Below are 144,179 nucleotides of genomic sequence, written 5' to 3'. Positions count from 1 at the left end.
TTACCCGCACCCACTGAATGGTGGACCACGGCGCGTGGGAGATGAATCGCCAGATCGCGCGTACCCGTCGCATGGTGGGGCCACCTCGCGCTTGGAATATTGTAATCGTTTCTCGGCAACGAGCTCAGGGAAGGTGTTTTTCGAACCTTCGGCATTCCGAAGCCTAGGACGATTTTTCACGGATCAAGCTCGTTACGAAAAACGATCTAGCACCGCGAAGGGGCTACTATTGGGGGTCTGCTTCGTTGCCGAAGGTCCTGTAAGAAGAAATACCTTCGGAAGATCAACACAGAAGCAATGTCGAAGCTACCATCTAGGGAACTTCGGCATAGTGACACGCCTTGAGACGAAGGGTTGCACCGACTTAAAGATGAAAAGACCGATCAGCCCATGGTAATCTGTGTCATGATTGTAACCAGTTATAAAGGACATGAATGTAAATCCACACAGGTTGCGCCCTGTGCCTATAAATAGATGAACAGTACCCCCATACTGTGCACGCTGATTGATATTCACTCGCGCGTCATGCTAGTACTCTTACCTTCTGTCAAGCCGAAGGTACAAATGTAATCTTATGTTGTTCTTATTCATTCATGATCATATAATAAAAGATATTTTATGATGTCATATGATTATTCATGTTATTTTTCATGATTCATATGCTTTGTCTTTAATTGATTTATACTGTGATGATGAAGGTACGTCCTTCACAACCTTCGTCCAAAGATTGTTATATCCTTAGGGAAATAACGCTTCGAAGGACGAAGGACATTAACCATTAACCTATTCTTGTGTTGCCTTGTTCTTAATTCATAGCATTTGAGAACAAGTCCCCAACAGGTGGTATTTTAGCTCTGCATCCCCTTTGGAACGAATTTGGAGCTTTTGTCACCCTTGTTACACTCGATGGTGTAGCCACAGATTTATTACAACAGGCTGAAGGTTAAACCTTCTTATATTGTGTTCGGAGGGGAAATTTAAAGACAAAAAAGTAAAAATACATTTAAATTGGAAACTTTCTAGTCGAGCCCCTATGTTGCTTTAGTAAATATGTCTCGATTCAGGCACAGTGTTGTTGATTGTGCGAGCTTTGGACTCCTCTCGAGTGTCACGCTGTTGTGGCGCTTGGCGATGCCCTTCTAGCTACTGATTATGATCCAAGGTAGGTGCCAATGGTGGTGGTGGTAAATGAGCCCATGCCACTTGAGAATGACTTGCCAAAGCAAATGATGTCGTGGGTTGCTGGTTGCCCACATACTTAGGGATATATGGCGAATAGCATGAGGCAGTATGCAAGACCTACTTCGGCTAATTCTGTCGTGCTTTGGCTTCAACTATCTCCTTTTGCTTTTGGATCGTGACTTGGCACGTCCTTGTTGTATGTCCCTTATCCTCCCCACAGAATAAACAAAACAATCTCCTGGGTTGAGTGCTGAATCTTCCTCCAAAGCTTCTTCCTCCTCTACCCCGTGGAGCTGGTGGCCTGTAAGAGGTTTGCTACATTCCTAAAGATTGTGAGCTTTGTTGGTTGCCTTGAGTGTGGTTTGCCTTGTCATCATTTGTGTTGGGGTTGTGGATTGTTCTGACATGCCTAGGCTGAAGTCTTCTTCTGAAGCCCCTAGTCATCTCAGAATACCTATAGGCCTCCTCCCTTCTCTGCCGAAAGTCATTGCTAGCTCTGATGTATTCATCCATCTTCTGGAGGAGCTTTTCCAGAGTTTGCGGTGGCTTCCTAGCAAAATATTGTGTTGTCGGTCCTGGTCGGAGCCCCTTGATCATAGCTTCGATGACATTCTCATTTGGCACCATTGGCGCCTGGGCTCTGAGTTGCAGAAATTTTCGGACTTATGCCTGCAAGTACTCTTTATGGTCTTGTGTATACTAGAACAAGGCTTGGGCAGTTACTGGCTTCGTCTGGAAACCCTGGAAGCTAGTTACCAGCATGTTCTTTAGCTTTTGCCATGACATGATTGTTCCCGGGCGAAGGGAAGAATACCATGTCTGAGCTACACTCCTGACCGCCATGACGAAGGATTTCGCCATGACAGCCATGTTGTCACCATATGAGGATATGGTTGCTTCGTAACTCATGAGAAACTGCTTCGGATCCGAATGCCCATCGTATATGGGAAGCTGTGGTGGCTTGTAAGATGGTGGCCATGGAGTAGCCTGCAACTCTGCTGATAGAGGAGAACCATCATCAAAAGCAAAGTTACCATGATGAAAGTCATCATACCATTCATCATCATTGACTGGACTTTCTTGACGAAGCTCTCTCTGTTAAGGCCTTCGTCCTTGGTCATCTTGGGTGATGTGGTGCATTTCTTCAGCAGCTTCATCGATTTTCCTCTGAAGGTCGGCTAGCCGAAGCATCTTCTCTCTCTTCCTCTGCACTTGTTGATGTATGGCTTCTAGGTCTCTGATTTCCTAGTCCAACTCCTCTTCCTGTGGTGTTGGCCTAGTATCCTTCCTTTTCTGGCTCCGAGCTTCTCTCAGCGAGAGTGTCTCTTGGTTGGTATCCAGTGGCTGCAGGGTAGCCCCTAGCGCTATTGCCTTCTTCAGCGGCATGACGAAGGTGAATGCTTGCCGAAGGTTGTAGAAGTGAGTTCACCGGAGGTGGGCGCCAATGTTGGTCACTTGTTCTCAAATGCTGTGAATCGAGAACAAGGCAACACAATTGTTAAGTATTTTGGACCTTCATCCTCCGAAGCATTACCTCCTCTTGGATATAATGTTCATCAGACGAAGGTCATGAAGGACATGCCTTCATCATTTCATGGATAAATAAGAATACATAACGATATTGAATATAATTCATTCGTTCATTCGCATTCATTTTACATAATATACACATGAACATTAACAAAGTTGTTATTACATTGATACCTTTAGCTTGTTCGAAGGTGCTGACGCGAGAGTGATTACAATCTAGCATGAACAGTACGGTGCTACTGTTCATCTATTTATAGGCACGGGACGCAATCCGAGTAAAATTACATTTGTGTCCTTGACATTTACTTATGACCATAACATAAATCGTTAAGGACTAGTTAGTCTTTTTCCCTTCGGCCAGCATCATGTTTAGTCTTCATCACCATTTTAAGCCGTAGCTATTACTCTTCGGCTATAGCTTCAACGTTCATTCTTATCATCTTCAGATTATATCTTCACCTCGTGTGCCTTTGCCATGGGAGAAAACTTCCAACCTGAAGCCGAAGCTCCCTGTAATAATCCATATCATGCTGAAAACATATGGTTAGTCATGTTTTTGAGGACCTTCAAAAGAGGAAGGCCCCCAACATCCAAGATCAGGAGTTTTCTTGGATTAGCTGGATACTACAGAAGATTCATCGAAGGCTTGTCCAAGATAGTGAAACCTCTTACTTCATTGCTGGAGAAAGGTAAAGAATTTAAGTGGGATAAAGCATGTCAGAAATGTTTTGAAGAATTAAAGGAAAAGTTAACCACCGCACTAGTCTTAGTAATGCCTGATATTCACAAAGGTTTTGATGTGTATTGTGATGCATCGCATCTAGGACTTGGATGTGTGTTAATGCATGAAGGAAAGGTAATAGCTTATGCCTCAAGACAACTGAGAAAACATGAAAAGAATTACCCAACACATGATTTCAAATTAGCTGCTGTAGTACACGCTTTGAAGATTTGGAGACACTACATGATTAGAAACAAGTGCAAAATCTTCACGGATCACAAAAGTTTGAAATACATATTCATTCAGAAAGAACTCAACCTAAGACAGCGAAGATGGCTTGAGTTAATCAAAGATTATGATTTGGATATACAATATCATCCAGGAAAAGCAAATGTAGTAGCAGATGCTTTGAGCCATAAAAGTCAAGTAAATAGTATTATTGCCTATTTGATGCTGCAAGAGTTATGTTAGGAAATGGAACAACTTAATCTTGGTATACTTAATAACACAGAAGCAACAATTATGTAAGTGGAATCTACCCTGGAACAAGAAATTCGTAAAGGGCAAGAATCAGATGATAAGATTAAAGAAATTAAGACTCAGATTAGTTTGGGTAAAGCCCCAGATTTCAAAGAATACGAACAAGGCACAATTTGGTTTAAAAAGAGGATCTGTGCACCGGAAATCGAACACCTTCGTCAGCTTATACTCAGAGAAAATCATGATTCGGCATACTCTATACATCCTGAAAGTACTAAGATGTACCAAGATCTGAAGGAAAAATATTGGTGGTATGGTTTAAAAAGAGATGTTGCTACTCATGTTGCACTATGTGATGTGTGTCAGCAAGTTAAGGCAGAACATCAAAGACCAGCAGGTTTGCTACCTCTTAAAGTGCCTAAATGGAAATGGGGAGAAATTGGTATCGATTTTATAGTTGGGTTACCCCATACCCGTGAAGGTTATGATTCCATATGAGTTATTGTAGACAGGTTGACTAAGGTCGCACATTTTATACCTGTGAAGACAACTTACTCAGGAGCTCAATTAGCAGAATTGTCATGTCAAGAATTGTATGTTTACATGGTGTTCCAAAGAAGATCATATCAGATAGAGGAACCCAATTGATCTCCCGCTTTTGCAAAAGATTACATGAATCTATGGATACTAAGCTAAATTTCAACTCATCTTACCATCCACAAACAGATGGACAAACAGAAAGAACAAATCAAGTGTTAGTCGTCGCTTCAAGTTCTCATCTGAGGTATTGTTTTTACCGGTTGGAATGCAACTTATTGCATTGTGACCTAACTTGCCATTTGCTCTGCAAAACACACATTAGTCATAAGTAATCTTATGTTATCATTAATCACTAAAACCAACTAGGGGACTATATGATTTCAATCTCCCTTTTTAGGTGATTGATGACAACCCTACAAGAGTGTGAGAGTATGTTGTTTAAGTTCTGTCAACATTAGAAGATTGTTATTGATATTCAACAAGTTGATAGAAGATAATCATGCATAGGATATAAGAAGTATAAGCACATACACGACATAAAACCTTGTTTAGATAATGCAAATGAAATTCATGAACAAGAGTATCATGACAGGTGAAGTATGCAAGTGAAAACATATAATCACACACATTCATTAAAAGATCCTGAGAGCATATCATTGAGTTTGTGAGGCATACACAAGATGTGAGCCATAGGAGAGAGTACCATGCATATATTATAAGCAAAAGACAGTCTCTCTCAACTAACTCCCCCAAGCTCTCACAAGTCTCATCTCTCCCCCTTTGGCGGGAAGCACCAAAAGGGTTGCCATAACCTAGAGACTAGAAGGAGGGACAAGCGCATTAGGGCAAGGGTGAGCAAACAGTGCAAAGACTAGAACAGGACCATGGTCAGTCTCGGATCTATTGTAGAGGCTAGAGCCGGTGCTGACTCTAACGTTGGAGTATGAGAAGGGTCCGACTGCGGAGCCTGATATGCTGGCACTAGAGTTGGAACTGAAACTACCTGTCGGTGTTTTGGACCCGCGAGGACCCTCAACCAACTAGTGAATTTGTTGCTGCGTGCCCCTGCCCAGATGGGTTGATGCAAGATGGAACACAAGAGAGGGAATGAGGCTTATATTATCTTGCACCAGGGTGCTCGTAGTAGGGGTTACAAGCGTCGCGAGAGAGAGAGAGGGAGAGAGAGAGTTCGGTCTTGTGGTGAGGTGCCTGAGCTGGCCTCCGCCGCGTCTCTCCTACTCTGCCTGCCTCCGCTCGTCCCCTTCTCCCTGCATGCGTCCCTCTCTCCTCCAGGAAGGCCCTGGACATCCCCTTTTATAGATACAAGGAGATGGCCTCGCTATACAATGGGGGTGTAGCTATGTGCTAACGTGGCTGGCGGAGAAGTGCCTTGAGCCCTGTACATGCGCTAACGTGGCCGTCAGAGAAGTGCCTTGAGCCCTATGGAAGCATAGCTGGCGGTTCGGCATGGACCCTGCTGACGTTTCCTTGCTTCCGTAAGGAGCTGAGAGCCATTGACGTCATGGTCGCACGCGGGGAACCATCATTACCTGCTATCGGAGTAGTTTGATGTGACTCCGGTCTTGTTTCTTCGTGGCAAGGGGTGGCCAGCTATTGGTAGGGTAATGATGTATCCCCTGTGGCGTAGTCGGTCCGAGGCCGGGGTCAGGCGAGGCGGAGACTTCTCCTGAGACCGAGGCTGAGGTCGGGCGAGGTCGTGACTCCTCCCGAGGCCAAGGCTGAGGCCGAGGCCTGGGCCCGGGCGAGGCGGAGCTCCTTGTTGCGCCCGAGGCTGAACTCGGGGGAGGTCGAGACCTGCTGTCGTCAGTTTTACCCTGGTGGTTGGCATAGTAGTCGGAACGGGGTGAATAGCGTTGTTTTCCTGTCAGAACGGTCAGTAAAGGGGCGAAGTGACTGCGGTCACTTCGACCTTGCCGACTGAGGCACGCGTGTCAGGATAAGGTGTCAGGCGATCCCCGCATTAAATGCGCATGCGATGCGGTCGGTTGGTAGGGTGATCCGGTCGAGGTCGCTGTACGACAAAGTTTGCTTGAGCTTAGCCTCGGGTGAGACGGGGGTGCGTCTGCTGACTGAAGGGACCCTCGGGCGAGGTGTGAATCCACCTGGGACTACCATCCTTGCCCGAGGCTGGGCTCGGATGAGGTCACGTCCCTTGGTAAACGAGGCCTTGACTTGAACCACGCTTTATCAGCTGTTTATGGTTTGCTCTGAAGATGTTTTCCAGCCGTGTTTAGGAGCATTGGGGGTACCCCTAATTATGGTACCCGACATTAGCCCCCGAGCCTCGAAGGGAGTGTAGGTACTCGCTTGGAGGTTCTGCCGGATTTTTGCAAGGGGACCAGCCCTTCTCGGTCGTATTTTGTTCCGATGGGTGCACGCGAGCGCACCCGTCGGGCGTAGCCCCCGAGGCCTCGGAGGAGTGGTTTGACTCCACTGAGGTCTTAATTCTTTTTGCAATGCCTCGGTCGGCCTTGTTGTTCCCTCATGCATCCTGGTTGTAGCCCGGGTGCACGGTCAGGCTCCGAGTTTTTAAGCTAGTTTGTTGACGTGGTCAACAGTTTGGCCGTAGCCTGGTGCGAGAGCAGCCCCCGAGCCTCTGCACGGAGCGAGAGGATGATCAAGGACCGTCTCTACTTTTATTTTACGCCCCTTCGTCGCCTTTCCACAAGGAGGAAGGGGGGGAAAGCGCCGTGTTACCCTCGGAGGGCACCGAACATGGTGTTTCCAATGAGTTGCTAACGGGTGATCCGAGTGGACGCCCGAGCCTCGTTCGATAAGGGTCGGCTAGTGGCCCAGAGGCGCGCTCCAAAAGTACTTGCGGGTGATTTGCTGGACCCGGACCCATTCGATAGGGTCCAAGGGCTCGGCGCCTCCCTCCGGTGGGATTCCATTACAAATCGTTCCCGCTGGTCTCAGAAATGTCCTAGGGTACCTCAGGAGCGTAGCCCGAGCCTCAGCCATGTAACGGACGTACCGAGGGTCATCCCTGACTCTGCCTGCTCTAGGGAGGCTGTGGAATCCTTTCGAGGGGCCAGCCTTCGAACCCCTGATCAGTAATGGGCTCGGATCCCGAGTGCTCTGGGGCGGTTGCTGAACCCCGGAGGGCGCAACCTTCGAACCCCTGATTAGTAGGAGGGCTCGGGGCCTGTTTCCTTCGCTGAGAAGGATCCTTTTTTGAAATATCCCCTTTCCCGGTCCCTTTGGCAAGAGAGAGAGAGAGGAAAAGAAAAAGGATATGAATTTAAATAATGTGGCGCACCTTTTTTGACGCGATCATCATGACGGAGGTGAAACGGCGCCCGCTTCGCCTGCCGAAGGTGTCGCTTGCCCTGCCATGGAGTTAATGCAATGGGACGGGCGATTTGCGGGGCGTCTGTTGCGCGTGCGTGAGCCGTTCGAGGAATAGAAAAACCGTTTCACCTTCGAGTTTGAATTTCGCGACGGGTTCAGGCGAAGTTTTGGGTGGATCTCGCCCGGGCCTTTATATACCCGGAAGAGGGGCCGGCGGTGGTTCTTTATCCTGCCATTTGCGCTTGCCTTCTGCTTTGGTTTCCGCAACCTAAGAGAATAGCCAGAGATGAGAAAAACGCGCACCTCATCCCCTCCGCCTCCACCACCTCCGTTCGGCGATGGCTGACAAGGTGACCGTCGTTCCGCCGCGTGACCTGTAACACCCCTGGTGTTACTATAACTAAAACTTGAGCATGGCATCATAAGCATTGACATTGCATATGTTTGATACACCTAGAATGCATTCACTAGGCAAAAATTTCAAGCAAGTTGTATTGTTTTAATGTTTTTGCAAATAGAACCCTAGATAGGAAGTTTAACCCTAAATAGAGGTTAAAGGGGTAAAACTTAACCTAAGATGAGAAAACCTAAAGCTTTAAGGGAAAAGTCATAAAATGACCCCAGGAATAAACTTGAATCACATTTATACCCCTGGGATACCTAAAACCCTAATTGAGACCCTGGGAAAACCCTAAAACCAAACCCTAGGGGCCTATGTGCAAAAGCAGTGCATATTTGGACCAAAGTGTAAAAACTACTATGTTTAAATATGTAAAGTCACATGGTTCACATTTAAGATGATTTGCAAGCCAAACCCTGAGTTTTGGACTTATTTGCAAAAGAGTCACATTTGAACTCTTTTGACTAAGTCTAATTTGAGTGTATTGTGCTCATCTTTGTGACCTTGTAACTTCTAAGCAAAGGAGATTTTGCCCTAGGACACCACACCAAATTTGAAGATCTATCAAAGGAGAACAACTTTGCTTAAGAATGTGAGCTCAGTTGTTAAGAAGAATTTAGAGATAATTAAGCCTGAAGTTTGGCTGTCAGGCTGATTAAGTCTGAAAATCAGGCTGACAATGGACTGACATCAACATCAAGCCCAAGTTTATGCCTGATCTACTGGCCTTTTGTGACAACACCATAGAGCAAAGATGTAGTTGGTATAATGCTCTCCAAGTTTGCTGCAATGCTTGACTTGTGTTGTCACAAGGAATTAAGAGAAAATCTCGCTCCAAGTTGGGTTGTCAGGCGACTGAATCAAGTTTTAGCCATGGTACAGTGCTCTGTTGAAGATCAGACCGCCAGCGTCAAAAATCTCACCGCCGACGACCTCTTCGCCGGGATTCGTGCCATGGGCATGTGGAGTTCGCTCACCATGAAAAGATCTAGTCACGGATGTGTATGAACTATTGTGGCCTCGCTGTTCCCTGCCCTTCGCACCGGCGACGTGGCCGTATGGCCGTCATCGGAGTTGCCGTGCTTCATCGCGATTGTGCCACGCTCCAAGCTTTTCACCACGTCGTCACTAGCCGCACCAGCTCACCGATAATCGCCGTAGCTCCTCAACCAGTGCTCACCGGAGGAAGTGCCACGGTGAACGCCACCCATCCCCTGCTCCAGTACCCCTGCTTTCCTCCGGCCGCCAGCACAACTTCGTGGAATTGGACACCACCGACAATGGGAACTATAAATTGAGCACCTCCTCGGCTCCGCCATGGATTCCAGCATCTACTGCACCTACCTGTATCCCCAAACCCTCACCAGTAAGCACTAATTTTGTATTGTTCCCAAATCCACCAAGAACACCGTGCGGTGTATACTCCCCATGGTCAGCCTGTTCCAGGTGACTTCATACTTCTCTGTTGATTGTTTTAGCGTCCGTAGGCTCTTCTAAAGCTTCCTGAACCCCTTAATTGTACTGGACCGCCATGAATCCACGGGAACGCGCTCATCGGTCCGCCTTGACCACGGTCGCCGTGGCTAGACCAAACCTTGTGGCCATTAGTGAAATTATGTTGGGGGAAATGGTCGGGGTAGATCCAATTTCGTGTCAGTCGCTTGGGGACCCTAGACGTTGCCCCAATCGGCCGGTCTGTGAGCTCACCGGAGCACTGCTAAGTTCGTCGCCGTCGGGGATCAGGAGGGGTAAAGAAAAAGAAATCCAGGGACCATACTGCAAATTGTCAGCGACACAAGAAACAGTGAAAGAACTCGTTCCCAGTTAGCTAAAAACCCGAGGACCCTTCTGCAAAGATGCTAGAGCACGCGGGCGTGGGCGCATTTTCTCTCTGGTGTTGGGCCGCTTGGGCTAGAATTGGCCCAACACTATTGAAGCTTTTCCTTTTTCTTTTACAATAGAGCTTTAGAAATTTGTTAAAAATTGTAGAAAAATGGTAAAATTGTGAAACCAATTTTCCTAAGCTTGTTATTTTCCCTAGAATTTAATAAAAATAGTTTCATGATTTTTAAGTAAAATAAGGAATTTTGAGGCATTTAAACTAGCTTAAACCATTAGTTCTGGATTTTTAGAAAATAGATAATAATCCCAAAATTGCCCAAACTTTTTATGTGAGCTTTACACATTATTTAGAAGCCATGGGTAGAGTTTGGTTTGATTTGAACATTGTTTGATAACTAGAACCCAAAACCCCTACCCCTGCCCTTTAAACTCCTTTACTGACTCCGGAAACCCTAAGTTCTCAGAGTTCCGTGAAGGAAAGTTGTATTCAAGACTTAGTTAATAAATATTTATTATTTTTGCACTCTCATGAGCATTACATGGCATTCATTCTTATATATATACCTATATGGTTATATTTAGAAAACGAAGAAGAGAGTGAAGTGACTCAAGAGAAGACACCACCACCTTTGGAATCTCAGGCAGAGACTTGGCTCTACTTCGACATCTGCGGGTCCGAGCCTGACTCACCTACTAACAAAGGCAAGCCCCAGTGCATGCAACCCCTTTCCTTGTGTTTTTAAATAATTTTCGCACACTTTAAGTCTAGTGAAATGTGCATTAGGTTCATAGGAGTTGCTTGGAACCCTTTGATGCATTGCTTTCCTTGATATCCATACCTTTATAGATACTTCTGTGAAGTATCAAAATTATGATTTACAAAAATGCTTAGCCTTGCTTAGATCTTGTGGATAGAGGTTGTCCTCAGTCTAACCCGGGAGAGGATGGCTTCTACCTGCAAGAATATTTTCATTTGGAGCAATAATGGGATCTTACTGCAAAGTTCCCTGTGATGCTCTTTCATCCTAAGGAACAGACACAATCCTAAGGATGGAAATACGTAAATTGAGACTTGGGTTAGGAACAGGTGATGTTCTACCCAGGTTGATTAAGGATTAATGCGTATGTTGGCGTGCTGACCGAGGACCCTTTAACTGGTCACATGCCTCGTCATGGGTAAGCCTTGCCTCGGGCAGACTAAGACCAGAATAAGATAACACGAAATGGGCGTGGAGCGGTGGCGAGAGTAGCGTGTACCCTCCGTGGCAAGAGGCTGGACGGTGGTGTATCTGTGCTCTCGGTTTGCGTGAACCTGATATGGTCTTAAGAACCCCAGTGGCGGGTTGACATATGCAAGGGTTAAGTGCTACATATGTCGTGTGATTGGAGATCCTCAGCTGAGTATAATCGATTCGGATTGCCGTACCTTCGCGGTTATGAAGACTTGGTCACTTTTCTACAACCTAAAGTCAGGATGTGAACACTATGGATAAAATGATGTTGTATTGATGAGATGTTGAAATTAGACTAGATGCAAATAGAGTCTATTAATACTTAATATGGCGTTAAAAGATTGAAAGTAAGGACTCACTTTAGTAAGCTATTTCTGCAAAAGTATAAGTTGATTTTTGCTAAAGCCTCTCCTTGATTCCTATTTATCCAGCATACCCTTGAGAGTCTTTTCCTTAGTCGGGTAAGACTTGCTGAGTAATTCCATACTCAGGGTTTATCCCTTTGTTGTTTTTAGGTGAGGAAGCGACAAATTTTTGTTGCTTTTGCTCCAAGGTGGTACCAAATGAAGAAAAACAAGACTGAAGTGCGGGAGGACTCGGTCCTCCACATAGGATCTTTTGCTTATAACTTAACGGGAGGAGTCTGTGCCTCCCTTGGTTTGTATAATATTACCACTCAGCACTCGCCTTTTTAGTTCTGGTCTGTAATAAAACAACTTGAGCTTGTTTTTTTAAATAAATGTAAGTTATGTAATCGCTTCCGCATTTCTTTATCTCCGATGTTCTGTAATGTCTGCAAGACGGGTGAATCGTTCCTGGTAAGGTAAGAAAAGATACCGAACTTGTCAAGTGACTTAGGAACATCTACAGGGTGTCTGATGTCTGTTAGACAAGGACAACTGTAGGTGGGCCTAGTTACTTGGGAGGTCCCGTCACAGCTGGTATCGGAGCGTAGCCCTTCTTTGCAGATATTATGAGGCATCTTCAAAAGGATTTTCAAAAGTCTTACCTAAAAACTCTTTTCTCTTCTTACCTAAGTATTCTAAAGAGTCTATCTTAAAGACCAGATAGGAAGAGTGCAATGTATAGAAGGTTGAATCAACTAAGGTTGATTCTGTAATTACACATGCATCATGCTAAGAATTATATTAATAAGTTTTCCCCCTTAGAAAAATGTTGTCGCGCATCAGAAAGATCGCGCGCAAATCTACTAGACCCATTGGCGTACCCTGCCAGTAACTTACCCCAAGACATGAAGAAAGTAGCAGTGGTAGCAACGATCCTATCGGGGATCTGGAAGCACAAGTCGAACTGCTTCAATCAGAACTCCGTCACAGGAATGATCTATGGGTCGCGGATGCAGCCATCCGCTACTTGCAAGACCAACTCGCAAAACGAGATACTCGATTGGGCGATTAACTCTCGTCCATTTGCCTGGGCTAAGGAAGCCAAAGCTCGAGCCCATGTGGAGGAGCTTAGCTTAGCCATGGATAACTTGCAGGTCTATTATAATACACTACATGAAGAAGTTCATGTATTGTATTCACAACTGCACCCGAACGTCCCTGTGGATCTCGTCGGGATGGAAGCCGGACCTTCTCATGTAGCGGGAGAAGCACTTGATGGTGAACCGGACCTTTTTAGGCCCCCTCCCTCTATGAAGTTGGTTGATGAATGGTCTTCTACGCCCGACAGTAAAGCTACCAAAAGTAAAAAGAAGTGACTTACCAAGTGCCCATAACATTGGCCAGACAGGACTTTCCTACTAATATGGTTGTTCTGAAAAGCCAAGACATAGATGTCATCTTAGGCATGAACTGGTTAGTCCAGCAAAAAGCAGTTCTCAACACTGATATGAGAACCATCAGGTTGAGTTATGACCAATAGAGAGTTGATGACTTGATTACCTAAACCCAAGAATTAGGCTATATTCGTATTTAGTGAACCATGACCCGACCCAAAGTCGAATTTTCCGTTATCACTTCATGACCACACCCGTACAAATAAATGCCTAGATAATTTCCTTGTTGAACCTAAAGTGTACCTAGACTACAAACAAGAATCTCAAGTCATGCCTCCTCCTAGAGCCATTCCGTTGTTCAATAGATACAAGTTGCGGTCTTTTGTACATTTGGCCTCTCCTTGCGGATCGCCTTGTTGCTTTATTAACCCAACCTAGAAAAGACATGTCCGACCATTTCCTTGAATTTGATGCCTTTGGTTCTTTCATATCTATCGAAGGCATACTAACTTAATCCTTGACCTTGTGCTCTCTGCGATGGGCATAGAAATATGCTTGGGCTGAATTAACAGTATCCCATCATACTTCTTTCATCAAGTTTAGGTTATGGTCGTGCCTTGTTCACTTCCTTGGGCCATGATCTATTTGGATCTCTACTTGTAATCGTTCGTACAGGTGGAGTCTCTTTTGTACCTTGTCATCCTTGACCAGTCTATTTGTGTTTTGTGAGATTCCTTATTAGTTATGTCTGGTATTGGCGTTATAACTAAAATTGATGATGCCGTGCCAAAACCGAGGGCCTCTTGTGGGTATACACACAAGGTTGTGCTGCTCGATGCACGCTTGTATCACAGTTAGTAGTCATAATCCATTATGAGATTATATCAATATGTTATCTCTACACAAATTGTTCTTACCACGTGAGATCCATTATTGGTGCCAGTTTTGTAATGGTGTCATGGTTAAGGACTTATGGTACCGCGGCGAAACTGAGAGCCTCCTGTGAATGTACACACAGGATTCTGCTGCTTGGCGCATGTTGGTATCAAGGTCTCTGGTCATGATCCATTGTGAAACTACACTGATGCGTGATCTTCTGTGGACTCCTTCCTTAAAACAATTTCTATGTTGATTGTGAGGAGATCAAGCAACATCTATCATCTCTGTTGGATTAAAAGGGCATACCACTCTCATGTGTGGTCTTATTTCTTTTTGATCTTGGTAGTGACTACTCACATAGGTTCCCTTTGCATCCTTTGTGTAAAGGTGGAGCCTTGGAGCTTTTTAGTGACGAGAGACAACTGATTAGCTCTCCGAATGGAGATTGGATCTCCCCTGCTGTGGAGATGCAGGAGTTTGTTCATTCGTTTTCCTATTTAATCCATGTATTCCCTAACCGAGTGAATAATTCGTTTTGCTTAAAGCAACGGATGAACAACATGACCAAATGGATTTTTACTCAAGTGCAGGATCAACTGTTAGCATGAGTGAACTCTCAACCCTTGGATTACCAATGGTATGGAGAGGATTTGTTTAACGTCAAAAGTAGTTCAACAAGTTGGTTTTGACTAACTTGTAATTGCCCAATGAACGCATGCTGAGTTTAGAGATCGTTTTATCGAGTTGTCTAAACTCACTTTGGTTCAACCCACCCTAAAGAAAGTACTTACCAAAATCAAATTAAGTCGACCAGTAGCCACCTAATCATCGCTCTAGTCGTGCCTCGACCGTCTCACGCGTGTTTTTCCTGCATGTGTGATCATGCCGATCCATGACTAGTGCTGAATAAAATGGACTGGTTGCAAAGTCCGCATTTTTAGATCCCTCCGCTGGTGATTTTTCTTGAATCTATATCACCTTTCGTGGACTTGGATTCCCTGGCTAACACGAGTGACCGTGATATTATTCGACATTCACACCCGTCTCGTGTGCTATGAACTTACTGTAACCACTTGTTGGTAAACCTCTTTCTGTGTGTTTTACCCAAGATGGTGCATTTGATTCTATTTGGGTAAAGTTGCATAAGTGCCGCCCACCCAACAGACTTAGATAGTACAGTGTCATCAGAAGAAGCAAATTGCACATGGGGAACCTTATGTGTTCTTCTGGCTGACATCATCTTTATTGGTGGACGAAAATGAAGATTGAAATTGCACGTTATGTGGCTAGATGTGACACTTGCAGACGTGTCAAGGCCATATACATGAAAACTGTTGGTCCATTACAATCCTTACCTATCCCAACTTGGAAAGGGGAAGATATTAGTATGGACTTCATTGTGGGATTACCCAGGGCTACAAAAGGGTATGACTCTATCTAGGTTATTGTTGATTGGCTTACGAAAATTTCTCATTTTCTGCCAGTCAAGACAAATCACCCGGTTGCTTCCTATGCCCAATTATACATTGCTCGCATTCTTAATCTGCATGGTATTCCGAAGACCCTAGTGTCGGATCGTGGATTGCAATTCGTATCCAAATTTTGGGAAGAACTTCATAAATCCCTGGGTACTAAGTTGCTCCACAGTTCAGCCTATCATCTTCAAACCAGTGGGCAGACTGAGAGGGTAAACCAAATACTGGAAGATATGCTACGGGCATGTGTTCTGGAATTCCCACAGAAATGGGATGAATGTTTGCTGTTAGCGGAGTTTTCATATAATAATAGCTATCAAGAAAGCATCAAGATGGCACCCTTTGAAGCTTTATATGGACGACGATGTCGTACTCCGCTAAATTGGTCTGAACCTGGAGAAAGGTACTTCTTTAGGCCTGATATGGTGAAAGAGGTCGAAGAAAAGGTTCAGAAAATTATTCATAATATGAAGAAAGCTCAGACTTGACAAAAGAGTTATGCAGACCGACGACGACAACCCTTATGCTTTCTGGTAGGAGACTATGTCTACCTGAAGGTTTCACCAATAAAAGGAGTATCGCGTTTGGGGGTTAAAGGGAAGCTTGCACCCAGGTACATTGGTCCATTCCTGGTACTTGAGCAATGTGGACCAGTGGCATACCGACTCCAACTACCCGAAACCCTGTCTGCTGTGCATAATGTGTTCCATGTGTCACAATTGAAGAAGTGTCTTCGGGTTCCCGATCGAACCATTGAAGTAACGGATGTTGTCCTTGAACCAGACTTGACATACTCTGAGCACCCTATTCGAGTCTTGGATCAAAAGGACAGGATTACCTGGAGAAAAACTCTCAAGATCTACAAGATACAGTGGAACTAGCATTCCTAAGATGAGGCTACATGGGAAACTCAAGACTTTTTAGATAAGAATTTCCCAGGCTTTTTAGCCTCTTGTAAATTGTAAAGCCTGTATAGCTGTGTAATAAAGAAGTGACCCCCACATCACCCCTGCCTTGTACCAAAAATAAGGAAATAAAAGTATTCCGTGTTTCCTTTTCCATTACTTACCCTAGGACTTTTAATCTCGGGACGAGATTCTTTTATGGGGGGAAGGATGTAACACCCCTTGTGTTACTATAACTAAAACTTGAGCATGGCATCATAAGCATTGACATTGCATATGTTTGATACACCTAGAATGCATTCACTAGGCAAAAATTTCAAGCAAGTTGTATTGTTTTAATGTTTTTGCAAATAGAACCCTGGATAGGAAGTTTAACCCTAAATAGAGGTTAAAGGGGTAAAACTTAACCTAAGATGAGAAAACCTAAAGCTTTAAGGGAAAAGTCATAAAATGACCCCAGGAATAAACTTGAATCACATTTATACCCCTGGGATACCTAAAACCCTAATTGAGACCCTGGGAAAACCCTAAAACCAAACCCTAGGGGCCTATGTGCAAAAGCAGTGCATATTTGGACCAAAGTGTAAAAACTACTATGTTTAAATAAGTAAAGTCACATGGTTCACATTTAAGATGATTTGCAAGCCAAACCCTGAGTTTTGGACTTATTTGCAAAAGAGTCACATTTGAACTCTTTTGACTAAGTCTAATTTGAGTGTATTGTGCTCATCTTTGTGACCTTGTAACTTCTAAGCAAAGGAGATTTTGCCCTAGGACACCACACCAAATTTGAAGATCTATCAAAGGAGAACAACTTTGCTTAAAAATGTAAGCTCAGTTGTTAAGAAGAATTTAGAGATAATTAAGCCTGAAGTTTGGCTGTCAGGCTGATTAAGTCTGAAAATCAGGCTAACAGTGGACTGACATCAACATCAAGCCCAAGTTTATGCCTGATCTACTGGCCTTTTGTGACAACACCATAGAGCAAAGATGTAGTTGGTATAATGCTCTCCAAGTTTGCTGCAATGCTTGACTTGTGTTGTCACAAGGAATTAAGAGAAAATCTCGCTCCAAGTTGGGCTGTCAGGCGACTGAATCAAGTTTTAGCCATGGTACAGTGCTCTGTTGAAGATCAGACCGCCAGCGTCAAAAATCTCACCGCCGACGACCTCTTCGCCGGGATTCGTGCCGTGGGCGTGTGGAGTTCGCTCACCATGAAAAGATCTAGTCACGGATGTGTATGAACTATTGTGGCCTCGCTGTTCCCTGCCCTTCGCACCGGCGACGTGGCCGTATGGCCGTCATCGGAGTTGCCGTGCTTCACCGCTGTTGTGCCACGCTCCAAGCTTTTCACCACGTCGTCACTAGCTGCACCAGCTCACCGATAACCGCCGTAGCTCCTCAACCGGTGCTCACCGGAGGAAGTGCCACGGTGAACGCCACCCATCCCCTGCTCCAGTACCCCTGCTTTCCTCCGGCCGCCAGCACAACTTTGTGGAATTGGACACCACCGACAATGGGAACTATAAATTGAGCACCTCCTCGGCTCCGCCATGGATTCCAGCATCTACTGCACCTACCTGTATCCCCAAACCCTCACCAGTAAGCACTAATTTTGTATTCTTCCCAAATCCACCAAGAACACCGTGCGGTGTATACTCCCCATGGTCAGTCTGTTCCAGGTGACTTCATACTTCTTTGTTGATTGTTTTAGCGTCCGTAGGCTCTTCTAAAGCTTCCTGAACCCCTTAATTGTACTGGACCGCCATGAATCCACGGGAACGCGCTCATCGGTCCGCCTTGACCACGGTCGCCGTGGCTAGACCAAACCTTGTGGCCATTAGTGAAATTATGTTGGGGGAAATGGTCGGGGTAGATCCAATTTCGTGTCAGTCGCTTGGGGACCCTAGACGTTGCCCCAATCGGCCGGTCTGTGAGCTCACCGGAGCACTGCTAAGTTCGTCGCCATCGGGGATCAGGAGGGGTAAAGAAAAAGAAATCCAGGGACCATACTGCAAACTGTCAGCGACACAAGAAACAGTGAAAGAACTCGTTCCCAGTTAGCTAAAAACCCGAGGACCCTTCTGCAAAGATGCCAGAGCGCGCGGGCGTGGGCGCATTTTCTCTCTGGTGTTGGGCCGCTTGGGCTAGAATTGGCCCAGCACTATTGAAGCTTTTCCTTTTTCTTTTACAATAGAGCTTTAGAAATTTGTTAAAAATTGTAGAAAAATGGTAAAATTGTGAAACCAATTTTCCTAAGCTTGTTATTTTCCCTAGAATTTAATAAAAATAGTTTCATGATTTTTAAGTAAAATAAGGAATTTTGAGGCATTTAAACTAGCTTAAACCATTAGTTCTGGATTTTTAGAAAATAGATAATAATCCCAAAATTGCCCAAACTTTTTATGTGAGCTTTACACATTATTTAGAAGCCATGGGTAGAGTTTGGTTTGATTTGAACATTGTTTAATAACTAGAACCCAAAACCCCTACCCCTGCCCTTTAAACTCCTTTACTGACTCCGGAAACCCTAAGTTCTCGGAGTTCCATGAAGGAAAGTTGTATTCAAGACTTAGTTAATAAATATTTATTATTTTTGCACTCTCATGAGCATTACATGGCATTCATTCTTATATATATATACCTATATGGTTATATTTAGAAAACGAAGAAGAGAGTGAAGTGACTCAAGAGAAGACACCACCACCTTTGGAATCTCAGGCAGAGACTTGGCTCTACTTCGACATCTGCGGGTCCGAGCCTGACTCACCTACTAACAAAGGCAAGCCCCGGTGCATGCAACCCCTTTCCTTGTGTTTTTAAATAATTTTCGCACACTTTAAGTCTAGTGAAATGTGCATTAGGTTCATAGGAGTTGCTTGGAACCCTTTGATGCATTGCTTTCCTTGATATCCATACCTTTATAGATACTTCTGTGAAGTATCAAAATTATGATTTACAAAAATGCTTAGCCTTGCTTAGATCTTGTGGATAGAGGTTGTCCTCAGTCTAACCCGGGAGAGGATGGCTTCTACCTGCAAGAATATTTTCATTTGGAGCAATAATGGGATCTTACTGCAAAGTTCCCTGTGATGCTCTTTCATCCTAAGGAACAGACACAATCCTAAGGATGGAAATACGTAAATTGAGACTTGGGTTAGGAACAGGTGATGTTCTACCCAGGTTGATTAAGGATTAATGCGTATGTAGGCGTGCTGACCGAGGACCCTTTAACTGGTCACATGCCTCGTCATGGGTAAGCCTTGCCTCAGGCAGACTAAGACCAGAATAAGATAACACGAAATGGGCGTGGAGCGGTGGCGAGAGTAGCGTGTACCCTCCGTGGCAAGAGGCTGGACGGTGGTGTATCTGTGCTCTCGGTTTGCGTGAACCTGATCTGGTCTTAAGAACCCCGGTGGCGGGTTGACATATGCAAGGGTTAAGTGCTACATATGTCGTGTGATTGGAGATCCTCAGCTGAGTATAATCGATTCGGATCGCCGTACCTTCGCGGTTATGAAGACTTGGTCACTTTTCTACAACCTAAAGTCAGGATGTGAACACTATGGATAAAATGATGTTGTATTGATGAGATGTTGAAATTAGACTAGATGCAAATAGAGTCTATTAATACTTAATATGGCGTTAAAAGATTGAAAGTAAGGACTCACTTTAGTAAGCTATTTCTGCAAAAGAATAAGTTGATTTTTGCTAAAGCCTCTCCTTGATTCCTATTTATCCAGCATACCCTTGAGAGTCTTTTCCTTAGTCGGGTAAGACTTGCTGAGTAATTCCATACTCAGGGTTTATCCCTTTGTTGTTTTTAGGTGAGGAAGCGACAAATTTTTGTTGCTTTTGCTCCAAGGTGGTACCAAATGAAGAAAAACAAGACTGAAGTGCGGGAGGACTCGGTCCTCCACATAGGATCTTTTGCTTATAACTTAACGGGAGGAGTCTGTGCCTCCCTTGGTTTGTATAATATTACCACTCAGCACTCGCCTTTTTAGTTCTGGTCTGTAATAAAACAACTTGAGCTTGTTTTTTTAAATAAATGTAAGTTATGTAATTGCTTCCGCATTTCTTTATCTCCGATGTTCTGTAATGTCTGCAAGACGGGTGAATCGTTCCTGGTAAGGTAAGAAAAGATACCGAACTTGTCAAGCGACTTAGGAACATCTACAGGGTGTCTGATGTCTGTTAGACAAGGACAACTGTAGGTGGGCCTAGTTACTTGGGAGGTTCCGTCACATGACCTGTGGCCTTTCGCCACCGTTGCTGTGGAGGATCTGGAGGCCCTTGTTGCCGATGGTTTGCTCCGTCCTCTCTCCGGTGGGCCGCAACCGGAGTGGATGGCCCCCGCGAGCGAGGCCGACCCGACTCCGCTGCCAAGGTATGTGGTCAGTTTCATCCCCTTCCATGAGCGGGGGTTTGGAGTGCCAGCGAGCCGCTTCATGCGGGCGCTCCTGCACCACTACGGGGTGGAGCTGCATAACTTCAACCCCAACTCTATCGCGCAAGCGGCCATCTTCGCGGCGGTTTGCGAGGGTTTTTTGGGGATTGACCCTCACTGGGACCTATGGACCCATCTCTTCTCAACGGAGTTCTTCGTCGTGACGACGGACGCGAAGAAGGTCCGTATGGTGGTGCAGGACGGTGGCTGCACCCTCCAGCTGAGGACGGGGCGCGCGCAATAGTACATCCCTGCCTCCCTTGTGCCTTCGAACAAGGGGTGGCAGAACCGGTGGTTTTATCTCCGGAACGACGGTGGGATGCTTCCGCTGTTTTCTCAACGAGTGGTGACCGCCGCCGGCAATAATTGGCGCTGGGGGGGCCACACACGAGAACCAGGAGAAGCTCCAGCCAATTCTGCAGGCCTTGCAGAAGTTACGAGATGAGGGCCTTACCGCTGCGGGGGTCGTCGCCGCTATCCATCGCCGGAGGGTACTCCCTTTGGCAGAGCGGCGGTTGCGGCTTTCGGAGATGAAGCAAGCGGTTGCTTCGGAGGGCTCGCGGATGTCCTCGACCTCCCTCTCCGTCGACGACCTCCTCAAGCGGGTAGCGGGTATGGTAGGGAGGCTGGATGCTGGCGCCCTTAACCAGCCCGCGATGCGCCCCGACCGTGGGTATGTGTCCCTGGTAAGCGCCTGGTCCTTCTCCTGTTTTGCGCCGAGTTTTCTACGCATTTGATTCTTACTGTTGGGATTTTTGTTCGTCCCTAGGGGTTGAGGTTTTATAAACCCGCCCGGCCACCGGTCCCGGAGGACGCGGCGGACCGAGCCGCGCGGAGGCTTGCCGCGGAGAAGGAGAAGGAGAAGAAGGACGTGGAAAAGGCCCGAGCTCGCGAGAGGATGCTAGCTCGGGAAGCCTTGGAGAAGCGTCGTCGGAGGCAGGCGAGGGATGGGCTCCCATTGGAGCCGTCGCCGGAGACGCCTGACGACGACGATGATGATGATGATGATGATGATGACGACGAAGACGACGACATGGCAGCCCGACTTGGCCTCAGCCCGGACCCGAGGCTGGGCCAGGGGTCGCCGAGCCAGCCTCCAATTGGGCTGGCACCATCAGTGCCTAGGGCTGGGACACCAAGGTCCCAATCCGAGGAGCGAAGCCAGGCCGAGGGGGTACTTGACCCCTTGGCCGAGATAATTGGGGTGACTCCGGGGAGCCAGGCCGATCTGCTTGTCCCCCAAGAACAAGCGCCCGTGCCGGCTGTACAGGAGGTTGTTCCCTCGGCCGTTGTGTCGACGCCTGGGAGGGCTGCCCCTTTGGAGCCTCGAGCGCCCGAGGCGGAAGCGGCGCCGAAGCCGGCGGCGGGGCAATCCTCGGCAGCGCCTGCAGAGACCGGGGCCGGAGGGGCCTCCCCGCAGGCACGATTGGCCTTGCCCCAGGGTGGGTAAGTATCTGAGGATACCTCTGTTTTGGTTTTTTCACCGTGTGTCTTAAACTTGTCATCTCTCTCTATCAGCAAGCGAAGGCAGGGCTTGGCTAGTCTGGCCCCCACGAAGGCCCTTAAGACGAAGCTGGCTTCGGCGGCCGATGCTGTGGCACGCCATGCCAGTTGGTTGGCCTCCGCGCAAGGTGCCCTCCAGCGAGGGGCCCAGGTGGCACGAGTTGCCATGGGGCAAGCCTCCCCGACTGACCCCCCGTTGGAGCGGCCATCATGCCGGGGGAGGCTGCTGACGCGGCCGCGGCCACGAGCCTGCCTGACTTGTTGTCGGCGCCGGCATCGACTCCCGCCGGGGCCATCGCTGATTCGCCCGTGGAGCCGCCCGTCGCTGCCGACGTCGGGATGGTTGAGGTGCCGCCGCCCGTGGTCATCCCTAACCTTCCCGTTCTCGGACACGAGGAGAGGGCGGCCGTCATTGCCGAGGTTGGTGATTGGAGGCCCACCACCTTAGCCGAGGAGAGGCCCAGTACGTCGACGGCGGTGGTACCCGATGCATCGGCTGCAGGGGGACCCGACGCCTCGGTGGACGGGCGTGCAGAACCGTGGCCTGTTCTGGGGAGCAGCGGCCTTACCCCTGCGTAGCTCAATCCCAATGAGTGGTGTGGGCAGCCGCTCCGGTTCTGGGGCCGCTGCACCTCGAAGCCCCTCCTCTTCCTCAACGATGAGTTGGAGGAGAAGGCTCGGGATAGTTTCCGTGAGTATACCGAGGCGGCGATGAGGTCGCTTCGGTCGACCATGGAAACCCTTTCCAGGGACGTTTCCCAGGGTTTTCTAGGTAAGGATTTAGACGTACACCTTGCGTGACCAGGGCATTCTTTGTGACATCTTGTTTTCCTTCCTCAGGAGCTCGCGGACGCGAGCACCGCCAAGTCGCTGTTCATCCGCCTCGAAAGCGACGTTTGGGAGTCGCTGCGATCCCAGCGGGCCGCGCTTGCTGAGGCCAATGAGCGCCTTGCCCAACGGAGCGCCGAGCTGGCAGACCTTCGATTGCTCTACGACGGGCTGAAGTTGGAGGTAGCAGCGGCGCAGACAGAGGCAGCGTCGGCACGTGCGGAGGCTTTGTCGGCCCGGGAATAGGTGGCTTCCTAGGCCGAGGAGATGCGGCAGCGGCAGCTGGAGCTTGGCCAGGCTATCGGCGACGGGACCAATCTCGGAGTCAAGCTGCCGAGGTCGTGAGCCGAGCTGAGGCCCTTAGGGGTCAGCTGGCTGAGGCTACGGAGCAGCTAGCCGAGGCGTCCGCTCGGGCCGGGACCCTTGCAGAGAGCCTGGCCGAGGCCGTCGGGTCTGCCCAGTCCGCCCAAGCCAAGGCCTCGCAGCAGCGTGCCCGGGCCGAGGGTATGTTTTGCCCGTTTTGTGACTTTGTTTTTGTCTCCATTCTTCTCCTTGCGTCTGAAGAATGTTGTCCTGCTGTCTGCAGGGTTCGAGACGGCTCTTAACGAGTCCGTCAAGAACTGCAAGGCGCTTGCCCAGGCAGCTGAGCAGAAGGAGGCCGACTGTGTGGCCATGTCCAAGGCCATCTCGGCTTTCTGCCAGGCCTTTGGCCTCGACGACGTCCCCTCGGGTAGCTCCCCCCAGAGTCATCTGCGGGCCTTGGGCGGCCATGTGCGCAGCAGAATCCGTGGGGTGCTGCACTACGGCGTTAGGCGGGCCTTCGCCGTGCTCGCTTCCCACTACGACGTGGATCTAGAGCGGGTCAGCGAGGGGTACTGCTTACCCGACGAAGAGGAGGCTGCCTTAGCCGAGGTCCAGAGGCTTGACGCGGCTGTCGAGGTCCCAAGCGTGGCGCTGGCTTCCTCCTTTGAGGTGGAGATCCTTCTGCCTGTGTCGCCGTCCGACGCCGGGCCAGATTCTGCCGAGGGTGGAAATGACGCCGAGCGTGCTGCTCCTCCCCCTACCGATGTTTGAGCCTGCGGGAACAGTTTGTTTTAAGTATGCTTATGTTTTTTGTGGCCGCTGAGGCCTAAACATTTTAATTATCAGATTATAAAGCTGTGTTTTCTTTCCTCTTGTTTCATGCGTTAGGACTTGTTCGGTAGCAGAATCGCTTATCTGAGCGTGAGCTACCTTTCACGGAAGGTGATGAGTGAGGTATCCATATCACGGAGGCGTAGGAGTCCCTCGGCTCGATCAGCCTTACCGTTTAAGGTTCCTCTCGTCATTCTAAGGATTCCGTTATCGATATAGTCGAGAAGCACGAAAGTCGTTTTGGTAGAAAGCTTTTTGAGCATTAGGACTTGTTCGGTAGCAGAATTGCTTATCCGAGTGTGAGTTACTTTTTGCGGAAGGTGATGAGTGAGGTATCCGTATCCCGGAGGCATAGGAGTCCCTCGGCTCGGTCAGCCTTGCCTCTCAAAGTCTCTCTTGCTCGTTTTTAGGATTCTATTATCGACGCAGTCGAAAAGCGCGAAAGCCGTTCTGGTAAAAGACTTTTCTGAGGAAAATTTTGACGCAGAGGGGGTTCCCCCCTTATAGCCCCTGAGGGAGGGTCGGGCTTTGCCAAGGCAAGGTTGATCCTTCCTTGATGGTTAGACTTTATTTATGCATGTAAAGAGAGCGAGATACATGAACGACTTGAAACATTTTAAGGGTAAAAGCGACGTAGTTGTTCGATGTTCCAAGCGTTGTTGTAGACCTCGCCTTGGTCGTTGGCCAGCTTGTATGTCCCGGGCTTCAAAATCCTGGCGATGATGAACGGCCCTTCCCAGGGAGGAGTAAGCTTGTGGCGTCCTCGGGCGTCTTGTCGCAGCCGGAGTACCAAGTCTCCCACTTGGAAGCCTCGGGGCCAACCCCTTCGGGCGTGGTAGCGTCGCAGAGACTGCTGATACCACACCGAGCGTAGTAAGGCCACGTCCTGAGCCTCTTCCAGCTGGTCTAATGAATCCTCTCGGCTGGTCTGGTTGCTTTAGTCGTCGTATGCCTTTGTCCTCGGGGAACCATGTTCTAAGTCCATGGGTAGGACGGCCTCAGCCCCATAGACTAGAAAGAACGGCGAGAAACCCATTGCCCGGCTCGGCGTCGTCCTCAGACTCCAAACCACCGAGGGTAGTTATTTTATCCACCGCTTGCCAAACCTGTTGAGGTCATTGTAGATCCTCGGTTTTAGTCCCTGCAAAATCATACCGTTGGCGCGCTCCACCTGCTCATTTGTCACTGGGTGAGCTACGGCGGCCCAATCCACACGGATGTGGTGGTCTTCGCAGAAGTCCAGGAACTTTTTCCCAGTGAACTGCGTGCCATTGTTGGTGATGATGGAGTTTGGGACCCCAAAGCGATGGATGATGTTTGTAAAGAACGCCACCGCCTGCTCGGACCCGATGCTAGTTAAGGGTCGGACCTAGATCCACTTGGAGAATTTGTCGATGACAACCAGCAGGTGCTTGAAGCCCCCGGGTGCCTTCTACAAGGGACCGATGAGGTCCAGACCCCATACGGCAAACGGCCAAGTGATGGGTATTGTCTGCAGGGCTTGAGCGGGCAGGTGCGTCTGTCTCGCGTAGAATTGACACCCTTGGCAGGAGCGTACAATCCTAGTGGCGTCGGCCACCACGGTCGGCCAGTAGAAACCTTGTCGGAAAGCGTTTCCCATGAGGGTCTGAGGTGCTGCATGGTTACTGCAAGCCCCCGAGTGTATTTCTTGTAACAGCTCTTGTCCTTGGGCGACGGATATGCATCTTTGGAGAATGCCTGAGGGGCTGCGGTGGTACAACTCTTTTTCATCACCCAGTAAAACGAATGACTTGGCGCGCCGAGCCAGTCGCCGAGCTTCGGCCTTGTCGAGGGGCAGCTCTCCTCGGAGGAGATATTCCAGGTACGGGGTCTGCCAGTTTTGGTTTGGCGCAACCCCATTCTACTCTCCCTCGATGCGCAAGGCCTCACCCTCGGCGGCCAAGGGTACCTCGGGCTGGGCCGAGGTCCCCTCGGATTCGGGCGTGTCATTGATTTTGACGGATGGTTGATATACGTCCCTGGAGAAGACGTTCGGGGGAACCGCCGTTCGCTCCGAGGCTATTTTAGCTAGCTCATCCGCGGTCTCGTTGTACCATCGAGCAACATGGTTGAGTTCCAGCCTATAGAACTTATCTTCCGAGCGCCAAACTTTGTCGCAATAGGCCTCCATTTTTTTATCGCGGCAGTGGGAGTTCTTTATGACATGGTCAATGACAAGCTGCGAGTCGCCCTGAGCGTCGTGGCGCCGAACCCCTAGCTCGACGGCGATGCGCAACCCATTAACCAAAGCCTCGTACTCGGCCACGTTGTTTGACGTCAGAAAATGGAGGTGCACCACGTAGCGCACATGTTTCCCGAGGGATGAGATGAAGAGCAAGTCAGCACCTGCTCCTGTTTTCATCAGCGACCCATCGAAGTACATGGTCCAAAGTTCGGCCTGGATTGGAGCTGTCGGCAATTGGGTGTCGACCCATTCAGCCAGGAAGTCCTCCAAGACTTGGGATTTTATGGCCTTCCGAGGGGCAAATGAAATTGTTTCGCCCATGAGTTCCACTGCCCATTTTTGCTATCCTACCCGAGGCCTCTCGGCACTGGATGATCCCTCCCAGGGGGAAGGATGACACCACAGTCGCCGGATGAGACTCGAAGTAGTGTCGCAATTTTCGTCGTGTCAGAATTACTGCGTACAGTAGCTTCTGGATTTGTGGGTAGCGGATCTTGGTCTCGGATAGCACCTCGCTGATGAAGTAGACCGGCCTCTGGATGAGAAGTGCATGCCCTTCTTCCCGTCTCTCGACTACGATCGCAACGCTGACCACCTGAGTGGTTGCGGCTACGTAAATCAAGAGGGCTTCTCCCGCAGCGGGGGGCACCAAGATGGGCGCATTGGTAAGGACTGCCTTTAAGTTTCCGAGGGCTTCCTCGTCCTCGGGGGTCCAAGTGAAGCGCTCGGCCTTCCTCAAGAGGCGGTACAAGGGCAATCGTTTCTCGCCAAGCTGCGAGATGAAGCGGCTCAGGGCCGCAAGGCATCCCATGACCCTTTGTACTCCTTTTAAATCTTTGATGGGTCCCATGTTGGTGATGGCTGCAATTTTCTCCGGGTTGGCCTCGATGCCTCGTTCGGAGACGATGAACCCCAGGAGCATGCCTCGGGGGACTCCGAAGACACACTTCTCGGGGAGTTTTACGCCCTTTGCAAGCAGGCACCCGAAAGTTACTTCGAGGTCGGAGAGGAGGTCGGAGGCTTTCCTTGTTTTGACGACGATGTCATCAATGTAAGCCTCGACCGTTCTGTCGATGTGTTCTCCGAACACGTGGTTCATGCACCTTTAGTAGGTTGCACCTGCATTCCTCAAGCCAAATGGCATGGTAGTATAACAATACATGCCAAAAGGTGTGCTAAAAGAAGTCGCGAGCTGGTCGGATTCTTTCATCTTGATTTGGTGATAGCCTGAATAGGCATCGAGGAAAGACAGGGTTTCGCACCCAACAGTGGAGTCCACAATTTGATCGATGCGAGGCAGAGGGTAGGGAACCTTTGGACATGCTTTATGTGACACCCCAGGTGTCAATTTCGCGTTATGTCGGGAGATTAATCCTAATCTCGGATGCTCAGTAAAAATTTCTCTTTCTTGCTTGCATATGTCTCTGATTATCCAGATTATTCATTCAAATTTTGCCGAATTCGGAGCTATTCGACCTCGACGAATACCGAATTTGGAGCCTGTTGAAACTTTTATTTCTCGAAACGAATGCAAACTCAGAAATCATTCTCGAATTTTAAATCTCATCTGAAGCTCATTTAATCAGACTCTCGGCCGAATTAATCGCTCAACCTTCCGTTCGTCCGAACTCTTTTCGCTCTGTTTTTCCGTAGCAACGAATTCCGCGAGAGCATTTTTATTCCGGAAAATAATTTAGCGCGACCCGAGTACGTGTTTTGGGCCAAGCCCGACCTAGTCCATTTGGCCCAATTGAAACCCTAACCCTAGCCCATGTCTATAAATAGAAATGCCTTCCCTTGCAAATTGGCTTTTATTCATCTACCCCCCTAGCCGCCACTCTCTCAGCTAGCAGTCCTCTTCCTCCCCTTGCCGACGCTCCTGCCATGGACGCCCAGCCCTCCCCCTGTTCCTCCCTGCTCGGCCAGCAGCCACGGCCATGGCGTCCGGAGCCCATGTGCTCGGCGCCCTTCTCCACCCCCTGGTCGGCCTCCTCTGCACAGCAGCCTCTTCTCTCTGTTTCCTGTGCGTGCGCAGGGGCAGAAACTCCATGGCCGCCGAGCTCCATTCCTCCAAGCAGCAGCTCCCTCCCATGGACAGCGTCCCTCCCCTGCGCAGTCGTTCCAAGCTCCCTTTGCCTTCTTCTTCCATGGGCGCGGGCACCCCTTTTTTCCCCCTGGCCGAGCTCGACCACGCGAGCCCTTCTGCTCCAGCCATGGCACAGGGCCCTTCTCTGGTTCGAGCTCGAGCTGGTGAGCCGCCGTCGCCCATGGCCAACGCCCTGCTCAGGTGATGGATCCCGCGCTCCCTGTGCCACATCTCCCGCCACTTCTTCCACTAGCACGCAGCCTCCCCTTCCCTGCTCTTGCCGTGGCCGAGCCCCCTCTGTTGCAGACCGAACTCCATCTCCGGCCAGCAGTCACGGCGCCCTGCACAGCGTTCCCTCACCCCTGTTTTTTTCCCCTTGGTCGCGCAGGAGCTCCCTTGGAGCAGGCCGACGCCTTCCCTGGGCATGCGACCTCACCAGCAGCTGGCGCCCGTCTCCATCTTCCTCTCCCACGGCACCTGTCCTTGCTTCCTGTACAGCGCGCGCCCCTGCAAATCTTCGCCAGCACACCAAACTCGCCAGCCCCTCCTCCTCTTCACCAAGCCGAGCTCGTCGTCCCTGCCATGGTGGACGCTCGGCGCCCGAGCTCCATTGCCCCTGCTGCGTGCTGCTGCGCAGTGCACCGTTGACGCTTGCTATGTGCTCGGCAAAATGCGCAGCAAGCCGCGCGATGCAGCAGCCCATCCGCAACGCCGTCAAAACCCGTGGTGAGAAACCCTCGCTGTTCTCGATGTTTATTTTCCGATGTGTGTGATGTTCAATGAACTGCCGCCAACAAATTTGTGTGTTTTCGCAGCTAGTGGTCGACGTCACGCCTTGCGCATCGCTCGTCGGCAAAGAGCCCAAACTAATGGAATGCATGCGAGGCACGAGTCGGCCAGGTTGTTCGCCTTGTATGATTGCGATTTATTTTACTTACGTATTCGGTCGATGATGTGGCTGCGTGTTTATATGCGTGTGAAAATAAATTGTATGAATGAACACGTATATAGAAGAAAATGAAGTAGAACAAGAACTCGAATGTTTTTATATTTTTGGTAGGATCACATTTGCGGTTAGAGAACAAGAGGTTGTTCGATGCGTGCGATTTGTAGTTTGTCTAATTATGTTTTGGTCTATTTGGAGTACATGGGTGTTTAGTTATGTGCGGGTATATGCCGTAATATGGTTATACTCGCAACAAAGAAATGTGTATGTCTTGTTAACACAACGTTTAGGTTGCTGTCGTATAACCGTGTGAAGAAGGCTCGCGATGGTCATGTGACTAAAAGGTGATATAGTGGCAAGCGAGAAGTAAGTTCAATATTTTTAAACGATTAGTTAATAGCACCTATCGACATCGTCATGATTTTTGTTGTATGGCGGATCGATGCCTTGTCGTCGTAGTCTCAGGGAATTTTCGGAAATGTGCTGGTGTTTTACTGATGGGGTGAATGTACTTGTGCTATCTTAGAATAACTATGTGTCGAACGAGTATCCGAAAATGGTGACAACTGGTGTATGTTTGTAATTAGAAAATAGTTACGACGTTAGCCAATAGCCAAGCTTATGCCGAAATTTAATATATGGGCAATTTGAGTGAAATTATGCTTATCTAGGCATGTGGATTAATAATAATAATTGGAAGAACAATCGTTCAAATTGGTCATTCCAATTAAGAATGATTTTGCGTGTGAGGTGAGGTGGTGACATGCCCAAGTAGTCACTGCTTCCCTATGTTTATAAGCCGAGTCAATACCCATTAGGCGTTCATTAATTTTCACGTCGCGCATAGTGTATGGTTGTACTCGTGACAAGGAGGTGTAGGTCTTACTCAATTAGAAGTTTGGTTGGATGTGATAAGTAGATTGGAAGTGTGGGTTTGTTGAGCACTGTGTTGTTGGACGTGTATGTCGAAGTACGTTGTAGTAATAATTGCGTTAACTTGAATAAGAGTCTCAAGTGCATGCCGTGCTATGGTTGTATTTGAGGTAGTAAATTATAAGAGTTGCGCGATATGAGGTTCGATCGATGTAGTTAATATGGATTGGACTGTAGAGAGGTGGTGACATGCCGAAGTAGTCATTGCTTTCTCTGCGGTTAAGTCGAGATCATGTGTGATCATGCTATTTACATGGTGAATGTGTTTGTTGAATTTATGTGGTAATTTTAGTGCACTAAATGGCACGGATAAAAATTAGTAAGTCTACTTATTAGTTCCCACTTGGTTATTTTAACTCTAACAATTGTCAAAGTGCTAGAATAATTCAAATCTCTAGAACGCGGCAATTCTTAAATTGTATAAGAGCTGAATTTTATTAATTGCTGTTTTGGGCTGCATGCGCTGTTTTTGTTGTACTGTTTGTTTGATAAACCAAATCATGTTTTCTGTAGAAAAGTCGTGTAGAAGAGTTGTAGATAACATTATTATCTTGCTTGTACTAAAATTTGACAGCCATAAACCTGATCGTTTAAGAGTTGTGTTTTTCACAAGCCCAGCATCTGAATCTGTCGAATTTCAGAACAGATTTCAGAAATTGCAATGGTTGCTTAAGTTAATGTTGAAATCAGTTATTGGTGTTCACAAGAAAGTTGTAGACAACTATATTATCTTACTTGTGTTAAAATTTGACAGTCATAGGTCTGACAGTTTAGGAGTTATGCTTTTTACAAATTCAGTAACTGAATCTGTCCAATTTCTGTACAGATTTCAGAGACTATACTGTTTGCTTAAGTTAATGTTTGAATCAGTCCTTGTAGATTATAAGAAAGTTGTAGATGCATTTCTTATCTTGCTTGTGTTAAAATTTCATAACTAAAGGCCTGACGGTTTAAGAGTTATGGATTTTACAACTTGGTTGCTGTGTTCTGTCCACTGACAGAACAGATTTCGAAAACTGAATTGTTTGATTCAGTTCAACATAGAATCAATTCTTGGTGATTATAAAAGTTATGTAGTGCTTTTGCCAAGCTTTCCAAAAAGTCTTGGATCACTCTTTTTGGTGATCTGAAGATTAAGTTATGGATGCTTAAAGTCTAAAGACTGAATCTGTCCAATTCTGGACAGCAAAGCCTTCTAGTGTATTTTATCCTTAGTTAAATATTAAATCACCTTAAGATGTTTATAAGTGATATGTAGAAAATTTTATTACCTTTCCAGAAAGTCTAGGATCACCTTGTTTGGATGCCTGAATCTTCAGTTATGAATTTTTAAAGTTATAAGTCTGAATCTGTCCAAATCTGGACAGCGCTGTTGTGTTAACACCTTTCGACCTTGCTAAGTGTCGAATCATGTTGTGATGACAATACCAAAGTTGTAGTTCACCTTTTAAGCTTTCCAGAAAGTCTAAGTTTGATATTTTTGGATTAATATTTGAAGAAATATGATTGAAACGAGTGACTTCTGTGCTGCTGTCCTAAAAATTCTGCTAGTGCGCTTTTGATTGTTTAGTTCACCCTTCCCGCTAAAAATGTTTGGTTTGCTCTTTAATAATATAGACTTGCCATGACTAAGCGTAATAATGCATATGTGTCAGGTTTTATATGTTCTTCTCTAGTTGATTGTGATATAGGATTTTCATAGACATTGATGCCTAGGTCTGATTTAAACTTACGTTGTCTTGGTTGCTCTTGTGTGGTCAATAGGAGAACAAATGAATGATTAAGGTGAGCGTAGAAAATGCGTGTACTTGTCATATCGTATTTGTGTTGCGTAAATAAATAAAATATGGTCGTCTTGTTAATGGTGTTAATGATGAACGCCGATAACATACGAATAGCTAGCGCTTGTGTATAGTCGTTGCGTTGTCTTACAATTAAATGTTAGTTTGCTACCATGTATTTATATAGCTTGTGATATTTTTCATTGTATTCATATATATGCATCCTGCATGTCATTTAGGACCGAGAGGTGACAACCGTGCAAGTGATGTGGTGTCAACCACAAGATGCAGTTGGTGGACGTACTGAAGGATGGTGGACTTAACCAATGGATGCTCGCCGAGCGAGTACCCTCCCCCAGCAAACACTATATAAGTGTTAAATTAAAGGCAAGCCCCGGTTTATGCATAACCGTTTATATATGCTATTTTACTACACTTAATGTTTGTAGGTTTGTACTGTGCACTTAAGTGTAGGAGTTGACTGAAACCCTAGTTGCATGAACTCATGATTCCTTTTTGAGATGGATACTAGTATGCTAGGTCGAGTAGCTGCTTTATTAATTAGGGATCTCGGTAGAAGTCGAGTTATTTTTCTAGCACTCGCGCGAGGTCAGGAATTGATTGTATCCATTTTGATATCATAATGATGGTGGTCTGTGGACAACGGTCCATGGGGATGCGTTGTCTACGAGACGGAAATTGGAATAAGGATTAAGGTGTGGTACCGTGTGTCAAGCGTTTGAACGTACTAAACACATGCCGAGAAATATGGTAAATAGGTAAGCCTAGTACCTGAGTGAACCTGCCCGCAGACATATCCCCTCACGCGACCTGAGACGTGGTCTCCCATTCCGGTTATGGTGGGTATAAGTGCGGTCACTGCACGACGGCAGTCGGGGTCAGTGAGGCATTGTACGCCAAGGCGGTGAGCCCTGATCTGTTGCCAGGGAATCGACGAGGACAGTTGATGTGTGTGGGGACGGAGTGCCCCTGCATGTCGTGTGTTTAGGTTTACCTTGCAAGGATAAAAACTCGATTCGAATCGTCTGCTTCTCGCAGCTAATGAGACTGCTTGATCCATGCTGCTACATTGAGTAATAAGTGGAAATGAGGTGACTGGCAAAAGATGTTGATTGGTAAAAATGTTTGATACCATGTATGACTAGCTAGGTACACATCTAGTTTAAAAGGATCTTACTAAAACTTGAAAAGCTAAAATGTGATTTTAGACTCAGCTAGTGCTTTTGGCAAACCAGACCCCTCAGCCAAATAGTTGCATGTCTAGAGGTAGAGGAGTAGACTCCTCACACCGGGTAAGTCTAGCTGAGTATTAGTATACTCAGCCTTGCTTGTGGCACAATTTTTTGCAGGTACTCTTTAGGATGATTTGTTGCTGGTGTGACTTGGCCTCCATCCCTGCCACCGGGATAGATGGTCGAGTGGGTTACTGCTTCCGCAGGAGAGGACCAGGAGTAGTAGCGTGGCCAGGCTTCGCCATGTTACTCGGTTCTTCTCCGTTAGTTATTTCCGCTGCATTAAAATTTATGATTATTATTTCTGAAACTCCGACAATGTAATCATTAATGATACCTATTAAATATGTGGTATTATGTTTTATTGTATTTCTTTGTGCCTCACCTTCGTGTGAGCTAGTGGTATTCGATCCTGGTAAGTGGCTTTATCGGACTAGATCCGAGGGACTGACGGGTTATTCCTGTTTAAGTGTGTTGCTGCCCTAAAGGGTGCGACTTGGGCACTTAAGCTGGAATAATCCGGGCGGTTCCGCCACAGCTGGTATCGGAGCGAATACCAGTACAGAGAAGTCAATAAGTCATGATTACCAACCTTTTCTAAAGTAAAACTTGCTTAGAAACCAATGTTGGATAGATCGTCAGGACGATCAGGATAAACTTAGGACGTGAAGCCTTAGGAAATAGATGGGTAGCTAGGTGGCTAGTTATTTAGGCCATAAAGGCTACTACTACTATTAGAAAGGATGTTGTAGCAAGCACCCGAAAAAAATAGTTAGGTCTGAGAAGACGACTAGAATAAGCATGCATCATGATTGTCGCATTATAAATGTCTCTTGTGCACCAATATGCTTCTCTCACCTTTATTCCAATAATAAGAAAATGTGAATAATGTGTGTATTTCCATGAACTGCAAAAAATGTCTTATCCTATGTGTCATGATAGTCTTGACTAGGTTGTGTTATGTGCTTCTCTTGTCTTGCTATCTAGGAAATGTTTTAGTTGTTCAAACTTTTTTTTATATACATAAAATGTTGTTTGTTTCGCTCATGAAAAGACCCCCGCCCAAACAACCTTGAGCTTAGCAAGTGAAACCTCTTTAAAAACAAAAAAAAATTCATGCTTGTGTTGGCATTTCCTAGCCCTTGAGTGTTTTATCCTTGAAGTTACACCTGCACAGCTTATAGACCCCCACAGCTTGACCGCTAGACCAACCCAAGTCTCCTTGTGACTTGTGTCAAAAAAAATATATATTTGTTGTTGGTGTCTAGTTGTGCAAACCCTATCAAGGCCATGTTTCTTTCCGTAAATCCTTGCTCCTAAAACATCATAGCATTTTTGTTAATCATCCTAGCTGATCCTGTTTGCCTACCTCTCCTTTTGCCTGGATCTGGTAATCCTCTTTCTTGTGAATCATGTTGGCTTTATCATCCGAATCTCGGGATCCCCTATGATTCTGCCCTGTTATCTGGTTATCTTCTATAACCCGTTCTCAAGTATCGAATGTTGATCTTGCCTAAATCTCTCATTCTAATTAATGCTCATACTCGTTCTCCGAGGATCATGACGTTTGTTTTATCAACTTATCTCTAAACGACATATCCATGTGGATTAATTGATGTTGCTGTTATCTTTGGATCTCTCATGTCTCTAAAAGTTTATCAATCTCGATCTCATGGTTGGTTCCTTCTCATATCAAATCTCGTATCAATCTTTGGCTAATAATCCACGTGATGATCAAGAAATAGTTCTCAGAGTGAAGAAAATTCTCATGTGATGCTCTTTTTGCCAGCAATCTCTGCTTCAATTCTGGTCACATTCTTATTTTTTTGAGCCATACTCTCGTAGGCTCCAACTATCAGTGCTATGTGAATTTCTTATTGGTTGCGTTTGGTAATGATGTCATGATTAACGACCGATGGTGCCGCGACGAAACCGAGAGCCTCCTGTGGGCGCGCACACATGGTTGAGCTGCTCGGCACGCGCTGGTATCGTGGTTAATAGTCGTGATCCATTACAAGACTATACTGATGTGCTATCCTTTATGACCATTCTCCTAGAGTGATCGCTACATTTTGTCTCAATATGTCGCGATATTCTATCCAAATCTGTCTTCAGTATCTTGTCAGATCCCATCTCATGAATTTGCATCTATCTCCAGCCTGGGAGTTACATGCTTCTCCACCCTTGAAGATCCACATTCGAATCTCGGGACGAGATTCTTTTAAGGGGGGAAGGTTGTGACACCCCAGGTGTCAATTTCGCGTTATGTCGGGAGATTAATCCTAATCTCGGATGCTCAGTAAAAATTTCTCTTTCTCGCTCGCATATGTCTCTGATTATCCAGATTATTCATTCACATTTCGCCGAATTCGGAGCTATTCGACCTCGACGAATACCGAATTTGGAGCCTATTGAAACTTTTATTTCTCGGAACGAATGCAAACTCGGAAATCATTCTCGAATTTTAAATCTCATCTAAAGCTCATTTAATCAGACTCTCGGCCGAATTAATCGCTCAACCTTCCGTTCGTCCGAACTCTTTTCGCTCTGTTTTTCCGTAGCAACGAACTCCGCGAGAGCATTTTTATTCCGGAAAATAATTTAGCGCGACCCGAGTACGTGTTTTGGGCCAAGCCCGACCTAGCCCATTTGGCCTAATTGAAACCCTAACCCTAGCCCATGTCTATAAATAGAAATGCCTTCCCTTGCAAATTGGCTTTTATTCATCTACCCTCCTAGCCGCCACTCTCTCAGCCAGCAGTCCTCTTCCTCCCCTTGCCGACGCTCCTGCCATGGACGCCCAGCCCTCCCCCTGTTCTTCCCTGCTCAGCCAGCAGCCACGGCCATGGCATCCGGAGCCCATGTGCTCGGCGCCCTTCTCCACCCCCTGGTCGGCCTCCTCTGCACAGCAGCCTCTTCTCTCTGTTTCCTGTGCGTGCGCAGGGGCAGAAACTCCATGGCCGCCGAGCTCCATTCCTCCAAGTAGCAGCCCCTCCCATGGACAGCGTCCCTCCCCTGCGTAGTCGTTCCAAGCTCCCTGTGCCTTCTTCTTCCATGGGCGCGGGCACCCCTTTTTTCCCCTGGCCGAGCTCAACCACGCGAGCCCTTCTGCTCCAGCCATGGCGCAGGGCCCTTCTCTGGTTCGAGCTCGAGCTGGTGAGCCGCCGTCGCCCATGGCCAACGCCCTGCTCAGGTGATGGATCCCGCGCTCCCTGTGCCACATCTCCCGCCACTTCTTCCACTAGCACGCAACCTCCCCTTCCCTGCTCTTGCCATGGCCGAGCCCCCTCTGTTGCAGACCGAACTCCATCTCCGGCCAGCAGTCACGGCGCCCTGCACAGCGTTCCCTCGCCCCAGTTTTTTCCCCTTGGTCGCGTAGGAGCTCCCTTGGAGCAGGCCGACGCCTTCCCTAGGCATGCGACCTCACTAGCAGCTGGCGCCCGTCTCCATCTTCCTCTCCCACGGCGCCTGTCCTCGCTTCCTGTACAGCGCGCGCCCCTGCAAATCTTCGCCAGCACACCAAACTCGCCAGCCCCTCCTCCTCTTCACCGAGCCGAGCTCGTCGTCCCTGCCATGGTGGACGCTCAGCGCCCGAGCTCCATTCCCCCTGCTGCGTGCTGCTGCGCAGTGCACCGTTGACGCTTGCTATGTGCTCGGCAAAATGCGCAGCAAGCCGCGCGATGCAGCAGCCCATCCACGACGCCGTCAAAACCCGTGGTGAGAAACCCTCGCTGTTCTCGATGTTTATTTTCCGATGTGTGTGATGTTCGATGAACTGCCGCCAACAAATTTGTGTGTTTTCGCAGCTAGTGGTCGACGTCACGCCTTGCGCATCGCTCGTCGGCAAAGAGCCCAAACTAATGGCATGCATGCGCGGCACGAGTCGACCAGGTTGTTCGCCTTGTATGATTGCGATTTATTTTACTTACGTATTCGGTCGATGATGTGCCTGCGTGTTTATATGCGTGTGAAAATAAATTGTACGAATGAACACGTATATAGAAGAAAATGAAGTAGAACAAGAACTCGAATGTTTTTATATTTTTGGTAGGATCACATTTGCGGTTAGAGAACAAGAGGTTGTTCGATGCGTGCGATTTGTAGTTTGTCTAATTATGTTTTGGTCGATTTGGAGTACATGGGTGTTTAGTTATGTGCGGGTATATGCCGTAATATGGTTATACTCGCAACAAAGAAATGTGTATGTCTTGTTAACACAACGTTTAGGTTGCTGTCGTATAACCGTGTGAAGAAGGCTCGCGATGGTCATGTGACTAAAAGGTGATATAGTGGCAAGCGAGAAGTAAGTTCAATATTTTTAAACGATTAGTTAATAGCACCTATCGACATCGTCATGATTTTTGTTGTATGGCGGATCGATGCCTTCTCGTCGTAGTCTCGGGGAATTTTCGTAAATGTGCTGGTGTTTTACTGATGGGGTGAATGTACTTGTGCTGTCTTAGAATAACTGTGTGTCGAACGAGTACCCGAAAATGGTGACAACTGGTGTATGTTTGTAATTAGAAAATAGTCACGACGTTAGCCAATAGCCAAGCTTATGCCGAAATTTAATATATGGGCAATTTGAGTGAAATTATGCTTATCTAGGCATGTGAATTAATAATAATAATTGGAAGAACAATCGTTCAAATTGGTCATTCCAATTAAGAATGATTTTGCGTGTGAGGTGAGGTGGTGACATGCCCAAGTAGTCACCGCTTCCCTATTTTTATAAGCCGAGTCAATACCCATTAGGCGTTCATTAATTTTCACGTCGCGCATAGTGTATGGTTGTACTCGTGACAAGGAGGTGTAGGTCTTACTCAATTAGAAGTTTGGTTGGATGTGATAAGTAGATTGGAAGTGTGGGTTTGTTGAGCACTGTGTTGTTGGACGTGTATGTCGAGGTACGTTGTAGTAGTAATTGCGTTAACTTGAATAAGAGTCGCAAGTGCATGCCGTGCTATGGTTTTATTTGAGGTAGTAAATTATAAGAGTTGCGAGATATGAGGTTCGATCGATGTAGTTAATATGGATTGGACTGTAGAGAGGTGGTGACATGCCGAAGTAGTCATTGCTTTCTCTGCGGTTAAGTCGAGATCATGTGTGATCATGCTATTTACATGGTGAATGTGTTTGTTGAATTTATATGGTAATTTTAGTGCACTAAATGGCACGGATAAAAATTAGTAAGTCTACTTATTAGTTCCCACTTGGTTATTTTAACTCTAACAATTGTCAAAGTGCTAGAATAATTCAAATCTCTAGAACGCGGCAATTCTTGAATTGTATAAGAGCTGAATTTTATTAATTGCTGTTTTGAGCTGCATGCGCAGTTTTTGTTGTACTGTTTGTTTGATAAACCAAATCATGTTTTCTGTAGAAAAGTCGTGTAGAAGAGTTGTAGATAACATTATTATCTTGCTTGTACTAAAATTTGACAGCCATAAACCTGATCGTTTAAGAGTTGTGTTTTTCACAAGCCCAGCATCTGAATCTGTCGAATTTCAGAACAGATTTCAGAAATTGCAATGGTTGCTTAAGTTAATGTTGAAATCAGTTATTGGTGTTCACAAGAAAGTTGTAGACAACTATATTATCTTACTTGTGTTAAAATTTGACAGCCATAGGTCTGACAGTTTAGGCGTTATGCTTTTTACAAATTCAGTAACTGAATCTGTCCAATTTCTGTACCGATTTCAGAGACTGTACTGTTTGCTTAAGTTAATGTTTGAATCAGTCCTTGTAGATTATAAGAAAGTTGTAGATGCTTTTCTTATCTTGCTTGTATTAAAATTTCATAACTAAAGGCCTGACGGTTTAAGAGTTATGGATTTTACAATTTGGTTGCTGTGTTCTGTCCACTAACAGAACAGATTTCGAAAACTGAATTGTTTGATTCAGTTCAACATAGAATCAATTCTTGGTGATTATAAAAGTTATGTAGTGCTTTTGCCAAGCTTTCCAAAAAGTCTTGGATCACTCTTTTTGGTGATCTGAAGGTTAAGTTATGGATGTTTAAAGTCTGAAGACTGATTCTGTCCAATTCTGGACAGCAAAGCCTTCTAGTGTATTTTATCCTTAGTTAAATATTTAACCACCTTAAGATGTTTATAAGTGATATGTAGAAAATTTTATTACCTTTCCAGAAAGTCTAGGATCACCTTGTTTGGATGCCTGAATCTTCAGTTATGAATTTTTAAAGTTATAAGTCTGAATCTGTCCAAATCTGGACAGCACTGTTGTGTTAACACCTTTCGACCTTGCTAAGTGTCGAATCATGTTGTGATGACAATACCAAAGTTGTAGTTCACCTTTTAAGCTTTCCAGAAACTCTAAGTTTGATATTTTTGAATTAATATTTGAAGAATTATGATTGAAACGAGTGACTGTTGTGCTGCTGTCCTAAAAATTCTGCTAGTGCGCTTTTGATTGTTTAGTTCACCCTTCTCGCTAAAAATGTTTAGTTTGCTCTTTAGTAATATAGACTTGCCATGACTAAGCGTAATAATGCATGTGTGTCAGGTTTTATATGTTCTTCTCTAGTTGATTGTGATATAGGAGTTTCATAGACATTGATGCCTAGGTCCGATTTAAACTTATGTTGTCTTGGTTGCTCTTGTGTGGTCAATAGGAGAACAAATGAATGATTAAGGTGAGCGTAGAAAATGCGTGTACTTGTCATATCGTATTTGTGTTGCGTAAATAAATAAATGTGGTCGCCTTGTTAATGGTGTTAATGATGAACGCTGATAACATACGAATAGCTAGTGCTTGCGTATAGTCGTTGCGGTGTCTTACAATTAAATGTTAGTTTGCTACCATGTATTTATATAGCTTGTGATATTTTTCATTGTATTCATACATATGCATCCTGCATCTCATTTAGGGCCAAGAGGTGACGACCGTGCAAGTGATGTGGTGCCAACCACAAGATGCAGTTGGTGGACGTACTGAAGGATGGTGGACTTAACCAATGGATGCTTGCCGAGCGAGTACCCTCCCCCAGCAAACACTATCTAAGTGTTAAATTAAAGGCAAGCCCCGGTTTATGCATAACCGTTTATATATGCTATTTTACTACACTTAATGTTTGTAGGTTTGTACTGTGTAGTTAAGTGTAGGAGTTGACTGAAACCCTAGTTGTATGAACTCAGGATTCCTTTTTGAGATGGATACTAGTATGCTAGGTCGAGTAGCTGCTTTATTAATTAGGGATCTCGGTAGAAGTCGAGTTATTTTTCTAGCACTCGCGCGAGGTCAGGAATTGATTGTATCCATTTTGATATCATAATGATGGTGGTCTGTGGACAACGGTCCATGGGGATGCGTTGTCTACGAGACGGAAATTGGAATAAGGATTAAGGTGTGGTACCGTGTGTCAAGCGATTGAACGTACTAAACACATGCCGAGAAATATGGTAAATCGGTAAGCCTAGTACCTGAGTGAACCTGCCCGCAGACATATCCCCTCACGCGACCTGAGACGTGGTCTCCCATTCCGGTTATGGTGGGTACAAGTGCGGTCACTGCACGACGGCAGTCGGGGTCAGTGAGGCATTGTACGCCAAGGCGGTGAGCCCTGGTCTATTGCCAGGGAATCGACGGGGACGGTTGATGTGTGTGGGGACGGAGTGCCCCTGCATGTCGTGTGTTTAGGTTTACCTTGCAAGGATAAAAACTCGATTCGAATCGTCTGCTTCTCGCAGCTAATGAGACTGCTTGATCCATGCTGCTACATTGAGTAATAAGTGGAAATGAGGTGACTGGCAAAAGATGTTGATTGGTAAAAATGTTTGATACCATGTATGACTAGCTAGGTACACATCTAGTTTAAAAGGATCTTACTAAAACTTGAAAAGCTAAAATGTGATTTTAGACTCAGCTAGTGCTTTTGGCAAACCAGACCCCTCAGCCAAATAGCTGCATGTCTAGAGGTAGAGGAGTAGACTCCTCACACCAGGTAAGTCTAGCTGAGTATTAGTATACTCAGCCTTGCTTGTGGCACAATTTTTTGCAGGTACTCTTTAGGATGATTTGTTGCTGGTGTGACTTGGCCTCCATCCCTGCCACCGGGATAGATGGTCGAGTGGGTTACTGCTTCCGCAGGAGAGGACCAGGAGTAGTAGCGTGGCCAGGCTTCGCCATGTTACTCGGTTCTTCTCCGTTAGTTATTTCCGCTGCATTAAAATTTATGATTATTATTTCTGAAACTCCGACAATGTAATCATTAATGATACCTATTAAATTTGTGGTATTATGTTTTATTGTATTTCTCTGTGCCTCACCTTCATGTGAGCTAGTGGTATTCGATTCTGGTAAGTGGCTTTATCGGACTAGATTCGAGGGACTGACGGGTTATTCCTGTTTAAGTGTGTTGCTGCCCTAAAGGGTGCGACTTGGGCACTTAAGCTGGAATAATCCGGGCGGTTCCGCCACACTTTATTTAACCCAGTGTAGTCTACACAGATCCTCCATTTCCCACCTTTTTCTTTACAAGCATAGGGTTAGCTAGCCATTCTGGATGGAAAACCTCTTTGATGAACCCTACAGCCATCAGCTTGTGGACCTCCTCGCCTATGGCCCTGCGCTTTTCTTCATCAAAACGGTGCAGGTGCTGCTTCACAGGTTGGGCACCGGCTCGGATGTCCAGCGAGTGCTCAGCGACATCCCTCGGTATGCCTGGCATGTCCGAGGGACTCCACACAAAAATTTCGGCGTTTGCACGGAGAAAGTCGACGAGCACTGCTTCCTATTTGGGGTCGAGCTCGGAGCCAATCCTGACTTTCTTGCCGGCGTCGTTGCTGGGGTCGAGAGAGACAGATTTAACCGCCTCAGCTGGTTCGAAGTTGTCGGCGTGGCGCTTCGCATCAGGCGCCTCTTTGGAGAGGCAATCCAGGTCGGCGATGAGGGCCTCGGACTCGGTGATGGCCTCAGCGTACTCCACACATTCCATGTCGCACTCGTAAGTGTGGTGGTACGTGGATCCGACGGTGATGGTTCCGTTGGGGCCTGGCATCTTGAGCTTGAGGTTCGTGTAGTTGGGGATGGCCATGAACATGGCGTAGCACGGTCTTCGCAACACCTTGTGATAGGTCCCTCAGAACCCGACCACCTCGAACGTGAGGGCTTCCTTTCGGAAGTTGGAGGGAGTTCCAAAGCAAACGGGCAAATCAAGTTGCCCAAGGGGCAGGACGCGCTTATCGGGGACGATCCCGTGGAAAGGTGCTGCACCGGCCCGGATCATGGACAGATCGATCCCCAAGAGCCCTAGGGTCTCGGCGTAGATGATGTTGAGGCTGCTGCCTCCGTCCATGAGGACCTTGGTGAGCCTAGCATTGCCGATGATAGGGTCGACGACAAGAGGGTACCTTCCTAGGCTCGGTACGCAGTCGGGGTGGTCGCCTTGGTCGAAGGTGATGGGCTTGTCAGACCAGTCTAGGTAGACCGGTGCCGCTACCTTCACCGAGCAGACCTCCCGGCGCTCCTGCTTGCGGTGTTGAGCCGAAGCATTCGCCACTTGCCTACCGTAGATCATGAAGCAGTTGTGGACCTCCGAGAACTCCTCTTCCTCGTCGCCCCCCTTCTTGTTGTTGCCTTGGTCCTTGCCACCTTCTGCCGAGGGTCCGGCCTTGTTGAAGTAACGCCGGAGCATGTCGCATTCTTCAAGGGTGTGCTTGACGGGACCCCTATGGTAGGGGCACAACTCCTTGAGCATCTTGTCGAACATGTTGGCCCCTCCGAGAGGCTTCCGAGGGTTCCTGTGCTCGGCAGCAGCGACAAGATCCGCATCAAGGGCGTCGCGTTTCGCTTGCGTCTTCTTCTTCGTGCCATGCTGGACGGACGCCTCGGGGGCGTCTTCCTTCTGTCTTCCCTGAGGCTGCTTGTCCTTCCGGAAGATGGCTTCAACCGCCTCCAGACCAGAGGCGAACTTGGTGGCTATGTCCATCAATTCACTCGCCTTGGTGGGAGTCTTGCGCCCCAGTTTGCTCACCAGGTCTCAGCAAGTGGTGCCAGCGAGGAATGCCCCGATGACGTCCGAGTCGGTGATGTTGGGAAGCTCGATGCGCTGCTTCGAAAATCGCTGGATGTACTCTCGCAGGGATTCCCCTGGCTGCTGGCGGCAGCTTCGGAGATCCCATGAGTTCCCAGGGCGCACGTACGTACCTTGGAAATTTCCCGCGAAGGCCTTGACTAGGTCGTCCCAGTCGGAGATCTGCGCAGGAGGCAAATGCTCCAGGCAGGCCCGGGCAGCATCGGAGAGGAAAAGGGGGAGGTTGCGGATGATGAGGTTGTCATCATCCATCCCTCCCAACTGGCATGCCAGCCGGTAATCCGCAAGCCACAACTCCGGCCTTGTCATCCCTGAGTACTTGGTGATGGTGGTCGGGGCTTAGAACCGGGCCGGGAACAGCGCCCGTCATATGGCCCGACTGAAGACTCGTGGACCTGGCGGTTCGGGTGAGGGGCTCCGATCCTCCTCACTATCGTAGCGTCCTCCGCGCCTGGGGTGGTAGCCTCGGCGCACCCTTTCCTCGAGGCGGGCTCGACGGTCGCGGCGGTGCTGCTCACTGCCGAGGCAGTCCGGGGCACGCTCGGTGTGGGCCGAAGCCTCCCGCATGCGTCGGGAGGACGTTGCGCGATGCTCCGAGGGGCACCCTCGCCTTCGGGAGGCAGAGCTCTCGGCTCGTCGGACTACGACATCTTCCAGGAGATCCTTGAGTTCGCCCTGGATACACCACCCCTCGGTGGTGGATGGCTCCGGCATTGTTCAAATTAGCATCGCCGCTGCAGCTAGGTTCTGGCCGACCCCGCTGAAGTCCGGGGAAGCCCCGCCCTGACATCGTCAACGATACGGCGCTGGACGTCCCGGGCCCGATGACGCGCTCCTCCGGCGAGTGCCTGGCCTGCCCATTCCTGCTCGATGTTTTACCGAAGCTGCACAAGCCACCTTGCTTCTTCGTCGAGCTTGGCCTGCATCTTGCGGAGTTGCTCAAGCTGTGTGTCCTGACCCCCCACAGGGACTGGGACCACATCTAGCTCCCGCGGGATCTCAACACGAGACGCAGGCACAGGGGCGTCGTCATCTTCTGGCATGCCGAGTTGGTTGTCTTCGCCATGATCACCCTGACCGATGTGGAAACACTCGCGACTCGGGCCATAACCCTCGTCGTCGAGGCTGTGGTCATCGTCGGAGCAGCAGGAGAGGCAGTAGTCACATGCGGACATGAAGTCTCGCATGGCACTGGGATCACGGAGTCTGGAGAAATCCCAACCGAAGTCGGGGTCGTCGTCTTCCTCGGAACCCACGGGTCTGGAGGTTGAGACGGCCGTCAATCGGTCCCAAGATGACCACATATGATACCCTGGAAGGTCAGGATACGCCCTTGCGAAAGCGCTCACCGAAGCGGGGTCGCTTGGTGGATCAAAGCTGAATCTAAAAGGGACAAGGTGGAAAACGGACGGTACCTCTTGGTCAATGGACGGTGGTGAAGTCGCGTCAGGGACAGAATGCACCGTTATCTCAGATACGAGGCTAACGCCCAGCAAGTCCTTCGCGAGGGTGCTGGCATCATTAGTCCGCTTGGGGTTGGCACATTGCGGGGAAGCGACACCCGTCGTTGTCTCAGGTGCGAGGACAACACCCAACATGTCCCTCGCTGGGGTGCCAGCGTCGTCGACTCGCTTTGGTCCGACAGCCGACGAGGTGCCGCCTCCTGCCTGGCCACAGTTGCCCCGTCTCCTCCTCCTCCGACGAGGAGGGTGGCGGGGCAAACCCGGGTGTTCCTCTTTTGCCACGGGGGAAGTCGTCGTCGAGTTTGCCGCCGCCGGGCGAGCCGACGATCGTCATTGCTGTCGTGCTGCGAGGGGAGGAGTACCATGTCGTAGCTGCCGTCACGGGAAATGAACTCGAGACTCCCGAAGCGGAGCACCGTCCCCCGCTGAAGAGGCTGCTGAAGGCTACCCATCTGGAACTCAACGGGAAAGTATTCGTTAACACGCAGCGTGCCCCTACCTGGCGCGGTAACTGTCGGTGTTTTGGACCAGCGAGGACCCTCAACCAACTAGTGAATTTGTTGCTGCGTGCCCCTGCCGAGATGGGTTGATGCAAGATGGAACACAAGAGAGGGAATGAGGCATATATTGTCTTGCACCGGGGTGCTCGTAGTAGGGGTTACAAGCGTTGCGAGAGAGAGAGAGAGGGAGAGAGAGAGTTCGGTCTTATGGTAAGGTGCCTGAGCTGGCCTCCGCCGCGTCTCTCCTACTCTGCCTGCCTCCGCTCGTCCCCTTCTCCCTGCGTGCGTCCCACTCTCCTCCAGGAAGGCCCTGGACATCCCCTTTTATAGATACAAGGAGATGGCCCAGCTGTACAATGGGGGTGTAGCTATGTGCTAACGTGGCTGGTGGAGAAGTGCCTTGAGCTCTGTACATGCGCTAACGTGGCCGTCGGATAAGTGCCTTGAGCCCTATGGAAGCATAGCTGGCGGTGCGGCATGGACCCTGCTGACGTTTCCTTGCTTCCGTAAGGAGCTAAGAGCCATCGACGTCATGGTCGCACGCGGGGAACCATCATTATCTGCTATCAGAGTAGTTTGATGTGACTCCGGTCTTGTTCCTTCGTGGCAAGGGGTGGCCAGCTAGTGGTAGGGTAATGATGTATCCTCTATGGCGTAGTCGGTCCGAGGCCAGGGTCGGGCGAGGCAAAGACTTCTCCTGAGGCCGAGGCTGAGGTCGGGCGAGGTCGTGACTCCTCCCGAGGCCGAGGCTGAGGCCGAGGCCTGGGATCGGGCGAGGCAGAGACCTTCTTTCCGAGGCCGAGGCTGTGGCCGAGGCCTGGGATCGGGCGAGGCGGAGCTCCTTGTTGCGCCCGAGGCTGAACTCGGGGGAGGTCGAGACCTGCTGTCGTCAGTTTTACCCTGGTGGTTGGCACAGTAGTCGGAACGGAGTGAATAGCGCTATTTTCCTGTCAGAACGGTCAATAAAGGGGCGAAGTGACTGCGGTCACTTCGACCTTACCGACTGAGGCACGTGTGTCAGGATAAGGTGTCAGGCGATCCCCGCATTAAATGCGCATGCGATACGGTCGGTTGGTAGGGCGATCCGGCTGAGGTCGTTGTATGACAAAGTTTGCTCGAACTTAGCCTCGGGTGAGATGGGGGTGCGTCTGCTGACTGAAGGGACCCTCGGGCGAGGCGTGAATCCGCCCGGGACTACCGTCCTTGCCCGAGGCTGGGCTCGGATGAGGTCACGTCCCATGGTAGACGAGGCCTTGACTTGAACCACGCTTTATCAGCTATTTATGGTTTGTTCTAAAGATGTTTTCCAGCCGTGTTTAGGAGCATTGGGGGTACCCCTAATTACGGTACCCGACACTACCATTGCTAGAGTAGGTACTGCAAAAACTAGTTACACTGGTGGTTGAACACTCACAACTCTGACACCCTGAGTAGAGAATCCAGAGGGACTGGATGAAGAGGTGAGAATGTCGGACCGAAGGAGTGCAACTAAGGTCCTGGCTGAATGGCTGGCACCCCTGAAATCTGAAGAGGTGGGGCAAAGCTGACTATACTGGAGGCACAGGAACACCGGTGTGCAGAAGAATATGAGTCATAAATGTCCGATGCTCTGCCCTATCTGTCAAGAGCTGCTGCTAAAGGGTGTCCTGGTGATCCTGAATAGTCTAAAAAATAGATAGCATCCGCTCGGACAACAACTGCTTGATAACTGCCTGACGAGCCTGCTTAGCTACCAAGTGAGCATGTTGTTGGGTCAATGACTGAATAATAGCTGCCAGGGCAAGATCAGTCGCTGGAGGTGTAGCTAGAGGAACAGCACTGGAACCACCTGCCTCGTGATCATGTGAGCCAGGTGCCACAGAAGGTGGTGGGGGTGGAATCTCAAGGTCCTCATCATCTGAATCCGAAGAGGTATCAGCAACCAAGGGTTCCATACCCTAATCCTCAAACTATCGTATCGCCTCATCCTCAACCTGACGCTCGAAGGCCAAAGAATCCAAAGGTGTAGTACCTGGGGCACGAGCACTGGTGTGAGATGCATCCTCAGGTATCGGGCGGTAAAATCCAAACACAAGTTTGGTAGAATCAAGAGTGGTCTGGAACTGAGGAGGTCGGAACAGCAGCGCGAAGATTTGGCAAATGTAGTGAGCGTAGGGCAGCTGACGACGAGCATGAAGGTGGTCCAAGATACTGTCCTCTATCTCACAGATCAGAAAGTCAACAACGTCAAACACTAAGTGAGAAACAAGCAAGAGCACCTAAGAGCTAGAGCTGAATATGAGTGGTGGCCTCTCTATAGCCCATCTGAGATAGCAAACTCCGTCTCATCAGCTCATAGAGAAACTTAGCTGCTGTAGTACACGACAAAATCCAATTTTTAGGGTTTAGGAAAATTCTCTAAAGATTTAAAATTTAATGAGCCTTTTTATAATAAAGTTATAAATTAAAATTATTTTCTAAATAAATAAATAAATGTTAAATATAAAAATTTGGCTGTGTTTGAATTATTATCTTAACTAATTATTATGGTAAAACATCTTACATGAATTATTCCTACTAAGTTATATGTACTGTTTGAAGCATTTGCTTAAATAGATAAATTAATTAATAAACAAATGTTTTGTATTTATGTTGATTCTTTTTTCTTTGTTGCAATTTATGCTTGAAATAGAAAATTTAACGTAGCTCTAAATTGGACTTGAATTTTAAATTTAAAATAGAAAGCAGAAATTAGAAATAAAATATAAGCTAATATAATGTATCAATGTATGTTTGGTTGGTTTGTTTGTACACGACGTTCTTGAGATAAAGTCGATACAAATTTGGATATCACAATAAGATATTTAAGAAAATACTTCTTTCAACTCGCGTGTAACACCCAAAATTTTAATTTAAATTTTAAATAAAAATATATTCTAAAATTTATTTAAATTGGAGGCCTAATATGATTAGTATAAATTAGCAATAATATTATAGGAATAAAAGGGACAAGTTAGAGTTCCAAACAGATAGGTTAGAATTCTAACAGATAAGTAACAGATCTCTCATGTAACCGCCCACCTTCCTAGCTATATAAATGTGTCATCCTAACATCTCAAGCCATCAACCATAAACTCATCTCCTCTATAGCCTCGCAGTAGCGCCACCGCCATCCAAACCACAGCAGCCCGTCGCTAGTTAAGCTCACAACCATAAACCGTCATGACCATTTCGTCAAAGTATGAATTCCTCCCTGTTGGGGACTTGTTCTCAAATGCTAAGAGTTAAGAACAAGGCAACATGAAAATTGTTAAATGTTAAAGCCCTTCGTCCTTCGGGACATTATTTTCCTTCGGATATAATGAATTCCGGACGAAGGTTGCGAAGGAAAAACCTTCGTAAGCACAATAAATGATGAGAAAGAATTCATATACGAAATATGAAAAATAATATAAACATCATCATCCACTTATTTTTATTTGCATTACTACGTTCGCAATAACAAATTATAGATGTACCTTCGGTCTGACGGAAAGTAAAGGTACAGGCGTGATGCAAAAAGTGAATGCCAAGTCAGCGTGAACAGTACGGGAGTAATGTTCATCTATTTATAGGCAAGGGACGCAGCGCATGTAGAATTACATTCATGCCCTTTACATTTGCTAATAACTCTATAGTAATTCTTCGAGGTCTGATTTGCCTTTTCATCTTTAAGTCGGTTCCCCTTTTCTGCTGTCGTGCCGAAGCTTTCCTGCACGGTTTCGTGATCACCTTGTCCTTCGTCATAATCACCTTTCGTCTCGCTCAAGCTTCGTCCTGACCATGCTCTTGTATGCTCATGATCCGATTCCGAAGATACCTGTTCACATATTTCACTTGGAAAACATTGTCAAATCATATTTTTGAGGACCTTCGGAAGCCGAAGGCCCCCAACAGTAGCCCCTCGCAATATTAATTTATTATAATGATGAATTTATATTGCGACATGGACGAAGGCCTTAAGCCGAAGGTCCGAAAAAACACCTTCCCTTTGCTAGAATAGCAACAGTCACTGACAAGCGGGACCCTCCAGTTCTCATCACGCTAGGCGTATAAATAAGAACTCACCACGGGTTCATTTGGCACGCTTTCTTGCCATCTGTTCTTGCTTACTCAATTTTCAGCTCTTGCGCACCAACATTTGGTTGGCTTTTTAAATTTTTAAGCTTCGGCTTTGAGAGCACCTTCTCAGCATTTTTCGAAGATGTCTGAAGACAAGAAAGTTGTCGCTGAGTCGAAGCTAAGCCTTTCCGAAGAGATGAATCTCGGCTTCCTTGAATCAATAGCAAAGACAAACACAGAGAAGATTACTAAGTAGATTTTAGAGGGCCTCTCTGAAGACACTGGTGATAGTGACAACTATGATGTAGAAAGTGGTGGTGAAGATTCCGAAGATCGACCTTGGCGACCAAGCCATGCAGTTTTTGGGAAATCAAGCATTAAACAAAGCCATCTTGTCAATATGAGGGGCAGATATTTTCGGGACTTGTCTATTGTGAGGGCTGACGAAGGAGAGAAAACTTGTCCGACTCCCGAGGAGAATGAAGTCGTGATATTCCGAAGCTTCTTAAAGGCTGGACTTCGGTTTCCCTTGAGCAGTTTTGTCGCGGAAGTTTTGAAGATATTTGAAGTCTACCTCCATCAAATTACTCCTGAAGCAATCATAAGGATGGGCATCTTTGTATGGGCTGTGAAGAGTCAAGGTTTGGAGCCAAATGCCAAGAGTTTCTGTAGCATGCATGAGTTATTATATGAGACAAAACCTTGGGGCAAAGAGCAATACCATAACAATTTTGGCTGCTACAGCTTCGGCGCCCGCTCTGGGTCGAGCTGTCCCGTGCCAACTTTTCGGAGGAGATGGCCTGGGGACTGGATGAAGGAATGGTTCTATGTGAAGAACGACTTGAAGACGCGAGAAGATATTAAAGATATTATTATGCACCCTATCTGGCAGCGCTTCGGCCTTCGGAAGCCGAAGGTGGAAATTGACGAAGCAGCCGAAGAATGCCAGAGGGCCTTCGACGTGGTTTGTTCTTTCATCGGTACAAGGGATTTGATCCAAGAACACATTGCCTTCAGAGTATGGCCACTTGCAGAAAAGTGGGAAATGCCGAAGGAAACCGTCAGCGAACCTAACGAAGGTGGACTAGTTAGGTTAAAATTCACCTTCAAATATGGAGATAAATTCGTCGAGCCAGATGATGACTGGCTGAAAAGTATTGAGGCCATAAGCGATGAGCTGCTTGGGCCATACTCGAAGGCAGAAGATACTGCATTGTCCGCAGCCTTCGGAGGCCGGAAGAAGAAAAGACTCAACCGAGTATTTGATGCCATTGGGTTCGTATACCCTGAATACCGTTACCCAACATGGGGTCAGAAAAGGAAAAATACTGCTTCAGCGAAGGAAGTGGCTTCAGCCGCTCCCAGTGAGCCAGCGGCGGAGAGGAAAAAGATAAAGGTTCTTACGCACCGGCCACGCTATATTGAACCGGCCACAATGCCTGAATTTGTCGGTGAAACCTCTTCGGCCATCGAAGCCAAGGAGCCGACTCCCCTACCGAATGTTGAAGAGCCAGTCATAATGCTGAAAATGGAGAAAATAGAAGAACCGAAGGCTATAGAAACAAGGACATATGAAATTTTAAGTCCTTCAGCAAAAGTTGAAGCACCGAAAAGCCAAAAGGGGCCATCAATGACCCCAAAAGAAAAAGGATGGTTAATGTATTGGATGTTTTGGTGACAATAAAGTCTTCAAGCACTACTCCGAAGAAAATTGTTGAAACTTCCGAAGTGCAAATTGAAGCCTTTGGTGCCGAAGCTTCAAAGCACCAAGTTGAGACTGAAGCTGGTCCTTCAGAGCCCACCAAGGTGAAATCCTTGGAAGCTGAAGAAACAGAAACAGCAGAAGAAATTTTGGCTGAAGAAACTGGTACTGCCGCCCAGAAGCATTTTCCGAAGCTTTCGATTATATTTTACGACATGCTTCGGGGAAAAAGTTGACTAAAAAAGAAAAGCAAGAGGCTCAGCTTTATGCCCAAAAACTGAAATATCCAAAGGGGGCGTTGATATTCAACGGCAGCGGAGAAGAAGACTTCTTGTATTGTCTCCCTGACAACAAGGAGATTTCTGTCTGTCGGGAGATGAGCAAGAGCTTCGGATTCCCAACATTAGAAGACGGGCTCTCGGTGTTGTCAAAAAACGAGCTGGCCGACAGCTTGGCGTATAATAGCTTAAAGGTGCAAAAATGAGGTCTTTGTATTATTTCTTGAAACCAAAATTTTTCATTTGCTTAAACTTATTGACACACACACATTTTTTTTGCAGGGCCTTATACTTAGCAATGCCCTCAGGGCTCAAAAAGATGCTGAAGACGAAGGGTGTGTTATGGCCCAGAGCAACCTTCGTTCTGAAGTAATTGAACTAAGGCACGAAGGTCTCGAAAAAGATAAAATATTACATTCATTGGTGAATAGAATAAAAGAGGATGAAGCTACTTTCAAAGCTCAAGCTGATGCTCAGAAGCGTGAAATTGAAGATCTTCGAAAGCAACTAACCAGAGCTAAAGAGGAACGCACACTTGAAGAAACAAAACGAGAAATTAGTGAACAATGGGCAAATCATTTGGAAAAAAACGTTGAAGAGCTTCGTGCATCCAAGAAAAGGTGCTATGAAAGATCTATAGAATGTCTTAAGAAAATAAGAACCAGCTTCGCCAGCGTTGGCGCATTCTCAAGTGAGGAGAACTTCATAAGGGGCGACCCTGAAAGGGAAATGTGCCCTTGGGCCATTTCTAAGTATTTTGGTGATTTAGTGTCCAACACAAGTGCCTAAGGGTTAAATGGTGGACAAAGTACAAATCAAGTATAAAGGTATGTTTCTCAGACTTAGTACATTGTTTTAGAGACTAATGTATTGTGTCTAAGTGCTGGAAACAGGAAAAATCAAGTTGAAATTAAAGATGGCTTTGTTCAGCCAAAGTCAGCTCTGTATAGGTGCACCGGACTGTCCGGTGGTGCACCGGACAGTGTTCGGTGCGCCAGGCTGGCTCAGGCGAACTTGCTGCTCTCGGGAAGTGATTAACGGCGTATGGCTATAATTCACCGGACTGTCCGGTGAGCCAACGGTCGGCCGCGCGATCCGCGCGAGACACGTGGCCGAGCCAACGGTCGGAAGGGGGCACCGGACTGTCCGGTGTGCACCGGACAGTGTCCGGTGCGCCAACGGCTCCAAAGAGCCAACGGTCGGCTTCGCCAAATAAGGAAGGAGATCCGTATCGGACAATGTCCGGTGGTGCACCGGACTGTCCGGTGCGCCAGGCGACAGAAGGCAAGAATTGCCTTCCTGGAATGCACTCAACGGCTCCTAGCTGCCTTGGGGCTATAAAAGGGACCCCTAGGCGCATGGAGGAGTACACCAAGCATTCTCTAAGCATTCCTAAGCACCAAGACTTCGATTCCGCGCATTTGATTCTTTGCAATAGCAATTAGAGCTCCATTTGAGTTGTGAACTCGCTGAGTTGTGTTGTGAGCTCTTGTTGTGACTTGTGTGCGTGTTGGTACTCTAATTTCGTGTCTGGTGTGTGTTGCTCATCCCTCCCTTACTCTGTGCTTCTTTGTGAACTTAAAAGTGTAAGGGCGAGAGGCTCCAGGTTGTGGAGATTCCTCGCAAACGGGATATAGTAAAGCAAAGCAAAACACCATGGTATTCAAGTGGGTCTTTGGACCGCTTGAGAGGGGTTGATTGCAACCCTCGTCCGTTGGGACGCTACAACGTGGAGTAGGCAAGTGTTGGACTTGGCCGAACCACAGGATAAACCACCGTGCCATCTCTGTGTTGATATCTTTGTGGTTATCGTGTTGTGCAAGTTCTCCTCTCTAGCCACTTGGCTTATTCGTGCTAACTCCTAATCAAGTCTTGTGGATTAAGCTTCAAGTTTTTACAGGATCACCTATTCACCCCCCCCCCCCCCTCTAGGTGCTCTCAATTGGTATCAGAGCCATTCTCTTCAAGAAAGGGACTAATCGCCCGAAGAGATGGATCCTAAGGGCAAGGGGATTGTGATCAATGATAAGGAGAAGGAGTCCTTCGTCAACGAGCCTAGAGATAACAAGCCTACCGACTCGGGCTCAGGCAACAAACGAAAAGATGGGAAGAAGAAGAAGATAAGGCGCATCAAGGAGATCGTCTACTACGACGACAGCGACGAGTCCTCTTCTTCCCAAAAGGATGACGACAACAACTACGAAAAAAAGACGGTTAACTCAAACTTCTCTTTCGATTATTCTCGTATTCCGCATAGTTCAAATGCACATTTGCTTTCCATTCCACTTGGTAAACCTCCTCATTTTGATGGAGAAGACTACGGATTTTGGAGTCACAAAATGTGTAGTCACCTGTTCTCTCTCCATCCTAGTATATGGGAGATAGTAGAGAGTGGAATGAAATTTGATAGCTCGGATAGTCCTTTATTTATAAATGAACAGATTCATAAAAATGCACAAGCTACTATTGTGTTGTTAGCCTCATTGTGGAGGGACGAGTACCATAAGGTGAGCGGCTTGGACAATGCCAAGCAGATCTAGGACACCCTCAAGATCTCACATGAGGGGAACGACGTCACCATGCTCACCAAAATGGAGTTGGTTGAAGGCCAACTCGGGAGATTCGCGATGATTAGAGGGGAGGAGCCAACACAGACGTACAACAGGCTCAAGACCCTCGTCAACAAGATAAGGAGCTACGGAAGCACGCGATGGACGGACCACGACGTTGTCCACCTAATGCTAAGGTCCTTTACCGTCCTTGATCCACATCTTGTGAACAATATTCGTGAGAATCCTAGGTACACGAAGATGACGCCCGAGGAGATCCTTGGAAAGTTCGTAAGCGGGCGGATGATGATCAAGGAGGCTAGATACGTCGACGATGCATTAAATGGCCCAATCCAAGAGCCTCAAACTATTGCTCTCAAGGCAACAAGGAGCAAGGAGGCGCTACCTAGCAAGGTGGCGCAAGTTGAGGTGGTCGGGCTTAATGATGAAGAGATGGCCCTCATCATCAAGCGATTCAAGACGGCGCTAAAGGGTCGCAAGGAGCACCCCAACAAGAACAAGACGAAGGGGAAGCGCTCCTTCTTCAAATGTGGTAAGATTGGTCATTTTATCGCTAACTGTCCCGATAATGATAGTGACCAGGAAAAGAAGAGTGGAAGGTGGGAAAAGAAGAAGAACTGCAAGAAGGCGAAGGGCGAGGCACATCTTGGAAAGGAGTGGGATTCGGATTGCTCCTCATCAGACTCCGACAACGAAGGACTCGCCGCCACCGCCTTCAACAAGTCATCCCTCTTCCCCAACGAGCAACACACTTGCCTCATGGCAAGGGAAAAGAAGGTAAGCACTCGTAATGCTAGTACTTATGCTTCTTCAAGTGAGGATGAGTCTAGTGACGATGATGAAATAGATTATTCATGTTTATTCAAGGGCCTAGATAGAACCAAGGTTGATAAAATTAATGAATTAATTGATGCCTTGAATGATAAGAATAAAGTTATTAGAAAAGCAAGAGGATCTTTTGTATGAAGAGCATGATAAATTTGTTAGTGCACAAAATTCTCTTGCTCTAGAAGTTAAAAGGAATGAAATGCTTTCTTGTGAACTATCTACTTGTCATGAAACCATTTCTACTTTAAAAGGTGTTAATGATGATTTGAATGCTAAACTAGAAGTAGCAAATAAATCTAACTCTTGTGTAGAACATGTTATAATTTGCAATAGGTGCAAAGATTTTAATGTTGATGCTTGTAGTGAACACCTAGCTTGCATTTCTAAATTAAATGATGAAGTGGCTAGTCTTAATGCCCAACTTAAGACTAGCAAGAGTGAATTTGACAAGCTAAAATTTGCAAGGGATGCCTACATGATTGGTAGACACCCCTCAATTAAGGATGGTCTTGGCTTCAAGAGGGAAGTCAAGAACTTAACAAGCCATAAGACTCCCATCTCCGCCAAGGAGAAAGGGAAGGCCCCTATGGCTAGAAGTGCTCAAAATAACCATGCCTTCATGTATCATGATAAGAGACATTCTAGAAATACTTATAGAAGTTATGACGCTTTTGACTCTCATGCTATGGTTGCTTCTAGTTCTTCTATTGTGCATGATAGAAACTTAGCTAGGAGAAATGCTATTAATCACATGCCTAGAAGAAATGTTGTTCATATGCCTAGGAAAACAAATAGTGAACCTTCTACAATTTATCATGCCTTAAATGCTTCCTTTGCTATTTGTAGAAAGGATAGGAAGATAATTGCTAGAAAATTAGGGGCAAAATGCAAGGGAGATAAAACTTGCATTTGGGTCCCTAAGGCTATTTGTACTAACCTTGTAGGACCCAACATGAGTTGGGTACCTAAGACCCAAGCCTAAATTTGCCTTGCAGGTTTATGCATCCGGGGGCTCTAGCTGGATTATCGACAGCGGATGCACAAACCACATGACGGGGGAAAAGAGGATGTTCTCTTCCTACGTCAAGAACAAGGATCCCCAAGATTCAATCATATTCGGTGATGGGAATCAAGGCAAGGTGAAAGGGTTAGGGAAAATTGCTATTTCATCCGAGCACTCTATTTCTAATGTGTTTTTAGTTGAGTCGCTTGGATATAATTTGTTATCTGTTATTCAATTATGCAATATGGGATATAATTGTCTATTCACAAATGTAGATGTGTCTGTCTTTAGAAGAAGTGATGGTTCACTAGCTTTTAAGGGTGTATTAGACGACAAACTCTACTTAGTTGATTTTGCAAAAGAGGAGGCCGGTCTAGATGCATGCTTAATTGCTAAGACTAGCATGGGCTGGCTGTGGCATCGCCGCCTAGCACATGTAGGGATGAAGAACCTTCACAAGCTTCTAAAGGGAGAACACGTGATAGGTCTAACTAATGTTACTTTCGAAAAAGATAGACCTTGTGCAGCTTGTCAAGCAGGAAAACAAGTGGAAAGCTCTCATCATGCAAAAAATGTGATGACAACATCAAGACCCCTGGGGTTACTTCATATGGACCTCTTCGGACCCGTCGCCTATCTAAGCATAGGAGGAAGTAAGTATGGTCTTGTTATAGTTGATGATTTTTCCCGCTTCACTTGGGTATTCTTTTTGCAGGATAAATATGAAACCCAAGGGACCCTCAAGCGCTTCCTAAGGAGAGCTCAAAACGAGTTTGAGCTCAAGGTGAAGAAGATCAGAAGTGACAATGGGTCCGAGTTCAAGAACCTTCAAGTGGAGGAGTATCTTGAGGAGGAAGGAATCAAGCACGAGTTCTTCGCTCCCTACACACCACAGCAAAATGGTGTGGTAGAGAGGAAGAACAGGACGCTTATAGACATGGCGAGAACGGTGCTTGGAGAGTTCAAGACCCCCAAGCGCTTTTGGTCGGAAGCCGTGAACACGGCTTGCCACACCATCAACCGGGTCTACCTTCATCGCCTCCTCAAGAAGACTTCGTATGAGCTACTAACCGGTAACAAACCCAATGTTTCGTATTTTCGAGTTTTTGGGAGTAAATGCTACATTCTAGTGAAGAAGGGTAGGAATTTCAAATTTGCTCCCAAAGCCGTAGAAGGGTTTTTGTTAGGATATGACTCAAATACAAAGGCGTATAGGGTCTTCAACAAATCATCGGGTTTGGTTGAAGTCTCTAGCGACGTTGTATTTGATGAGACTAATGGCTCTCCAAGAGAGCAAGTTGTTGATCTTGATAATGTAGATGAAGAAGACGTTCCAACGGCTGTAATGCGCACCATGGCGATTGGAGATGTGAGGCCAATGGAACAAAAGGAGCAAGATCAACCTTCTTCCTCAACAATGGTGCATCCTCCAACTCAAGACGATGAAGAGGTTCATCAAGAGGAGGAGTGTGATCAAGGGGGAGCACAAGTTGATCGTGTAATGGAGGAAGAAGCACAACTGGCACCTCCAACCCAAGTTCGAGTGATGATTCAAAGGGATCATCCCGTCGACCAGATTTTGGGTGACATTAGCAAGGGAGTAACTACTCGGTCTCGATTAGTTAATTTTTGTGAGCATTACTCCTTTGTCTCTTCTATTGAGCCTTTCAGGGTAGAAGAGGCCTTGCTAGATCCGGACTGGGTGTTGGCCATGCAAGAGGAGCTCAATAACTTCAAGAGAAATGAAGTTTGGACACTGGTGCCTCGTCCCAAGCAAAATGTTGTGGGAACCAAGTGGGTGTTCCACAATAAACAAGACGAGCACGGGGTGGTGACAAGGAACAAGGCACGACTTGTGGCAAAAGGTTATGCCCAAGTCGCAGGTTTGGACTTTGAGGAGACTTTTGCTCCTGTGGCTAGGCTTGAGTCCATTCGTATTTTGCTAGCATATGCCGCTCACCATTCTTTCAGGTTGTTCCAAATGGATGTGAAGAGCGCTTTCCTCAACAGGCCAATCAAGGAGGAGGTGTACGTGGAGCAACCCCCTGGCTTCGAGGATGAACGGTACCCCGACCACGTGCGTAAGCTCTCTAAGGCGCTCTATGGACTTAAGCAAGCCCCAAGAGCATGGTATGAATGCCTTAGAGACTTTTTAATTACTAATGCTTTCAAGGTTGGGAAAGCCGATCCAACTCTTTTTACTAAGACTTGTGATGGTGATCTTTTTGTGTGCCAAATTTATGTCGATGACATAATATTTGGTTCTACTAACCAAAAGTCTTGTGAAGAGTTTAGCAGGGTGATGACTCAAAAGTTTGAGATGTAGATGATGGGCGAGTTGAGCTACTTCCTTGGGTTCCAAGTAAGGCAACTCAAGGATGGGACCTTCATCTCCCAAACGAAGTACACGCAAGACTTGATAAAGCAGTTTGGGATGAAGGACGCCAAGCCCGCAAAGACTCCAATGGGAACCGACGGACACACCAACCTCAACAAAGGAGGTAAGTCCGTTGATCAAAAAGCATACCGGTCTATGATAGGGTCTTTACTTTATTTATGTGCTAGTAGACCGGATATTATGCTTAGCGTATGCATGTGTGCTAGATTTCAATCCGATCCAAGGGAATGTCACTTAGTGGCGGTGAAGCGAATTCTTAGATATTTAGTCGCTACGCCTTGCTTCGGGATCTGGTATCCAAAGGGGTCTACCTTTGACTTGATTGGATATTCAGACTCCGACTATGCTGGATGTAAGGTCGATAGAAAGAGTACATCGGGGATGTGCTAATTCTTAGGAAGGTCCCTGGTGTCTTGGAGTTCTAAGAAACAAACTTCGGTTGCCCTATCCATCGCTGAGGCCGAGTACGTTGCCGCATGACAGTTGTCACACCCGGTTTTAGAAGGCAAACCGAATGCGAACCATTTACGTGCCAGGATCAGTTATTCACGTACACAGCAGTTACATAACATGGACATCATCACACAGTGCTCAAAATGGTATTAAAAGGGAAATAATAGTCGATTACATCATACGTCTGAGACGTCCATATAGTTCTTACAATAAATCAAAGTGCGGAAAAGAAACGTAGATAAACGCGGCCTTCATAGGTAGCCGACTGGGGGGTTGCCGCTAACCCACACCTAGAACTCGTCATAGTCTTGGAACTCCTAGAAGTCTCCTTCCACAGCTTCATCTTCGCCTGAGCAGTGGTTGCAATGCTGACAACCTGTGGATGGGGGGGGGGGGTTTGGTGTGTAGAGCAAGGGTGAGTACACATCAACATACTCAGCAAGTATCCTGTTTGGCTGTAGTGGACTAGCTTTATGTGGGGATAAGTCAAGCAGTTGCTTTTAGTTGGTCAGATTATTATTTACTAATAGAAAGCTAGGTTTTAGCATTAACCCAAGTTATTAGCCCGATGTACCCTTTCCAAACGGAAAGAGTACCACTTACCAGCACCATAGTCATAACCAAAACCATCGATCTCATAGCCACCGGTACCAAAGTATCTCTGATCAAGTACCACTAATCACTGGAGCTCCCTTGGCCGCTCATAACCGCGAGCACGGCTGATATATCAGTTTTCAAACACTCTGCAGAGGTTGTGCACTTTACCCACAAGCCGTGATTCCCATTCTGCCCGGAGAGAGCTACTCCCCATTGACCACTACCTAGGTGGCCTAGCAGGGCATCACTATGTAGCCATTACAAAGATTCCCTAGGGCTGTAGCCACCCATTAGGTTTCCTAAATGTACCGCACTCCTCCCCAAGGGACAAATCAACCTTGGCAGAGCGAGCCGCATACACCGAGCCCCATTGACGGCACGACGGCTAAGTGAACTACACCCCGGATCCTCTAATTATTCAGCTAAGGGCATCCCATTCCACCCTCATGGTTGCACTGTTTTCCCGGGCGGTCATCCATAGAACAGGTCCTTACGGAGAGGCACTCGAGAAACCGCTCGAGCCCCCTTGAAGACCACAAGTATAACATCATCATAAGAAAGGGGAAAACAGCGTATCATAGATAATCTCATCATGTTCATTGATTAGAGTTTGAGCAATAGCATAAAGCTAAGTAATAATAATCCAACCCAAATAGGTAAACAAGGACATGGATAACAAAAGCTAGTCAATCCTTAGGCATAAATGTAAAGCGGGAGGTGAATTAAAGAATGAATAGGACAGAGATAGGTCAAGGGACACTTGCCTCCACCAACCGACTGCTGCTCAGGGGTTTCTCCTGCGAGTTCCTCGGGCTCTTCAACCGGATCGTTCTCTAAGCGGGTGCAAACATACATACATCCATCCATTGAAATTAGAAAACCAACAATACACCATACAAGAGAACAAGTAGATTAAACATGCATAGAATACCACATATAATAATGAGTTACTATGGTTAGAAAGAAATGAGAAAAGGTTTCGCGAGAGTTAAAGCTTATGCCCAAGATGCGCTACGGGTTGGTGAATAACTAGACGTCACGTGCTCTAGTTTTTAATTGGTTCTAACAAAAGAATCAGCTACATGCACTAATGTAAACGTAATCACTTTTAGTAGATTAACATTTAATAAGATAGACGATTGGCTATACAAATTAACTAACATAACCAATTTCCAAATTAAGACTCCTATCCTATTAATATAAACGACGTGATTAGCGCATATAGAATACAGGGGGGGTAGACGGGGGGGGTTAGGGGGGGTAGACGAGGCACGACGGGTCGCGCCAAGGCACGCGCACTACGCGGGCACGCGCACGAGGCCGCACGCACACACCACGGACTGGCCGTGCGCACGTCGGGGCCGAGCGCTAGTCGAGCTCAAAGCCGCGCGCCATAGGCACGCTAGGCCAAGCTCGAGACCACGCAGGGGCCGACACGACGCGAGCAAGGCACGGCGGGGCGAGCGGGCAAGCACGCCGGGGAAAGCGAGCGCGGGCGAGCGAGGATACGGCCGGACGGGGCCGAGCGCGGGGACGGGCGGCCGAGCCGGGGCACGAGGGCGGGGCGGGTCGCCGGGGCCGAGCGGCTCGCCGGAGGCGGGGCCGAGGGGGCGCGGCCGGGCTCGCCGGGGGCGGGGCCGAGCCGGACGCGGCCGGGCCGGGGCGGCCGGGGTCGGGGCGGGAAAGGGGCGGCGCGGGGCGGTTGAGCTCGCCGGAGCCGGGTCGGGCGAGAGTGGCCAGGGGCGGGGAAGGGCCGGCCGAGGTCGGGGACGGGCGGGGCTCGCGCAGGGGCGGGGCCGGCGCGGGACGGGACGGGGGACACCGGGGCGGCCAAGGGCGGGGCAGCCGGGGAGTGGCGCGCCGGCGGGCGGGGCCGAGGCCGAACTCGCCGGGGCCGGGGCGGGGCGGGGCGCGGCCGAGGCGGGGTCGGGGAGGGCGCGGCCGGGTGGCTCGACGGCGCGCGCGCGGGCACGGCCGGGGCGAGCCGAGCGGCGGGGGCGCGGGGCGCGGGGGAGGGCGCCGGAGAGAGGAGAGGGAGGAGGGAGAGGGAGGAGGAGGGAGGGAGCCTCACCGTGGGCGGGAACGGCGGCGGCGGTGCGCGGGGGCGGCGGCGCGCAGGGGCGGCGGCGCTAGGGCAAGGGTGGCGTCGGTTAGGGTTTGGGGAGAGAGAGGGAGAGGGAATGACGGGCGGGGCCCGCGGGAGGGATTTTTGGAAAAAGAAAAAGAAGGGGGCCGGCTGGGCCGGCTGGGCCCAAAGGGGGGAAGGGAGGGGGGCGCGCGGGTGGGCCGGCCGGGAGGCCCACGCGGGAGGGGAGGGGGGAGGCGCGGCTTGGGCCGGCCGGGAGGCCCACGCGGGGGGCGGGGGGGAAGGGGGGGGCTGGGCCGAAATGGGAAAGGGAGAGAGGGGGAGAAAAAGAAAAGGATTTTCTTTTTCTAAAATCTAATTTTCTAGATGAAAGCTTTCACATTTTTAACAATCAAAAGTATGCATGGTTCGGCATGGTGCATCACCCAAAATAAAGTATTTTAAGGTTTTGCTTTACACGGGGTCTAAAGCCAAAACCCGCTATAACTTTGGAAAAGATCAAGGTTTAGCGAGGGAACGAGAAAAAAGAAAAGGGTAACGCCTGAATTTGGTGAGAGAAAAGAAGAAAAAATTATACCCCCAAATTCAGGGCGTTACAAACCTATCCCCCTTAAAAGAATCTCGCCCTCGAGATTCAGGGTTGGCCAGCAAAGAGCTCAGGGTATTTAGCCATCAGATCATATTCACGCTCCCAGGTTGCTTCTTCCTCAGAGTGGTGATTCCATCTGACTTTGCACATTCTGATGGTCTTCCTTCGGGTGACTCGGTCTGCAACCTCAAGGATTTGCACTGGCTTCTCAACGTAGGTCAAGTCCTCCTGGACTTCAAGACCTTCCACAGGCAACTGCTCTTCTGGCACACGCAAGCACTTCTTCAACTGAGACACATGAAAGACATCATGCACTGCGGATAGATTCTCTGGCAAACTGAGCTGATAGGCCACTTCTCCACGCCTTGAGAGAATTTGGTATGGGCCAATGTAGCGGGGTGCTAGCTTGCCTTTGACTCCGAATCTTCTGACTCCTCTGATCGGCGACACTTTCAGATAGACAAAGTCTCCGACTTCGAAACTCAACTCTCTTCTTCTTGTGTCTGCATAGCTTCGCTGTCTTGATTGCGCTATCTTCAGATTCTCTCGGACCATCTTGATGTTCTCTTCAGCTTCCAGCAGAATATCTGGCCCAAACACTTGCTTCTCTCCAGGCTGATCCCATTGCAACGGAGTTCTGCAACTCCTTCCATAGAGCGCCTGAAATGGTGACATCTTCAAACTGGCCTGGTAACTGTTGTTATAGGAAAACTCTGCATAAGGCAATCGCTTGTCCCATCCGGGCTGATCTTGCAACGCACAGGCTCTCAACATATCTTCAAGAATTTGATTGGTCCTTTCGGTCTGACCATCTGTCTGCGGGTGATAAGCTGAACTGAAATTCAGATGCGTGCCCAAGGCTTCGTGCAACTGCTGCCAGAAATGAGAGGTGAACTGCGTTCCTCTGTCTGACACTATCTTCTTTGGCACACCATGAAGACAAACGATCCGAGACATATACAGCTCTGCCAATACTGCACTGCTGTAGTTGGTCTTGACAGGTATGAAGTGGGCTGACTTGGTCAAGCGGTCCACTACTACCCAAATGGAATCGTAGCCGACTCGAGTGCGAGGCAATCCGACTATGAAATCCATACCGATCTCGTCCCATTTCCACTGAGGGATCTGCAACGGTTGCAACAATCCAGCAGGTCTCTGGTGCTCTGCCTTAATTCTTCGACAACTATCACACATAGCCACATGCTCTGCGATCTCCCTTTTCATTCCGCACCACCAAAATTTCTTCTTCAGGTCCTGATACATCTTCTCACTGCCAGGGTGAATCGAATAGGCTGTCTCATGAGCTTCCTTAAGGATCAACTCCCGAATGGACTGGACATTGGGAACACACAAGCGGTCTTTGAACCATATCACACCTTCTGCATCTTCTCGAAAATCTTTGCCTCTGCCATCTAGAATCAGTCGCCGGATCTCACTGATCTTCTCATCATTTTTCTGCGCTTCTTTGATTTCGTGCTCCAAGGTAGGTTCCAATTCGACTGTGACTCCTCGCGAATTGTTCAGAAACCCAAGACTCAACCTGTCAAACTCCTTGGCCAACTCATAAGGCATCGGACGAGCGACCATCAGATTGACTTGACTCTTTCTGCTCAAAGCATCTGCCACTACGTTTGCTTTGCCTGGATGGTAATGAATCTCCAACTCATAATCTTTGATCAACTCTAACCATCTTCGTTGTCTCATGTTCAACTCTGACTGAGTGAATATGTACTTCAGACTCTTGTGATCTGTGTAAACATCGCATTTCTGTCCATACAGGTAGTGCCTCCATGTCTTCAGTGCGTGAACCACTGCTGCCAACTCTAGATCATGGATTGGGTAACTCTTCTCATGAACCTTCAACTGTCGGGACGAGTAGGCCACCACTCTTCCCTCTTGCATCAACACACATCCCAAACCTGTGTAACAAGCATCACAATACACCGAGAAGGGCTTGTGCACATCAGGCAAGACTAGGACAGGCGCTGTAGTCAACTTCTCTTTCAGCGCTTCAAAGGCCTCTTGGCATTTCTGGGTCCACTTGAACTCAACTTTGTTGCCTAGCAACGCTGTCATAGGTTTCGCAATCTTTGAAAACCCTTCAATGAATCGCCGATAATATCCAGCCATTCCAATGAAACTCTTGATTCCTCGAGTATCTGTTGGCGCTTTCCAGTTCAGAATGTCTACCACTTTCTTCGGATCCACAGCCAATCCTTCTTTGTTGATTATATGACCCAAGAACAGGACTTCACTGATCCAGAACTCACATTTGCTCAACTTTGCATACAACTGGTGCTCTCGCAATCTCTGCAATACCATCCTCAAATGATCTGCATGCTCTTCTTCGCTATGAGAATAAATCAGAATGTCGTCAATGAATACCACCACAAACTTATCGAGATAATCCATGAATACACTGTCCATCAAGTTCATGAAGAACGCTGGAGCATTGGTCAAACCGAAAGACATCACTGTGAACTCATACAAACCATACTTGGTAATAAATGTCGTCTTCGGAATGTCCGAAGGTCGGATCCTGAGCTGATGATAACCTGACCTCAGGTCAATCTTGGAGAACACGCTGGCTCCTCTCAATTGGTCGAACAGATCTTCTATTCTGGGCAAGGGATACTTGTTCTTGATCGTGACCTCATTCAAAGCTCGGTAATCAATACACATTCTCTTAGTGCCATCTTTCTTTTCCACGAACAAGACAGGAGCGGCCCAAGGCGAGGTGCTTGGCCGAATGTAACCTTTCTCTGACAGTTCATCAATCTGCTCCTTAAGCTCAACCAACTCTGGTCCAGATATTCTGTAAGCTCTCTTAAAGATAGGGGCGGTTCCAGGAAGAAGCTCTATGGCAAACTCAACTTTCCGCTCTGGTGGCATACCCGGTAAGTCCTTTGGAAACACATCCGGGAACTCAGACACTACCTTGATACTCTCAATTGGGTCTGCTTCACTGCTATCGATGGTCATCTGATAACAACTTCCTTTCTTTGGCTCAGGCGGGACTAACTCGGTCACCACTTCCTCTCCTAGTGGGGACACCAACTTGATTGTCCTCTTATCACCACTGATAACTGCCTGATACTTATCTAGCCAATTCATCCCTAGGATGACATCTATTCCCTGAGTACCCATTACTATAAGGTTGGCGGGAAACGCTATCCCCCTTATTTCCACACTTATATTCAAACAAATGCTATCGGCTCGGATTCTACCACCGGCTGAGTCAATTTGAATGGGGGTTGACATGGTAGTAATTGGAAGGTTATGTGTTTCTACCCATGATGCAGTAATGAAAGAATGCGTTGCTCCAGTATCAAATAACACTTCTGCAATATGGGAGTCGACTGGGAACATACCTACTATCATGCCGGGGGTCTCCTGAACTGCTTCAGCCTCCAAGTGATTCAGTCTCCCATGATTATAGCGTGGCTGAGAGCGGTTGCCTGCTCCAGGCTGAGACACGTTCTGCTTTGCCGGGGCATTGGGGCCTGACTGCTGCTGGGCTGCCTTCTTCAGACATTGCATCAACCAGTGGCCTTGCTCTCCACAGTGGAAACATGCCCTGTTTCCAACCTGAGCTGGTGTTGCCTGACTGTTCTGCTGGGCTGCTGGGGCAGGAAGACGAGGTGCTTGCTGATTCTGCCTCTGAAACTGACTTCCTGACTGATTGCTCTGACGGTTCTGGTACTGATGCTGAGGATACTGCCTTTGAAACTGCTGATGCTGCTGAGGTGGACGCTGGTTCTGCCTGAACTGCTGAGGTTGATTGCCTGAGAAACGAGGACGGCTGCTACTTCCAGGCTGGGGTCCACTGATCTTGCGCTTACGATCCTCCATCTCCTTACGCTTCCTCTCTGTCATGATTGCTCTATCAATCAGGTGCTGGAATGTCGGGAAGGTATGATTCATCAGTTGGTACTGCAGAAGGTCAACCAAGCCTCTCAGGAAACGGTACTGCCGCTTGGCGTCAGTGTTGACATCTTCAGGAGCATAGCGAGACAATTGCAGAAACCTGTCTCGGTACTCACTGACAGACAATAGCCCTTGCTTGAGGGCCAGGAACTCCTCCTTCTTCACTGTCATCAGACCTGCGGGCACATGGTACTGACGAAAGCTTCCTCTGAACTCTTCCCAGGTGATGGCGTCAGGGTGGGCATGGGTGGCGAGGTAAGACTCCCACCATGACTGGGCTGCTCCTCTCAACAGACGGGGACCATACAAGACTTTCTCCCTGTCATCACACTGAGCGGTATGCAACTCCCGCTCCATAGTGCGCAGCCAGTCTTCAGCATCCATGGGGTCAGAAGAATGAGCAAACGTTGGTGGATGACCTCTCATGAATTAAGCACGCTTGTCTCTGGGCATCTGAGGCATCTGAGGCTGAGGTGGGGCCTGCTGCTGTTGCTGCTGCTGCTGAATGGCGGCCAGAGTCTGACCGATGGCTTGAACTACCTGAGTCTGCATCAGAAACATCTGCTCGATCGACATCGGGGGCGGGGGCGGCAGGTGCTGCTGCTGGGGCACTTCCTCCTGCTGAGCGGCTCGCTCCTGCTGAGCACGCCTTCCTCCTCTGCGCCTGTTCTCTGACATCTGCAGAATGCAACCGCACATCAGAACTGATCTGGTAAATCTTGCAGCATAAGAAAAGAGTATAGAATTCTTCAACAGCACTGGACAGATGAGCATCTTCACTGATCTCCAACACAGACCACACAACTTCTCAGATAAAGAGGAAAGTGGAATAAAAGGGTTCCCCAACTATATAACTAACTCCATTAACATAATAGGTAAACCAAAATGCAGGGGATACCCACACTCTGGTGACAATCATTACAAAGATCCAAACCAAACATAGTTCATCATGACAAACATAAATGCACAGGATATAGCAAACTACCCTGTCTAACTAAGACTAACTGAAAGCGAGACTAACGCTAAGACTGAAACTTCTATGTATATATTTTGTATTAATTACAAGATCCAACTCTAACGAGCTATGGTTCTAGAGTTATCTTGGTCTTGCAGTCGGGATTGCCATAAGACTGGTGTCCACGCCGAGGTGAGCAGTACGGGTGGTGAGTCCCGACGGGAGCGGGGAACCATCGTCCAGGTGACGACGTTCCGCGCGCTCAGCCCGCAGCAGGGCGATCTCAGCACGAGCCCTACTCATCTCGTCTAGTGCATGGTCCAGCTCCGTGTTTAGCACGACAGCTAGGTTGACTGTGCTGCTCAACCTAGGATTGCCCTCACCGACAGGTGAGACAATCACGCCTCCTGTGCTGCCAGATGGACGGCGGGGGTAATACTTCAGGTCAAGACCATCAGCTACCCCACCGAAAACCGAGCAGTAGTGCGAAAGCGCACGCCGTGCAGCATCTTGCATGGCTGCCTCAGCTGAGTCCCGCTCAAAGATAGAATAGTGCTCTGAGCAGGCCTCCGCACCCTGGAGACTGTTCTCCGGACAGTGCACCAAGCAGGTTGCCTCCCAGCGGTCCGGGTAGACCCCGCGACTATGCTGGTAGACCACACAGCGATACTCGATGGACCAAGTATGTCGGTTAAGTGCCCGACGTAGCAGGGTATCGAGCGCATCGTGGAAGTGACACCCGCGAGCGGCGTCGCGAGTGATGGATCGAGCAAACCATCCTTCTAGCTCATGGTTAGAAGAGAAGTCGGTGTCATGGCTCGAGCTGTCGTCGCCACCTCCGTCGTCTGGGTCTCCTCCAGCAGCTACTCCAGAGGCTGGGGCACCCAGTGGTGGTGCAGGGGGCGCCTCCAGAGGAAGCACAGGGGAGCAGCTCCTCACAGACTCTATCTCCTGTTGGAGCGAGAAGGAAGAGCCCTGCTGCTCCTGTCGTCGACGTTCCTGCTCCTCATGCAGGCGGTGGTGCAGTCTCTCTAAGTGGCTGGACTGTCCGGCCACGGGACGGCGAAGCGGACGCTCAGCAAGGCAGGAGGGTAAGAAGGGGATGACGGACTTTCGTGCAGTGTGTCTAAGTCGAGCCATCTACAAAAGACATCGCAAGCAAAAGGGTGAGAACAGAATCAATATGACCAGCAAGTAATGAACCATAAGTAAATGAAGGATTAGAATAAAACATGATTTTCAGCAAGGTATAATATATAGTAGAACATAGGTTTGGTCGGTATGACCAACTTTTGAAGGGATATCAAAGTCAAGGCAGGGACAGAGGTCTATAATCCTTAGAACGACCATTCTATTCTAGGTTAGCGGTCCTACAGTCAGCACGGCTTTGATACCACTTATGTCACACCCGGTTTTAGAAGGCAAACCGAATGCGAACCATGTACGTGCCAGGATCAGTTATTCACGTACACAGCAGTTACATAACATGGACATCATCACACAGTGCTCAAAATGGTATTAAAAGGGAAATAATAGTCGATTACATCATACGTCTGAGACGTCCATATAGTTCTTACAATAAATCAAAGTGCGGAAAAGAAACGTAGATAAACGAGGCCTTCACAGGCAGCCGACTAGGGGGTTGCCGCTAACCCACACCTAGAACTCGTCGTAGTCTTGGAACTCCTGGAAGTCTCCTTCCACAGCTTCATCTTCGCCTGAGCAGTGGTTGCAATGCTGACAACCTGGGGATGGGGGGTTTGGTGTGTAGAGCAAGGGTGAGTACACATCAACATACTCAGCAAGTATCCTGTTTGGCTGTAGTGGACTAGCTTTATGTGGGGATAAGTCAAGCAGTTGCTTTTAGTTGGTCAGATTATTATTTACTAATAGAAAGCCAGGTTTTAGCATTAACCCAAGTTATTAGCCCGATGTACCCTTTCCAAATGGAAAGAGTAGCACTTACCAGCACCATAGTCATAACCAAAACCATCGATCTCATAGCCACCGGTACCAAAGTATCTCTGATCAAGTACCACTAATCACTGGAGCTCCCTTGGCCGCTCATAACCGCGAGCACGGCTGATATATCAGTTTTCAAACACTCTGTAGAGGTTGTGCACTTTACCCACAAGCCGTGATTCCCATTCTGCCCGGAGAGAGCTACTCCCCATTGACCACTACCTAGGTGGCCTAGCAGGGCATCACTACGTAGCCTTTACAAAGATTCCCCGGGGCTGTAGCCACCCGTTAGGTTTCCTAAATGTACCGCACTCCTCCCCAAGGGACAAATCAACCTTGGCAGAGCGAGCCGCATACACCGAGCCCCATTGACGGCACGACGGCTAAGTGAACTACACCCCGGATCCTCTAATTATTCAGCTAAGGGCATCCCATTCCACCCTCATGGTTGCACTGTTTTCCCGGGCGGTCATCCATAGAACAGGTCCTTACGGAGAGGCACTCGAGAAACCGCTCGATCCCCCTTGAAGACCACAAGTATAACATCATCATAAGAAAGGGGAAAACAGCGTATCATAGATAATCTCATCATGTTCATTGATTAGAGTTTGAGCAATAGCATAAAGCTAAGTAATAATAATCCAACCCAAATAGGTAAACAAGGACATGGATAACAAAAGCTAGTCAATCCTTAGGCATAAATGTAAAGCGGGAGGTGAATTAAAGAATGAATAGGACAGAGATAGGTCAAGGGACACTTGCCTCCACCAACCGACTGCTGCTCAGGGGTTTCTCCTGCGAGTTCCTCGGGCTCTTCAACCGGATCGTTCTCTAAGCGGGTGCAAACATACATACATCCATCCATTGAAATTAGAAAACCAACAATACACCATACAAGAGAACAAGTAGATTAAACATGCATAGAATACCACATATAATAATGAGTTACTATGGTTAGAAAGAAATGAGAAAAGGTTTCGCGAGAGTTAAAGCTTATGCCCAAGATGCGCTACGGGTTGGTGAATAACTAGACGTCACGTGCTCTAGTTTTTAATTGGTTCTAACAAAAGAATCAGCTACATGCACTAATGTAAACGCGATCACTTTTAGTAGATTAACATTTAATAAGATAGACGATTGGCTATACAAATTAACTAACGTAACCAATTTCCAAATTAAGACTCCTATCCTATTAATATAAACGACGTGATTAGCGCATATAGAATAGGGGGGGGTTAGGGGGGTAGACGAGGCACGACGGGTCGCGCCAAGGCACACGCACTACGCGGGCACGCGCACGAGGCCGCACGCACACACCACGGACTGGTCATGCGCACGTCGGGGCCGAGCGCTAGCTGAGCTCAAAGCCGCGCGCCATAGGCACGCTGGGCCAAGCTCGAGACCACGCAGGGGCCGACACGACGCGAGCAAGGCACGGCGGGGCGAGCAGGCAAGCACGCCGGGGAAAGCGAGCGCGGGCGAGCGAGGATACGGCCGGACGGGGCCGAGCGCGGGGACGGGCGACCGAGCCGGGGCACGGGGGCGGGGCGGGTCGTCGGGGCCGAGCGGCTCGCCGGAGGCGGGGCCGAGGGGGCGCGACCGGGCTCGCCGGGGTCGGGGCCGAGCCGGACGCGGCCGGGCCAGGGCGGCCAGGGTCGGGGCGGGAAAGGGGCGGCGCGGGGCGGTTGAGCTCGCCGGAGCCGGGTCGGGCGAGAGCGGCCGGGGGCGGGGAAGGGCCGGCCGAGGTCGGGGACGGGCGGGGCTCGCGCAGGGGCGGGGCCGGCGCGGGACGGAACGGGGGACGCCGGGGCGGCCGAGGGCGGGGCAGCCGGGGAGCGGCGCGCCGGCGGGCGGGGCCGAGGCCGAACTCGCCGGGGCGGCCGAGCTCGCCGGGGCCGGGGCAGGGCGCGGCCGAGGCGGGGTCGGGGAGGGCGCGGCCGGGTGGCTCGCCGGCGCGCGCGCGGGCGCGGAGCCGGGGACGGGCGCGGGGCGGCGCGCCGGGCGCGGCCGGGGCGAGCCGAGCGGCGGGGGCACGGGGCGCGGGGGAGGGCGCCGGAGAGAGGAGAGGGAGGAGGGAGAGGGAGGAGGAGGGAGGGAGCCTCACCGTGGGCGGGAACGGCGGCGGCGGCGCGCGGGGGCGGCGGCGCGCAGGGGCGGCGGCGCTAGGGCAAGGGCGGCGTCGGTTAGGGTTTGGGGAGAGATAGGGAGAGGGAATGACGGGCGGGGCCCGTGGGAGGGATTTTTGGAAAAAGAAAAAGAAGGGGGCGGCTGGGCCGGCTGGGCCCAAAGGGGGAAGGGGGGGCGCGCGGGTGGGCCGGCCGGGAGGCCCACGCGGGAGGGGAGGGGGGAGGCGCGGCTTGGGCCAGCCGGGAGGCCCACGCGGGGGGGGGGGGGGGGAAGGGGGGGGCTGGGTCGAAATGGGAAAGGGAGAGAGGGGGAGAAAAAGAAAAGGATTTTCTTTTTCTAAAATCTAATTTTCTAGATGAAAGCTTTCACATTTTTAACAATCAAAAGTATGCATGGTTTGGCATGGTGCATCACCCAAAATAAAGTATTTTAAGGTTTTGCTTTACACGAGGTCTAAAGCCAAAACCCGCTATAACTTTGGAAAAGATCAAGGTTTAGCGAGGGAACGAGAAAAAAGAAAAGGGTAACGCATGAATTTGGTGAGAGAAAAGTAGAAAAAATTCTACCCCCAAATTCAGGGCGTTACAACAGTGTTGCGCACAACTACTTTGGATGAGGCAAACCCTCCGGGACTTTGGCTACAATCTGAGCAAAGTCCCACTCCTATGTGATAATGAGAGTGCTATCCGCATGGCGGATAATCCCGTTGAACACAGCCGCACAAAGCACATAGACATCCGGCATCACTTTTTGAGAGACCACCAGCAAAAGGGAGATATCAAAGTGTTTCATGTTAGCTCCGAGAACCAGCTAGTCGATATCTTTACCAAGCCTTTAGATGAGCAGACCTTTTGCAAGTTGCGTAGTGAGCTAAATGTCTTAGATTCGCGGAACTTGGATTGATTTATAGCATACATGTGTTTTATGCCTTGATCATGTTCCTTAAGCATTTTGTTGTTTATTTATGGTCCTCAAGTTGTACAAGCACTCCCCGGACCTCACAAGTCTATTTGCAAGTGATGCACAAATTTAGGGGGAGATGTGCTACAACTTGACCCTTTGAGACTAACCTTGTGCCTGAGTTTGCTTAATTTAGTCTCAAAGGAGGTTTGAAAGGGAAAAGGTGGACTTGGACCATGCAAGACTTCCACTGCACTCCAATGAAAGAGTAACTTATTCCAAGTTCATCTCTATACTCTTATTGCCTTTTTACTCTTGGTTGAAGATTTTGGTGAGGCAATGGGGTTAAAGGGCCAAAATTGATCCCGTTTTGGTGCTTAATGCCAAAGGGGGAGAAAATAGGGCCAAAGCAAGAAATGGATCAGCTACCACTTGAGAATTTTGAAAATAGTAGAATAGAGCTTTTGTTTTGTCAAAATCCTCGTGTTTGTCTCTTGTGGGGGAGAAGGCTTAATTATGGAAAAAAGGGGGAGTATTTGAACTCTTTGATAAATTTTTCTTGAAATATCTCTCTTTATGTTTCAACATGTGTGTTTGACTTAGAGATAGGAAATTGAGTTTGACTTGCAAAAACAAACCAAGTGGTGGCAAAGAATGATCCATATATGTCAAATTTGAATCAAAACAATCTTGAGTTCTTATTTGAATTGATTTTGCACTTGTTCTACTTGCTTTATGTTGTGTTGGCATAAATCACCAAAAAGGGGGAGATTGAAAGGGAAATGTGCCTTGGGCCATTTCTAAGTATTTTGGTGATTTAGTGTCCAACACAAGTGCCTAAGGGTTAAATGGTGGACAAAGTACAAATCAAGTATAAAGGTATGTTTCTCAGACTTAGTACATTGTTTTAGAGACTAATGTATTGTGTCTAAGTGCTGGAAACAGGAAAAATCAAGTTGAAATTAAAGATGGCTTTGTTCAGCCAAAGTCAGCTCTGTCTGGGTGCACCGGACAGTGTCCGGTGCGCCAGGCTGGCTCAGGCGAACTTGCTGCTCTCGAGAAGTGATTAATGGCGTACGGCTATAATTCACCGGACTGTCCGGTGTGCACCGAACTGTCCGGTGAGCCAACGGTCGGCCACGCGATCCGCACAAGACACGTGGCCGAGCCAACGGTCGGAAGGGGGCACCGGACTGTCCGGTGTGCACCGGACAGTGTCCGGTGCGCCAATGGCTCCAAAGAGCCAACGGTCGGCTTCGCCAACTAAGGAAGGAGATCCGCACCGGACAATGTCCGGTGGTGCACCGGACTGTCCGGTGCGCCAGGCGACAGAAGGCAAAAATTGCCTTCCTGGAATGCACTCAACGGCTCCTAGCTGCCTTGGGGCTATAAAAGGGACCCCTAGGCGCATGGAGGAGTACACCAAGCATTCTCTAAGCATTCCTAAGCACCAAGACTTCGATTCCGCGCATTTGATTCTTTGCAATAGCAATTAGAGCTCCATTTGAGTTGTGAACTCGCTGAGTTGTGTTGTGAGCTCTTGTTGTGACTTGTGTGCGTGTTGGTACTCTGATTTCGTGTCTGGTGTGTGTTGCTCATCCCTCCCTTACTTTGTGCTTCTTTGTGAACTTCAAAGTGTAAGGGCGAGAGGCTCCAAGTTGTGGAGATTCCTCGCAAACGGGATATAGTAAAGCAAAGCAAAACACCGTGGTATTCAAGTGGGTCTTTGGACCGCTTGAGAGGGGTTGATTGCAACCCTCGTCCATTGGGACGCCACAACGTGGAGTAGGCAAGTGTTGTACTTGGTCGAACCACGGGATAAACCACTGTGCCATCTCTGTGTTGATATCTTTGTGGTTATCGTGTTGTGCAAGTTCTCCTCTCTAGCCACTTGGCTTATTCGTGCTAACTCCTAATCAAGTCTTGTGGATTAAGCTTCAAGTTTTTACAGGATCACCTATTCACCCCCCCCCCCTCTAGGTGCTCTCAGACCCCGAAGGCCCAATTGGATGGATCAGCCACGAAGCTGAAGCTTTTGAAGAAATTTTGAATAGTCGTGGAGACATATGTGCCTTTTCGGGTGCCAGGGGGATTGCTACCATTTTGGAGAGGAAAGGCTGTGACCATGTGAAATTCTTGGCACAATCCGAAGCCGCCTTATCCTCTAAAGATATAAAAGACCCCTCGGCCGAAGCGAGCCTGGTCGGTGGAAAAATTTTCACCGACATCTGGGACAATGGTGGCCGGGAAATGGCCCAAGAAATTATACAAAAAAGCGAGAAAGGCATTCATGACGCTAGAAAAGTAGCAGAGGCCGCTGAGAAAAGTGTGGAGCTCGAAGGGAAAATAGGTATTGACTAGTGGTTTTTGGCTCTTCGTTGTAATTTTTTGATTTCGAACTTGTTTTCGCTTTGTAACATAGCCGTATCTTCTCCTCCCTCAGAGCCTGCCGAGCCATCGGCGGACCCCCACGTGAAGGGGGACGACGAAATTAGAAAAAATGGTCGAAGACATCATGGATAAAGTTGTTGATCAGCTACTAAACGAAGCTGCAGAAGTAGTTCTAAGGGAAGACTAGATGTTGTTGTAAAAACATTTAGAATGTAATGTTTGTTGAGAAACATGTGTTATATTTTGTAACTTTGAATGTAATATATAAGCTATTTATGGTTCTATTCTTTACGATGCATGAAACTTCATATACATACCGTTTTTGAGCCTTCGGCGAAAAAACACCTTCCCTTCTTTTCATGCTTCGTAAATAATATCCGTGTTCTCATAAAATCAGTAACCAATCCTCGTACAACCAATAACCAATAGATCTTTTCATTTTAGAGTTTGACGAAGGTATAATTCTTCAATAGTTATTTTTGTGCCCTGTCACTATTTCTTCGAAACAATCTTCGAATATCAATACTGAGACCCCCTTCTTGCGTCGTTGATGCAATATGATGTATGATGTTATGCTATGCAAATGATGTAATGATGTGATGTTATGCAAAATGATATTTGCCGAAGATCGACGTTTTTTCACTGCAAGCCTCCCTTAGGAGCTTCTTCGCCTTTTACTTAAGCGGAATCAGCGTTTATTTTTCGCTGTAAGCCTCCCTTAGGAGCTTCTTCGCCTTTTTACTTTCAGCGGAATCAGCGTTTATTTTTCGCTGTAAGCCTCCCTTAGGAGCTTCTTCGCCTTTTACTTTCAGCGGAATCAGCGTTTATTTTTCGCTGTAAGCTCTGCATTCCCTTCGGAACGACTTTTGAGCAGAAAACTTACGTTGCGCTCCCTTAGGAACGACTTTTTGTTATTTCGAAGATTCACCCCGTAACCATAAGTTCTTATGCTTCGGCAACTTTTTGGACTCCGTTATTCTGTGGAGAAGGTATACTTGTATTATAGCAGAGTCGAAGCTATTACAAGAAATTGAAAACGACAAAAAACACTTAGACTTTCAATAAATGTTCCTTATTAAAAAGAAAATGATACTGAATGCAAAAACTGCTGCTGAGGTAGGATATTTGTCAATAAATGTGCTTCGATTCTGGCACAGTACTATTGACTGTGCGAGCTTCGGACTCTTCTCTGAAGTCTCGTTGGTGTTGAGTATGCTGACTCCCTTCTGGCTGCTGGCCTCGTTGCATTGGTGGTGGAGGTGGAAGCTGTTGCCAAGATGCCTGAGATTGACTTGCCAAAGCAATAGAAGCTGCAGGGTGGTTACCCACATACTCTGGGATATATGGCGAGTGGTACGAAGCAGTATGCATGACTTGCTTCGGCTGAGTCTGTTGGGCTGCAGCTTCTGCTATTTCTTTTTGTTTCTGGATGGTGACATGGCAGATCCTGGTGGTGTGGCCCTTGTCCTCACCACAGAACAAGCAATAAATTTTCCTTGGTTGGTCCCCAAATCTTCCTCCGAAGCCCCTAGCACCTCTGCCCCTTGGAGCTAGAGGCCGAGGATAACTTTGCTGCTGCCCCGAAGCCTGGGAAGCCTGGGAGGAATATTGCGGCCTCTGCTGCTGGCTTCCCATGTCATCATTCTGGGTGGAATGAATCGATCTGACATGTCTAGGATGAAACCTCCCTCCGAAGCCCCTGGCTATTTTGGAGAATCTGTAAGCTTCCTCCCTTCTCTGTCGAAAGTCATTGTCGGCGCGGATGTATTCATCCATCTTCTGAAGCAACTTCTCCAGAGTCTGAGGGGGTTTCCTGGCAAAGTATTGGGCTGAAGGTCCCGGCCGAAGCCCCTTAATCATGGCCTCAATGACAATTTCATTGGGCACTGTTGGCGCTTGTGCCCTCAGGCGTAAGAATCTTCGGACATACGCCTGAAGATATTCTTCGTGACCTTGGGTGCACTGGAATAAGGATTGAGCAGTGACCGGCTTCGTTTGAAATCCTTGAAAACTGGTGATCAGCATATCCTTCAGCTTCTGCCATGATGTGATTGTTCCTGGCCGAAGAGAGGAGTACCAGGTTTGTGCAACATTCTTGACAGCCATGACGAATGATTTCGCCATGACTGCAGTATTGCCACCATAGGAAGATATTTTTGCTTCGTAACTCATCAGAAACTGCTTCGGATCTGAGTGGCCGTCATACATGGGTAGTTGAGGTGGCTTGTAGGACGGAGGCTAGGGTGTAGCCTGCAGTTCTGCTGACAGAGGAGAAGCATCATCAAAAACAAAATTTCCATGATCGAAATTCTCATACCAGTCATCTTCGTTGAAGAAGCCCTCCTGATGAAGCTCTCTGTGCTGGGGCCTTCGGTTCTGCTCATCTTGAGTAAGATGGCGAACTTCTTCAGAGGCTTCGTCCATCTGCCTTTGCAGGTCAGCTAGCCTAGCCATCTTTTCCTTCTTCGTTTGCACCTATTGATGAAGCATCTCCATATCTCTGATTTCTTGATCCAATTCGTCCTCCTGAGGCGTTGGACTGGTGGCCTTCCTCTTCTGGCTTCGGGCCTCCCGAAGAGAGAGGGTTTCTTGGTTGGGGTCCAGCGGTTGCAGAGCTGCAGCCCCTGTTGCTGAAGCTTTCTTTGGCGGCATGACGAAGGTCTATGCTTGCCAAAGGTGTTCGAAACTCAAAAAGTGGAAGTGAGTTCACCGGAGGTGGGCGCCAATGTTGGGGACTTGTTCTCAAATGCTAAGAGTTAAGAACAAGGCAACATGAAAAGTGTTAAATGTTAAAGCCCTTCGTCCTTCGGGACATTATTTCCCTTCGGATATAATGAATTCCAGACGAAGGTTGCGAAGGAAAAACCTTCGTAAGCACAATAAATGATGAGAAAGAATTCATATACGAAATATGAAAAATAATATAAACATCATCATCCACTTATTTTTATTTGCATTACTATGTTCGCAATAACAAATTATAGATGTACCTTCGGTCTGACGGAAAGTAAAGGTACAGGCGTGATGCAAAAAGTGAATGCCAAGTCAGCGTGAACAGTACAGGAGTACTGTTCATCTATTTATAGGCAAGGGACGCAGCCCATGTAGAATTACATTCATGCCCTTTACATTTTCTAATAACTCTATAGTAATTCTTCGAGGTCTGATTTGCCTTTTCATCTTTAAGTCGGTTCCCCTTTTCTGTTGTCGTGCCGAAGCTTTCCTGCACGGTTTCGTGATCACCTTGTCCTTCGTCATAATCACCTTTCGTCTCGCTCAAGCTTCGTCCTGGCCATGCTCTTGTATGCTCATGATCCGATTCCGAAGATACCTGTTCACATATTTCACTTGGAAAACATTGTCAAATCATGTTTTTGAGGACCTTCGGAAGCCGAAGGCCCCCAACACTCCCCAACTCTAGCGACAACTTCGACGGGAAATTTCTCTCCGTCCAGCTTCGTCACCACGTTTTCGGTTCGTCGTTCGGATCTCCGGTTCATCGTCAATCTACGAAAAGAACCGAGATGTCCAGCAGTAGCGCGAGATCGAAGGGCTTGATTGAAAGGTAGTTGTTCGTAGGAAAATGGTCTTTCCCGCGTGATAGGCTTGGCGTTTTCAGAATGATAGATAACCACCACCACATGCCATTTTAAATGCAAGACTGTCATACAACACAGACTTAAAAGTGGGTACAATCATGATAAGTTGCATTAGTTGGGTCATGCCTTTGTAAAGGCATCTTTCTCACCTTTAACGAACTGATATAACCAATCGAATTGCGTCATGTCAACTATTTGTGTGCAGGCCTAGTAATTTATTAAAAATACGATATCTTCTAGGTCAAAATAATTTGTTGTAATTTATTCAAATTACGTTAGGCTCATATTGATTTTGCGTGGTACTAATAACATTGTTTTAATCACACCCCATGTTTTAAATAATTAATTATTTAAATATTTATTTAATTAATGTTAATTATCTAGGTAATCTAGTTAATCTAATTTATAGTTCTAACATACGCTTTTTGTAAATAATTGTTAAAGTGATTAATATCAACTTAAATATTTTGATTTAATATCTTCTTAATTTAAATGCAACATCTATTAGATTTATTATGCCTATAAATATTGTTTTACCCATAACCTTTTGTTTTAACTCCGATTTTAATAGTTCTCGAACCTACGATCTCGTAGCGACGCGTAGAATATTCTTACGCGGTTTGTTCATATGCTTTGGTGTAATGTATCATATCCATTATTTGCTTGATTGTATGTATTGTCATGCATAGAAGCGAGATCGAGGAAGTCGAAGACCAACTTTTGGGGAAGCACCTGTAATCGTAAGTACAAGGCAAGTTGTGCCCTCGATCACTTTTATTTTTCTAATAAGATTTTCGATAACCACCGTGACATGCTTAAGTTAACTTGATGGGACCTAATAGGTTATCCTAGTTTTGTTCATCCTACACCTTGCAAACAAATGAACTATTGAGTAGTCTTGCTATTGCTCTACCCGGTTTTTGGTTTATATATCTGAATTATGATTATGTTACATTATTTTTGTTGGTTTAATTAATGTTCATGACAAGATTATTGTGTTGATTAGAAAATGGAGCGACCACCTATGAAAACAGTGCTACCACTTCGGTGGAATGGGATGTCCTTGGCTGATTAATTAGGAAAGCTAGTGTGGGTTAATCCTTTGCCGAAAGGGGCAAGAGGGGTGTGGGGAGCTGTCGGTATAGGGAGGTTCTCAGGTCGATCTGTCTATGATAGTTTTTTAGGCGAGGGATTACTATATCTCCCCCTCCTATCTGATTCTTTAGCGGGTTCTCTCATGCTAGTGGAACTTTGGAAAGGTCTCATAGTGCTACCCTACCTCGCCTCCTCGGTAGAGGTGTATGGGGTCCATACAACCCCGTGGCAGATGGGTAACACAGCTTGTGGGTAATGATGTGTAACTGAAAGTCACCTAGAGGGGGGTGCATATGCATAATCTAAAATTTACAACTTAAAACACAAACTACAAGCCGGGGTTAGCGTTAGAACTTAAATCAAGTCCGGGAGAGAGGGGAAAACAAATCAAGAACAAATCAAGCGGATGAACACGGTGATTTGTTTTACCGAGGTTCAGTTCTAAAGAATCTAGTCCCCGTTGAGGTGGTCACAAAGATCGGGTCTCTTTCAACCCTTTTCCTCTCTTAAACGGTCACTTAGACCGAGTGAGCCTTCTTCCTTAATCTCACGGGTCACTTAGACCCCGCAAGGACCACCACACAATTGGTGTCTCTTGCCTTGCTTACAAAGCACTTGAGAGTAAGAATTGAAAAGAAAAAGAAGGCCAAGCCAAGCAAACAAGAGCAACAAAGGAACACAAGAGATCCTCTCACAAGTCCTAATGCACTAGAGTTGATTTGGAGACTTTTAGTGGATCGATCGCTTTGATTGTGTCTTGGAGTGGAGTATATTGTCTTCTATTGAATGCAATGTTCAGAATGCTTGGATGCTTGGTGTGGTGGTGGTTGGGGGGTATTTATAGCCCTCAACCACCAAATGGTCATTGGGGAAGGCTGTTGTCGATGGGCGCACCGGACAGTACGGTGCGCCACCGGACACTGTACGGTGCGCCACCGGACACTGTCCGGTGCGCCGCCACGTCACCCAACCGTTAGGGTTCGAGAACAGTCGACCGTTGGCGCCGTTGTCTTCTTGAAAATTCTTGAACTCCGTCCCATTATCGCTTCTTATTTTCTTGATCCTTAATCCGAACTCATTTTGAGCCTGTCTCAAGAATCCCTTTAAGGTTTCTTGGGTTTGTGATTTTTCCTGCAAAAAGAATACCCAAGTGAAGCGAGAATAATCATCCACAATAACTAGACAGTACTTACTCCCGCCGATACTCGCTATCGGGCGAAATAGATCCATGTCGAGTAGCTCGAGCGGCCCGTCAGTCGTCATTATGTTCTTGTGTGGATGATGGGCACCAACTTGCTTTCCTGCTTGGCATGCGCTACAAACCCTATCTTTCTCAAAATGAACATTTGTTAGTCATAAAATGTGTTCCTCTTTAGAAGCTTGTGAAGATTCTTCATTCCAACATGGGCTAGTCGGCGATGCTAGAGCCAACCCATATTAGTCTTAGCAATTAAACAAGTGTTGAGTTCAGATGTGTTTCCATTAAAATCAACTAAATATAGCTGACCCTCTAACACTCCCTTAAATGCTATTGAATCGTCACTTCTTCTAAAGACAGTAACACCTACATCTGTAAATAGATAGTTGTAGCCCATTTTGCATAATTGAGATACAGAAAGCAAATTGTAATCTAAAGAATCTATAAGAAATGCATTTCTCTACTTCCTGAGCATAAGCATTTTTCACTTTAACATGTTTTTTATTTTCTTTAATAAGGGATTCCTCTTGGCTGTCCAATAGTTCATCCTTCTCATGAATGGCTCCTATCAATTCATTCAATTTTTCTTTTTGTTCCATGTTGAGGTTAGCAAAAAGACTAAGTAAATCATCTTCGTCTTCACTAGAACTATCCTCATCACTAGATGTTGTATACTTGGGGACCTGGTTTCAAAGGCGTCGCCTAGGCGTCCAGGCGGCCAAAAAGTCTAGGCGTCCCCGTCGCCTAGACAAGAGTTGGCAAGAGGGGAGGGGGAAGAAGCCTTGCAGAGACTTTGTGGAGCGGGATCGGCGACGCAGAATTCGGGGGAGTGCCGAGCTTGGGGGAGCGGCGGTGCAGAGCTCGGGGGAGCGGTGGCGCAAAGAGCTCGAGGGAGCGGCGGTGCTGAGACTCGGGGGAGCGCCGCCGAGCTTGGGGGAGAAGGAGCAGCGATGCATGGTTGTGGACGAGCGGCGATAGTGAGATGGGAGCAATCCTAACCGTAGGATAAATGGGCTGCCTGCCTGGTGGGCTGGGCCATCTCTTCTACCCGTTTCTTCTTTTTTCATTCTCCCTTTTTCTTTTTCTTCTTCATATATATTGTTGTTCTGTCTTTTCTTTAATTGGTAAGGCGTCTCCTTGCTCGCCTTAGTAAGCGCCTAGGCGTCGCCTAGGCGTCCAGGCGGTGGCCCAACGCCTTGTCTCGCCTTACCGCCTTAAGAACTATGCTTGGGGATGGTTCTAGATTGTACCTTTTTCTTTTTGCCGACCTTAGCCATGAAACATTTGTGGCCGACATTTGGGAAGAGGAGGCCCTTGTTGACGGCGATGTTGGCGGCGTCCTCGTCGAAGGAGGAGTCGCACTACTACAGATCATGTTATATGAGACGGTTAATTTTCACTTATTAAGACGTTTCTCAAGTGTCCAAATTTGATGGAGTCGCAAAAGATGTCCCACATTTAAGACGGTTGCAAACCGTCTTAAAATGATATTATATAAGACGTTTTTTAGTTTATAACTGTCTAAAAAAGGTATTTGTTTAAGTCATTTTGTCCAATAACCTGTCTTGAATTATGTTTTATTTAAGACACTTTTTCTAAACAACCGTCGAGTATACGAACATTTTAAGTCACAATTTATTTAGTAATCTGTCTAAAATATTCTATAATAATAAACACTTGCGATATGAAAACCGTCTTATTTAGGTGACATATATTGGACATTTTGGAAATCGTCTTATTTAGAAGACCGATATTGGACATTTTTGGAACCGTCTTAATAAGATTTAAACAAATTGACTTAAATTACTATATATTCTTCAATTTATATTCATTTTTGAGATTCCACATTATAATAATTTGAAAGAGAAATACACAGACATATATATTTAATAATAATATAATAAAAAAATAATATAAATGAGTATCAATCAATATTTCATACACCAGATCAGAGTTGAATCAATGTAATCTTGTGTTTATGTAGAGATCATCAATCTTCTAGATTGGTCCGCCGACATCGCCTCTCGAAGTAGGCCATCCTTTGCACCACTAGGGGTCAACCTAGACCCTGGCCATCGCATCTCGATAATTAGCGTACCTATATGATATGCATCATGCATATGAATGAGAACAAACATAAATAACACCAAATAGATAAACTAACTGAAGAGGACAAAACACTTCAGGCAAAGCATCACTATTCCTATGAGCAAACACTAGCTAACTTTGACCCCATAACAATCACACACTTGGAGTTAATCATACTCAACTTTTATGAAACACAGGCATTTATAACCTAAAGTTTATTACAAAATTACAAGGTACTTACGTAACACTTAAAACCACAAGACTACCAATCAACCAATCAAGAACTAACCAAATATAGGTATCCTTACAAAAGAAACTGCAAGTAATCATTTTAATCCTTGCTGATTTTGGACAGCAGAACAGTAGCTAGTTGTTTTATTCATAACTTACACAATCTTCATCCAAAAATAGTAAACTAAGACTTTTTGGAAAGCTTATAAAGTCCTCTACAACTTTTGTATTATCATCACAGTGATACTTGACACTTAGGATGGTCAAACAATGCTAAACGTAAATTATGTCCAGATTTGGACATAATTCGACTACTTACTTCAAAAATTCATAACTGGAGTTTCAGTCATCCAAATCAGGTGATCCTAGACTTTTTAGAAAGCTAATAGAATTATCTACAATTCATTTATGAACATCCCAGGTTAATTTAATATATATCAAGGTCAGAAAACATGAGAAAGGCTATGCTGTCCAAATTGGGACAGATTCAGAAATCCTAACTCAAACAGTTGTAACTTAATTTATAGATCACCAAAAAGGGTGACCCAAAATTTTTTGGAAAGCTTAAGGAAAGTAATACAATTCTCCTATAATTACTAATGACTGATTCTCAATTTAACTTAGCCAAACAATCCAATTTTCGAAACCTGTACAGAATTTGGATAGATTCTGAAACTGAACTTAAGAGAATCATATCTTTTAAACTACTAGACCTATGGTCATGAAATTTTAGCACCAGCAAGATAAAGGAGTTATCTATAACTTTTCTATATAACACGTTTACAGAAAACATGGGCATAAAGTGCCTGATTCTATTGTTGCAATAAATAGCATGTAATTGAACTAACGACTAAATGGGCTTCCCAGACATCAGTACCCGCTAGTCCCATAACACATTTCTGTCTAGTAGAAATGAAATTTCCATGCAGGAATGCCCTAGAGAAGCTAGAGGCAATAGCATAGTTGTCTTCAGTTCCAACTTCCAAATTGTAACGACATACACTGCACTCATCTGCAACGACAAATCCATGGCTGGGAAGAGTCGACCAACCATCCGACTATTGAAGAACATGTACCAGCAGGATCTCAACTAATTTTCGGCTTTTCGCAACAGAACCAAGGAAATCATACCGAAAAACTATGGTCTAATGGTACCACTACCGAAGAGAGGAACCAAACTATATCATCATACCTGATGCCCCTGCTGCTCCCTCCCCAGTCGCAGTAGTTTACCACGAGCTTCTGCAGTTGTCTAATGATGATTTTAATTTTTGCAATGTGGGAAAGCCGGCTTTTCGAAAAAGCCGCTTCCTGGTTCACCTTTGGTTTGACTTTTGTGTTTTAGCGAGCAAAAGCCAAACAAAACACATCCTTATAAGTACACTATATCAGATCCGAATACAGATATATTAAGTTAGGGTTCAGGTGCTCAATTTTGCAGACCATGAAGGAAGGAGCAGGGGCGGACATACCTGGCGGACATACCTGGTGTGATGGGTGCTCGCCGCCGGCAAAGCGCACGACGAAGAGTCGAAGACCAGGGCAGGTGGGCAGTTGAGCGTAGGGCGGCGGCGGTCAGCCTAGTTGTCGCGTACGCGAGGTGAACGAAGGGGAGCAATATTCTTCCGGGCCTGTTTACAGCTCTTATTCGCGCACGCTAATGGGCCGACGTCTCGTTTGGTACACCCGAATGACTACGCTGGTTCGTTTAGGGGGAGTGGCTCATGAACGAAGGGGAACAAACGATATTGGATTCGAGGTTCCAAAAATTACTAAAGTCTGAATTTTTACAGAATAAATTAGGAACATTTAGACAGATGGAGACAAGCACGATATCAAAATCATGATAGACGAGGATGATTAAAATTTAGTGACCTTTACATTCACAGCTATCACGTGTTAACGTCCGCACTCGTGGTCGAGCAGACGATAAATACCTGGGGTGTTACAAGTATACTCACTCACATCTACGACAATTTTTATAGTTTAGACGACTCTAATAGTATCCTTATTTGAGATGGTTTCATACATAGAAGTGTCTAGAATACTCACTACCATCAAAGACAGTTGTTAAAGTAGTGATGACTCAAATACTATCCTTATTTGAGACGGTTTACAATAAAAATATATCTTAAATCAATATAAGACATTTGTTATGACATAACTGTCTCAAAAAACTTTTCTATTTGAGACGGATTTTCAAAAAACTGTCTTATCTTGCTTAACACCGTATGATATAAGACACTTTTATAAAATATACTTATATCCGTCTTAAATTGTGTGTCTCAAATAGTCATATATGTAGTAGTGTCGGTGGAGCTCTCGTCGAAGTCCCATTCCCGACACACGTGGGCATCGCCGCCCTTCTTCTTGTAGTACCTCTTCTTTTCCTTCTTCTTCCCCTTCTTGTCGTCATCCCTGTCACTTTCACTAGACATCGGACATTTAGCAATGAAATGACCGGGCTTACCACATTTTTAGCACACCCTTTTGGAGCGGGGTTTGTAGTCCTTCCCCCTCCTATGCTTGAGGATTTGGCAGAAACTCTTGATGATGAGCGCCATTTCCTCGTTGTCAAGCTTGGAGGCGTCGATGGGAAGCCTACTTGATGTAGACTCCTCTTTCTTCTCTTTCGTCGCTTTGAATGCGATGGGTTGCACCTCGGGTGTGGAGGTGGCGCCTTGCTCCAAGTTGACGATGTGTTTGGAGTCTTTGATCATTAGCTCAAAGCTCACAAACTTGCCTTTCACTTCCTCGGGAGACATTAATTTGTATCTAGGATCCTCACGAATTAATTGTACTTGAGTAGGATTGCGAAAAACAAGGGATCTTAGAATAACCTTGACCATTTCATGGTCATACCATTTGGTGCTCCCGAGGTTGCGCACTTGGTTGACCATATTTTGAGCCAGTTGTACATGGCTTGCGGCTCCTCTCCTTTGTTGAGGACGAACCGACCGAGCTCCCCATCGATCGTCTCGCGCTTGGTGATCTTGGTCACCTCGTCCCCTTCGTGCGTGGTCTTGAGTACGTCCCAAATTTCTTTGGCGCTCTTTAACCCTTGCACGTTGTTATACTCCTCTCGACACAAGGAGGCGAGGAGTATAGTTGTGGCTTGGGAGTTAAAGTGCCTAATTTGGGCGACCTCGTCCGAGTCATAGCCTTCGTCCCCCTCCTTAGGTACCTGCGCTCCAAACTCAACAATATCCCAAATGCTTGCGTGGAGTGAGGTTAGATGATGCCTCATTTTATCACTCCACATACAATAATCTTCACCATCAAAATATGGTGGTTTGCCTAAGGGAACGGAAAGTAAATGAGCGCGCTTTAAAATATGGGGATAACGAAGTGACATCTTACTATACTTCTTGCGCTCATGGCGCTTAGAAGCGATGGATGAGTCGGAGCTTGAAGACATGGAGGGCGACGAAGAGTCGGTCTCGTAGTAGACCACTTTCTTCATCTTCTTGTCGCCTCTCCGATGGGACTTGATGGAGGAAGAGGATTCCTCCTTGTGCTTGTTGTCGGACTCTCTTGAGAGAGTTCTCCCCGAGCTTGCGGGCTTGTCACCGGTCACGATCTCCCTCTTGGCGTGATCTCCTGACATCACTTCGAGTTGTTAGACTCTAATGAAGCACCGGGCTCCGATACACACTTGGTGTCTCTCGCTTTCTCCTTAATCAAATGGGCCACTTAGACCCCGCAAGGACCACCACACACTTGGTGTCTCTCGCTTTGATTACAAGTCTCTTGGGAATAAGAATGAGGAAGGAAGAAAGCGATCCAAGCAACAAGAGCACAAAGAACACGAACAAACACTTTCTCAAGTTACTAGGTGGTTGGAATGAATTTGGGACTTGGAGAGGCTTCGATCTTTTGATTTGTGTCTAGCAGTGAATGCACTAGCTCTTGTATTGAATGGGAACTTCAGAAATCTTGGATGCTTGGAGTTGTGGTGGTTGGAGGGTATTTATAGCCCTCATCCATCAACAAGCCGTTGGGGAAGGCTGTTGTCGGTGGGTGCACCGGACAGTCCGGTGCGCCACCGGACACTGTCCGGTGAGCCGCCATGTCGCCCAACCGTTAGAGTTCTGACTTAATCGACCGTTGGAGAGCTTGTCCTCATGCGGCACCGGACAGTTTGGTGTGCCACCGGACAGGTTCTGTTCACAGTCCGGTGCGCCTCTGACTCTGCGCGCACTATTCTTCACTGTTCATCTGAGTCAGCGGCTTTTGCAGTCGACCGTTGCGCGAGTTAGCCGTTGCTCCGCTGGCGCCCTGGATAGTCTGGTGGCACATCGGACAGTCCGGTGAATTATAGCGGAGGGCGTCTAGAGAAACCCGAGAGTGGCTAGTCTGAGCTATTCGGTCCTGGCACACCGGACACTATCCGGTGGCACACCAGACAGTCCGGTGCACCGTTCCTCAGCACACTCTGGTTTCTTTTTCTCCTTTGTATTTGATCCCTAACTTGAATATTTATTGGTTTGAGTTGAACCTTTGTGCACCTGTAGAACATGTATTCTAGAGCAAACTAGTTAGTCCATATATTTGTGTTGGGCATTCAACCACCAAAATTAATTGTGAGAAAAGGTTAAATCCTATTTCTCTTTCAATTTATGTACCATGAGTCATCATATGTGTGAGACTTGATCCTAGCACATATTTGAGTCGCACCTGAATTTGCCTTTAAATCCGGGTGTGACAAAGGTGAAGTGGTAGTAGTGGCTAGAGCATAGGGGTCAAACCTAGCTGGAGTGGAGCGTGCCCGAGATGAGACGCGGCGGACATGGAAGGTTATCTGATCTAATCCAATCCTCATCTACTCTCCCTGCTCTACTCTCTCAATTGTTGTTGTTGCTACTGCTGCTCTAGTAGCTCTATCCAACTTCCTTTTCTTTTTCCCTCCCTACTACTCAAAGTCGACCTCCTTGCTCTGTCCTGTCTGAATGGGCGATGGGGATCCTGATCATCGCTTCCTCCTGCTGGGGTGATTCTTGGTCCTCGCCATCCTGACAGTAGAAACTGACCACTGATCACTGACACGCTGCATGAGAATGAGAGTAGATAAGCGAGAGCAACAAAGCAGTAGATGAGAAGAGAGTGAGAAAAGATTTGCTACCTGGGGCACGTCTCTCAAGAAAAACCAAGCAAGGGAGGAGTCACGCGAGCGGGCACACAGTCACACTGAAATGACATAAGAGGTGAGCACATGTTAGTCACATAATCATAAGCATATGAAATGTGAACTAAAGCACAAATACACAAGAGAGGATATAAGGAGTTTTGGAACAAGGGGCTTTGGCACATGAATTGGTATGGAATTATGGATTTGAGGTTTTGGCTTATGACAGTGCTACAGAGGTTTAAATAAGGGGTCAGTCACTTTAATATTATGAAGGTCAAATGAGTCATAAGAGAGACATGTGACATGAATTTTAGTTGGATTTAGAGGCATGTGAGGTTATATGGAAGACATGTACGTAACTCATGCGAATAAGCAACAAATAGAGATGTGGTGACTTTTTTGACTTGGACTAGAGAGAATATGGAGTAGGGGGAGTATTAGGTGCTTGGGGAATACATGGGTAAAATTTGGAGCTTTTTGAGGTTAAATAAGTGGTTATGGCATTTCACCGAGTAGGTGGTGGGCATAGATGAGCAAAGTTGGAGAACAAGTGATTTTGGAATGGAAGAACCTCGTAAGGGTGAGACACTTGTAGAGAGACTTCACCAAGCACACTAGAGTAGCGAAAAGCATTGAACACACCACTGGAATCATAGTTTTTACAGGTTTTGGCAAAGGTGTGGAAACTAGAACCAGCTAAAACACAGCAAGGGAGGAAGAAGAGGTGAGATCTGCTCACCAGAGAGGAGAGGGGAGGATCTGAGCACAAACGACGGGGAGCTGGACACCGACGACGAGGGGAGCCCTACAGCGAAGCACAGGCATGGCGGTGTAGAAGGATAATGAGCAAGGTGGTGGCGCTGGCTGAACTAGACAGAGAGAATCACGTGGTCTGGACTGGAGGAAGAGAAGAGCATAGTTGTGGCCAAATAAAAGAATCTAAGTGACTGACGTGCGGGCCTGGACGAGAGAAGATGTTTGAATTCGCGGTTATGGGCACACCGGACAGTGTACAATACACTGCCTGGTGCACACCGGATAGTCTGCATAGAGGTAGAGCAAGCCGAGGCCAAGCTGGAGCAGCGGACAGTGAACAGTGCAGTGTCTGGTGCACACTGGACTGTCCGGTGAGCCCAAACTAAGGGAATTTTGAAATTTTTCTAAGAATTTTTGCGCCAAACCAAATACCAACTTATAAGCACACAAAAGAACACATGTTGGGGACAAATATTGGCACCCTCACATATTCTCTCATAGCTTTCAAAATATTTTGCCATAGGCTATGTAGTTTCTAGAAAAATAGGCAAATGGTGAGAGTTTGCATTTGAGAGTTACACTAGGGGTTTCAAATATGAATTGAGTTGTGAACACTCCCCCTAAATGCAGTAAGAAGTGCTTATCTCAAGAATCAATATTTGAATAATAAAGAACATTTGAGCACGAGAAAAGCTAGAACTTGTCAAGTTTGAACCCGAGTTAAGCTTTTCCACGCACTTTTCGGACGTTTATCTTAACTAGGTTAGACAAGTCCTAGATGCAATACATAAAATTAAATATGCAATGCAAGCATGACACCACCATATTGGATTCATGTGAAATTACTGAGATCAAGAATATTTAGCTCATTCCTCAACTTGCAAAAGTTGGATTCATCTAATGGTTTTGTGAAAATATCCACTAGTTGATCATCCGTACTCACTCCTTCTAGTGAAATATCTACCTTAGCAATATGATCTCCAAGGAAATGATGACGAATGTCAATGTGCTTGGTGCGAGAGTGTTGGACATGATTATTAGCAATTTTAACATCACTCTCATTATCACACAACAAAGGTACCTTTTCTAGAACTATACCTAAGAATTTGTGCGCAACAAGCACCCACGACAATGTATTCCGCTTTGGCGGTTGATAAGGCAACGCTATTTTGCTTTTTGAAGTCCATGAAACTAGTGAGCTTCCAAGCAAATGGCACCCTTAGGATGTACTTTTCCTATCAACTTTGCATCCGACATAATCTGAATCGGAATAGCCAACTAAATCAAAATTAGGTCCTTTAGGATACTAAAGGCCAATGTTTGGAGTGTGCTTTAGGTACCTAAGGATTCTTTTAACAGCACTAAGATGAGCTTCCTTAGGATTTCCTTGAAAGCGAGCACACATACATACACTAAACATGATGTCAGGCCCAGATGCGGTAAGGTATAATAAACTACCAATCATAGAACAGTAGAGAGTTTGATCAATCGGTTTACCTCCCTCGTCTAGGTCGAGATGTCCATTAGTAGGCATTGGTGTCTTGGTTGGCTTGCAATCCTCCATTTTGAATCTTTTCAAAAAAATCTTTGGTATACTTATCTTGAGAGAGGAAGTTCCCTTCTTTCATTTGCTTGACTTGAAAGCCAAGAAAGAATGTGAGCTCACCAATCATTAACATCTCGAACTTCTTCGACATTATCTCACCAAATTCCTTGCAACGACAACCATTTGTCGAGCAAAAGATTATAGCATCAACATAAACTTGACAAATGAAAATATCACTATTATGCTTGTTGATGAATATTGTGGTGTCGACGGCTTTGATCTTGAAGCCCTTCTCAATGAGGAAGTCGTGAAGACGCTCATACCAAGCTCTTGGAGCTTGGTTTAGTCCATACAGCGTCTTGGACAACATGTAAACATGATTAGGATATCTAGGGTCTTCAAAATCAGGGGTTGCTCAACATATACAAGTTAATTAATGAAGCCATTTAAAAATGCACTTTTACATCCATTTGATATAGTTTAATGTTATTGTTGGATGCATATGCAAGAAGGATACAGATGGCTTCAAGTCGAGCAACCTGTGCAAAAGGTCTCTCCAAAATCCAATCCTTCAAATTGAGAGAACCCCTTTGCAACTAGCCTTGCCTTGTTCTGCACAATTACTCCTTGATCATCTTGCTTGTTTCTAAACACCCAGTTTGTTCCAACGACTCTTGCATTTTGTGGAGGCTCTTCAAGGGTCCAAACTTGATTCTGGGTGAAGTTGTTTAGTCCTTCATGCATGGTGTTCACCCAATCTGGATCCTGTAGTGTCTCATCTATAGAAGTAGGCTCAACACAAGAAACAAAGGAGTGATGTTCAACAAATGAAGCAAATATTTTTGAACGAGTCATAACCCCTTTTCAAGGACTCCCAATGATGAGATCTTGTGGATGTGATTGTAGTAGAGATGAATTCCTTTTGTCAATCACTTGGAGAGGAGGTTGTGGGGCATCAACATCTTTGGCTTGTACCATTGTTGTTCATGAGAGACAAAATATGTCTTCATTTGCATGTCTCTCATCTTTCTCATCATCTTGTGGTACATTTGATGAAGAAGCCCTATCGATGACTTGCACCTCATCTTCATCTTCCTTTGGCTTGATGGCTCCAATTGGCATATTTTTCATAGCCTCCCTGAGTAGTTCATCACCTACACCATCAAAATTTTCAAGTGTTACTTGCGAGCCGTTAGTCTCATCAAACTCCACATCATATGTTTCCTCCACTAGGCCAATGGCATGGTTGAATACTCGATATGCTTTAGATTTTGATGAATAACCAAGTAAGAAACCAATGTCACATCTTCTTTAAAACTTCCCCAGGTGATGGTGTTTCTTGTAGATGTAGTATTTGCATCCAAACACCCAGAAGAATGAGACATCTGGCCTTTTCCCATTTAGCAGTTCATCTGGACTCTTCTCAAGTAGCCGGTAAGAAAACAGCCTGTTTGATGCATAACCTGCAGTATTGAGAGCTTTGGCCCAAAACCTCTCCAGTATGTTATGCTCATCTATCATTGTCCTTGCAAGAGTGATCAAGGTTCTATTCTTCCTTTCTACAACTTCATTTTGTTGAGGTGTATATGTTGCAAATACATCATGTTTGATCCCAATTTTATCACAATATTCATGTATGTTGGTGTTGTTGAACTCTTTCCCATTGTCACTCCTGATTTTCTTGATTATGCATTCAAATTCATTTTGTGCCTTCTTGGCGAACTTCTTGAAAATTGATGCAACTGTTAGAATATCCATTTAGGGTTTGGGTTTTCCCCGTGTAATTACTATCTCACCTCTTTGTAATGGGCCTGGCCCAATTTACTCAAGTCTATTAATACATCATCCAACCCATTTTAGGTTTAGGGTTTTCACTGTTCAACATGGTACTAGAGCCAGTGTATTTTTTTCCTCTTCTCCCTGGCGACCAGCCGCCACTCCCTGCACCGCCACCTCCGGTCGCCGGCGCCGCCACCTCTGACCGCGCGCCCCTCCCCTCCTCCAGGCGCAGCCGCCGCCACCCTCCTCTACTCCCTCCCCTCTCAACCGCCTCTTGGGCCGTGCCCCTGCGCCACCGTCCACCTCCACCACGCCTCCGTGCCGTCGTCCGCCTCTCCTGCCCCACCAGCCATCGTGCCCTTCCTGGCCATGGCCGTCGGCCTCCATGGTGCGTAGCTCCCTCTCCCTCCCACGCGCGCACTGCCTCTCCTCTAGGCCGTCGTTCCTCTCTTCTTGGCCTACTGGCTCTCGGCAGCCTGAGCCCCTGGTCTTCTCCCATGGTGGCCGAACGGAGCTCCCTCCATGGATGCCCCTGCGCTGGATCTTCTCTTGGTGCCTAGCTCCAACGACTGCGCCCTGCTCTGAGCTCCGCCTTGTGCTCCGCAGTCGTGTCGTCCGATCTCGCCAGGCCGCACGCGAGCACAAGCCCCAGTACACGCCTGAGATCCTCGAGCTCGCCTTCACTAGATTGTGACCACTGCGCTTGTGCAACAGGACGCCAGCTGCTTCCACGAACGCCTAGGTCTGACTCGCTCCGCCTCACGCTTTCGGCGTGTTTGGCGTGTTCGACGAGGTGCCGTCGGTTTCCGTCGCCGCGCTGTTGTCATCCCAGATCATTTTCTCTGTCTCCTCTTCCTCCTTCTCGACCAGCGTCGCCTCCTTGCCGCAGATCACAACCTCGCAGTCCTCAGCGCCCGCCTGGCCCGCGGCACTCTACGAGATCTGCCTCGCGCTCCCCTGTGACAAGGGCCTCTTCGAGCATGTCCTCCGCCTTCCCCAAGCGTCGTGCCAGCTGCTTGTCTCTGACAACTTCTCCGCTCTCTCATGGCTTCACCCCCTTTCGACGGGCTCACCGTGCGTGTCCTCTTCCACGATGGTTAGCTTGTCCAGGGCACCTTCGTGGCCTTCGATCGCACCATGATCCCTGTCCTTCGTGACTGTGTTGAAATCCACCCCAAGCCCGGCCGTCACATGCCCAGACCCCTTGTCTTCCCTCGTACAGTGATCGCCTCCCTGGCAATCAAGCCCCCGTTGTCTCCCTCCCCTCCTAGTAACCACGTCAGAGCTCCTCCTCTAGCTCTCTCCGCGCACCCTATGGCCTCCCCACTGTCTCCCTCTCCCACTGATTGGGTGGTCGACTCCGGGGCCTCCTTCCACACTACTCCCACAACTAGTTCGTTATTCCACTCCCATCCACCACACCCCTCACATCCTTCCTCCATCGTTGTAGGCAACGGTTCCACTCTCCCAGTCACCTCAGTAGGTGCATCAGTTCTTCCAGGACCATTTTGCCTTAACGACGTCCTTGTTGCTCCCGGTCTGACTCATCCCCTCCCCTCGGTTTGTTGCTTCACTAGTGACAACCACTGCTCTATGGAGTTTGACCCCTGGGGTCTCACCATACGCCACCTTCCCACACATGTTGTGCTCGCTCGCTGTGACAGCTCCGGCCCCCTCTATTCTCTTCACTTGCCCTCCACTCCCCCCACCAGAGTAACCTCATCTCCTACACTTACTACTACCACCACATTACATGCTCTTGCTACTACCACCACCTCCTCCGCCATTTGGCACCGTCGCCTCGGGCACCCTGGACCTGACGTCATGTCCTAGCTTTCCAGCCACTCATACATATCCTATACTCGGTGCTCTTCTGAGCGCCTCTGTCATGCTTGTCAGCTCGACCGTCACTCCCGTCTTCCCTTTTCCACTTCCACGTTCAGGGTTGTTCAGGCCTTTGATCCTGTCCACTGTGATCTCTAGACGTCTCCTGTCCTTAGCCTCTTTGGCTACAAATACTACCTAGTCATTCTGGATGACTACTCCCATTTTCTTTGGACTTTCCCCCTCTAGCTAAAGTCTGACACGTTTACCACCCTCACTCACTTCTTCGCCTGGGTATCTACCCAGTTCCGGCACCCGGTCCATGCACTGCAGTGTGACAACGGCCGCGAGTTTGATAATCACGCCTCTCAGTTATTCTTCCTCACCAGTGGCATTCAGATGTGTCTCTTGTGCCCCTACACCTCCGCCCAGAATGGTCGGGGCGAGCGCATGATTCGCACCACCACCAACATGATCTGCTGCCTTCTCTTCTAGGCGTCTCTCCCTGCCAGCTACTGGGCAGAGGCCCTGCACACCGCAACCCACCTCATCAACCATCTTCCCTCCAAGGCGGTGAGCCACCGTACTCCCTACTTCGCCCTGTACGGCACAACCCCCACCTATGACCACCTTTGCGTGTTCGGTTGTGCCTGCTACCCTAACACTTTCGCTACTACCCCTCATAAGCTTTCTCCTCACTCCACCCGCTGCCTCTTCCTTGGCTACTCCTCTGACCACAAGGGGTATCGGTGTCTGGACCTTGCCTACCACCGCATCATCATCTCTCGTCACGTCGTCTTCGACGAGGATGTGTTTCCCCTTGCTGGCCCCTCTCCACCCACCGATCTCGACTCCCTCCTCGAGTCCTATCCGGTCTCCCCCTCCTCCTAGGCGCCCCACCTTGCGCCGTTACCCGCACCCCGTGCGGCCTCGACGCCGCAGCTCGCGCCTATTTCCGTGCCACGCGCGGTCCCGTCGATCACGCCTGCGCCAAGCGCGGCCCCGTCGACCACGCTCGCGCCACTCGCGGCCCCGCCGACCCCTCCCACACCATGCGCGGCCCCGTCGACGCTCACGGCTCGCTTCGCCGACCCCGCGCTCGTCTACCGCCGCCGCCACCACGTCACTACCTCGGCCACTGCTGACCCAGGCCCGTTGACGAGCCCGGTGTGCTTCGCCGACCCGTCGTCGTCTATCACCGCCACGAGTCGACAACGTCCGCGGCCCCCGACGTCCCGGTAGACCGCCCCGAGCCACCGGTGTACCACCCGGTCACCATCCACCACGACCCCAAGCACGTCCACCAGTGACCCGGCGCGCCGCCGCCGTTCTTTGACCTGTTGACCGGCTGATCTTGGCAGCTGATACGACTACCACTCCACTGGACGCCTCCCCGGTCCCCTCCTTCGTTCGCACCGCTCTCGCTGACCCACACTGGTGATGTGCTATGGAGGAGTACGCGGCCCTCCTAGCCAACCACACCTGGGACCTGGTGCCGTGTCCACCAAACACCAACGTGGTCACCGTCAAGTGGCTATTTCACCACAAGCTTACCTCGGATGGCTCCCTCGACTGCTACAAGGCCCGTTGGGTCCTTCGGGGCATCCCCAACGCCCTGGAGTGGACTACGACGAGACCTTTAGCCCCGTCCTCAAGTTCTCCACTGTTCGCACAATCCTCTCCCTTGCCCTCTCCCGGGACTGGGTGATCCATCAGCTCGACGTTAAGAATGCCTTCCTCCACGACAATCTGATGGAGATTGTCTACTGCAGCCAGCCCACCGGCTTCGTCGACGAAGCTCGTTCGGATCTGGTCTGCCGGCTGAACCGCTCCCTCTACGGCCTCAAGCAGGCACCGCGGGCCTGGTACAGTCGCTTCGCTTCCTACTTGGCCTCCATCGGCTTCGTCGAGGCCAAGTCAGACACGTCCCTCTTCATCTAGCGCCACGGCGACGACACCGTCTTCCTTTTGCTCTACGTCGATGACATGGTGCTCACGACATCCACCGCCGACCTTCTATAGAGCACGATCGTCGCCCTGCAGCGGGAGTTCGTGATGAAGAACCTGGGGCCCCTCCACCACTTCCTCAGCATCACCATTGAGTGCCGGCCACAGGGTTTCTTCCTCCATCAGCGCCAGTACGCCATCGACATACTGGAGCGGGCTAGCATGTCTGACTGTAAGACCTGCTCCATGTCTGTCGACACTCAGGCAAAGCTCTCAGAGGACGACGGGCCCCCGGTCGCCGATGCGACGTCCTACCAGAGCCTGACCAGCACGCTCCAGTACCTCACCTTCTCTAGGCCTGACATCGCCTACGTCGTCCAGCAGGTGTGCCTGCATATGCACACCCCGCGGGAGCCTCATCTCACCGCTCTCAAACGAATCCTGCGCTACCTCCGCGGCTCCCTCGACTACGGCCTCCTACTCTGACCATCCCCGACGTCGGAACTCGTGGTCTACACCGACACTTACTGGGTTGGCTGTCCCAACACATTGATCCACCTCCGGTTACGCCGTGTTCCTAGGCGCCAACCTCGTCTCCTGGGCCGCCAAGCGGCAACCCGTCGTCTCTCGCTCTAGTGTTGAGGCCTAGTACCGCGTCGTGGCCAACGGCGTGGCAGAGGCCTCCTGGCTGTGACAGCTCCTCCACGAGCTCCACAGTCCCCTCCAACGCGCCACCCTCGTCTACTGCGACAACGTCAGCGCATTCTACCTCTCCACCAATCCCGTGTAGCATCAGCGCACGAAGCATGTGGAGAACGACCTGCACTTCGTACGCGAGCGTGTCGCCACCGGTGACGTTCTAGTTCTTAGCGTCCCCACCACGCTGCAGTTCGCCAACATCTTCACCAAGGGGTTACCATCGAGTGTATTCTTAGACTTTCGCTCCAGTCTCAACATCTGTATAGGATAGAGTTGTGACTGCGGGGGGGGGGGGGGGTGTTAGAATATCCGTTTAGGGTTTGGGGTTTTCCCCGTGTAATTACTATCTCACCCCTCTGTAATGGGTCTGGCCCAGTTTACTCAAGTCTATTAATACATCACCCAACCCCTGTTAGGGTTCGGGTTTTCACTGTTTGATAGCAACCTCAAACTTTTCTTGAAGAAAGAACACCCAAGTGTATATGGAATAATCATCAACAATGACCAGACAGTAGAGATTTCCACCAGCACTAGCATAAGTTGTTGGTCCAAATAAATCCATGTGATGTAGCTCTAGTGGCCTTGATGTTGACATGAATGCTTTTCTAGGATGAGTGTTAGCAACTTGTTTTTCAACTTGGCATGCACTACAAAGCTTGTCCTTTTCAAATACAACATCCTACAAATCTCTAACCATGTCTTTCTTTAGAATCTTCTTTAGTGTGCTAATTCCAATATGTGCAAGCCTTCTATACCATAGCCATCCAAGAGATGATTTGGTAAAGAGGCAAGTCCTTAGATTAGAATCTTAAGAAGAGAAATTCACTAAATATAGGTTGCTATATCTAAATCCTTTGAATATGACTGGCTCATCATCCATTTTAGATACAACAACCTCTAACGAAGTGAATAAGCATTAAAGGCCAAGATCACACAACTGACCAACTGATAGCGAGTTGAAACTCAATAGAGCAACTAAGAGAACATTTGAGATTGAAAGATCATTTGATATAGCCACCTTGCCAAGCCCTTGAACTTTTCCTTTTGAATTATCTCGAGATGTGATTTTGTCTTGTTCATCAACATCTTCATCTATTGAGTTGAACCTACATCCGTGGGTTACCAGTCATGTGTTGAATACAACCACTATCAATTACCCAATGGCTCCCACCGGTCTTATAGTTCACCTACATGCACAAAGGAATCAAGCTTCAACCTTGGGTAGCCTATCTTGCATAGGGCCCATAATTTTCTCAATTAAGGACTTTGCAACCCAAATCTGTTTAGGCCTACTCTTGTTTAGTAGACCTAAAAATGTTACTTTGACCTTTCCATTTGCAACGTTCCTAAGTGTCGGTGTTTGGACTCGTGGTCCTAAACCAACCAGTGAAATGATGTCGCGTGCCTCGGATCCAGATGGTGATGCAAGTTGACACAAACGAGTTATCCTAGTTCGGGCAACGCAAGGTCCTACTTCTAGCAGAAGGGGGATGAAACTTATATTACTCACAACAAGGTGCCTGTAGTAGGGGTACAAGCTAAGCAGGAGAGGGGAAGGCCCCAAGTCCCTGGGAATAATTGAGGCAAGTGCTAGTATCGAATGCCAGGAGAAAACTACGAAGTGTTTGCCCCGTCCCTAGAAGAGTCATAGACTGTCCTATTTATACACCTAGGGGTGTATGCTATTGCAGCCGGGGACTATTGTGCCACTAAGAGAAGTGTCCTTCGTGTCCTGTGATCGTATAGCCTTGTACTTTATTGTTGACTTAATCCACCGATTTCTCACTAAGAGCCAAGCCGAGGTCGAGGGTTCGGCTACACACCCGAGCCCTCCAGGGAAGGGGTTGCCCACACCGTAGTGGTTGTAACAGGACTTAGGTATGGAGAAAAGCCACTTACAGGATGCGTCAGTCCTTCTATATTTGATGACGTTAGGGTGTCCTTTGTTGTGGATATCGAGATTGGAGCCAAGCTCGGACGAGGCGGAAGTCTTCTCGAGGTGTCGACCAAATACTTCCTAACGTGCGCCACAATCGAAGGAGTGGCCTCCCACGAGATTCGTGGTCGAGCAGGTAGCCGAGGCCGAGCTCGGGCGAGACAGAAATGGTACCCGAGGTCAAGCTTAGCATCGGGCAAGGCAGAGTTTGTGCCCGAGGGACGATCTGCCCTTCTGTCGTACTAGATGTCCCGTCAGTGGATGGCAGACGACGTGCGTGCAGAGTGGTGTGTGTGTGTAATCTTGCTGTTGGACTTGGACCAGACCGCAGTGCACCTGTAGTGCCATGCAGGGTAGGTATGTGCATTGAATGTGGTTGTCTCCTATTGGCCTTCGGATAATCTTTGTCTTCGTCACCTAAGACGGGTTCAAGCAAGGCAGACACGGCGGTCCTCGGGCGAGGCGGAGATGGGAGCCATAGGGTGTGGGAGGCTCGAGCGAGGCAGAGATCTACCCGAGTACGTGACCTATTCGAGAATGAGCTCGGGCGAGCCAAAGATTTTGAAAGATCCCTGCGGGGGGGGGGGGGGGGGCTCGGTCGGAACGGAGCCTCTTTGGGGGAGGCCACCGACGTGACCTCAGGCGAGGCGGAGATCTGATTCCTCATCCTCGGAAGATGTACTGGGTAGAGTTCTTTTAAGTATGTTTTAATGGCGTAATCCGGGTACCCCTAATAATTGTACCCGACAGTAGCCCCCGAGCCTCTTAAAGAAGTGTTTTTGACACTTGTTCGAAGGTTCTTTTGTTCTGGGTGTGCTATCTGTAACACCCCTGGTGTTACAAGAACTAAAACTTTGGCATGGCATCATATGCATTGGCATTCCATTATGTATGTTACACCTAGAGTACATCCACTAGGCTAAAATTTCAAAACAAACATGTAATGTGATGATTTGACTTGATCCAAGGGGGGCTCTTGACCCTAGGATAGGGTATTTTCCCAAGGATTAGAAGCATTGGGATGTGTGAGATGAGAACTAGAGTATGATCCCAAAGGTTAGTAGAGATGTTCAAGAAAGACTAAATTTAGAGAGTTTAAGTGCCACTTAAACCCTAGAACACTCAAAACCCTAATTGAAACCCTAAAACCCCTAATTAGTGCCCTATAAGGTGATTTGAATTTCTATTCACTTTTGGACAAAAGTGTGTATATCAAAGTGATAGAGTAACAAAAGTTAAGCAACTTTCATGTTTGGGAATTTCCATGTTTTGTAGAGCAATTTGGGGTAAATTGCAAAAAGGTCACAGAGTACCCAAATGCTAACTCTGAAAAACAGTGTTATCAGGCTAACTTCAAGCCCCTGTATCTCTTGATCTAGGAAGATTAGGTCATGGGTCACTACAACAAATTTGTAGAGTTACTATAGTGGTCCAAGTTTGATTAAGTGATTGAGCCCTAGAACTGTACAGAAATTGGAACAAAATGGCCTAGAACACTACAGGAAACACCTAAATTTTCATGGGCCAAAAACCCATGAAAATAAGCTTAAACCGACGAAAATAGATTATTTGCGTCGGCATACCGACGAAAATAGCCGCCGAAAATATGTTAGACGAAAATAAGAAACTATTTTCGTCGGCACCGACGAAAATAGCATATTTTCGTCGGTTTGTATAAGGCCGACAAAAATACACAGGCTATTTACGTGGGCCCCTTTGGCCGACGAAAATACACAGGCTATTTTCGTGGGCCTCTTTGGCCGACGAAAATACACAGGCTATTTTCGTGGGCCTCTTGGCCGACGAAAGTACAGCAGTTATTTTCGTGGGCCCCGTTGGCCGACGAAAATTAATGATACCCCCCCAAAATAGATTTTTCTGCACCTTTTAATTCACAGCAAAATACACATAATCCACAATGACATATACATATTTCACAAGCAATACAGATTTCACAAACCACATTCACAAGCAATACCATAATTGTTTCAAACATAGTCCATACATAGTTCATACAGTTCATACAGTTTCAATACCATAATCACATCTATAATAAAGTGTACACATAGTCCATACATAGTCTATAATCAAACTCACTCCTGCGGGCTGTGGGAGTTTTGGCCACTCCCTCCTCCGCCACCAGGAAGGTGGCCACTCCCTCCAGAACCATGGACGAGGAAGCCTTGGATGTTGGCAGCACCCTCCGATCCCTGAGCATTTGACACTGAACCCTGCAATTCATCAAGCATTCAAATAAGGCTGTGTATTGCTATCCCTAATGTTTGGTCACGATTTGCATAAAATTAAACATGGAACGTCACCTGTGATCCTGCATGCATCCACGGGTACTGTTGTGCTGGCCACCCCAGAGGTGGTGGCACCCACCCCGTCGGTGGCGGTGCCATCCACGCTTGAAATGGCTGAGAGCCCGCCGGTGGCTGGAAGACCGGTGGCACCCATCCCCGGACTGGCTGCGATCCTTGGGGTGGTGGAGGCGTCCAAGTGCCTGGAGGTGCCTGCGTCCACCCAACACCGGTCCCGGGTGGCTGCGACGCTGGAGCTTGTCCTGGCCACTGTCCCCATCCTTGTGCCTGCGAGCCATTTTTTATAATAAAAAAGAGTTGCTATGGAATTGAAGTGTTTAGATAGTGTTACCTGGGGAGGGCGAAAAGCGGGCAAGTTCATATCAGGGCCGAGTCTAGTAGTCATTTCCTGCAAATGGATGCAACGTTAGAATCGCAACATTATACTTTGAATTCAATGACGACACGTGATGAGATAGACGAATTACCTGAAAATAAGAAGCCATATATTGCGTCAGCTGCCCAACCTGCTCCTGCGCTGCTCGAGCCTGCTCCTGTGCTGCTCGAGCCTGCTCCTGTGCTGCCCGAGTCTCCTCCTCCAGCTGAGCCTCTCGAGCAGACCTGGAGGAGCGAGAACTCCCTCCCGAAGACGATGCCTTCCCTTGACCTATTGTCCTGTTATAATCCACAACGTCGGTGCCAAAGGCAAACCTGCATGATACACATAGTTGAGCCATTAAGTGGACACATTCTTGTTAATGAAATCGTCGAATCAAACACAAACACCTCACCTGCCATGCTTTCTACCCCCACCACTGTGGTACAACGCCGAGACATCTAAGTCTGAATGCATCCAGTCGAAGTCAGGCCCATGGCGTTGAGTCATTTCCTCCCCATATGCATTCTGCAAAGAAAGTTAGAGTTGGAGTTAGACACAAAATATGCAATTTAATTCATAAATACAAACTTGTTTACCATTTTCTCCCTTGCCGCCTCGCTGCATAGCACATCAGGGTTAGCCGGATCAGGGCCACGGTGACCACGGACGTAAACCTCCATAAAACTTGGAGCAACTCCACTTTCAGCTTCCTGCATGAAAAAGAAGAGTTAAACCATAGAATTTTCATAGATGTAACATACAAGTTTGATTTATATACTTACCATGCGGCGTGCGGTACCAAGGTGTCCATCGGCGCCGTACCTGTGCCCCGGTCCTTCAGTGCCACGGTTGGTACGGTGCTTCTGGGACTCTGCAATCCACTCTGGCGACGCCCATCTCTTAGCCAACCACCTCCAGGCTTCCATGTCCTTCGCCAGCCAATCCACAACGCTCTCCAGGTACTGCTCCTCTGTGAGGTAGATCTCATTGGCCCCTAATGCTTTGCTCATTTTCTGCCCCTTTATCTTCTTGTAGTAGTAGTTGACGGTCGCGATGCGAGCATTGTACATGGCATCCTTGATTACCTTATCAGCGCACTTCCGAAAGTGCCTCTTCACACGTGCCCACTGAGCCTGATCCTCCTCGATCTCATTCGGCAATTGGAACCTCCCCTACATATCAATGGAGAAGTTAAGTTAAAGTAATATTAGGAGAAGCAATAATTCAGTGAATTGCTTATATACGAAAGTAGACTCACCCAGAACTCGTCCCACACAGCCACCTGACAAGTCCTTTGTTTTTGTTCCGAACTTCCCCCTCCGCTACTGCTTTCCCCTGACTCCCCTGGCTGGACATAGTCCTTTAGACCCCAGTCGGCCCACTGCATAGCCGCGAACCTCTCGCCATTGAGCTCCACCATGCCAGGGTAGTAGAAGCGACAGAGGCTACCCAACACCGCGTTCACCTTGGGACGTCTGCCTGTACCGTCCCAATTCAAGTCTTCCCATGACCTACAAACATTAATAAAAAAAGTAAACCAGTGCAATCACATTCACATTAAAAAATTAACACAACAGAAATAAGCCCCACCATTCTCCATGCGGCCGGATGAGCCTCCTCTCGGCAGGTCTCGGACCAAGCGCATTGCTCTTTTTATACCTAAGTATACAAGTAAATTCAATATGATGAAATGATAAAAAACTAATATCAATTAAACTAATATGCATAATAATACCTGAAGGACGTAGAACCATCTGACGAGTCGCCCGCGCTGCCTGCCCCCATAGGGTCAACCTCCTCATCCTGCTCACCCTCCTCATCCTGCTCACCCTCCTCATCCTGCTCACCCTCGTCACCCTGCACATGAGCATCCTGCTGAGGAGCCTCCTGCTCACCCTCCTCACCCTGCACTTCGTCTAGACAGTCGAGAAGTTGCTGCTGCCTCTGTCGGCTCTGTGAGGTGCCCTGAAAAAGCCCACTGCCCGAGCTGTCCTCGCTGGCCGCGCTGCCCCCACTCCTCCTCGATCTCCTATGCTTGAACATGGTCAACTGTAGATAAATTAATGTCAAACCACAGTATATGAAACAAATAATATGAAAATTAATAATGTGAAAATTGGAATACATAGCTTAATTGATTAACTAAAAGAAACATACTAATCAAAAGTCATCCGCATCCGATGATGCTTCTTCGGCTCGTTGTTTATTCATACGCTCTTGATTTCGTTGGATCCTTACTGATCTTCTAACGACGACAGGTCGTTTGCGCTTTGACCTAGGTTCTTCAATTAAGTCGCTTGAATTGCAACAGAGATTTTCAAGTCCTTCTCCATTGGTCACATGGAATCGGTGAGCTATGTCTTGATTCGACGCCGCTTCTGGTTGAAAAACAGCATCATCGTTGTCCCTGCTCGTGCTCACGTAGTCAGCACTCTCTAGAGCGACGACTTGTGGGTTGACTTTGATTGCAACCCACCAAGCCCTAAGGCTTGGGTGAGGATATGGCAGGTAGTACACCTGTTTTGCCTGATTTGCAAGGACAACATCGCTCATACTGCTCGGAATCCTGGAGCTATGCTTCACCTCGACATTACCATACTTGTCGACACGAGTCCCATATGAGCATCAAACCAGTCGCACTCGAAAAACACGACTTTAAGTTCTTTGGGGCCATCGAAAATCAACTCTACAATGTTTTGAAGAACACCGTAATAGTCCACTACTTTGTCATCGTCAACATATGAACTTGCCAACACACCACTATTGGTGGTGGCTGCCAATGGTCGACTCTTCTCCAATTTCGTGGTTCGGAAGCGATATCCATTTACATCATAGCGAGTATAGTTCCGGACGGACACAGAGGTATGTGCCATTTGCTGCAAGTCCGGGTGCACAGAGTATTTGGAAACCTATACAAGTAATTAGTATATGCATTATATCTTCCAAGTCCAAAATTCAAAGATTAAGTATGGACAATGAGAGAACGACAATTACTAACATAATTACGAAACCACTGCACGAAGTTTGGTCCACCTTTCAACCCATCACGTCGAAGATTTTCTAATTGGATGGCCGTAGGTTTACTAGTAGATTTCCAACATTCTTCATCAAACATGCTGGACATATTACAAACATGGAGATTACACACTATAGAAATTATGAGATGAGAAAATGAACGTAACTATGAGGAAAACTTACTCGAACGCCTCCTGTGTGCTGTCAATATTGCTATACATATATAGCATTAGCGTGTTCAAATCTGATGCTTCAATGTGACGTACACTCCCTTTTCCAACTGCTTTACCCGGATTCGCAAAAATTTGAAGGGTGCTTTGGGGTGATTCATTTTCGACATGAAGTCGCACTGAAGGCGCAAACACATTGTTGGCTCGAGCGAAATACCTGGTTGAGAATTGAGATATCTCCTTAAGGGCAAAAGCCTCCGCAATACACCCTTCGACTCTAGCCTTGTTCCGAACAGACGCCCTTAGCTTTTTCAACGCCCTTTCTATAGGATACATCCACCTGAATTGCACTGGTCCCCCTACCAAAGCTTCCCAAGCCAAATGCACAATTAGATGTTGCATCACATTGAAGAATCCTGGCGGGAAAACCTTTTCAAATTTACAAATAAGGATTGGAATTTCTTTCTCAAATTTCTGCATCAACCTCTTCGATACCGTCTTTGCGCATACTTCCCTATAGAAGTAACTCAGCTCTGCAAATATGCTCCAAAGCTCATCCTTAAAATAGCCTCGAAACATCACGGGCATCAGCCTCTCCATAATAATATGGTAGTCATGGCTTTTCAAACCGATCAATTTACCGGTCTTCAGATTGACTGCCCGTTTCAGATTTGCCGCATATCGATCTGGAAATTTCAGATTCTTCAACCACTTAAATATTTCTTTCCTTTCATCCGGCTTGAGGCAGTACTCAGCTCGCGGCCTACTCTCATGCCCTTTATCGCTTACTTTCAACTCGAGCATCGGCCTCTTACAAATTTCAGCCATGTCTTTTCTTGCCTTCATATTATCTTTCGTTTTATCAGTCACATCGAAACATGTGCTTATGATGCTTTCAGCAACGTTACGTTCTTGGTGCATCAAGTCTATGTTGTGCGGCATGATCAAGGCTTTTGCATACGGAAGCTCCCATATTGATGAAATATGGGTCCAGTTGTGGTCCTCCCCGTAGCCTTGGAACCTATCATTTTCTCCTTGCTTCAGACAAGCATGCCATGCCATTATCTGCGGTGCAGTTAGCCTCTTTGGTGGCCCATTTCTGATTTTGGCCCCACTTCTGAATGCAGTAAGCGAACTCCTGAAATCATGCTTGAATGGAGTCCAACGTCGATGAGCATCAAAGAATGACACTTTCCCACCATGCTTCAATCTGAATGCATCCGTATCATTCATACATATGGGACAACACAACCGACCATGAACACACCATCCAGACCAATCTCCATACGCTAGCAGATCATGCACTGACCACAAATAAGCAGCGCGCATGGTAAACTCCTTTTCAGTATGGCTGTCATAAGCCTTCACACCTCTCCACAATTGTTTCAGCTCTTCAATTAAAGGGTGAACAAACATATTCAGCTTTGGCCCTGGATGCTCGGGGCCTGGGATGACTAGTGCAAGGAACATGAACTCTTCTTTATTGACCAACTCAGGAGGAAGATTATATGGCACAATGAAGACAGGCCAACACGAGTAAGGGCTTGCACTGCTATTGAAAGGTGTGAATCCGTCCGTCGATAGACCAAGCCGTACACTCCTAGGGTCGTTTGCAAATTCGGGATAAAACTCGTCAAATGCCTTCCACGCATCACCGTCCGACGGATGGACCATTATGTCTGGATCAGTGACGAGACGTACACCATTCTTTGGCCACGTCATATGCAGAGCTATTTCCTTGTTGAGGAACAACCTTGAAAGCCGAGGAATGATGGGCAACCGACGAAGTTGCTTAGCTGCGACCTTCGTAACTACCAATTCACCCTCATCATTTGTCACCTCGACATATCTAGAAGCTTCGCAATGCTTACAACAGTCCAGCTTGTCATCCTCCTCAAAGAATAGCATGCAACTATTGGGACACACGTCGATCTTCTCATATGTCATCCCAAGACCAGCCAACATCTTCTTTGCGAAGTACATATTCTTTGGCAACTTATGATTCTCCGGGAGAACCTCGCCCATCAGTTGGACAATGTCGTTGTAGGCACTGTTTGAAATGTTGTGCTTCGACTTTATCGCCATTAGTCTTGTGAGAGTCCCAAGAACTGACATCTGAGTGTGCTCGTGCAGTCTCTCTTCTCCCGCGGCGAGTAGCCGGAAGAATTCCTGAGCATCGCGTGGAAGCTGCCCCGGCTCCTCAGCGTTCATTTCAACCTCCCTACCAAGATCATGCAACATGTCGTCCATCCTATCATGATCATCATCAAGTTCCACCTCCGCGTCAACGTGTCTAATAGACTCTCCATGCCAGTACCATACAAGGTAGTTCGGCATAAACCCACTTTTGCAAAGGTGTTTCTCCATTTCTTCCTTCTTCTGAGGCCACTTGTTCTCGCAACGATTGCAAGGACACTTCACTAGACGACCAGTTGCATCTTTGAAAGCGTGCTCAAGAAAAGCCTTTGTTACAACCATCCATTCATTCGAATGTGCCCCATCCTTTCTCCACCCGTCATACATCACCCTCCGATCACCGTCCATTTCAAAGGCTAATTAAACAAAAGACAAATAACATCAACGATCGTCCGTGGCTTAGGTGAACTCCCTATTAGGTAAAGGCCCTAAACCCACCCAAGAGTGTAGGCCGATGCTTGTGATTTGTGACGTGTAGCCTACGATTGCCGTGAAATTTCAGCAGCATAACCCCGCTGCTCTCCAAGCACACGCCTGAACATGGTGTGTTGGAGAACAACTGAGTTACACAACCGAAATTCCCCGTCAATCGTAAGGCACATGTCACAAATCACAAGCATCGGCCTACACTCTCAGGCTGTCCAAAATACGTGGACAATTCCGGAACGGCAAACCTCACAAGCCAATGTGACGTTCGCCGTTCCCGAACGGGTGACGCATACGGTTCGCTACGGTTAACGATTAAAACTAAACTCTAAACATTAAAAAATAACTCGGAGACAAATATGAATTTGAATTAAAGCAAATAACAGCTAAACTAATCACAACACGACAAGATGACTAATATAAATTAAAGCAAACAACAGTTAAGCTAGGCTGAGGCCGGCGAAAAACATTGTGCAATCTAGTGGTAAACATCAAGTCACTAGGTGAGACAGTGGAAGACACTCGAGTGGTGAAAAAATTTCTGCGTGTAGTTCCACCTCGCTTCAACCAAATTGCAGTTTCCATTGAGATGTTTTGTGATATGAAGACTCTCACAGTTGAAGATTTAGTGGGGCGTCTTCGTGCTGCAGAAGACCGGCTGGAAGATAAAATGGCTCATATTACGGATAAAACTGGTCGTCTGTTACTTGCTGAAGATGAGTGGCTTGAGAGACACAAGCACCGTTTCCAAACTAGCTCACAGAAAGATGAAGGTAGTGCAGGCAGCAGTCAGTGGAAGGCCAAGAATCAACACCGTTCAGACAGTGGCAGTTTAGGCAGTGTCAGTAAGGGAAAATTCACTTCCCAAGGGACACCGAGAAGGAAGGGTAGATGCAGAATTTGTGGCATATATGGACACTGGAGCTAGGACTGTAAACGTCCAAAAAAGGATAAGAAGGAGCAGAAGCAACCCGAGGTAAATGTTGCTGTTGGGACAGAAAATGCAGCACTCCTGCTGACTGAAGTTGAAGAGATAAAAAGTTTGTCACTACAGTTTGAGGGTCTGTGAGGTACTCGATCTGCTCTATCATATCTTGATGATACTGTTAGAGGGTCTGTGAGGTTTGGAGATGGATCCACTGTTAAAATTTGTGGGTTAGGTTCTGTGGTTGTTCAAGGAAGGCAGGACCAACACAAAGTGCTCACAAATGTTTACTACATCCCAAAGCTAAAGAGCAATATTATCAGCCTTGGTCAGCTAGAAGAGGTGGGTTGTGATATAAGACTGTTCAACGGTCGTCTAAAGGTGTTTGATCCTGAATGCAACCTACTAGTATGTGCTCCCAGGGCTGTAAATAGACTGTACACAGTAAAATTGGGCATAACAGAAAAATATGGTTGAAGGTATGCCTACTGTAGATCGTGTGGAACAAGTGTGTGATGGCTGTACTCTAGGAAAGCAGCATAGGTCACCATTCCCAAAGGTGTCACCTTATAGAGCCAAAAAGGGTTTGGAATTGTTCCATGCTGATCTGTGTGGGCAAGTAAGACCACAAACAGTGGGTGGAAAATCCTATTTTCTACTTGTAGTGGATGATTTCAGTCGATACATGTGGATAGAATTGCTAAGATCTAAGGATGAGGCATTGTTGTCACTGAAGAAGATCAAGCAAAGGGCTGAGACTGAAAATGAGGGTAAGCTAAAGGCTATAAGAACTGATCGAGGGGGTGAGTTCAATTCAGCTACCTTCACCATTTTCTGTAATGAACAAGGCATCAAGCACTATACAACCACCCCATATTCACCTCAGCAAAATGGTGTGGTTGAGCGTCGAAACCAGTCAGTGGTGGAGATGGCCAGGTGTATGCTAAAGAGTAAAAGAATGCCACAGAAATATTGGGGAGAGGCAGTCACAACAGCAGTATATCTGCTGAACCGATCTCCAACGAAAAGTGTTCAAGGTAGGCTTTGTGCCATGCCAAACTTCAAATGGTGTTGGGAAATTGTCAGACAGGTCCTCCAAGATGGTACTGCTGGGGTATGAACCAGGAACAAAAGGCTACCGACTGGTTGACCCTACCACTGAAAAGTTACATATTAGTCGAGATGTAGTGTTCGAGGAGCATGAAGCGTGGGACTAGAACAATCATAACACAGTTCAGCAATCTGAAACTGAGGGGTTTATTGTGGATTTTCAGTACACTGTACCTGGTTCGGAAATAGAAATTTCAGCTGAGACAGATACTGGTAGTGGAAATTCAGGGGGTGAAAATTTATCACTTCAATCTCCACAGTCATCAACAGCATCTATGGTTCCTCATGGACAATCCTCCACAGGCTTTGTAACTCCACAGGCCCAACCATCTGCAACACCTATGACTCCAGCTGCTCCACGTGCTCAAGCCCAAATTCCTGTTTCAACTTCAGGCTCAAGTGGGAACACAGATGGTGTGCCAGTGAGATATAGAACACTGACTGATCTGTTTGATGCAACTGAAGAAATCCATGATTTCGAATACAGTGGTCTGTGTTTGCTTGCAGCAGAAGAACCTGCGAATGTGGAGAGTGCCTTATCCAATCAAAATTGGAAAAACGCCATGGATTCAGAACTCCAGGCTATATAGAGAGTAACAATACCTGGGAGTGGTCTGATCTACCAATGGGACATAAAGCAATTGGTCTCAAGTGGGTGTTTAAGGTGACAAAAGATGCAGCTGGGAATGTTGTGAAACACAAAGCAAGGCTAGTGGCTAAAGGGTATGCTCAAAGAGAAGGAGTAGACTTCGATGAAGTGTTTGCACCTGTAGCTAGACTAGAAACAGTGAGAGTGTTGATTGCCTTAGCTGCTCATGAAAATTGGGAACTACATCACATGGATGTAAAATCTGCTTTTCTGAATGGATACCTCAAAGAAGAAGCGTGCGACAATCATGATGCATGCTCATTCTAGTCGTCTTCTCAGACCTAACTACTCTTCGGGTGCTTGCTATAGCATCCTTATTAATAGTAGTAGTAGCCTTTATGGCCTATATAAATAGCCACCTAGCTACCCATCTATTTCCTAAGGCTTCACGTCCTAGGTCTATCCTTATCGTCCTGACGATCTATCCAACTTGGTTTCTAGCAAGCTTTACTTTAGAAAAGGTTGGTAATCATGACTTATTGACTTCTCTGTGATGGTATTCGCTCCGATACCAGCTGTGGCGGAACCGCCCGAATTATTCCAGCTTAAGTGCCCAAGTCGCACCCTTAAGGCAGCAACGCACTTAAACAGGAATAACTCGTCAGTCCCTCGGATCTAGTCCGATAAAGCCACTTACCAGGATCGAATACCACTAGCTCACACGAAGGTGAGGCACAGAGAAATACAATAAAACATAATACCACAAATTTAATAAGTATCATTAGTGATTACATTATCGGAGTTTCATAAATAATAACCATAAATTTTAATGCAGCGGAAATAACTAACGGAGAAAACCGAGTAACATGGCGAAGCCTGGCCACGCTACTCCTCCTGGTCCTCTCCTGCAGAAGCAATAACCCACTCGACCGTCTATCCCGGTGGCAGGGATGGAGGCCAAGTCACACCATCAACCAATCAAGAAGTACCTGCAAAAATTGTGCCACAAGCAAGGCTGAGTATACTAATACTCAGCTAGACTTACCCGGTGTGAGGAGTCTACTCCTCTACCTCTAGACATGCAGCTGTTTGGCTGAGGGGTTTGGTTTGCCAAAAGCACTAGCTGAGTCTAAAATCAAGTTTTATCTTTCCAAGTTTTAGTATGATCCTTTTTACTAGATGTGTACCTAGCTAGTCATACATGGTATCAAACATTTTATCAATCAACATCTTTTGTCATCTCATTTCCACTTATTACTCAATGCAGTACAATGGATCAAGCAGTCTCATTAGCTGCGAGAAGCAGACGATTCAAATCGAGTTTTTATCCTTGCAAGGTAAACCTAAACACACGACGTGGCGAGGCACTCCGTCCCCACACACATCAACCGTCCCCATCGATTCCCTGGCAACACATCAGGGCTCACCGCCTTGGCGTACAATGCCTCACTGACCCCGACTGCCGTCGTGCAGTGACCGCACTTGTACCCACCATAACCGGAATGGGAGACCACGTCTCAGGTCGCGTGAGGGGTAAAGTCTGCGGGCAGGTTCACTCAGGTACTAGGCTTACCGATTTACCATATTTCTCGGCATATGTTTAGTACGTTCAAACACTTGACACAGGTATCCGCACGTTAATCCTTATTCCAATTTCATCTCGTAGACCACGCGTCCCCATGGACCCGTGTCCACAGACCATCATAATTCTGTTATCAAAGTGGATACAACCAATTCCTGACCTCGCGCGAGTGCTAGAAAAATCACTTGTCTTCTACCGAGATCCCTAATTAGCAAAGCAGCTACTCGACCTAGCATACTAGTATCCATCTCAAAAGGAATCCTGAGTTCATGCAACTAGGGTTTCAGCCAACTCCTACACTTAAGTGCACAGTACAAGCCTACAAACATTAAGTGCAGTAAAATAGCATATATAACGGTTATGCATAAAACCGGGGCTTGCCTTTAATTTAACACTTAGATAGTGTTTGCTGGGGGGCACTCGCTTGGCGAGCATCTACTGGATAAGTCCATTCTTCAGGTCGTCCACCAACTGCGTCTTGTGGTTGGCACCACATCAGTTGCTCGATCATCATCTCTCGGTCCTATATGAGATGCAAGATGCATATGTATGAATATAATAGAATAGCACAAGATACTTTAAGTACACGCTAGCGAATTAAACACTAAGTAGCGAGACATCACAAGCAACCACACACACTAGTGTTAGCTAACTACATATCATCGAGCGCACAACATTAACGCCACTAAAAAGACGACAAACACTTTGGATATTTACACAACACAATACTACATCACAATTAACTAGAGAAAGAAACGTATAAAAACATGACACATATGTTATCTCAAGCTTAGCCATGGCAATTCGACATGAATTTAGTGCTAACCAACCATTTTTAGCCAAAAGGGTGAACTAACAATCAAATAAGCACTAGCAGAATTTTTGGACAGCAATACAACAGTCACTTGTTTTAATCATAACTCTTTAATTATTAGTACAAAAATATCAAACTAGGACTTTCTGGAAAGCTTAAAAAGTATTCTACAACTTTGGTATTGTCATCACAACATGATTAAACACTTAGCAAGGTCGAATTGTGCAAACACAACAGCTCTGTCCAGATTTGGACATATTCAGACTTGTGACTTCAAAAATTCACAACTACAGATTCAGACATCCAAACAAAGTGATCCTAGACATTCTGGAAATCTAATTAAATGTTCTACAAATTATTTATAAACATCACAAGGTGATTCAATATTTAACTAAGGATAAACATCACTAAAAGACTTTGCTGTCCAGAACTGGACAGATTCAGTCTTCATATTTGAAACATTCACAACTTAAGCTTCAGACCACCAAAAAGAGTGATCTAAAACTTTTTGGAAAGCTCAGCAAAAGCACCACATAACTTTTATAATCACTAAGAAGTGATTCAATGTTTAACTAAATCAACCAACACAGTTTTCGAAATCTGTTCTGACGGTGAACAGAACACAGCAAGCAGTTTGTAAAATTCATAACTCTTAAACTATCAGGCCTGTGGTTATGAAATTTTAACACAAGATAAGAAAAGCACCTACAACTTTCTTATAATGACTATGAACAGATTGTAACATTAACTTAAGCAAACAGTGCAGTTTCTGAAATCTGTACAGAAAGTGGACAGATTCAGTTACTGAATTTGTAAAAAGCATAACTCATAAACTGTCAGACCTATGGCTGTCAAATTTTAACACCAATAAGATAATAAAGTTATCTACCACTTTTCTATAGCATATATCTATAGAAAAACACAATTTAGTTCATCAAACATACAGCACAACTAAAACAGCGCGTGCAGTCCAAAACAGCAATCAACAAATTTCAGCTCCTATATAATTCAAGAATCGCCGCGTTCTAGAGACTTGAATTATTATAACACTTTGACATTTGTTAGAGTTAAAATTAATCAAATGAGGACTAACAAGTAGACCTACTAATTTTTATACAAGTTATTTTGCGCTCTAGAACTACCATGCACAATTAATCAACGCATTCACCACAATCATCAAATCCGACATATAGGTATATCGAAGCGCTTTTCACCCACTAGTTCGCATTTTAACTTAGACATCACATGAGCACCACTAATTTTTACCCGCGACCATAACCATACACATTTAGAGCACAACAAGCAATTTACCGTGACTACAAGCTTAACTAAAGTCATCTAACGAGTCGGCTAGCTAGAGAAACGACACAACCCGCTATTCAACCCATCAGTGGAGCACTAGCATATTTCAGAAAATTTCCAAAGACTACGACGATAAGGCATCGAGCTTATCATGCACATAAAAGCATCACAAGCATATTTACGGAAACTATCGGTTAACCTAATCGACATTCTAGACATGTTCTTCACCCTTCAAAATTTATCGCACAACTAAGATCATCACACTTGCTAATGACACCAACAATACCTACTGATATATTATTCACATCTCGAGCACAGTGACACGCCGCATACTAGTTTCTAACATAATCCTCATATAACTCGTAATTCAAACTACTCTCCAACAATAAATCACGCACGACAGATTTCGCCTTAACTGGTTAATTTATTTGGAGCACCGCTTAGCGTACCACTAGTACCCCGCATTTTGACTCGACATATAAACATAGAGGAAGCGATGACTACTTCGGCATGTCACCACCTCTCTATTTAAGCAAAGACAATCTCCACCTACAACGACTGATCATCCCCATCGAGCACACCTTATTTTACTATGTCTCGCATACAACCATATTATGGCGTGCACTCGAGACACTACCAATTAACTTAACGCAATTACCACTATAATGCACTCCGGTATACACCTGTTTAATAACTCACCTTTCTAAATTAACCTATCTCACCTTCCGACACCAAATAAATGTCACTTAATTTACATTTTCACCTAATTTAACCCACACCAACGATGAATACATAAATATAATTATCCTAGACCAACTCATTAGTCGATTGCGGAAACCACCAAGTATGCTTTACGCTTCATTAACTTTGCCGCACAAACACATTATTTTACGACGAAGCATTTTAACAATCAATTAATATATCGGCGAACTACCCTCGCGACACGTAAATGAACTATCGCAGTCACGCATATCAATCACCAATATACACCATATCTATATACATGCCATCAACCGAATCACATCAATAGTAAATTATAAATTCATCAACCTGTCATCTCGGATTCGAGTCGCGCATGCGTCCATGGTTTAGGTGCTTCACCGAATCATGCATCGCGTGAGACGTCGCGGCAACATCTAGCTGCGATTAACATCACTCAATGGTTCAAACATTTTTATCAAGCACTTGAGATCCAAAAACAATGGAATACTAGCGAGGGGCTCAGCAAGGATTTTTGACGACGGCTCGCAAGCGATGCGCAGATCGACGACACGACACGGGGTTGTCTCAAACACCATCGCGACGGCGCGGGTCGGGACTGCGCAGATCGAGCGAGCACGCGATGCGGAGGGGATCCGGGGCTGCTGTTTTTGGACCGGCATCGCTGCGCAGAGAAAAACATGGCGCCATGGCTGCTGTCCGAGCAGGGGCCCCTTGTTGCCGCACTAGGGAAAAAGAGGAAGGGGCGAGTAGAGCTGCTGGCCACCTGTGCGTCGGCCATGGAGAGGCTTCTTGCAGCCATGGAGCAGAAGGGGGCGCTGGGAGGGAGCTGGAAACCAGGGCACCATGGACAGGGATAGCAGAGCTGCTGCTGGGCGCCATGGGAGAAGAGCTGAGCCCCCAGCTTGCTGCACGCCAGGGATAGTAGAGGGAGGAAGAAGCGGCTGGAGCAGGCTTGCGCAGAGGAGGGAGGAAGGGCGAGAAGCAGCCGGGGAGGGAGCTTGTCCGCGCCTGGGAGAGGAAGAGGCACCATGGGGAGCTGCTGCGTCGCCAGGATATGGACCTCGCCGAGGTCGATCCAAGAAGCTCCAGCGCGCAGGGGAGAAAGGCTCCCTGCTGCAGCCGCTCTCCAGGAGGAGGAGCAGGGAGGACGCTCGACCTGCAACAGAGGGGCTCCGCGTCGGGTACCGGCAGCTTGAGCTCAGCCATGGGAAAGGGGCGTCCGCGCCATGGTTGGAAATGGAGCTGCCGTGGGGAAGAATAGGGTGGCGTGGGGGAGATGGCTGATGGCGGCTAGGGGTAGGGAGTGGTAATTTTCTCCAACTTGCAAGGGGAGACCTCATATTTATAGACAAGGAATGGCTAGGGTTTCAAATGGGCCAAACGGGTTGGGCTGGATTCGGCCCAAAACACTTAATCGGGCTGCGCTAAAATATTTCTCGGAATAAAAATGCTCGCGCGAAAGTCGTCTGTGTAAAAACAGAGCGAGCTGGAGTTTGGACGAACGGAAGATTGAGCGATTAATTCGACCGAGAGTCTAATTTGATCTCGCTCGAAAATAATTCCCTACGCGTGATTCGAAAATAAAACGTCCTGAGATTTGATCGGCTTTCGGATTTTTAGTCGGAGAAGGCGAATCGTGATATTTTAAAACCGTTGTCGATACGGGGTTTTGAGTTCGGTTCGGACATGAGATATTTGGTCGAGTCGGATAAAATTGATTAGAGGACGACATATTGAGGATTCCGTTTGAGAGTACGGATCCGAATAAAATAGTCGAACATAGATCAAGGTTCGAAAAATTAGACTCGGCCTCAGACCAAATAACAGCCGTCGAGAGTTTGATTAAATGAGCTTCATATGAGATTTATAATTTGAGATGGATTATCGAGTTCGTATTCGTGCCAAGAATTAAAAATTTTAACAGGCTCCAAAATTCGCCTTCTGTGAGACTGAGTAACTCTGAATTCGATGAAATGTGAATGAGAAATCTGGATAAACAGAGATAGACACGATCGAGAAATAGAAATTTTTACTGAGCATCCGAGATTAGGATTAATCTCCCGTCATAAGACGAAACTGACACCTGGGGTGTCACAGTACCCTCCGTGGCAAGAGGCTGGACGGTGGAGTATATGTGCTCTCGGTTGGTGTGAACCCATTTTGGTATTGAGAAACCCGGGTGCGAGTTGACATATGCAAGGGTTAAGTGCTACATATGTCGTGTGATTGGAGATCCCCAGCTGGGTAGTAATCGATTCGGATCGTCGTTACTTCGTGGATATGAAGATTTGGTCACTGCCCTACACGTAGCAACAAGTGAACTGAAGGGATGATAGAAGATGGCTAGTATTGGCCAAGTGCATGATCTAGAATAGAAAGAAATCTAGATGCAGGTAACTACTTAACCTGATAAATAAAATGAATTTTTAAGAATCCACTCATAGTAAGCTTTTCTGCAAAAAGGACTCTTTGAATCTTGATAAGCTTTACCTTGATTCCTAAAGGCCAGCATATCTTTGAGAGTCTTTTTCCTTTGACAGGTAAGACTTGCGAAAGTACACTCCGTACTCAGGGTTTTCAAACACATGTTGTTGTAGGTGATGAAACGACCGAGTTCTGTTGTTTCTGTTACAAGGTGGTTCCCAAGCAGGAGGTTGAAAACTAAGACTTATTTGGGGAAGGTGTTTTGCCTTCCTATGATGTAATAATAAGCTTATGCACTCAAGTACCCGATATGTAATAACCAACTCTTTCTATATTTTATGAATGTAAATTATGTTCCTTCTGCTTACTCCGAGGATGTGTAATGTCTACGTGATGGATTAAGCGCTCTTGGGCGATGTGATGGAGATACAGATAACCGAACTTGTCGAGTCATTATGCACACCTGCATAAATGTCTGAGGTCCTTAGGACAAGGACATCTGTAGGTGGGCCTCATACCTTGGGGGTTCCGTGACACTATCTTGCCCTAAGGAGTTGGAGGTATTGTAACACCTCTGATGTTATGAGAAATAAAACTTTGGCATGTCATCATATGCACTTGTATTAACTTGCTTGATATACCTAGAATGCATTCACTAGGGTAGCAAATTTGCAAAAGGGTGTGGTTGTGTCGTTTCGAAGAGAGAGAGAAGTTCAGAGACCTTGTTTGAAATTTAGTACAAACAAACAACTGTAAACCAATGGCAATTTGGACATGATCTCTATACATCAAAGTTGGGTTTGAGCTTAAGGATAACCTTGTTTTTAGTAGGATGCAATAAATTGATGAAACACTTGAAGCAAATCAAGTCCAATTTCAACTCTAAACTAACCTAAAAGTGGATTTTAAGATCTAGCTATGTTTTGCTAAAAGCTCATATATCAAAGTTGTGGAGCTTGGAAAAGCGAACAATTTTCATATTTAGAGCTCTCCAAGTGGTGTGGGAGAATTTAAAGTAATTTGCAAAAGTTCAGATTTGGGTCAGTTTGGAATCAGCCCAAAACAGTTTGGTTTACCTGTTTTTGAAACACTGTAACTTTTAATCCATGAGTATTTTGAAAACGGTTGCTAGAGCAAACTTGCAGAGCCACTATAAAAGGGCAGCTTTTATTTAGTGTTGCAGCCCTAAAACCATATGGAACCAGGAGAAAAGGTTGTCCAAACAGAAGCTGACAGAAATTGTGGATTTCAGACTTTGTGCAATAACTTGAAACTCAATTTTAGTGTTATGAGTGCAGTTTTGGAGCTTAATTGTGATTAATCCATAAAGCTTTGGGCTGTTGTTCCTAAAGAATAATTTAAGACCATATATTGGTGAATCAATCTCCTTAAGTAGATTTGGCTTGGGGATGCATGGAAAATAGAGTAAAAGCTGCCTAAAATGGACTATCAGTTTGCAATGACTGAATTTTTGTTCACATTAGCTTAAAACTGAATTGCAGCAGATTGCTCGGTTTGGAGCTCTCCTAAGACCAATTCATGAGGTTTTGGGCTACAAGTTGTATAACAAAGTCAAATACCAGATGAAGGTGAACAAGTTTCATGAGAGGAGTGGGGCTTGCTACTATGCAAAATGTGGAGAAATGTGTGCTGCAATCTTCTATGTCAGGTGTTGCGTTCAGTTCTTTTTCAGTTAGCTGAAGCTGAGTTGCCGTATTTTCACCCAACTTTGGAGCGCTATAGCTCTCAATTTGTGAGCTTTTGACCTTAGGTTGCTGCACTAAGTTTGTAGAGCTATATTTTGTCAACAAGTTTGGTTAAGGAGTGCTCCTTGTTCCCACTGAAAATTGTGAGTAAATTGCTCTCAAAGTTGCTCTATCAGATAGATGTGTACTGAATTTTGATCAACAGCTGAAATGGGTTTCGATGTTTCATTCGATTCTTGGAGCTTTCTTGTGACTATTTAGTGGTGTTCTGACCTGCAGTCCCTGTAGCTATTTGTTAGGGGATAGTTTGGTATACAATTGGTGTTAAGGTTGATCCCGCGTTACCATTTGAAATTATGGGATTAGGTGGTAGTCGAGATACAAGTTCAGTTCAGTGGTGTAAATTCAGTTGTAGGTAACTGAAGAATTGTCAGTTAACTGAATTTGTCTCAGTTTGGACAGGTGGCTGCTTGCTTGCTTGTTTCCTGTGTGCTCGACGTGGGTAGCAGAAACAGGCAAAAGTTTTGTTAGAATACCCGTTTAGGGTTTGGAGTAATTACTGTCTCGTCCCTCTGTAATGGGCCTGGCCCAGTTTACTCAACTCTATTAATACACCACCCAACCCCTGTTAGGGTTATGGGTTTTGCATCATTCAATATCCTGGAGCGGGCTGGCATGTCTGACTGCAAGTCCTGCTCCACGCCTGTCGACACTCAGGCGAAGCTCTCTGAGGACGACGGGCCTCCGGTCGCCGACGCGACGTCCTACCGGAGCCTGACCGGCGCGCTCCAGTACCTCACCTTCTTCAGGCCCGACATCACATACGTCGTCCAGCAGGTGTGCCTGCATATGCACACTCCGCGGGAGCCCCATCTCACCGCGCTCAAGCGGATTCTGCGCTACCTCCGCGGCTCCCTCGACTACGACCTCCTTCTCCGACCATCCCGACGTCGGAGCTCGTGGTCTACACCGACACTGACTGGGCTGGCTGTCCCAACACGCGCCGGTCCACCTCCGGTTACGCCGTGTTCCTGGGCGCCAACCTTGTCTCTTGGGCGGCCAAGCGTTAGCCCGTCGTCTCTCGCTCCAGCGCTGAGGCCGAGTACTGTGCCGTAGCCAACGGCGTGCCAGAGGCCTCCTGGCTACGCCAGCTCCTCCACGAGCTCCACAATCCCCTCCAGCGCGCCACCCTCGTCTACTGCGACAACGTCAGCGCGGTCTACCTCTCCACCAACCTTGTGCAGCATCAGCGCACGAAGCATGTGGAGATCGACCTGCACTTCGTCCGCGAGCGTGTCGCTGCCGGTGACGTTCGGGTTTTCAGCGTCCCCACCACGCTGCAGTTCGCCGACATCTTCACCAAGGGATTACCGTCGAGTGTATGTTTAGACTTTCTATCCAGTCTCAACATCTATACAGGATAGAGTTGTGACTGCGGGGGTGTTAGAATACCCGTTTAGGGTTTGGGGTAATTACTGTCTCGCCCCTCTATAATGGGCCTGGCCCAGTTTACTCAACTCTATTAATACACCACTCAACCCTGTTAGGGTTATGGGTTTTGCATCATTCAACAAGTTTGAGTGCAGGTTCTGGTGGCCGAAGCTGATTCAAGATATGGAGAAATGGAAAGATCTCAGCCCCATGATTGTGCTGACATTGCTTGGTTGGTTTGGTTAGAGAGTGGCCTGGGAGTTTCTGGCGCCTGGTAAAGTGGAGTTGAGCTGAGAAGATTCAAGTCCGGGAGAGGTTCAAAGTATCTGCGGTGGAGTCCTTATCTGCCTGGTCTCTAGCTGCGTTGCCTGCCCAAGATCGATGCCTTGTTGTGCCTGCGGTGCCGCGTGGTGCTGGACCTAAGCTTCATGCCTACTTGCGAGCGAGCCGCGCTCGCGTGCGCACGACCTAGGGCACCGTGTGGCCCATGATGTCGCATGGCTGCTTCCCATTGGTCATTGCCCCACCCTTGAGTTGAAGATAGAGCCGACGTCTACTTCTTCAGACCGTGCGCTTGCTGAGTCTAGTTTGTGTTTCATTACACGGAAAGGAGAACCAGTGCAACGCTCCTCATCCTTGCAGCTGCCTCCGGGCCACAGCAGTCACACGTCGGGTGGTTCTCAGTTCCAAGTCACTCACTTCCTTTCACCGTGCGGCCTCGCCTCGTCCTTGCCCTGGTCCGGCACCTTGTACCAGCTCATCGTTTCCATCGTCGTGTGTCTTGGCCGTGACGTGTCCAATCTGCTCCACCACACACCGCGTTCTAGTCACAGCCAGCGACCGGTGCTCGTGGTCTCTGTGCCCTCCGGTTCTGTCCCGCCTCGCGCCTAGCAGCCGCATCCATGATGTCGTCGTCGTGGCTGCTATGCGCGTCGTGAGCTCCCTCTCATCGCGCTCGCATCGTCGTGTGCTCTACTCGTTGTGCCGCACCGACTTCCCGCTCGGTCACGCCAATCCGTCATCGCCTCATTATCAGAACAGCAAGAAGTGGTCTACGAAGGAGCCTGCTCCTGTTGATCCAGCGGTGGATTCCATCTAATTGCTTATCGCGTAACACAAGATCTCAGATCTTCTCTTGTAATAAGACAAGTCTCAGTGCATTTGTCACTTCCTTATATTTTAAATGTTTTATCATCTTATATGATGTTGTGTGATAAACAATTAATGCATTACCATTCCTTGGAAATTCCTGAATCTTTGTTTTATAAAAAAATTATTATTGCTTAGTTCTGCTTAGAAACTCAAAAATCGTTTTTTTTTTCAAAAAGAAATGGTGTGTAACATTGGTTATGGCTTTTTGATTCAAAAGTCAAAGCAAACTTATGTTGATGAGTCCAGCAAGGCCCCGGATGGGTTCATCATCCGAAAAGAGTACCCCTGCCGGGTACCAAAAACAGAAAAATGGATTGAATAAATCGAGACCAGACGTTGAGCAAACAAGGTCTTCTGTCTCTGTCGATTAAGGAATGTATTGTTGACTGGCCTGTTGTGGTTGAGACTTTGCAACTAGCCACATACCCTGGTATGGGACAGGGTAAGCTTGAACCCGGCTATTCCATATGTGAAGAGACAATCGCGCACTGGGAGTGGAGAGATGGCGGGAGTAGCATGTACCCTCCTGGCATAGTAGCACGCCTGGTAGGCTAATGTGCTCTCCGGTGGCGCGGACATGTTCATGTAGTGGAGGACTCCGTGGGAACAGTTGATATATGTAAGGGTTAAGTGCTACATATGTCATATGGTTAGAGATTCCCAGCTGGGTATAATCGGTTCGAATCGTCGTTGCTCCTCGGTTATAAGACTCATCCCGGTGACCATCTTCGTAGTTAGCAAGTGAAATATGAGTATGGATAAAATGCAGCTAGTATAAGCCAAGTGCTTGAACTAGATTAGGCAAATCTAGATTCAGGTAAATACTTAACTTGTGAATTAAAACTTGGTTTAGGGATCAACTGGTAGTAAGCTTCTCTGCCAAAAAGATTGATAAGCTTTACCTTGAGTCCCGAATCCAGCATACCCTTGGGAGTCTTTTCTTTAGTCGGGTAAGTCTTGCTGAGTAATTGCATACTCAGGGTTTTATTCCCTATGTTGTTGCAGGAAGGGTTCTTGCTATCTTTAGCTCCTGATTGTTGCTTCGTGTGGATGCCTTGAAGATTTTAATGCTTAGGTGTATTTCTTATGGAAAGGCTTCACCTTCCCAAGTGTTGTATTAAGTTATGCAATTTGTGTACTATCAGGACTTGTAATAATTATAACTCTTTCTATCATGTAAAACTTGAGCTATGGAAGTGTAAAGTGTATTTTGTAAAAGTCTTCCGCTCTATCTGCAATGCGTGTGTATCGAATGTAATTACTGTAATGTACATGTTATGTGGTAGATCCTTAGGATGATGAGTTCCAGTTGATGGACTCGGTAGCCTTGTTAAGTTACCCGGTACACGTGCACAACCATCTGAGGCCATTAAGGCAAGAATTGGTGCATGTGAGCGTCATAACTTGGGAGGGCTATCACAGGTTTCTTTATTTCCGATGGGTGCGCGCAAGCACACCCGTCGGGTGTAGCCTTCGAGGCCCCGAAGGAGTGGTTGATTCCTTCAGGGTCTTAACCTTTTGCCTTTCTGAATGTGGTGGACTTTATTTGTCACTTAGTCGTAGCTCCCGTCCCCGTAGTGATAGAAGAGGCGGGGGCCGTGGATGAGCAGGCTATCATCCTCCCCTAGGCGGCTGTCGTGGAGCCTGTGCGGGAGCAGGCCAACATCTCCCCGTAGGTACCTATTACTGGGTACACGGAGGAGGGGCCCGTCACCCAGCCCCATGCGGTTGTTCCGGGACCCGTGGTGGACCCGGTCACCGTCCTGCTTCAGGCACCCGTTCTGAGGCTAATCACAATGGAGGTTTCATGAGGTGTTTCACGTATTAATTAGCCTGCCACATCAGCTATTTTGATGACATGTCACATCATTTAAGAAGGAAGAGTTTTATGGAGTTTCATGGGGATGAAACCATGTTAACTCGTTTCCAAGGTCTTGGAAACTGTGTGAAACCTTCATTGAGAGTGTTTTGTTTCATCTTCATATAATTGAGTAAATCCTATTGGTTATTTATATGCAGCATTTAAGAAGTATGTTGACATATGAAATAGTGAGATGAAACTCTCTATTGAGAGAGGGTGTTTCATTCATCCATAAAGCTGATGTGGTATTTTTGGAAATAGGGACATGAAATCCTCACTGTGATTAGCCTGAGACCCGCGGAGGAGAAGGCTACTGCCTTGCTTCCAATGTCGGCGACAGGATCCAAGGAGCCGGAAACCAAGGGTGAACGTCGTGCCCCAATCCGGGTAAGTTTTCAATCCATGAATGTAGTTTTCTTGTGTATGAGGCTTTTTCTGACTTCTCATCTTGCTTCAGCACTAAGCGCTCAGCCCATGAACCATCCCTCACTACAACCAAGGCGGTGAAGCACGGCATTGGGACATCGGTTGGGGCCACGTCGCGCCCCCATGTGTGGCTCGACGCCGTCAAGGAGGCCATCTAGAGGGGCGCTGAGTCGGTTCAGGCCATTCTTAGAGGGCCGACTGGGCATGGCGCTTCTGCGGCCAAGGTGGTAGCCGCGGGCCCCACGCCGTTGGTTGAGGCCATCCCTGTCTCCTCTAGGGAAGAGGCAGGGGTGGGGGACGCTACATCGATGGCGACGCCGTCCACGGTGTCGGACCTTCTGCGCGCCATTCCCGACACCCCGACGCCACACAGGGCTCAGAGGCGGCGACTATCAAGGAGGACGGTCCCTCGGTGCGACCTAGGGGCCGGTTGAGGAGTTCATCATACCTCCTCCTATCTTTGGTGGAATGGTGACCTTGTTCGCGCTGGGCCGGACCTCTCTTCATGGGGAGGGTCGACTCTAACATGGATGGCCGCCGAGGGCAACCCCTACTTTGTCCTTGATGAGACGGAGGAGAGGGAGATGTGGGCGGAGCTGTAGGCAATGACACAGGTAAGGGAGTCACTTCTTTGCGTTGAGGATCCCTTCTTCTCCACTATGTGGTGATGTTGCTTCTTTCCTTCGCAGGGGGTTATGGTGAAGTCCATGGCCAAGTCGCTCTTCATACGCCATGAGCACGATGTCTAAGCCATGCTGCAGCGCCATCAAGCCATGTTGTGTCGTGCGAACGAGCAGCTGGCACTAAAGAGTGCCGAGGCGGTGGACCTGTCGTCGTTGTGTGAGGAGCTAAAGGATGAAGCCACTGACAAGCAGGGGAAGGTAGCACCCCTGAAGGAGGAGGTGTGGTTACTGCGGGAAAGGGAGGACCGCTGGAGGAGGAGGTGCGGCAGCTGAAGGGAAACCTCAGGCAGTGGCGGGCGACAGAGACGAGTCTCGGCGTCAAGCCACCGAGGCTTCTCTCCGAGCTAACTCCGTTGCGAAGTACTTGGAGGCCGAGTAGTCTATGGCCCAAGGCCTGAGGGCCCATGCGGGAGGTAAGAGTTGTTACCTCATTTTACCTATATTTAGCTTCTTTATGGCTGTGACCTAATGTTCCTGTTCTTTTGTAGAGCTCAAGAAGGATCTGGAGACTGCCACCTAGACCTCTCTAACGCTTTCCCCGGTCGTCGACCAGAAAGAGGTCGAGCTAAAGGGTCTGTCCGACACCGTGGTGGAGTTCGACCGAGACATCGGTGCCTCGGACGTTCCCCTAGATAGTGGAGTCAACTATCTGATCTATCCAAGGGAAATCGAGGGGGACGGTCTTTGTTGGTTCCGCTGACTCGAAGTTGCCAGCTTGCTTCTTGGGGTCGGGAACCTCTCCGGTGAGGTTCTCCAAGTCGGCAATAAGCGCCTCGGATTCTACGAGTGCCTCGGCGTACTCAACACACTTGACGTCGCACTCATAGGTGTGTGGTACGTTGATCCTACTGTGATGATGCTTGCTGGTCCTGGCATCTTCAACTTCAGGTAGGTGTAGTTCGGGACGACCATAAATTTGGAGTAGCATGGCCTCCCAAGCACGGCGTGGTAGGTGCGTCGGAACCCCACCACCTTGAAGGTGAGGACCTCCTTCTTGAAGTTGCCAGGAGTCCCGAAGCAGACAAATAGATCAATCTGTCCGAGGGGATGCACCCTCTTGCCAAGGGTGATGGTGCGAAACGGTGCAGCCCCGGCCCGAACCTGGGATCGCCCGATCCCCATGAGCTCCAAGGTATCCGCATAGATGATATTGAGGCTGCTGCCTCCATCCATGAGCACCTTCGTGAGGCGAGTGTTGCCGATGATGGGATCAACAACGAGCGGATACTTTCCAAGATTTGGATTATGATCTGTATGGTTATCCCTGTTGAAGGTGATGGCGCGGTCAAACCAATCTAAGTAGACTAGTGTCGCTACCTCGACCAAAAAAACCTCTCGACGCTCTAGCTTTCGCTGCCTCGAGGACAGGTCGATGATGGGCCCCCCAAATATCATGTAGCAGCTATATACGTTGGGGAACCCATCACCCTTGTTGTCTTCTTCACCGCCCAGACCTTTCTTGCTACCTTCTTCCGTCGAAGGGCTAGGCTTGTTGTAAAAGCACCGGAGCATGTCGCATTCACCGAGGGTATGTTTAACGAGGCCCACATGGTAAGGGCAGGATTCCTTCAACATCTCGTCGAAGATGTCTGGCCCTCCTTAGGGGGCTCGGGGATTGCGCTTTTTAGCTATTGCGATAAGTTCGATGGCGAGGGTCTCGCATGGGCCCTACCGTGCCTTCTTCTTCTTGCCCTTCTTGGGGTTGCGTTGGGTGTACGCCTCGGGGGCATCCTCCTTTCGCTTCCCATTGCCCTTATCCTTGTGGAACAAGGCCTCGATTGCTTCTTGATCCGAAGCAAATTTTGTAGCGATGTCCATCAACTCATTTGCTTTGGTTGGGGTCTTGCTGCCTAGCTTGCTGACCAAATCTCGACAGGAGGTACCAACAAGGAATGCTCCGATGACGTTGGAGTCGGTGACGTTGGGGAGCTCGGTGCGCTGCTTTGAGAACCGGCGAATGCACTCGCGGAGGCTTTCATCTTGTTTTTGTCGGCAGCTTCGGAGATCTCAGGAGTTTCCCGAGCGTACATACATGCCCTAGAAATTTTCCCTGAAGACCCTGACTAGGTCCTCCCAGTCCTGAATCTGGTCTGGTGGGAGGTGCTCGAGCCAGGCTCGGGTGGAATCGAATAGAAAGAGGGGAAGGTTACAAATGATGAGGTTGTCATCATTCATTCCCAGAGCTGATAGGCCAGCCGATAATCGGTGAGCCAGAGTTCTGGCTTTGTTTCCCCCCGAATACTTTGTGATGCTAGTCGGAGCTTGGAACCTAGGAGGGAATGGCACCCTACGGATGGCTCTGTTGAAGACCTATGGGCCCGGCGGCTCGGGAGAGGGGCTTCAGTCCTCCCTGCTATCATAACGGTCACCCCGCCGACGGTGGTAGCCACACGCTTCGTGTTGTCGGACGTGGTGGCGAATACGTCCGCCGAGGTGGTCCTGGACCCCTTGGTGCTGGCGGTTGTCCTGGAGGCGGTCTCGTGCCGTGGGTGCCCTCTCACTGGTGGGTGCAGGATGGACTGAGGCCTCCCTTTTGAAATGAGGGGGTTTTGTGTCTGTGCAGAGGGAAGGAGTTTTAATGATAGGGAAATAGGAAGAAAGTCTGCGTATATAAATAGAGGTGGGGTGTGGTGAGGCAGTTGCGCGCACGACGCGCGAAGCGTGGCACGACGGGGCATGGCAAAACGAAGTGACCGCAACCGATTCTGAGCCGATGTTCGCGCGCGAAATAGACAACGCGAGGTCAGGTTGATGGATGGGGCAAACGAGATAGACAGGGTAGCAGGTGCAAGCGACATGCTGTTTGCGAGGAGAAGCAGTTCGGTGATCTCGTGAAAAAGACACGAGATCCAGACAGGCTCGACGAGAGGAAGAAATATATATAGATTATCGATTTTTTTTGAACTACTAAATTTAGGCATTTAAATATTAGAAAAGTTGAAATTCATATCTAATACCCGAAGAAAGTTCTGAAGATTCCAAAAAAACTCTCGGGAACATCCTCAAGATATTTTAACATGTTTCGATAACATTTGCACTCATAAACACTATGTGTCGGCATGAATGCAACACTCAAGCTCCTCTAAGATTTTATTTTACTAGGCTTACACCTAGATATAATATAAAATAATTCTCTACTTTGAGGAAAAAGAGAAGGAAAGCAAAGAAATGAGAGAGTAACACCAAAATTTGGTGGATATTAGAAAAGAAATTTTATACCCCCAAATTCAGGGTGTTACAAATCTAACCCCCTTAACAAAATCTCACCCTTGAGATTCAAGAAGAGGCTAGCAAGAACGACAAGGTTGGTTCATAGGTTGTTCACGGCTTTCTTAGCTTGACTTTGACTCCGCAAGCTTAACTTGCAGACTGGTTGCTTTGACCTTCAGATGCTCGAGACCAATTGATATAATTCTTGAGTATCCCTTGGACCTATGGTTAGGACCCACACACGCTGTGCCACTTTGATCTTGTTGGTTGATGATGATCACATTGTCTTCATTATGGTTAGGGGCTAACCCCCTTAACAGGAGCATTGATATGCACTTGATGAAGATGTTGCCAACTCTGATCTTGATTGATTAAGAGAAGTTGGAGGTTGCCAACCAGACAGGTGCGAGAGGAAAGAATAGTGAGAATTGGTAAGTATAGACGGATTAGAGAGAGCAGGGGGACCCAACTACCTAACTTTATAACACTCAGCTAGTAATTGATGCCATTGCGGACCCAGAGGCCACAACACATCAACACTCATCACAAAGAAGCAAATCAGCCATAACACAAAGACAAACATCACAAGCATTCAACAACAACCATCTCATGGCTATACGTTCCTTTTAATTAAATGGTGGTCTTTCTTGAAAAGGGAATAATTATTCTCTAAGGTTGTTGAAAGACGAGGGGAAGAACAAGACGTATGAGACAGGAGCATGAGCACAACAAAAGATAGAGCTGAGGCAAGATTTGTAAAGCGGCAAGGGAGGGGAAACAACCAAGGACGAGATAAGTAAAACCACACTCTCAAACTGAAATGGGAGAGAGAAGGCTTTAAAATGCAAGTACAAGATAAGCATCATGGTGAATATCGAGACATGACAAGGGTTAAAGGTAACAACAGATAGAAGCACGACAAGGGATGGGGTTGGGACAAAACTTGGAAGGTGACAAAATGGGAAAGTAATCAAGGGAGAGGTAGGTAACACACCACTCTCAAACTAGGTTGGAAAAGAGAAGGCTTTAAAGGATAAGTTCAAAGGGAGCATCTAGGTAAAGACATAAATACCACAAGGAGAGGCGATAAGGTCAAGGGTGTAAGAGAAAAGATAAGGCATAGGAGAACCAAGGGTACAAGCACCACGAAGAATGGAGTTAAGACAGGGCTTGCATGCGGTAAAGAAGAAGATGTAGCCAAGGGTGAGATTAGTAAAACAATGCTCTCAAATTGAGATAGGAGAGAGGAGATTTCTAAAATGCAGACCTAGGATAAGCATCAAGGCAAGATGTACGGATTGCAAAGGTATGGATGATATCAAACAAAAGATCAGCAAAGGTTGGAGTTAAGGTGAGACAAGACTCGCGAATGGCAAAGAGGATACAACCAAGGGCCAGATAGGTAAATTGTCACTCTCAAATTGGGGTGGAAGAGAGAAGATCTTAAAGAGTAGGCGTAAAGATGAGTATCAAGGTAAGATCGATGGATGACAAAGGTAATAGGAATGGCAACCAAAAACACATCCAAGGATCAAATTAGGACAAAGCTTGCAAGGCGACACTGGGGAAAACAATCAAGGGCGAGATGGTAAAGCACCGCTCTTGAACTAAGGATGGAAAGGAGAAGGCTCCAAAGGCTAGATCAAAGTAAATGTCATGGTAAAAATATAGGTATTACAAGGGTTGAAGAGGATAACATAAAAGGGTGTAAGGGAAGAGGTAAAGGTATATTTGAACCAAGGGTATGAGTACAACAAAGAATGGAGTTAAGACAACATTTGCACGTGGCAAAGATGAGGTTATGGCCAAGCACGGGGTATGTAAAACACCACTCTCGAATTGATAGGGGAGAAGGGAGGTTTTAAGTGGCAGATGTACGACAACATCAAGGTGGGATCACAAGGATAAAGGCGATAGCGAACAAAACACATTAAACGATAGGGTTAAAAGTTCAAGTGGCAAAGAATATGATACATCCAAGGGGAAATGGGTAAAATACAACTCTCAATTTGAGATGGAAAAGAGAAGATTTTATAGGGCAGGTATAAAATAAGCAACAAGGTGACATGTAGAGTTGACAAAGATAAAGATGATATCAATAAAAAGCATAACAAAGGATAGAATTAAGGTAAGACTCACAAAATGGCGAGGTGGAGAAAACAATCAAGGGTAAGTTAGGTAGGGTTCCAACAGAAGAGTTGAAGTAAAAATTCATTACCGACGGAAGTTACAAGGAAACAACGAGGTTACCACAGATGTGCAAAAATAAAATGACCGCTCATGGATCGTCAAGAAACAAGGGTGGTCAAGGACATGTTAACTGAAATGTCTTAAACAGTCATTGGGGTATGAAAATAAGCATACATAAGAATATAAGAGCATGCAAGACTCCAAGGGTACGAGCATACCAAGACAAGGGAATAGAGATGGTCAAATGGTAGCAATTTAATAATGGAAGAGGAAAGAATCCCAAAAAAATAAAGGCTATGGTCAGGGGGCATCTACAAAGAGGTCGCAAGCACAAGAATGAGATCAGACCTAATAGATTGAGAAAAGTATAGACCGTACTAGAATAAAATACTTTTGGCAAGGTGATATATAGGAGCACAACATAGAGTTAGTCGATGTCACTAATATTTTGAAGGAGTATGAAGGATGAGGTGAAGTAATAATCAATAAGTCCTTAGACGACCAATGCTACTCTAGGCTAGCGGTCCTACAGCCAGCACAGCTTTGATACCACTTATGTCACACCAGGTTTTGGAAGGTAAACCGAATGCGAACCATGTACGTGTCAGGATCAAAAATTCACGTACACAACGATTACATAAATTACTCATCGTCGCACAATGCTTCGAATACAATAAAGAGTAAGTAATAATATTAAAGACTAGAGTCATTTACATAATATAAAACAAAGTGCACATAATAGAAACGTAGCCAACATAAATAAACCCCCAATAGGTAGCTGACTGGGGGAGGTCACTAGCCTAATCCTCAAACTCGTCGAAGTCATGGAACTCCTGGAGATCTGCCTCAACACCTTCTTCTCCTTCTTTACCTGAGCATAGGTTGCACCAAAGACAACCTGGTGTTTTGTGAAAGCGATGTTGAGTACACATCAACGTACTCAGCAAATGTCGTGTTTGGCTGAGGTGGACTAGCTTTATGTGGAGTTAGGATCAAAGCAGTTGCTTTTAGTTCGTCATATATTTATTATTAGTAATAGCCAAGTTTTAGCAATAACCAACACGTGAACCACTTCCACATTGAGGAACATCATTATCATCATCGTAGCCAAAACCATCAATAGAACCATCGTATCTCAGATCATCTGTATCTCTAATCAAAGGAGCTTCAAAGGCCGCTCATAACCGTGAACACGACTGATATATCAGTCTCATTCCTCTGCAGAGGTCGCACGATTTACCCACAAGTCGTGATCCCTTTCCAGCCTGGGTTTGCAAGACCCGATCTTCACTATCAAGGTGAATGGCCAGTAATAGACTACGTAGCCTTTACAAAGATTCCCCTGGTGTGTAGTCGCCCATTAGGTTTTGCTAGTTGTACAAACACAGCACTCCTCCCGAAGGTGCGTGACTAACAAAACCAAATCAAAGGAACATCAGCACCCACCCTTAGTAGAGCAAGCACTATGCGCCGGCCCCCATTGACGCCCCTACGACGAAGCAAACTACACCCCCAAGTTCCTTCAATTAATCAGCTAAGGGCGTCCCATACCACCCTTATGGTTGCACTATTTTCCCGGATGGTTATCCAGCGAACAGGTCCTTACAGATAGTGTTGGGGGCCTTCGGCTTCCGAAGGTCCTCAAAAACATGATTTGACAATGTTTTCTAAGTGAAATATGCGAACAGGTATCTTCGGAATCAGGTTATGGGTATACAAGAGCATGGTCAAGACGAAGCTTGAGTGGGACGGAACGCGATCATGACGAAGGATAAGACGATCACGAAGCTATGCGCAGAAAGGCTTCGGCATGACAGCAGAAAAGGGGAACCGACTTAAAGATGAAAAGCCAAATTAGACCTCGAAGAATTACTATAGAGTTATTGATAAATGTAAAGGGCATTAATGTAATTCTACACGGGCTACGTCCCGTGCCTATAAATAGATGAACAGTACTCCTGTACTGTTCACGCTAACTGGGCATTCGCTTTTTCGCATCACGCATGTACCTTTACTTTTCGTCAATCTGAAGGTACATTTATAATCTGTCATTATGAATTTAATAATGCAAATAAAAATAAGTTGATGATAATATCTGAATTATTATTCGTATTTCATACATGTATTCTTATTTATTATCTATCGAGGTCACGAAGGGCTTTTCCTTCATAACCTTCGTCCAGAATTCATTATATCCGAAGGGACATAATGTCTTGAAGGACGAAGGACTTTAACATTTAACACTTTTTATGTTGCCTTGTTCTTAACTCTTAGCATTTGAGAACAAGTCCCCAACATTGGCACCCACCTCTGGTGAACTCACGTCCATTTTTTGAGTTTTGAACACCTTTGGCAAGCATCACCTTCGTCATGCCGCCGAAGAAAGCTTCAGCCACAGGGGCTGCCACTCTGCAGCCGCTGGATCCCAATCAGGATGTCCTTTCTCTTAGGGAGGCCCGAAGCCAGAAGAGGAAGGCCACCAGTCCAACGCCTCCAGAGGACGACTTGGATCAGGAAATCCAAAACTTGGAGATGCTCCATCAACAGGTTCAACGAAAGAAGGAAAAGATGGCTCGTCTAGCTGACCTACAGAGGCAGATAGATGAAGCTTCGGAAGAAGTTCGTCATCTTGCTCAAGATGACCAGAACCGAAGGCCTCCGCGCAGAGAGCTTCATCAGGAGGGCTTCTACAATGAGGATGACTGGTATGAAGATTTCCATCATGGAAATTTTGCTTTTGATGATGCTTCTCCTCTGTCAACAGAACTGCAGGCTACACCTTGGCCCCAGTCTTACAAGCCACCCCAGCTCCCCATGTACGACGGTCATTCAGACCCGAAGCAATTCTTGATGAGCTATGAAGCAACCATATCTTCGTATGGTGGCAACACGGTGGTCATGGCAAAGTCTTTCGTCATGGCTGTCAAGAGTGTTGCACAAACCTGGTACTCCTCTCTTCGGCCAGGGACAATCACTTCATGGAAAAAGCTGAAGGACATGTTGATAACCAGCTTCCAAGGGTTTCAAACGAAGCTAGTCACTTCTCAAGCTTTATTCCAGTGCACCCAGGACCACGAAGAATACCTTCAGGCGTATGTCCGAAGGTTCCTACGTCTGAGGGCACAAGCACCAACAGTGCCCAATGAAATTGTCATTGAGGCCATGATCAAGGGGCTTCGGCCGGGGCCTTCAGCTCAGTACTTTGCCAGAAAGCCTCGTCAAACTTTGGAGAAGCTGCTCCAGAAGATGGACGAGTATATTCGAGCTGACAATGATTTTCGTCAAAGAAGGGAGGAAGCATTCAGGTTCTCTGCAATGACCAGGGGCTTCGGAGGAAGATTCCATCCGAGGCACGTCAGGTCAATTCACAACTCTACTCAAAGTGATGATAGAGGGAGTCAACATCAAAGGCCGCAGTACTCTTCGCAAGCTTCGGGGCAGCAGCAAAGCTCTTTCCGGCCGCCAGCGCCAAGGGGCAGAGGCGCCAGGGGCTTCGGGGGAAGATTTGGAGATCAGTCAAGAAAAATTTACTGCCTATTCTGTGGTGAAGACAAGGGCCATACCACTAGGATGTGCCATGTTACCATCCATAAGCAAAAGGAGATAGTAGAAGCTGCAGCGCAACAGAGTCAGCCGAAGCAAGTCATGCATACTGTTTCGTACCATTCGCCTTACATTCCAGAATATGTAGGCAATCACCCTGCAGCTTCTGTTGCTTCGGCAAGTCAACCCCAAGCATCTTGGCAACAGCCTCCACCGCCACCACCAACGCAACGAGGTCAGCAGCCAGAAGGGAGTCAGCACACTCACCTTCAGCGGGATTTCAGAGAGGAGTCCGAAGCTCGCACAGTCAATAGCACTGTGCCAGAGTCGAAGCATATTTACTGACAAATATCCTACCTCGACAGCAGCTTGTCGCATTTTCGCATTTCAGTCTTACTTTCTTTTTAATAAGGAACAATTATGGGAAGTTTAAGTGCTTTTTACCGTTTTTCAATCTCTTGTAACAGTTTCGCTTTTTACCATAATGAAAATATATCTTCTCCATAGGCTTAAGTTGCCGAAGCATAAGAATTTACGGTGGCAAGGAGGACCTTCGATTTATCAAAAATCTATTCTAAGGAACGCAGTACAATTTCTTCGAAGTAGCAAAAAGTCGTTCCTAAGGGAGCGCAGTGTAAGTTTTCTGCTCAAAAGTCGTTCCGAAGGGAATGCAGAGCTTACAGCGAAAAATAAACGCCGATTCCGCTGAAAGTAAAAGGCGAAGAAGCTCCTAAGGGAGGCTTACAGCGAAAAATAAACGCTGATTCCGCTGAAGTAAAAGGCGAAGAAGCTCCTAAGGGAGGCTTACAGCGAAAAATAAACGCTGATTCCGCTGAAGTAAAAGGCGAAAAAGCTCCTAAGGGAGGCTTACAGCGAAAAATAAACGCTGATTCCGCTGAAGTAAAAGGCGAAGAAGCTCCTAAGGGAGGCTTACAGCGAAAAATAAACGCTGATTCCGCTGAAGTAAAAGGCGAAGAAGCTCCTAAGGGAGGCTTACAGTGAAAAATAAATGTCGACCTTCGGCAAATATCATTTTGCATAACATCACATCATTACATCATTTGCATAGCATAACATCATACATCATAGTGCATCAACAACGCAAGAAGGGGGGTCTCAATATTGATATTCGAAGATCGTTTTGAAGAAATAGTGACACGACACAAACAATAGCCATTGAAGAGTTATATCTTCATCAGACTCTGAAATGGAGAGATCTATTGATTATTGATTTCACGAGGATTGGTTACTGATTTTATGAGAACACGGATATTATTTACGAAGCATGAAAAGAAGGGAAGGTGTTTTTACGCCGAAGGCTCAAAAATGGTATGTATATGATGTTTCATGCATCGTAAAGAGTAGAACTATAAACAGCTAATATATTACCTCTAAAGTTACACAATATTACACATGATTCTCAACAAACATTACATTCTAAATGTTTTTACAACAGCATCTAATCTTCTCTTAGGACTACTTCTGCAACTTCGTTTAAAAGCTGATCAACAACTTTATCCATGATAGCTTCGGCCATTTGTCTGATTTCGTCATCCCCCTTCGTGTGGGGGCCCATAGTTGGCTCAGCAGGTTCTGAGGGAAGAGTAGATACAGATTTATTATTATTACAAACCGTGAACGAGTTCGAAATCAAAAAATTACAACAAAGAGTCAAAAGCCACAAGTTAATACCTATTTGCCCTTCAGGCTCTGCGCTTTTCTCAGCGGCCTCTGCTACTTTTCTAGCATCATGGATGCCTTTTTCTCTTTTTTGAATAATTTCTTGGGACATTTCCCGGCCGCCATTGTCCCAGATGTCGGTGAAAAATTTTCCACCGACCAGGCTTGCTTCGGCCGAGGGGTCTTTTATATCTTCGGAGGATAAGGCAGTTTCGGATTGTGCTAAAGATTTCACATGCTCACAGCCTTTCCTCTCCAAAATAGTAGCAATCCCCATGGCACCCGAAAAAGCACAAATGTCTCCACGGCTATTCAAAATTTCCTCAAAGGCCTCAGCTTCGTGACTGATCCATTCAATCGGGCCTTCGGGGTTACCCCTTGTGAAATTTTCCTCGCTCGAGAATGCGCCAACGCTGGCGAAGCTAGTTTTTATTTTCTTAGCGCATTCTATAGATTTGTCATAGCACCTTTTCTTTGATGCTCGAAGCTCTTCAACGTTTCCTTCTAAATGATTTGCCCACTGATCGCTAAGTTCTCGTTTCGTCTCTTCAAGTATGCGTTCTTCTTTAGCTCTGGCTAACTATTTCCGAAGATCTTCAATTTCGCGCTTCTGAGCCTCAGCTTGAGCTTTAGAAGTAGCTTTGTCTTCCTTTATCTTATCCACCAATGTAAGCAGAATTTTATCTTTTTCCAAAGCTTCGTTCCTCAGCTTAATAACCTATGTTCGTAGGTTGTTGAAAGCAATATTATAGCTCTCGTCTTCAGCATTCTTTTGCGCTCTCAAAGCATTGCTAAGTATTAAACCCTATATGAAAAGAATTAGTATAAGAATAAAAGAATAATTCAAAAATTATAAATTTCCAAATATACAATTTTCATACCTTCAGACTATTATATGCGAGGCTATCTGCAAGATCGTCCTTTGTCATAGCGTAGAGGTCAGCTTCAAGCTTCAGGAACCCCATACTTCTAGCCATCTCCCGGCAGACAGATAATTCTTTGTTGTCTGGGAGGCAGTATAAGAAGTCATCTTCGTCTGTACCATTGAATATTAAGGCCCCCTTTGGATACTTCAGTTCTCGGGCATAGTGATTAGCTTCAAAAATCTCTTCTTCAGATAATCTTTTTCCCGAAGCATGTCGTACAATATAATCGAGGGCTTTGGAGGATGCTTCGGGGGCAGCAGTGTCAGTTTCTTCAACCAAAATTGGCTCCTATTTTTGTTTCTTCGGCTTCCAAGGGTTTCACCTTGGTGGGCTCTGAAGGCCCAGCTTCAGTTTCATATTGTTGCTTTGAAGCTTCGGCAACAAAGGCTTCAGTATGCACTTCAGAAGTTTCAACAATTTTCTTCGGAGTTATACTTGAAGACTTAATTGTCTCCAAAACATCCAGCACATTAACCATCCTTTTTCTTTTCGGGGTCACTGCTGGACCCTTTTGGCTTTTTACCGCCTCAATTTTTGCTGAAGGACTTAAAACTTCTGATATTTTTGTTTCTTCAGTCCTCGGTTCTTCTATCTTTTCCGTTGCTGGCACTTCGGCCAGCTCTTCGATTTTTGGCATCGGAGTTGGTTCTTTAGCTTCGGTGGCCGAAGAGGTCTCACCGACAAACTCAGGCACTGTGGTCGGTTCAATATAACATGGCCGGTGTGTGAGAACCTTTACCCTTTTCCTCTTCGGCGCCGGCTCGCTAGGAGCAGCTGAAGCAGTTTCCTTCGCAGAAGATGTATTCTTTCTTTTTTGACCACGCGCTGGATAACGGTAGTTGGGGTAGACAAACCCAATTGCATCAAATACTCAGTTGGGCCTCTTCTTCTTTCGGCCTCCGAAGGCCGCTGATAATGCAGTATCTTCGGCCTTTGAGTATACCCCAAGCAATTCATCACTTACGGTCTCAATGCTTTTTAGCCAGTCGTCATCTGGCTCGACGAATTTATCCCCATATTGGAATGTGTATTTTAGCTTAACTAATCCACCTTCGTCAGTTTCTTTAATGGTCTTCTTCGGCATTTCCCACTTTTCTACAAGTGGCCATACTCTGAACGCAATATGTTCTTGGACCAAATCCCTTGTTCCAATAAAAGAGCAAACCACGCCGAAGGCTCTCTGGCATTCTTCGGCTGCTTCATTCATTTCCACCTTCGGCCTCCACAGGCTGAAGCGTTGCTAGATAGGGCGCATAATGATACCTTTAATATCTTCCCGTGATTTCAAGTCATTCTTCACATAAAACCATTCCGTCATCTAGTCGCCGGGCCACCTCTTTCGAAAGGTTGGCACGGGATAGCTTGACCCGGACCGAGCGCCGAAGCTGTAGCAGCCAAAATTATTGTGATACTGCTCTTTACCCCAGGGTTTTGTCTTATACAATAGCTCATGTATGTTGCAGAAACTTTTAGCATTTGGTTCTAAACCTTGGCTCCTTATGGCCCAGACGAAGATGCCCATTCTTATGATTGATTCGGGAGTAAGTTGATGAAGGTAGACTTCAAATGTCTTCAGTACTTCCACGACAAAACTGCTCAAGGGAAACCGCAATCCAGCCTTCAGGAAGCTTCGGAAGATTACGACTTCATTCTTTTCGGGAGTAGGCACAGTCTTCTCCCCGTCATCTGCCCTGACAATAGACATGTCTCGAAAATACCTTCCCCTCATGGTATCAAGTTGACTCTGTTTAATGCTCGATTTTCCGAATACTGTGTGACTTGGTCGCCACGGTCGATCTTCGGAATCTTCACCCCCACTTTCTACATCATAGCTATCACTGTCACCAGTGTCTTCAGATAAGCCCTCCAGGGTCTCCCTAGTGATCTTCTCTATATTGGTCTTTGCTATTGACTGAAGAAAGCCGAGATGCATCTCCTCAGAAAGGCTCAGCTTCGATTCAGCAGCAGTTTTCTTATCTTCAGACATCTTCGCAAACGCTGAGAAAGTGCTCTCGAAACCGAAGCTTAAAAATTTAAAAAGCCAAGCAAGTGTTGTTGCGCACAGGCTAAAAGTTGGGTGAGCAAGAGCAGATGGCAAGAGAGTGTGCCAAATAAACTCATGGTGAGCTCTTATTTATACACCCAGTGCGTTGAAAACTGGAGGGTCCCGCTTGTCAAAGAATGTTGCTATTCTAGCAAAGGGAAGGTGTTTTTTCGGACCTTCGGCTTAAAGCCTTCGTCCATGTCGCAATATGAATTTATCATTCTAGCAAATTAATATTGCGAGGGGCTACTATTGGGGGCCTTCGGCTTCCGAAGGTCCTCAAAAACATGATTTGACAATGTTTTCCAAGTGAAATATGCGAACAGGTATCTTCGGAATCATGTTATGGGTATAGAAGAGCATGATCAAGACGAAGCTTGAGTGGGACGGAAGGCGATCATGACGAAGGATAAGACGATCACGAAGCTATGCGCAGAAAGGCTTCGGCATGACAGCAGAAAAGGGGAACCGACTTAAAGATGAAAAGCCAAATTAGACCTCGAAGAATTACTATAGAGTTATTGATAAATGTAAAGGGCATTAATGTAATTCTACACGGGCTGCGTCCCGTGCCTATAAATAGATGAACAGTACTCCTGTACTGTTCACGCTGACTGAGCATTCGCTTTTTCGCATCACGCATGTACCTTTACTTTTCGTCAATCTAAAGGTACATTTATAATTTGTCATTATGAATTTAATAATGCAAATAAAAATAAGTTGATGATAATATCTGAATTATTATTCGTATTTCATACATGTATTCTTATTTATTATCTATCGAGGTCACGAAGGGCTTTTCCTTCATAACCTTCGTCCAGAATTCATTATATCCGAAGGGACATAATGTCTTGAAGGACGAAGGACTTTAAAATTTAACACTTTTTATGTTGCCTTGTTCTTAACTCTTAGCATTTGAGAACAAGTCCCCAACAGATAGGTACTCGAGAAACAGTCCGAGTCCCCTAAAGTAACACAAGCTCATCATCATAATCAAGATATCATCATGTATCATAGATATTCTCATCATGTTCATTGATTAGAGTAGAGCGCTAGCATAAAGGTAACCATAATAACCCAAAGGTAATCACGGACAAGGTACATAGAAAGCTAGTCAATCCTTAGGTTTCAATTATGTAATGCGGGGAAATGAATTATCATGTGAATAGGACATAAATAGGTCAGAGGACACTTGCCTTCACCAAACAGATGCTCAGGGTCTTCAATCTCGTAGAACTCGAAGAGCTTGATCACTTGGTCGTCGAGGCTCGATCATCGATTCCTCGAGGCTCTGGAATAGATCGTAATCTATTTGCGACACGCAACGAATACGAATAGGCACAAACAAACAAACATACACATGCATAAGAACATCACACCATACAAGGGAAAGCATTATAAAAACATGCAATATAAAATACACCTCACTCCTATGGTCACGCGAGGAAACTGAACGCAACAGTCAGAGCTACGGTCGAAAAGTAACCGTGTTTACGCTAAACCAGTATTAATTAGAATACTTAATTCGACCTAATTATATTAATTGACCTTTATCGAATGTAAATTAAAATTACTACTCAACTTTGACTAACTCACTATTTTTATTATGGACGATTAAACAAATAGTTAATTAACTGACGTGAGTGATTATAAGCGAACGGTTAAATATCGCATGTGGACAGCGCGCAATAAGCGTGAACAAGGCGCGACAACGCGCGTTACACGCGAAAACGACGTGCGCGATACGTGGGAATGGCACATGCAAATAATGTGTGACGACGCACGCGAATCAATACGACGTCGCGCGAACAACAAGCACGACTCGCAAGAATCACTAACATATGTCGCGTTTGTACTAAACAAGTAGTAATTCAAAAACATTAGTAGGCATAATAATATTAACATGTATTTATAAAGGCGCAAGTTAAACTATAATTTAGATTTAATTGGAATGCTATTCTAAAAACCATCAAATGGATAATTAATTAATTAATTAAAACTTGCGACGTGACAAAATGATACATTTACCACGCAGACAGTATTATTATGAATCTAATGCAACTGTAATGGGTCGAAACGGATCTACGAAGCAAAATATATTGAATAAATAATATTATGCGGATTATAGGCGACGTGGCACGATCCGGTTGGTCGAACCGAATCCACACGAAGGACCACTTGGGACACAACCACATAGGATGAAAGGGAGTGGGATCTAGTGTGGCTGCTTCCTTTCCTCAACCTCTCATCACGCACGCACACGCAGGAAGAGGAACCGACCATGTGCTTCCTGCGCAGGGGCTTAGCGTCGCCGCTGAGCTATGGTCGGCTGGGGCGGGGCTGCGAGTCGTGCTTGCCGTGGCCATGTGGCGCGCCCGCGTCGCTGCACCGATGCCCGTGCCCAAGCCGCCGTGCAGCTGCTCCACGCTCGCGAGCCAGTGCTCACGCCCGCCGGGGCCGGGGCATCAGCCCGAGCCACGCCATGATCCGCACCCGCGCTGGTCGCAGAGCCGCGCCCACGCATTGGGGCAGAGGCGCCCGCACGCTGGTCGTAGAGCCGCGCCCACGCACCGGGCCAGAGGCGCCCGCGCGCTGGCTGGGCCACACGCCCGCTTGTCGTGGCTGAGTTGCCACGACCGCGCCGGCCATTGGTCCGGGAACAGAGGGGAGGGGAAGAACATGTGGGGAGGGGCGGAGTAGAGGGATCGGCTGTAATACACAAAATTGTATAAAAGGAATATATAGAGGATTTCCTCATTTATGTGCCTTATTTGCATCATGAAAAGAGCATACATAAAATTAAGAGTGATTAAATTTAACCAATGACACTAAAATAAAAGAAAGTGCATCTTGTTGGAGTTTATATGTTTGTGCATTAAATAAAAAAGGATAATAATAAAAATATGATAATGACTAGAAGTTGGATTAACCCTAACTTAAAATTAGGGTTTTGAAAATAAGGAGAGAAACGATATGAAAATATAAATAATATAATTATATCTCTAAAAGTGGTACTTTGAATTTCACAATATACTTTGAGTATAATTTGGCACAAGATTTAAATTTAAATTTGAAGTTAAAGTGGAATTTGGGAATAAAAAGAAAAAGAAAATAAAAAGGGGAAAGTGAAAACCGTACATGGGCCCAAACCCCCCTATTCGGCCTCCTTCATCCTGCTCGACGGCCCATTTCTGCGCTGGCGTCGCCCACGCTTGCGCTGTTCCGCGGCTGACCATTGGGGCCCACTGGTCATCGTGTGTGTTCCACGTTGAGCTCGTCTCCATCTTCCCGAGAATGTCGCGGACGCTCCACGACCGCGAGGTCACCACGATGGGGATGGCAACCACTATCCCGTTTTCCTCGCTCGTAGCACGGACTCTCCGGTCCATAAAGCGTGGACGTAGTCTCCGCACCCCTGCATTCGTAGGTCACCTCTCCACGACGAATTGCCGCCTCCATTACTGCCGTGTGTGGGCGTGTGTGGGACTTTGTTGGAATTAGTGTGCCGCGTGGAACGAGCTGGTCGGGGAAGTCCACTACGCCTCGACGAGCGTGTCTGCGACCTCAGTGTCGGGTTGGGTGCCCCGACGTCCTTCTAATTTCTCGTCGGAGACTGACGGGTTTGCAGATCCGCCGTGAGAACTCCTGCGCCAAATCTACCTCTCCTTTTGGTGAGCCCCCGGTTCCTTACCCTTGCCGTGTTCCTTTACCTAGCTAATGTTGCGCCATCGCTAATCATGGGCGGATTGAGCACGAATTTTGGCCTAATGACTTGGGGGTTCGTCGGGACGCCGCCGCATCGCGGACAGGGATGCTCGACTGTGTGGCGGTCGATGTAATCGGGCCCTGTGTGTTCGCCTTGGGGCTAGCTTCGAATTGCCCGGGCCCCTTCAAGGTTGTAGCAGTCGTGCCCCGTAGAGACTTCTCCGGCCATGGCGCCGCCGTGTTTTGAAGCCACGCCGTCGCGGAGTTCTTTTCCGCCGATGGAGTCCGGTCGGGTTAGGGCAGATCGCCGCTAACCGTTGGATCCCAAGTGTGCGGCCTTGATTAGATAGAAAATAATACTTCGCGCGGTTGAATGCGGGCCGTTGATCGGCGTGTTGACGGCTGCGATTAGGTCACAACATAACCCTTCGCGCTATCTGATCTGAGCCGTAAACTTTAGATCCGGCGACCAGGATCATGTGCGGATTCATAACCGGCCCAAATCTAATCTGGTGTGTAGGTTTAGATCCAACGGCCATGATCAGTCGATACCCTTTCGGTTGGCCCTTTTTACTAAAGAGACCCTGGAAAAACAACAAATCAACCCGTCACCCTATCTGACTGTGCACTGGGTCTAGTATCTCTTGCGCAGAGACTCCTGAGTTTTCCAGGAATTGAGGCCTAGTCCAGAGAAATTAGAAAATCAGAGAAAATGAATTAGAAATGAATTTTAGTGCAAAAATAATTGCTAGAAACTTGTATATTCCGTAGAAAATTCATATGAACTCCAAATTAATCCATTCCACTTTCTAAATTTTTGTAATATTATTTTCTATCATCTAGAATCTCTGTTTTGTCATGAAAACAGTAAGAAAATAATTTCTCACTTAATCTTATTTCAAGCACATAAAGCCTTTGAAAATTCATATCTTAAAATCTATAACTCCAAAATTAACGACTCCTGTTCCTAAGATTTTATTTTAATATGTAAATTTTTATCATGTATTTTATTTACATGTTTGGTGTGATGTAATTTTTTGCTATACTATGTATGTATTGTGTTGATGCGAGTAGACGAGCAAGCCACTGTGGATCCTGAGGTTCTGCTGGTAGAAGTAGCTGAGCAGGAGCTCATTGAAGGCAAGTTGTGCCCTTGATCACTTACTTTTCCCAGCCATGTTCTTATTAATTATAATGATCTGCATAGGTTAATTTTGATGGGACCTAATAGGTTACCCTAGTTTGACTATCTCTATACCTTGTTTACCACTGAATTTTTGGGTAGTACCTGCTATTGCTTTATGTGGATTTGGGTATGGAGATACACTATTCATGATTATTCTGTTATTATCTTGTTATTATTACTGTTCTTGTTAAGATCATTAAATTAATGGGAACATGGAGCGACCACCCGGGAAAACAGCGCTACCACAAGGGTTTAATGGGACGCCCTTGGCTGATTAACTAGGAAAGCTAGTGGAGGTCTTCCTTACCTGAAAGGGGCAAGGGCAGTAGGGGAGTGGTCAGTGTAGGGAGGTCCTTGGGTTGATTTTGCTGCGATGGCGGTCAGGCGAGGGATTCCTGCACTGGAGCTTCCTATAAACTGTAGCGGGATTTCTGAAGCTAGTGGAACTTTGTAAAGGCCTCGTAGTGTTACCCTGCCTCGCCTCCTCGGTAGAGGTGTATGGGATTGGCCATCTCTTGGCAGATGGGTAACATGACTTGTGGGTAAAGATGCGCAACCTCTGCAGAGTGTAAAACTGGTATACTAGCCGTGCTCACGGTCATGAGCAGCTCGGACCCTCACATGATTAATTTATGGAACTTAAATTTAATTTGACATTTGCATCGCATTTGGGATTATTTACTATTACTTTTCTTTATTATTATTAAGGTTTGGTATTTACTTACATTTAGTAATTGCTAATAAAATTTTGACCAACTTATAAAAGCAATGCTCAGCTTCAGCCTTTATTTCATTGATCAGCCTTACACTTCATGAACTCCCACCTTTGGTGAGTTCATGCCACATTATTCCCCACGACTTGTTGAGATATGAACGTATGTGAGCTCACTCTTGCTGTCTCACACCCCCCACAGGAGAAGAGCAGGTGGTTCAAGAGGAGCCACAAGGCGAGGAGTTTGATCTGATCTAGATGGCGTTTCTCAGTTGACATTGGCGCCGACGATCCTTAGTTCGTTTTATATTAATTCTTTTACTTTGTAATAAGTCTTCCGCTATGTAATAAGTACTCTGATTTTATTGTGACATTTATCTCTATACACTCTGTTATTATATATGTTGTCTCCTTTGGCGCATGTATGAGATGCACCCGGCTTTGTCCCTTAAAACCGGGTGTGACATTCGCACCTGGTAACCACTGCTGCCCGTGATCCAGATCCGGAGAGGGGGTTTCATGTCTGTGTAGAGTGAAGGAGTTTTAATGATAGGTAAATAGGAGGAGGAAAGTCCACGTATACAAATAGAGGTCGGTGTGGCGAGGCAATTGCGCGCACGACGCGTGGGGCGTTGCGCAACGGGGTGAGGCAAAACGAAGTGACCGTGACCGATTCTGATCCGATGCGCGCGCGAATAGACAACGCGAGGTGAGGTTGATGGATGGGGTAGACGAGGTAGACAGGGTAGCAGGTGCAAGCGACATGTTGTTCACGAGGAGATGCAGTTCGGTGATCTCGCGAAAAAGACACGAGATCTGGACAGGCTTGACGAGAGGAACAAATATATATACATTATCAATTTTTTCGAACTACTAAATTTAGGCATTTAAATATTAGAAAAGCTGAAATTCATATCTAATACCCGAAGAAAGTTCCTAATATTCCAAAAAAAACTCTCGAGGACATCCTCAAGATATTTTAACATGTTTCAATAACATTTTGCACTCATAAACATTTTGCATCGGCATGAATGCAACACTCAAGATCATCTAAGATTTTATTTTACTAGGCTTACACCTAGATATAAGATAAAATAATTCTCTACTTTTATGAAAAAGAGAAGGACAATAAATAAATGAGAGAGTAACACCTGAATTTGGTGGATATTAGAAAATAAATTTTATACCCCCAAATTCAGGGTGTTACAGAAGTACTCCCGGGTCGGGTCGTAGCTCCCTTCATCGGTGTTGTAGCCATCCAAGTTGTCGGAGAGTAGCTCGTCACATGCATACAAGAATTGCAACATGGACTGAGGGTCGCGTAGCCCGGAGAAGTCTAGGCCAAAGCTTAGGCCGTCTTCCTCCTCGGAGTCTAGACATCCTGAGGGGAAAGGAAGACCAGCGTACAATCCAGTGATGGATCTGGTGTCGAAGCTTGGCTGGAAGGGGATGGGGTTGAACATGGATCGTTCTCCCCCATCCCCTAACACGTCCCGCCAAGGAGTGACTGGCTCCTCCCGACCTGTGGGTGGGAGGTCTGGTGTGGCTGGCACATCCTGCCTAATGGCGAGGGGAGTTAGTACTTTCCATGCCACAGGAAGAGGCACCAGGAGAGTTGTCGTGGGGGATGTCTGTGCTGCTGGTGGTACTCCAGGCGTGACACTGACATTGGCCAGGTCCTTCGAAAGGGAGTCTGCGTCATCGGTCAGCCTGGGAGC

General features: G+C 47.0%; 1 long non-coding RNA gene across 1 annotated transcript; it reads right to left on the bottom strand.

The window, feature by feature from the left end:
- Positions 1–81,975: 81,975 nt before the first annotated feature.
- LOC103626981 (uncharacterized) lies at positions 81,976–84,129 on the bottom strand. Its single transcript, XR_553291.3, has 2 exons — positions 83,626–84,129; positions 81,976–82,212 (listed from the first exon to the last, which is right to left on the bottom strand). It is a non-coding gene; the product is annotated as an uncharacterized lncRNA (long non-coding RNA).
- Between the last annotated feature and the right edge of the window lie 60,050 nt (positions 84,130–144,179).

This window comes from Zea mays, chromosome 5 (assembly GCF_902167145.1).
Source record: "Zea mays cultivar B73 chromosome 5, Zm-B73-REFERENCE-NAM-5.0, whole genome shotgun sequence".
Classification (NCBI taxonomy): domain Eukaryota; kingdom Viridiplantae; phylum Streptophyta; class Magnoliopsida; order Poales; family Poaceae; genus Zea; species Zea mays.
The sequence above is the reverse complement of the archived record's forward strand: the minus strand, read 5'-3'. Positions and strand labels throughout refer to the sequence as shown.